At 45.7% G+C, this 144179-nt stretch overlaps 3 protein-coding genes and 1 non-coding gene across 4 annotated transcripts; 2 read left to right on the top strand and 2 right to left on the bottom strand.

Annotated features, from left to right (window-relative positions):
* Window positions 1-14082: 14082 nt before the first annotated feature.
* Window positions 14083-62871, bottom strand: ALDH7A1 (aldehyde dehydrogenase 7 family member A1). The gene is made up of 18 exons (XM_056124387.1): window positions 62661-62871; window positions 61269-61322; window positions 58930-58995; window positions 53420-53500; window positions 51380-51503; window positions 48593-48725; window positions 45198-45242; window positions 36856-36933; window positions 34534-34631; window positions 29919-29960; window positions 26027-26121; window positions 24346-24430; window positions 22481-22587; window positions 18883-18999; window positions 17630-17727; window positions 17168-17241; window positions 16227-16302; window positions 14083-14254 (listed from the first exon to the last, which is right to left on the bottom strand). The coding sequence occupies exons 1-18, from the start codon at window positions 62844-62846 to the stop codon at window positions 14200-14202; spliced, it is 1614 nt and encodes a 537-aa protein (XP_055980362.1). The 5' UTR covers window positions 62847-62871; the 3' UTR covers window positions 14083-14199.
* On the bottom strand, window positions 32363-32469 carry LOC130033237 (U6 spliceosomal RNA). The gene has a single exon (XR_008793938.1). It is a non-coding gene; the product is annotated as a U6 spliceosomal RNA (small nuclear RNA).
* A 6054-nt stretch (window positions 62872-68925) lies between the features above and the next one.
* PHAX (phosphorylated adaptor for RNA export) lies at window positions 68926-80072 on the top strand. Its single transcript, XM_056124357.1, has 5 exons — window positions 68926-69210; window positions 71045-71655; window positions 74839-74959; window positions 76878-76961; window positions 79367-80072. Exons 1-5 carry the CDS (start codon window positions 69115-69117, stop codon window positions 79634-79636), a joined length of 1182 nt encoding a protein of 393 aa, XP_055980332.1. The 5' UTR covers window positions 68926-69114; the 3' UTR covers window positions 79637-80072.
* A 1210-nt stretch (window positions 80073-81282) lies between these two features.
* Window positions 81283-83746, top strand: SPMIP10 (sperm microtubule inner protein 10). The gene is made up of 3 exons (XM_056124751.1): window positions 81283-81356; window positions 82040-82148; window positions 83537-83746. The coding sequence occupies exons 1-3, from the start codon at window positions 81283-81285 to the stop codon at window positions 83744-83746; spliced, it is 393 nt and encodes a 130-aa protein (XP_055980726.1).
* The last annotated feature ends 60433 nt before the right edge of the window (window positions 83747-144179 follow it).

Here is a 144179-nt window from a genome sequence, read left to right on the forward strand (position 1 = left end):
AAGGCTTGCAAAGCTAGAGGGGGTCACTATACACCCCTCCCCATTGTATAGGCTAAGAAACTGAGTCAGAGAAAATCTTAGAACTTCACCGAAGTCAGGGATGGTTACCAGAAGAGTTGGGAATTGAGGTTCAAAATCGACCTGGCTGTTGGGGGACCACTATTCTGTCCTCTAAGTCCATATAGGGTGTTGGGATGGCTGTGTGCAAGGCAAGTGTCCTACCCAATGTACCACGGCTCTGGCTCCAGGCCCACACTTTGTGTACAACAGAGTCCTTGAGAGAAACCCTTCAGGCTGTGCTGGGTATATGGCACTCATAAAAAGAAAGTCTATGTGTGTGCAGCCTTGGGTTCAATCTCCAGCTCCACCAAAAAACAAAACGGAAGGTTTTATTCATCATTACTGCAGGGGCAACAAGGTGGGGAGATGGCCATCTGATTTCGGGGTGGGCATGGACAGAAAAAGTTTCCCAGGAGTAAGCCCTGAGCAAAGTTTGTGTGGCCCAAAAACCAAAGGGAAACACTAAAAAGAGAAAGAAAAGTTTCTTGTAGCCTTCCTTATTGCGGTTAAAGGGAACAAAAGCAAAAAAAAAAAACAAAGGAGCAAAGGGCCAGAGTGCTAGTACAGTGGGTAGGGCACTTGCTTTACACGTGGCAGACCTGGGTTAGATCCCAGAGTTCCATAAAGTTCCCCCAAACAGAAGTTCCCCCTGGGGTAGTCCACATTGCTGGGCATGGCCCCTACAAAAAAAAAAAAAGAAAGGAAGAAAGAAAGAAAAAGAGAGCGAGAGCAAGAGAGAGAAAGAGAGAGACAGAGAGAGAGGAACAAGAGCCAAGGAGGTAGTTCAAAGAGCCAGAGCCTATCTACAGGGCCCTGGCCTGATCCCAGCACCACACGGCCTTCCAAGCACCTCTACTTCAACCCCCACCTGCCCCCCACCTACCGTTGCAGCCCTGCTGGCCCCACACTGCTGAGAGACTAACAGCAACAGCAACAATGACAATAATGACAAGGACAGAGCAGACTTTATAGGACAAGCCCTACGGGGAATTTCCCACAGTGATTGCCTCCGTGCCTAAATGGTCATCAGACGTCAGCCAGGGCCAGAGAGGACCCAGCAGCCTAGAGCATGGCAAGTTGGAGCACATCCAGAGAACCAGTTTCCATTTCCAGCATGGTCCCCCAACGCCTCCCACACACACAGACAGCAGACAGCACAGAGCAGGGAGCAACCCCCGAACACTGGGCCTCTGGGTGCAACTCCAAAACAAGGTCATGGGGAGACAGTAAGGACAACCTCTGGCAGCTCCCTAAAGTGTGCACAGCAGCACCCCTGCCTCCCCCACACACACACCTTCATCTGCAACTCTGCAGACAGTACCTAATGCCCAGACATGGTTCCCCAAGTCTGCGGTCTCCCCTATACCTGCAAGGCAAGGTCCAGCCAGCCCTTTATCAATGACTTTGGTCTCTCACGATGGGAGCCCTTTGTCAACAAATTTCTCACACAATGTCTTTCACATTCGATGTTACATTGCACTGTGCAGTCGTGCACAGGGCAGAAGTCTTGAAAGGGGATCCTGCCATATCATAGAGGATACTAACTCTTAGAGTGGAATGGTCTCAGCAGTGATGGCAAATCTGAGAATTAAATCCAGGTCCCTGAGACAACCACTGAAGTGTGGTTGACTCTGATTTCAGTTTTTGTAAGAAAGGTTAGTCCTCCTCTCTCCCTCCTTATTAGGTTTTAGAAGCCACACCTGGTGGTGGTTGGGGATCACTCCCGGCCATGCTCAGGGTACCATTCAGTGCTGGGAACTGAACCTTGGGTCTCTCCTTGCAAAGCATGTGCCCAGCCCACTGAGCCATTTCTCTAACAAATAAGTAAAAATCACTTCTTAGTTGACATAGTGGCCAGAAAGATAACCCAAAAGCCATGGGCTAGTGTGCACATGCCTTGAAAGGAGAAACCCAGATTCTCCTTGGGTAAGAAAAATCAGGTTCAGCTCTTAGCACTGCATGGTGCCCTAAGCAACACTGGGAGAGACCCCTGATGGCTGTGTGGGAGTGATGCAGAGAAATGGCCATACCTGTGGGAAATACACACTCAAGTGTATAGATGGGTAACAGATGGACCAAATATTGCTGAATGATTTAGGCAGTCTCTGCCCCCGCGCCTGGGTGTTCCTTCCCGGAGTCCCTTGGAGGGGAGCGGGTTGAGCTTTGCTCCCCGCCTCGACCAGGGCTACGGCAGCCGAAGACCTCCAGGACCAGCCACCACCATGCTGAGACCACTCTCCGCACACATGAAGGTACTGGCAGAGGGACAAAGCCACGCGGGTTCCGGGGCCGAGACCTCCAAGCCTACTAGAATTGGAGTTGAGCATCTTCCACCCAGATCCTCCAAATTCCAGTAGGCGGGGGTCACACCCACCACCTGGCCCCCTGGTGCCGTGTAATCCCATCAGCGGCCAAGACTCAGAGACTATAAAATTCAGAACCCGGAACCGCGCGGCCGCATTCGCGGCCGCGCGACATCTTATTATCTCATTCCTACTTTGGACAAACTTGCAGGCTATCGAATGTAGCCTGCCCACAGGGCAGAGTCTGGCAAACTCCCCGTGGCCTACCAAATATGCCAAATACCAGTAACAATGATGGGTTTCATTCTCCTAAAGAGCCGTGAATATAATCTCAGGACTAGGATGAAAGAGACATTACTGGGGCCTGCTCGAGGCAATCGACGATTAACAGGATGATGAAATGAAATGAAATGAAAACGATTTAGGGGGAGAAGTTCCTTGTACTCTCAATGTTTCTATTCCCTGCCCCTTCCTTGCTGTTACTGTCCTTTTATGATGGTGAATGTCCATGGGCATGGCTGTGCTCACTTAATGGTCTGTGGCACTGAGAGGGGCAGGGATAAAGAGGGGCAGGGGGTTGCCACAGCTGGTGGTGATGCTCTCACTAGGCCACTTATTGACCACTGCCTGTGGAGGTAGGTGTCAATGACCCACATGAGGTCACCATGGCAGCCAGGACACTGACAGGGTCACCGACAAGTCTTCACTACTCATATTTCCAGGGGTACCATTGAAATCCTGACAAGTCTTCTTGGCTGATCTCTCTGCATGTGTGGCCTCTGCCCCTGTGGGGGGTTGCGGGGGGTACCACCATGGCTGCTCCTACCCCTGCTGCCGTGAGCCCAAGACTGCAGTAAAGGAGAGTTGGAGGATCAGGGAACGGTTATGGGTTTGGCCTCTATGAGTCAACAAAGAGCAACTAAATGAAGCCAAGCCAGGAAATCAAGGCTCACTTCTCTCAAACCCATACCAGGGGGCTCCTTCCACTGTGGTGTTGGTCACATTTTGTCTGTGGTGCTTGGGGATCAATGGGGTGTTTGCATACACCTGGTTTCCATGAGCCAGGAACTGTACAGTGTGGTGCTGGAAGCTCCAAAAAGTACAGGTGCTGGGATCATGCCCCACAAGAAGGGGTGTGTGTGTGTGTGTGTGTGTGTGTGTGCGTGTGTGTGTAGGGGCATTAGGGATCCAACTCTTGGCCTCACACCTGCAGGGCAGGCATTTTGGCTTTTTAACTTTTTATTGCAGTTTAGGTAACATGGTTTAAATAGTGTTAACATTTATGGGTCTTTGGGGTTTTTTTTTGTTGGGGGGATCACACCTGGCATAGATCAGGGCTTACTCCTGTCTCTGCACTCAGGAATTATGCCTGGCAGTGCTCAGGGACCATATGGGACGCTGGGGATAGAACCTGGGTCTGTCATATGCAAAGCAAACACTCCATCTGCTATACTATCGCTCCAACCCCAACATTTACGGTTTTGATGTAATTATAGTATCTCCATTGCCACCAACATGCCCACAACCTTCCACCACCTGTTGCTATTACTTCTAGTCTTCCTCTTACCTCTCCCATTTTCCCCCCAACTGCTTGGTAATTTACTTTGTATAATCTAAGGCCAAATCCAAGGGCTTTCGTTCCTTTGTCTCAAAGTGCCACAAATGAGTGAGATCATCCGATTATCTATTCTCCCTCTGACTTATTTTCCTTAACATGATGCCCCTACTCCCAGTTCCATCCAAGTTGCAGGAAGCTACAAGATTTCATCCTTTCTTATAGCTGTCTAATATTGCTTTGTGTATATATAATTTCTAACATTTTTTTATCTGGTCATCTGTCTTTGGATGTTTGGGTCATTCCCTTACCTTGGCTGTTGTACTCAGCATAGAGCAGGCACTTTTTTGTCACTGGGTCACCCCCCACGTCCCGCCAAATTTGTAATGTTTAAGTTTGTAATTACGAAATGAAAATAGAGAACATTGCAAACGAAAGGGGGAAGGTCAGCAATGATGAAGCAGGCAGAGAGGCTGAGTGTTCTAAGAACCATCTCCAGGGGCTGATCATCCACACTGATAACCCCACTCTGAAGCCAGACTGGGCTCAAATTTCAGCCTCATCACTAACCAGATGTACAACTTGTGGAGACTTGTTTTACTTCTGTTTCTTCATCAACAAAAGGGGGAAAACAGCATCTCTGCCTTGTAGAGTCCTTATGAGCTTATATTTGAGAAGCACGTTGAAAGTGTATGCAGTGGGGCTGGAGCAATAGTACAGCAGGTAAGGTGTTCACCTTGTATGCAGTACCCTGAGTTGAATCTCAGGAACCCCATACGGTCCCCAAGCCCACCAGGATTGATTCCTGAGCACAGAGCCAGGAGTAAAGCCTGAGTACAGACAAGTGTGCCCTCCACCAAAAAAAAAAAAAGTGCCTGCCTGGTGGTCAGAGTGATGTCTTCTACACTTACAGAGATATGACAATGTACTCTGAAACTTTATAGTAACGATAAATCAGTATCATTGGATAAAAATTAATAGGAGAGAGGAAAACAAAGGTACCTAGAATAAAGGATTATGTCAGTATACGTTAAGTGTCCCCTGGATTTTCCCAAAACAGAATAACCTCATCTGTGTATTCAATCTAAGGGCAGTGTGGATGGAAGAACTGAATTAACGTTTTTTAACTTTAAACATACAACACTGTGAGCTGATGCTTTGACCGAGAGTGATCAGCATCCACTCTCAGGTGCTCTATGGAGCCATAAGATGAGAGGAAGGGCGAGATTTATTACCGGTGCTAGAATATGAAGCAGCTCATAAACATGGGGCACCAACCTTAGCACATCTGCCTGCTAAAGGAAGAATTCTGCCCAAGAAAAACTGGGGCCTCCCGGAGAGAGTCAATGCACATCAATGCACAAGAATGCACATCCCTGCCAAACTATTTGACAAATAGTGCCACCTGCAGGCTATTTCCGGGAAGGCACATGGTGATGTCCTGATCCAGGCCAAAACTCTGGCATTGTGGGATTAGGAAGAGCTTTAAAATGAGCACTGACACGCTAGGGGGAAAGGCAGCTCAGATAGAGAAGGGAGCAACAAATAAGCTTATATTTGAGAAGCACGTTGAAAGTGTTTGCACTGGGGCTGGAGCAATAGTACAGCGGGTAAGGTGTTCGCCTTGCATGCAATACCCTGAGTTGAATCTCGGGAACCCTATACAGTCCCCCAAGCCCACCAGGATTGATTCCTGAGCACAGAGCCAGGAATAAAGCCTAAGTACAGACAAGTGCATATGACCGATCCAGGTTCTAATCCCAAAGGGTGTTGGGAGAATCCTCCCAGGATAGGAGATGCATGCTGAAAGTAGACTATAGCCCGAACATGATTGCCACTCAATGCCTCTTTTGCAAACCACAGCACCCAAAAGGAGAGAGAGAACAAAAGGGAATGCCCTGCCACAGAGGCAGGGTAGGATGCGGGGGGGGGGGGGGGGGGGGATCATTGGTGGTGGAGAATGGGCACTGGTGGAGGGATGGGTATTCGATCTTTGTATAACTGAAACCCAAGACAAAAATTTCTAAGTCTACAACTGTACCTCATGGTGTTTCACTAATAAAAATTTTTAAAAATTAAAAAAATAAAAATAAAATAAAATGGGCACTAGTGGAGGGATGGGTACTCTATCATTGTATGACTGAAACATAAGCACGAAAGTTTGTAAGTCTGTAACTGTACCTCACAGTGATGTATTAAAAAATAAAAATAAGGGGCTGGATTGACAGCACAGTGGGTAGGGCATTTGCCTTGCACTCGCCAACCTGGGTTCGATTCCCAGCATCCCATATGATCCCCTGAGCACTGCCAGGAGTAATTTCTGAGTGCAGAGACAGGAATAACCCCTGTGCATCGCCGGGTGTGACCCAAAAAGAAAAAATAAATAAATAAATAAAATTTTAAAAAATAAAAATAATTTTTTTTAAAAAAGAGCTTTAAGCAGCAAAAAGCAAACACTAAGCAATAAATGACCCTAAACTAACATTGGGAAGCAAAGAGCCTCTGAAATAACTTGCACATCAGGAAAGCAATCTTCCATTTCCAAGAATTAAAATAATCATATAAGAAAAGTAAATGTTAGGTAAGACACTGCTTGAGTAAACTATAGAATTTTGCTGTGATATATATATATATATATATATATATATATATGTGCCTGTATCTAGTTTTTTAATTATAAATTATTTCCTACTGAGTGTGATTCCAATATAAAGCTAAAAGAATTTTTCTTTTAAGAAATCTGGGAAATGCTTCTAAATTTCATTTAGGATAACAAGAGTTGCTGGGGCCAGAGAGATAGATAGTACAGCAGGTAAGGTAATTGCCTTGCACATAAACGACCTGAGTTCAATCCCCAGCACCCCATATAGTCCCCTGAGCACCACTAGATGAGGCCCAAAAAATAAGAAAAATAAAATAACAAGAGTTGGGACCAGAGTGATATACTACAGTCGTAGGTCGCTTGTCTTGAACACAGCCTACTGGAATTTAAGCCCCACCAGGAATGATCCCTGAGTGCAGGACCAGTAGTAAGCTCTAAGCACCACTGGGTGTGGGCTCCAAACCAAAAAAAAAAAAAAAAAAGTTTAAGAAAAATAATAATATGGGGGTATGGTGCCGCCAGCAGGTCAATCTGTACCTGTGAAGCGAGTGCATCAGCAGCCTGATGGCGCCTTCAGACTTCCAGATACCCCAAAACTGCTGCTGTGCCTTTGGCCAGACCCCAAAAACTTGGGACAAAGTTTACCAAGAAAGTAAATGGCCAAAAGTAAGGTATGTGGGAAACACACCCACAAACCACCTCCGCTCAGCTATATAATTGGAGGCATGGCCTCTCTGGTTCCTGTTCGAACTGCTTAATGGCCATGATCCCAGAGACTCAGAGACAAATCTCGAAACCCAGCGGCTTTTGGCAGAAAGGCGTCCGGTCCCTGCAGTAGGTTACCAGCGCTGGGCCAACCCAGGTGGGAATAGGTTTCGTGCCTTGGCCTGTTCCCCCTGGCGGCCTGGTGGCCACCATCCTCCAGAGGCCACTGGACAGTAAGGTTTGGGCCCGCAGTGACGAGACATGCAGGGCCTCACAGGATAAGGGTGGAGCCGGTCCTTTCCTCCCCACCCCAACGAGACCCCAAGTCATCTCCCACGAACGGCCTCTCTGGCTCCTTATCAAGCTGTTTAATGGCCATGATCCCAGAGACTCAGAAACAAATCTCGAAACCCAGCAGCTTTTGGCAGAAATGTATCTGGACCACGCAGTAGGTTACTGTCGCTGGGCCACCCCAGGGAGGAAAGGGTGTTGTCCCTCCGCCTGCTTCCCCCTGGCGGCTCGGTGGCTGTCATCCTCCAGAGGCCACTGGACAGTCAGGTTTGGGCCTGCAGTGATGAAACATTTTGGGCCTCACAGGATGGGGGTGGAGCCGGTCCTGTCCTCCCCACCCCAATGAGACCCCAAGTCATCATCCACAAACAGCCTTTCTGGCTCCTGATCAAGCTGCTTAACGGCCATGATCCAAGAGACTCAGGAGCAAATCTCGGAACCCAGCAAGTTTTGGCAGAAATTCTCCAGTTTTAAGTGTTAAAATTTCAGAATTTCAAAATAATGCGGCCACTGCTGCAGCCACGCGACATCATATGTTATTCATAACCAGCAATAGAAAACAAATTGTCTACTGTTGCCTTTTCAGCAGATCTGAGTGTTGGGGTAAAATCTCAAATAATAATGGTGGGTCTGGTGTCAAAATATTGAATGTGATCAAAGTAGAGAGATACTAATGCGGAAATAGTCTCTCCCACAGGTAGGAGGAGGGTGTGGGATGGGGATATACTGGGGTTGTTGGGGGTGGAGAATGGGCACTGTTGAAGGCATGGGTGTTTCATTGTATGACCAAGACTTAGACCTGAAAGCTTTGTAACTGCTCTCATGGTGATTCAATAAATAAAATTATAAAAAATGAAAAAAGAAGTAAGGTGGAGTTCATGCACAATTCAATTAGCTAATCAGTGGCTGAATAAATAGCAGTACTCCTACATAAAAAAATGACAATAACAATAATAATAATAATAAAAGATTGGTTCCAGGAGATAACTGAGTGATTAAACATTTGCCTTACATGCATGAGGCCCTGTGTTCACTCGATCCCTGCTACAATAAAAATGGAAGTCTGATAACAATAGTCAAGATTTATATGGATCCCCAATATCTGACACTGTTACTTTTTTAAACTCCTATAATTTTTACAATTGTGTGGAGAGGGTATTACAACCATCCCAATGAAGGGGCAAGAGTGATAGTACAGTTGGTAAGGCGCTTGCCTTGCACATAGCAGAACCGGCTCCAGTCCCCAAAGCATTACCAGGAGCGATTCCTAAGTGCAGAGCCAGGAGTTACTCCTAAGAACTGCCAGGTGTGCTCCCAAAATAACCATTTCCATGAGTGAAAATAAAGTGTTAGCTTAACAGCACCTAGTTTTCTTTTCTATAAGACCCACTTTAGGACTAGGAGTCCTGCTCTACTCTGCCAAGGACTGGTGAGTTACCTTGCAAGTAAAGGATCCATGCCTCGTACTGCAAAATTTTAAACTTGAATAAAGAAACAACCCAAATAAAAGACTAAACATGATGGCCTCTTGGTATCTGTATTGCAAACCATAATGCACAAAAGTAAAGAGAGAGAAACAAAGAAGAAAAGAGTCTGCCATAGAGACAGTCTGGGGACAGGGCAGCAGGGGGGTTGGGGAGTGGGAGAGGGGCAGGAGGGTTAAGGGGGCCATTGGTGGTGGGAAATACACACTGGTGGAGAGACAGGTGTTGGAACACTGTATGACTGAAACCCAATCTGAAAGCTTTGTAACTCTGTATCTCATAGGGGGGAGGGGGAGGAGGAGGAAGAGAAGGGAGGAGGGAGGAGGGGGAGGGGAGAGGTGAGAGGGAAGAATGAGGAGGAGGAGGAGGAGGAGGAGGAGGAGGAGGAGGAAGGCTGTAGATGTGGCTGGAATCGTTTAGAGCATATGCCCGACACACACACACACAGGACCCCAGGTTCAATCCTTGCCACCAGGAGGCCTCCTGAGCATCTCCTAGTATTGCCCTGGTGACCCCAGCACCACCAAAGAGGTCTGTGAAACCAAACAAACAAAACTTAATTTCGGGCTCATGGATTTCACAACATGTAACTGTCAGTTTGTGTGTGTGTGTTGTTTTATTTTTAGCAATACTGCCACAATTTAAAAAACAAACAAACGACAATACCATTTCCACATGCACAGGCTAGAGGGAACAGTGTTGGCAGAATCCCCTGTCACAAGAACAGAAGGGGACAGGTCACAGTAAAAGGAAAAATACCCAGACAATCATTGACCATCACAGGCTGGCAGGGAAGAGGTGAAGAAAGGCTCATCAGCTCTGATTTTCAACCACAGACCAAACACAGAAGCCTCCAGGAGAAACCATCTCCCAAGTCCAGTCCCAAAGACGCTCTGCAGGAGAGAGGATGCTGTGGAAAGGATCAGGGGCAGAGCCAGAACAGCCAGCCTGCTTTCCAAGTGCTGCTGAAGGCAGAAAAGGTTTCTAGAGCTTGCAACCAAGAAGCTGAATTAATCCACCCCACATTAGTCATGAAAATAAAAGCCAAAGAAGCAAGGATGCTCTCCAAAGGTCACATAAGTAATAGGTATAATAGTCCAAAATAAGTAAATTCTAAAGGCCACAAGAATTAAATCGCTTTAGTGTGTATATTATATGCGTATGTGCATGTGTTTATATACTCTAATGACTGAATCAGAAAACACAAACTTAAAACAAAGGCTTAAATCCAAAAGATTGTAAAGTATTACAAAAAAAAAATCAATGCAAAAGGGGAAAATTCATTTGCCATTTTGGAGGTATTTTTATTGGAAGAAACTACTTAAATATTTGAAGAGAAAATCAATTTAGATCAAAGCAAACTCCACCTCCCACCAATTCTAAGTGGATTAAAACTAAAATGTTAAAAAAGAAACATCTATGGGCCCTCCCATAGGGAAGAGTCTCATTAAAATCCAGAATCGTGAAGCTGGAGACATGCCTCAGTGGCAGGGCTCCTGGTGCTCTGGGTCCAATCCAGACCCTTCACGTCCTTGTCCCCAGCACTGTCTCTGTGACCTCATTGGCCCCCCCTCCCCCGCACCCCTGACACAGAGCAGCAATCAGCACATCATTTAATTTAATTCACTCCACACTTAATTGGCTTATTGGAACTCCTAAATAATACCCAGGGGCCTTCAGGGCCATCTTCAAAGTGTTGGGGGAAGGAGGTGACTGGGCAGGGTCATGTGGCCCCGGGAATGACCTGGGGACTTTGCACCTGCACAGCAAGTGGCCCTGGCTTTAATTTTTATCAGTTATATATTCTTTTAATTAAATTCCCTCTCTCTCTTTCACTCACTCTGCTCCCGCGTTTTGGTGGGGGGGGAAGGGTTGCTGAACTTGGGGCCTTGTCCATGCTAGGCCTGGTCTCCCACACGCGAGCTGCAATTCTGAGAAACACTCTCTCTCCAGGTGCCCAGCTCCAACCCCTGTCTGACCTCTTTGGAAATTTACTTCGCTCTCTTCATAAGTGTTGCTATTTCTTGCTGTTGTAACATGGGGCATTATTGATTTTCCTCTCTGGAACATGAAGAACTACCTGCCTTTCACCTACCCTCACCCCTGATTTCTTTCTGCCAACACAATGTCAACAGATGTATTGTCAACATTTGGCTTGATTAATATTCAAGGTTGCCAACCACATGCCTAGGTGGACACTTGTCACAGCTGGGCTATGAACACATCATGAATATTGTTCCTTCCCTGAGAGTTATAATTGTCAAGGTTTTGGTGTGTATGTGTGTGTGTGTGTGTGTGTTATTGTTGTGAGGGGATCCAGAGGAGCAGCCCTTAAATGCTCAGGCCACTCAGGGGACACTCAGTTCAGTGCTCGGCTCACTGGTGCTGGGGCCACGAAGCCCCTGATGGTGCTAGGGGACCCCCAGGTTATACCTGATAGTGCTTGGGGTCCATGTGGTGCCAGAGATAACACTTAGATTCTTGTGTTTACAAGATGCTTGTCCCTGACCTGAGCTCTCTTCCCAATCCCTATAATTGCTTCATTTTTTTCATTTGCTTGCTTCTGTATTATAAATCAATCGCAGATTCTTTGCCAGTTGTCCAAATCTCCCTATACATTCTTATTCACTGGGTCATCTTAGAGCTTTGTTGTGTTCTAAGGCTTCTGCTCCAGTCCAGTCTGGCAAGAGTAAGTTGAGGGCCAGGGCTGGGGGACAAGGTTGGGGCTGAGGTTGAGATGTGGTGTAGATGACGAGGAAGGCAAGAGAGCTCCAAGAGCCAGTCTGAACTCATCAAGAGTCTCTAGGTTGAACCCTTCCAAATTCTGGGCAACTGCTCTGTAGGAGCCAAAGCGAGCTTTGCCCTGTTCACAGCCACAACTTTGCAGCTATTCACTGAGAACAAAGCCAAGGACAGCGGCAGAAGCCCGACAGCTACAGAAAATGTCTCAAGCTGCACAAGAGATGCAGGTGCTCTATTAATAGATGCATGGCAGAGTCGTCAGCAGGGAAGATATCTGGATACCCCACAAATGCTTCGTGGGTGAAACAGTAATCAGAAGTCACAATGGTGATCACGAACACAATCATGATCATCCTGTTGTTCGTCGATTGCCTTGAGGAGGCACCAGTAATGTCTCATTCGTCCTAGCCCTGAGATTTTAAGTACCATATTCAAGGCTCTTTCAGGTTTAGGAGAATGAGACCCATCATTGTTATTGGTATTTGGCATACTGGGTATGCCATGGGGAGTTGCCAGATTCTGCCGTGTGGGCAGGTAACATTCGGTAACCTGCCAGGTTGTCCAAAGTAAGAATGAGATAATAAGATGTCCCAGCTTCTGGGAGCTGGGTTTTATAGTCTCTGGGTCTTGGCCGTTGATGGGATTATACGGCGCTGGGGGTCAGATGGTGGGTGTGACCCCTGCCTACTGGAAGGTGGAGGATCTGGGTGGAGGATGCTCAGTCCAGATCCGAGCATGCTTGGAGATCTCAGCCCCGGGACGCGCATGGCTTTGTTCCTCTGCCGGTACCTTCATGCTTGTAGAGAGTGGTCTCAGCATGGTGGTGGCTGGTTCTGGAGGTCTTCAGCTGCCGGAGCTCTGTTCAGGGCGGGGAGGGAAACTCAACCTGCCCCCCTCCAAGGGGCCCCGGCGAGGACAGTGAGGCGCGGGGACAGGAAACTCTGCCACAATGGTGATGGGACATCAAAACAAAGTCGCTGCACACATAGATGCAGACTGAGCTAGGGGCCTGCGTAAGAACATGGCCTGCCTCCCACCCATCCTGCCCAGCACCTGCAAGAAAAGGGTGACTCAATCGTCCTCACTAGATTCCCTTTCTGCTCAGGAGCTATTCCTGCCCAGGAGAAGAGAAGATGCTCCTATATTTTGCTGTTTTTTTTCCAAATTCCTACTGTGACATAAACTACATTTTAAAAATGTTTTGGGGGGGCTGGAGCAATAGCACAGCAGGTAGGGCGTTTGCCTTGCACGCGGCCAACCCGGGTTTGATTCCCAGCATCCCATATGGTCCCCTGAGCACCATCAGGGGTAATTCCTAAGTGCAGAGCCAGGAGTAACCCCCGTGCATCGCCAGACATGACCCAAAAAGTAAATCATCACATCATCACTGCCCTCCCGTTGTTCATCGATTTGCTCAAAGGAGCCCAGTAACGTCTCCATTGGAGACTTTGTTGTTACTGTGTTTGGCATATCGAATACATCACGGGTAGCTTGCCAGGCTCTGCCATGCGGGCAAGATACTCTCAGTAGCTTGCCGGGCTCTCCAAGAGGGCGGAGGAATCGAACTCGGGTCGGCCATGTTGGCTGTGTGCAAGGCAAACACCCCACCGCTGTGCTATCGCTCCAGCCCCCAAAAAGCAAATAAATAAAAATAAAAATGTTTTTGGTTTTGGGAAGGAGGATACATCTGATGATACTCAGGGGCTACTCCTAATTCTGTATTCAGAAGTTATTTCCTGGTGGTGATGCTCAGGGAGTCATACATGGTGCCAGGGATTGAACCAGAGTCATCAGCAATATGAACACAAGTGCCTTAATCCCTGCACTATCTCTACAGCCTTTTTTTTTAAATTATTAAAAAAATCAAACTTTTTAGAAAATCAAGAACTACCAATAGTAACAAAAATGCATTCAATCTGTCCCGTCGTTCAATACAGATAGTCATAACTAGATCACCTACTATTTTATGTTTTGATTTTGGGGCCACACCCAGAAAAGTTCCTGGCTCTGCTCTCAGGTCACTCTTGGTAGGGATCAGGGGACCCAGGGAGTGTTAGAGATAGAATCGAGGTCAGCCACATATAAGTAAGTGCCCTACCTGTTCTACAATTTCTACATCCCCCAGACCTTTTATTTTTAGAAATCAAGTAGGGTTTTTGCCTTGTATGCTGACCCAAGTTTGATCTCCAGCACCACATGATCCTTCAAGCCCCTCAGGAGTGATCCTTGAGTGCAGAGAGCTAGGAATAATCCCTAAATACTGCCAGGTATGACCTCGAAACTAAAACAAATATTGTAGGTTAGTCAAAGTCCCTGGGGCATAATAAATCATCATTGTTATATTCAAAATGATGTATTTATTTAGCGAAAAAAAATCTCATTTTATAATTTTGTCTTCTTCCCAAAAAAGAGATGAGAATATCTAGCAAAATGAAGTTCTTTCAAGTTAAGGCACCTTTACTGAAACTTGATTCCTTGAGCCAGAGGAAGGTCCTTGCTGTAGTTGATGGTACTAAGGAGAGAAAAAAAAAAGGAACAAAATTAAAGATATCACATAGCATATTGTATAATAATCTACATTTTTAGAAAGTATTGAAAACATCCTCCCCCCCACACACACACACAAAGAGACACACATACATACATAAATATGTGGCAAAATGACCAAGTTGGTAGAAAAAACAAATTAGGATAAAAAAAAAAAAAAGATAGTGAGACCAAGAGAGAACTAAGTAGGCTGGAGCACATGCTCTGCGTGCTGGATTCAGTCCCCAGTACTGCACAGTCTTCTGAGCATCACTGTATGACCCAAAACTAAACAAATGAACAAGATGCTATTTGACAAGATAAGTTAGTATAAGTTCAGTTTTGTAACAGAAGAAAGGGTGGGATGGAGAGAAATATGAAAGTCTAGAAAAATATATCAGAAGTGTTACTCAGTTTTCAGCACATAAAAACATGGAAACCATTCAGGGAGACAGATCAAAGAGCTGGAATGCTCTGTATGTTAGAGGTCCAGTACCACATGATCCCCTAAGCACTGAGCTGGGAGTGTAGTTCTTGAGCACTACAGAGTGTGTCCAGGAAAAAAAAAAATGGAAAATTTCTTCTTTATATCACCCAGTAACTGGTATGCACTGAATTAGCAGGGAAAACACAGAGATTCATATTTTGACAGAAAAAAAAAGGGATGAAAATTTAGAAAGTATATTTTATTTACTCTTATTTTCTAAATGTTTATCCTTTTTTTTGATATTTCTGTTTTGTTTTGCTTTTGTTCTGGGGCCACGCCCCAAGGGTGCTAGGGGTCACTCCTGGCTAAGCTCTGGGGACCACAGGGGATGCTGGGAATACAACCAGGGTCAGCCACATGCAAGGCGAGTGTTCTATCCGCTGTACTATTGCTCCAGTCCCTTTTGTCCTTAAGAACAAAAGCATCCCCCACCTTCCTCAAAAAATTCCCCACTACTAGGTTCCAGAAAGGCCACAGCCACATTTTAGCGTATGCATGTGTTTGTGACTTAACCAACCAAAATAACCCCAGAAATGCCCAACAGGCAAACATTGCTAAGGCCCTCGGGGCACGAGGTTGAGAAACCGACCTGAATCTGCCATCTAGCAAGAAACAATAACTCAGACTAGGAAAGGTGCCCTAGGGTCCTCACCCTGTGATCCTTCTAGAATGTACCACTGAAGCCTCATAATCTTTGCGCACTGGGGAAAAAGCAGTTTCCACCCAGTGGAAAGGAAAAACAGATTCCAAGTCCAGGACACACCTCCAACTTGAAACCTCTCTTAAACAGGTCAGAATCCTCTTTCCCTTCTGGGCACTGGCCCACCTCCCTCTCCCATCTCTTCTCTTGCCTGAAGGGACAACTGGGTCCCTGCACCCAGGACAAAAGCTCAGCGCACAGCTTCCAGAGGCCATGTTCACTGTGCCATTTCCTAACTGTGACCCCAGACAATGCAATGGAGCCTGCCACTAGCTGACCCTGGAGGAGTGAGGTGATGAGAGTAAGAGCAGGTCCAAAACACCTGCTTGGGGGCCAGAGAAACAGTATAGCAGGTACAGCACAACTGAACCAAGCATGATCCCCGGCATCATTGGGGGATGCCCCGGGCACCGTCAGGAGTGACTCCCGAGTGCAGAGTCAGGAGTAAGCCCTGAGCATCACCAGGTGTGGCGAAAAAAAACAAAACTGATAAACAAGCCTGCTCAGTGCAGAGAGAGAGAGGTGTGGGGGGAGGAAGAGACAGAGGGAGGGAGGGAGGGAGGGAGGGAGGGAGGGAGGGAAGGAGGGAAGGAGGGAAGGAGGGAAGGGGGAAGAAAGAGAGAGGGGGGAGGGATGGAGGGAGAAAGGGAGGAAGAGAGGGAGGGAGGGAGAGAGAGAGAGAAGGAGAGAGAGAGAGAGAGAAACCCAGTGCAACAGCAGGAAAAATATGCAGAACAGCAGGGCAAGGAGAGGCGCCCCACTGGCCCTCACCACGTGGACCGTCTCATGTACTGCTTCCAGGAATCGCTGCCCGACTCACGGCCGCCGCCCGTGTGCTTCTCCCCTCCTGCAGACAAACAAGCATGGTCACTTCCAAATCAGCTCCTCCCGGACCGGATCCTTCTCCCACCCACAGGGAGAAAATGGAAATATCCGAGAGGGGCCAGAGCAAGTGACTTTATGGTGGACCCCAAGAATCTCCCCTGCAGACACGAACCTGGGGGGCCAGAGGTGTGACTCCAGGGCCAGAGCACAAGCCTAGCATTACCCCCAGCACCTGCCCTACCCTACACTCCTGGCACCACCAAAGGTGATCCCGGCAATAGCTAGAGAGGGGAGAAAAGGGACTCAGCAAGAAAAATAAAAGGAATTAAGAGGACATGGAAATATGGGAGGGAGCCCTGGAGGGAGAGCCCACGGCCTCTTAGGGCTGTGGTATAGGTAAGTGAGCTTATTATTTCAGATCTCCAGTCAAACTTCTCCGAAAGCTACTACTGCTTTCCTTGGGCACCCATTATAGTCCTCCTTATGAGCCCTGCAAAGACTTCCTAGGCCAGACCCCAGCTCCAAAAGCCACAGAATGTGAGTGTATTTGGAGACAGGACTTTCAGTAGGGTAATGAAGGCTTACCAGGACCCCAAGGACGGGGCCCTGTGCCAAGAGGGCTGAGAAGAGGTGGCAGGGGAGGTGGACGGGGAGGGTACCACAGACGCACAGGAAAAAGGTGGGCAACTGCCAACAAAGAAGAGGAGCCTCAGGAGAAATCAAACCTGCCCACCCCATGATCTTGGACTCCCAACCTCCATGAATGTTCCATGTTAACAGAAACGCTGTTTAAATCACACATTTCATGGAATATTATTATGGCAGCCCTGGCTGATGAATTCCTGATCCCATATAGCTAGAGAACAGAGAAACGATCCTCTACATACCAAAGGCACCTCCAATCTCTGCTCCACTCGTTGGAATGTTGACGTTTACAATGCCACAGTCTGATCCCTTAGGTCTGCATGTAAAGAGGGAGACTTGGTGAGAGCAATGCACAGGAAAATGTAACAAAACAAACGAAACCTCTAAGACTTTCAAGACTTGGAAATGGAATTTCTACTCCTGATCCCTTTTTCATTCTATAAAGTTCATCCACCAAACAAATTAGATTCACTGACATTTTCAAAATAGACAAGGGGGCCAGAGAGATAGTACAGCAGGTAAGGGGCTTGCCTTGCACGCGTCCAACCCCAGTTCGATCCCCAGCACCCCATCTGGTTCCCTGAGCCTACCAAGAGTGATCCCTGAATGCAGAGATAAGAGTAAGCAAGCCCTGGGCACAGCTGGGTGTGGCCCCAACACTAAAACCAACCAACAACAACAACAAAAAAAAGACAAAGCTATACCCAAGCCAACGGAAGATTCTGCCCAAATCCTTGGTGAAGATGCTACTTGAAAGTCCTTGTTTGACTTCATTATTCCATGCAAAGACCTCTTCTTCATTCTAAACATTAGAAGCAGTGAGATGAGACAGTTTTCATATCAAAGCCCCCTCATGCTGATTAAATGTATGTGATAAGATCTCAGGATCACTATAGGGATCACAGAGGGAAACCAAAGAGTCAATATCTTACTATGCTTCTTTTTACAGCTTTGTGGGGTTTCCCCAACTACGAGACACAATCAGTACAGGTTTCTATGTTACTCCCTATGGCAGTCAAAACATATCAAGCCATGTGCAAACACACTGACCAAAGCCCTCCGCGTACATTTATTTATTTAATCCTCACCCTATAGCACTGGCTTTGTATGAGCTCAGTTTACAATGGAGGCAATGGAGATCTGAAGAGCCTAAATATTTGGTGAAGAGTTCAGCTGCACATATGTAAAGACACTGCCAAATACATTAAACCATATGCTCTAGTCACCACAAACAAAAAGAGACAATTAACACAATTGAAAATTGTGTGACCCTATTATTGCAACAGGATGCATTCTCACTATCCTGTTAACTGTTAATCAGCAAGCACACCTAAGCCTGTGTTTACTCTCTACATATTGGCTGGCAAGCCTAGAGCCATCCCACATAAGGAGGGAGACCTCCAGTTATCCCTGTTGTTCACACCCTCACATCCAGAGCTGGGAGTGGGGCTCAGTGGTGGACTTGTGTCTTGCTTAGATCCTGGGTGCAAGCCCTGGCATTGCAAATGACAAACAAAACAAAATAGAAAGCATTTCACAGCCTCAGATATAGGCTGGGAAACTCTAGATCTCTATGTATCCCTAATCGTCACGTTTTACCCACTGAGACTAAACAGTCAGGCTGTCAAGTTTAGCCAGTCCATTATGTATAGAAGCTGTGTGCCCCACACAGCCCTGAAGAAGATGAAATAAGAATGGAGGTTATATTCTCCATTAATTCCAAAATTGGCTCTCTACTCATCTTGGTTTCCCAGGCAGTCGGCTTAACATTGTGGTTTAACAGGTTCTTCACATTCCATTTTATCTTTAACCTTCAAATTTGTACTGATCAGAGTGACTTTCTAAAAGCTTCCTAAAGGCTCATCAAGGGGAATTTAATACCCATCCATTTTCTCCCAATTTTCTCATTTTGTTTCAATACCAGCATAGAGAAAAGCGAGAAAAAACTCATTTTTACCTTGAACTTAAAGACATAAAGAATTGGCGCAAAAGTCTCTGTGTGAGCAATGGTTGCATTGTGAGCAAGGCCTGTCACAATTGTTGGTTCTACGTAATTTCCAGGGCGATCCATAGCCTTCCATAGAGAAAAAATAAAAACAAAGTCAGAGTTTTGGTTTTTAGTACCTGAAGTAAGAGGACATAATCTTTGCCTATGCTTATGAGGGAGAAGAGCAACTATCATTTATAATTATTTTTCCAAGATAATGTCCTATTAAAAATGAAAATGTGCTGGGCCAGAGAGTATATGGGTTAAAGCATCTGCCTTGCATGCAGCCACCCCGATTCAATCCCCAGCACCAAATATGGTCCCCAGTAAACCACCAGAAGTAACAGTAATAGGGACAGAGAGATGGTACTGTGGGAGGGTGCTAGTTTTGCATACATCTGACCAAGGTTTGTTTCCTGGCACTCCAAATAGTTTCCCGAGTCTGTCATGAGTGATCCTTGAGTGCAGAGCCAGGAATAAGACCTGAGCACAGCTGAATGTGGCCCCAAAAAACAAAAACAACAACAACAACAACAAAGGAGTAATGTCTATACAGAGCCACACCAAGTGCCCCTACCCAATAAATAAAATCAATTTAAAAGTTTTAATAATGAAAATACACTGTTCCCTCCTATTGGTTCAGCTTAGAGAAAACACCCCTCCACACACACACTTCCCCACCACCACCACTACCTCAAAGACAGAGAACCATAAACACACAAAGTCAGGAAGAGTTATCTTTAACTTCATAACATTTTTGGTTTAATTGTGGGCTGGTTGGTTGGCTTCTGGACCATATCCATCAGTGATCAGGGGCTACTGTGGCTCTGTAATTAGCCCTGGCCTCTGGCAGTTCTTGGGTGACAATACGAAGATTTGAACCAGGGTTGCTCATTGCAAATTTGCGAAATTTTAACATAGGGAATTGATATCATTGTTTGACATACTGTATTCTATCTACAATGCACTTGTCTATTGAAACTTTAGCCCACCCACACCCACCAGTGTGAGAGAATTAGACCCAAGACCTTGTAAGGAGGTATTTAGAGTTAAATGAGATCACAAAAGAGTGACCTCATCTGAGGCAACTGACATCCTTATAATAGAAAAAAAATTAATGAAAAAACTAAATATAAAGACCCTAACGGATGAAGGCGATAAAACAGAGAGACAAGTGGAGAGTTCCCTCTATGCACACAGGGAGGAAAGAGCATTTAGTGGTCACAAGAAGAAGCCCTCCACCCCCAAACTAAAGACGGGATTCATTTGTAAGCCAGGAACCAGCACTACCAGCATCTTGGATTTTAAGTAAGTGTGTCTAAGCTAGTGAGTAAGGCAGCGATATTTTGTTATGGCCATTCTGGCAGACTAATATGACATTGTACAAAAACCACAAGCCCCAAGAGTATATACAGACACTTCCTAAAAACCAACCTCACATAACCAAATTACTAATTCATCTCCATTTAACCAATGGTCAACATTTCCTGAGATGTTCACAGCAGGCTGCCATAGCTGGGGTCATCCCTCTCTCCCCACCACCTTGGATCAATGTGATCTCACAACCTGAGCTGTTTACTAAGTATTAACTATATTTACTCCCAATCCTGCGCAAGGCAGCTTGTATTTGTTCTTGTAACACCTGACAGCATTGTGCAACCTGAATAAATATTGCCCAAAGGAAAAAAGAGCTATCCCTATAAACCTAAGGAAAATGCTTTAGAAAAGAATTCAACATAAGTAACAGATATATACATAAATATCCTCACACACCTCTGTTCAACTAGGGGTGAGCATTATCACTGATAGACTGGGAGGATTCTGCTCTCTGGTTGCTTTGCTTGAGACTCCTTACTTAGAGAATTTTAAAGAAAGTGTAACTAACTTTTGGTTAAAAATTTATAGGCACAGCTGATGCAAAGAGAAAAGTCAAATTCCTACATACAGGAAGAAAATGCCTGGGCCCTACACCAAAGGAATCTGACTCATGTACTAAGATAGGTTGGTTCCAAATGTTTGTTCTTGGTATGTATTATTTTGATTCTCTCTACTAAAAAAATTAAAAAAGGTTTTTTTTTTTGAGTCACTCTTAGGGGTTTGGAGGTCAGTTCCAGTTCTTAGGAGTCACTCCTGATGATGCCAGATGCAGTGCCAGAAACTTGGGGTCTCCACATGCAAAGCACAAGTTCAGCCTATTCCACTCTAACCCAATACTCTGTGTTCATTTACCATTAAATATAGCCATTAGTGGGTCTGAGCCATAGTTTAGCAGATAGGGTATTTGCCAAGCACACTAACGACCTAGGTTTTATCCCTGCTACCACATATGGTCCCTCAAGCACTGCCAGGAGTCAGTCCTGAGCACAGAGTCTGGAGTAAACCTTGAACACAATCAGGTGTGGCCCCAAAACCCAAAAAAGTAAAAAATAAAAATAATATAAATATAGCCATTAAAAGTGGATTCTAGGGCCGGGTAGAACACAGTGGGTAAATCGCTTGCCTTTAGTTTGATCCCCAAGTTTGATCCCTAAGCACCACATATGGGTACGGAGCACAACTGGGTGTGGTTCCCCAAAGTTTTTTTAAGGATTCTAATTCTTCTATGTTTAATAATCATATTGATATTATAAGAAAGTATACTACACACACACACACACACACACACACACACACACAGGCACAGGCATTCATATACTTAAAGATGCCCACTCCACTCTGGGCAGTAATCATATTCAATTTCCACTCTAGACAGTAATCATATTCAATTTGGGGTTTTCTTTTATGTGGTTTGGGGCCACATTCAGCAGTGCTCAGGGCTTACTCTTGGCTCTGTGCTCAGGGATCACTCCTTGGCAGGGACCATATTTGGTGCTAGAGATCAAACTGAAGTCAGCTGCATGCAAGGCAAGAGCCCTACCCACTGTACTATCACTCTGGCCCCTATTAATTAATTTTAAATCCTTAGATTCCACATGAAGTCAGTTGTCTTTTTCCTTCTTAGTTTTCTTCACATAATTCCCTTGAGCTTCTTCCGTTTGTTTACAAATATCAAAATTTCATTTTTTAAATAGTTGAGCATAATATTCCATTGAATAAATGCACCACGTCTTCTTTATCTAACCATGTATCAATGGTACATCAATGGTCATTTCCTTTATTTTAGCTATTGCAAATATCTTGTAGTTAAGCACCAGGTGAGAGTTAACATTGTATGTTAATTTTTTCTGATTCTTCAGATAGATTCTAAAAATGGGGTTGCTAGATCACATATTTTGACTCTTATCTTAAGCTTCTTCAGGGAAGATCCCCCGCATTTTCCAGTGTGGTTGCACCAATTTACATTCCCACTAGTCTTCATTCAAAAGCAGCCACAGCTCTGAGCTTGCATCTTTCAGAAATATTCCCTGCATTTTATGTTGTCACTATTGAAAATGTGTATTTACCCTTAGCACAGGCTGGGGAGAAGAAAGAAGGCACTCAGGGATCCTTTTGCCATCTGCCCAATCCCCCCTGCTCAGGCCTGCAGGAAGCAAACTCACATGACTATTGATCTCGGGGCCTCCCTTACCTTGCCACCATAGACCACTGTGCCACCTTCCTTCTTTGCTGCATCCACGGCTCCAAGGAACATGTTCACTGCCTGCTTGGTGTGGAGTGGCCCATAGAGAACATTCGCTGCAGAGAGAAGGAAAGACTCTTTGTTCTACCTCCGTGGCATCGCTTCATGACTTAGACAGCTTTCCCAAGAACCGACCCATCCCTTCAGTGAGGCTCAACATGGAGCAGGAATCAGAAACCTTTTTCTAGAAATACCCAGACAGGGGCTGGAGCGATAGCACAGCAGGTAGGGCATTTGTCTTGAATATGGTTGACCGGGGTTCGATTCCCAGCATCCCATATGGTCCCCCAAGCACCTCTAGGAAAAATTCCTGAGTGCATGACCCAGAAGTAACCCCTGACCATCACTGGGTGTGACCCAAAGAGGGAAAGAAAAAAGAAAAAAAAGCCCAGACAGCAAATATCCTGCGCTTGGAATCACTTCTGTGGTCTCTGCCATTGTGCCAGGAAAGGAGTCAAAACAACAGATCAGCAAGGGGCTATAGCTATGTCCCCTGTAAGCTTTCTCTTCAGAAGTGGCTAGCAGGTCAAGTCTGCTGATCAACTCCTATTTTATTTACATATGTATACATGTATATACATATATAATTGGAGGGTGGGGTGTTAGGGCTACCTCTGGGTTCAAGGGCACAAGGTTCTATACTCAGAGATCACTCCTTGCAGTGCCCAGGGGACCATGAACGTTGCCAGGGATAAAATGGGGTCAGCCATGTGTAAGGCAAGAGCCCTACCACTGTACCATCGCTCCAGCCCCAATCAGCTCCTAGTTTAAAGAAATGACTATTAGACAGGGCACTGCACTGAGAATAAAAGACACCTCTCCACTTTCTCTAAGACCTCACAGGCTCAGTACTTGTGTCTAACTGAAGGGAAAGATACCTCAGCCGAGAGAAGCCAGAGTATTCCAGATGAGCTTGGGGCCGGGGGAAGGATGAGGCACCTGGCATGGAAAAGGCACAGTGAAGAGCAGAGAGGGCAGGAGCCTAGAAGACCTGGAGCAAAGGAAGAAGGTGCCAGAAGAAAGACGGCAGGGGACATACAACAGCCCACAGAGAGTCGTAAAGTGAGCAAAGTTGGATCATCCAACAACCGCAAACCCTGCTAAAGAAACTTGGAAAGAATCTAAGTTTTGACCTAAAGAAGCAAAGAGAGGCAGGAGAGGAAGCATGAAAGCCAGTTAAGCTGTTCAACAAAGAGGACAGACCAGCTTGGATTCAGGCGACATCCGTGAGGGGAAGAAAGGCCCCTCAAGCTCAACCCATCTCTACAGCATCGCCCAGGCTCGCCCACCGGTCACACACAACACTCAGGACCAAACCTACCAGCAGGTGCATTGCCATAAACGACCTAATGCTGGGGCTGGAGATATAGTACAGCAGGAAGGGCGTTTGCTTTGCACCTAGTTTTAACCCGGTTTTGTTCCCCACTGCCAAGAGTGATCCTTGAGCACAGAGCCAGAATTAAGCCCTGAGCACTGCTAGGTATGGCCCAGAAACAAAACACAAACAAATGCCTTAATTCCTGCTTCATGTGCTCTCAAACCTCTGGAGAACATGAACACAATGGAACTGGAGTGATAGGACACCAGGTAGGGGGCTTGCCTTGCACAAGGCTGACTCAGGTTCAATCCCCAATGCCCCAAATGATCCCCTAAGCACTGCTATGAGTGGTTCCTGAGCAGAGTCAGGAGAAAGCCATGAGTAACCCTGGTGTGGAAAAAAAAAAAAACCCAACACATAAACACACAAGCACGTGCACGCATGCACACACACACATACACACACACACACACAATCAGAAAAGATTTATACTCACAGTCCCAAGGGTCACCAACACGGATCTGTGCATAGGCCTTCTTAAGTCTGTTGACAACTTCATCATGGATGCTTTCATGTAAAAACTAAGTGGAAAAGTTAACAGTCCAGGGCACAGGAAAATTAATACGCAAATTTTTAAGTCATCTACAGATCTTCCTAAATATAGTGATTCATAATAAAACCAGGTAATTCTGCCTGGTTTCTGAGCTACTGTGATTCCTAAAATTTGGATCTTCTCCTTTTTTGCATAAATGTAATAAAATTTTAGATGAACAAACTTGATACATTTTAAATACCTTAAAAACATCAGATCTCAGATTATTTTGAGAAATTCAACTGAATAAGGTAAAAATAAAGGAAATATTAATATTTATTTGATGGGGTTCAGACAGTAGGCAACAAGTCACAAAGGGAAATATATATATATGCCTATATACATATTTTCTGTCCTTCTCAGAGAGTCCGGCAAGCTACCGAGAGTATCCCGCCCGCACGGCAGAGCCTGGCAAGCTCCCCATGGCGTATTCGGCATGCCAAAAACAGTAACAATAACGGGTCTCATTCCCCTGACCCTGAAAGAGCCTCCAAGATGGCAGAGTTGGGAACAAAGAGAGGACAGGCTGTTAAAATCTCAGGGCTAGGACGAACGGAGACATTACTGGTGCCCGCTCGAGCATCCGATGAACAATGGGATGACAGTGCTACAGTGCTACCAAATATAGAAGAAATGGGTATGAAAAATAAAGGAAAAGTGAACACTTAATTTTCATATGTTTTAGTTTAATTAAGTTAGGCTATATCTTATAAAGAATATTTTCGTACTTATGCACTGCATATGGTCCCAAGACCACCACCAGGGGTCATTCTTGTGCACGGAGCCAGGGATAGGCCCTGAGCACTGAGAAAAGGAGCCAAAAACAAACAAAATTTAAAAATGAAACAAAATCCTCCCCATACCAGAAAGAGAGAGAGAGAATAAAAAATGAGGCAGAGATAACTCTTCAAAATTTTAGTTGAGCTTCTTCTTGAAATAACATTATCCTTAATCCTCCAGGTACAGGATTGAGAGGAATGTCACCTGTCGGTCCCTCTGCAGTCAAAGCAACGGGAGCCCTGAGTGGAGCAGAAGCATGTACAAAGGACAGAGCACAGAACCCAGGTGAAGGAACATCTCTGCAGCAACCCTCCTCTGACCCCCTAACTGCCATGTGTTAAAAAATGGTGTGGAGGGACGGGAGCAATAGTACAGTGGGGAGGGCGTTTGCCTTGCACATCGCCAAGCCAGATTCCATCCTTGGCATCCTGTATGGTCCTCAGAGTACCACCAGGAATAATTCCTGAGAGCAGAGACAGGAGTAACCCCTGAGCATCTGCAGGGTATGACCCAAAAAAAAAAAAAAAGTGGTGTGGGGCCAGAGAAATGATAGAGTAAGACACTTGCCTTGCATACAGCCAACCCCATTTTGATCCCCCATCACCAAATGTGGCCAGGAATGACCCCTGAGCACAGAATCAGGAGTAACCCCTGAGCACTGCTGGGTCTGGCCCAAAGACCCAAACCCAAATGAGTAGTGCTGTTAGAGCTCAGTCCTAGAGTGTGTGAAGCCCAGGGTTTGATCTGCCAATCAACTAACCAAGTGATCCATCAGGAGTGGTGCTGGAAGGCAGGGGACACTCACCAGTCGCCGTGCAGTGGTACACCTCTGGCCAGCAGTCCCCACAGCCGCAAAGAGAGCAGACGGAACGACTAAGCTGAGGTCCGCATCCTCAAAGGCTTGGGAAAATAGAGACACGGCCATGAGTGTGGCAGGCTAGCAGATTGCTCATCCCCAACTGGCATGACCAGTGCCTTAACTGAGGCAGTCAGACCCGCATGGGACATGTTCACTGCCAGGAAGACCACAACGTGGGAAGCAAGCCGTGAGCTCTGCAAAGTGAAGCCAGGCTCTCCCTGCCCTGACCTCTTTATTCTTGCTACTGAAGTTTCTGACACTGACTCAGCCTCCTCTGGAGCCCCACTGTGGAGTCTTCTAAAAGGCCACATCCTCTCTGTCAGCTCTTCCTGCTGTAGTCTCAACCCCTCAGCCCATATTCTGATGCTCTTGGTGTCACTCACTCAACCCATCTCTGAAACCGGTCAAGCTCTTTCCTCTTGCATGGGATGATCTCACCCTGACTTGGAGGGAAATTTCAGGGACTGCACATCAGATGCTTCTTCAAGTCCTGCTCTTCTGAACACATTAGTGCAAAACCACTCCCCATGTGCTCTGTGCTCTCTGCTCTCCACTCGTATCCTTCCTCTGCCCTGGTCTCGGAAGGGAAAACAGCAGTCTTTGCAGTGGGAAGTCTTCCACTAATATTATATGAAAGCCCTTCCTTAGACCTTTCAGAAACAGAGTCATAATTCACTCTTCAGCTCTGCCCTGTGTGTGCTAGAATTATATCCCCAGGCTGGCATGGAGGTTAAGAAGATAGTTTGTGCAGCCTCCCTGCCTGGGATTTCTAGCCTGTCCCTATCACTTTTTTGTTGTTTTACCTCTTCAAGTCTCAGTTTGCTCCATCTGTAAAATGGAGTTAATAATGTCTGGGATACATTCTAGCAAATAAATAGTTCAATAAGATTAATAATGGTGTTCATTAATAATGGTGATTATTGTGAAGATTAATGGAAATAATGCATATGAAACAGCTGAGAACAGTGCCTAGCAAATACCCACTCCTCAATAATGATTTTGCTTTTTTGGGTTTTGTCTTGTTTGGGTTTTTCTGCTTGTTTGGATTTGGTTTGAAGACCACACTTAGCAGTGCTCAGGGTTTACTACTGGTTCTGATCTGAGAGATCATTCCTGATAGGCTGGAAGGACCAGATAAAATACCAGGTTTTTTCACCAGGTTGGTCAACTGTAAGGCAAGGACTCTACCCACTGTACTAGCATCAAGGCCCCTCCTCATGTTAACTAGACAACTAGACAACTAACTTTAAAACCTAGGGGCCCATGCCAGAAATGTGCCCTAACCACTATACTACCTCCTGGCCCCTACCGTATGCTTCCTACACTTCTGGTGTACACCACAAACAGGCATTTAAACATGATGGCAATATACAAACTAGCAAGTATTGCTTTTTAATTACAGAATCCATAATTTAAATTCATCACAATTTTCAGTAGATTCATAAACCTATCTACAGTTACAGTGTTGTTCTATCTCCTTTTGTGGGAAATAATCAAAAAAGAAAATCTGGGTCAGAGAGACAGGCAAGGGATAGAGTGCTGGAAGACCCCGATTCAATGCCTGGCACCACATATAGTCCCCCAAAAACTGAAGAGTGATCCCTGAGCACCTCAGTGTATAGTCCCCAAAACAAACAAAATGATCTTTGGTTTGCTCTTCAAGAATCCTCCCAGGATGGGAAAAGCATGCTGAAAGTAGACTATAGACTGAACATGATTGCCACTCAATGCCTCTTTTGAAAACCACAGCACCCAAGAGGAGAGAGAGAATGGAAGAGAATGCCCTGCCACAGAGGCAGGGTGGGACAGGGGGGATGGGGGGTGGGAGGGATACTGGGATCCGTGGTGGTGGAGAGTGGGCACTAGTGGAGGGATGGGTACTTGATCATCGTATAATTGAAACTCAAGCACAAAAATTTGTAAGTCTACAACTGTACCTCATGGCGTTTCACTAATAAAAATAAAAAATAAAAATAAAAAAAGAGCATGGTCTTGTCTTCATGTTTCTTTGCTTGTTTTTTCTATTCTGAAGAAGCCATGTTCTCTCTTGAACACATACTCCTTTCTTATTCTCACCTCATGTCTTCTAAACAGCACTGCACTATAGCACTGTCCTCCCATTGTTCATCAATTTGCTCGCGCAGGCCCAGTTATGTCTCCTTTGTGAGACTTGTTACTGTTTTTGGCATATTGCATACACCACGGGTAGCTTGCTAAGCTCTGTCGTGCAGGCGGGATACTCTCAGTAGCTTGCCGGGCTCTCGAGAGGGGCAGAGGAATCGAACCCAGGTCACCCGGGTCGGCCGCATGCAAGGCAAACGCCCTACCTGCGATAAGGTTCTAAAATCTACTCCTTTAATCATACTTAAGTCTTCCATAAAGCATTTACTTACAGAAACTATTGCATACATACTACAATTTGAAAACAGAAACAAAGAATGACTTTTAAAGCATAATGTTATAATGTGAGGATTAATGTTTATAAAAAAAAAATAGTCTGTGTTACAGATAAACACAGAGGAATGGGAGCGACTCGGGAGCACTGTGATGGGTGTAACCTGATAAACCTAAGCTCCCTATGGCAAGGGAGAAAGGCAAACCAATGTTATCCTACACTGCACCCTTTTCATCACGATCAGATCACGACCACCCTGTTGTTCGTCGATTGCCTCGAGCAGGTGCCAGTAACGTCTTCTTCGTCCTAGCCCTGAGATTTTTTTTTTTTTTAAGTGCCATATTCAAGGCTTTTTCAGGGTTAGGAGAATGAGACCCATCATTGTTACTGGTATTTGGCATATTGGGTATACCACGGGGAGTTTGCCAGACCCTGCCGTGTGGGCATGTTACATTTGGTAGCCTGCCAGTTTGACCAAATTAGGAATGAGATGATAAGATGTCGCGCTGGGCCTCGGTGGTCTTCAGCTGTTGGGCCCTGGTGGAGACAGTCAGGCATAGGGTAGGAGACTCTGCCTTGTTCTCTCCCAGGAGCTGAGTGTGAGAATCTCTGGATCCTGGCCGTTGTTGGAGTTACACGGCAGTTGGTGGGTGTAACTGTCTAGTTACTGGCAGGTCCAGTCCCAAACTGTGCAGGCTTGGAGATCTCAGCCCCGGGTCCCACACACCTGCACAGTTTGGGACTGGACCTGCCAGTAACTAGACAGTTACACCCACCAACTGCCGTGTAACTCCAACAACGGCCAGGATCCAGAGATTCTCACACTCAGCTCCTGGGAGAGAACAAGGCAGAGTCTCCTACCCTATGCCTGACTGTCTCCACCAGGGCCCAACAGCTGAAGACCACCGAGGCCCAGCCAAGGCCATGCTGAGACCACTCTCCACACACTTGGATGAGCCTCACACATAAAAGAACTGACAGAGGAACCCTTTTCATAAAAATAAATAAATAATTTAAAAAATAACTTCGTGCCTCCTGAAAATATACCTTCTTAAAATGAACAGAAGTGGGCTGGAGCAATAGCACAGCGGGTAGGGTGTTTGCCTTGCACGCAGCTGACCCGGGTTCGATTCCCAGCATCCCATACGGTCCCCCGAGCACCGCCAGGAGCAATTCCTGAGTGCATGAGCCAGGAGTAACCCCTGTGTATCGCTGGGTGTGACTCAAAAAGCAAAAAAAAATAATAAATAGAGAGGAATCAGTCAGTTATATCTACCTTCAAACTACTGTCCTGACTTACAAATAAAATTCATTACCAAGAGACACATGCGTAAGATACACACAGCACAGAAGAGATGAGCCACTATACAAGGCCTATCTAGTCAGGAATATTACTGAAGAAATTTTAAACATAAAATAGAACAAAGCACAGGACAGACTTACCAATGATGGCATTGTTTCCTCCAAGTTCCAACAAACTTCTCCCTTTAAAAATATACAGACATAGTTCATGTCATAGACTTTCTGAATTTCACAATTTTAACCATTGTTCCATGATTAGATGACAGATTGTCCTTCTCAAGAAATACACTAAAATAATTAATGGTGACACTCCACAATCGCCACCGCCACCATGCTCCCACTGCTCAGACAAGCCTCATCCAGAAATTAATTTGTTGAAAAACTCAGGTGTGCGGATTTTGTGACTGAAATCTCCAAGCTTTCACATAGTTGAGATAGGCTTACCTCCCCACATCTTCCTGTACTTGTGGAAGCCCAGCAGTGACTCACACACCCCAAAGCTACCACTCAGTTTAGAATTTAACTCGAGCTGTATCACCCCTTTAACAATTTTGGCCATCCTGGAATAAACTCTGTAACATTTATAAATCAGGAGTAGCACACTAGATTGGATGGGATGTAATATAAAAGGCAACCAATCTCAATTAACAAAATATAACACAGGGGCTGAAGTGATAGCACAGCGGATAGGGAGTTTGCCTTGAACGCAGCCAACCTGGATTCGATTCCCAGCATCCCACATGGTCCCCTGAGCACTGCCAGGAGTGATTTCTGAGTGCAAAGCCAGGAGTAACCCCTGAGCATCGCCAGATGTGACCCAAAAAGAAAAAATATATATATAAACACAGAAGGCTTAACCTTCAATATCTTAGTAATCTTTTATACAAGGCTCCATGGTGAGATACAACAGTCTTCATTAACTTTCTTCTAAGGAAACATTTTTTGATCATCCTTTTAGACCATATGAGGTGCCAAAGATTGAACCCAGATTGGCTATAATAATGTGTATGTAATGTAATGTATATAATTGGACATAACTCCATTCCTCAGGTTCGGAGGTATATTTACTACTGATCTTTGAGCATTCCTCAAATGCACTTTAAAGTCAGCTTTTATGTAAATAACTGTTATTTGTGATCTCAAAAGCCCCAACGACAAAATAATGTATGTTCACCTCTAATGCCCTGCAGCAATTATGTGTCTAGTAGATATTAATTATAAGGGAATGTGGCTGTTATTACCAAAAGTTACCAGGTTCTACATAAGCTCTAGTCTCAATTGGTTAAATGACAGTTTGCTGCCATAGCATTATGCTTGGTGATAAGAAAATCAGGTTCTACACCTAACACTGGCTTCAACTGCTTTTCAGCTTGAAAGGAAAGACCTAAGTTCTTATATCCTTCCAGTTCTCTTACTACTAATCACTAGGCCTCTCCAAGAAAAGAACCTCAAGCTGGGTAAATAAATTTTAATAAACTATAAATCCTACTAATGATACTTCATGAGAACAAACTACTGTTTTGAATAAAAAGGGGAAGAGAAGGATGAGAAGATTAAAAGTTGGTAGTGAAAAGAACAGAATTAATGATCTTGGGTACTTTTCACATGAGTCAATTGTATGTTCACATACATACATGGACACAGACACATGTATCCACACAACTATGTTTTTGCTATGCTAGCAATTGAACTTAGGGCATTGCATGTACATCTGTGCTCTACCACTGACGCACATCCCTGGTCCATTTTTCACATGTTAGCAGGTTTCTGTGAAGCACAGAAGTTTTTCATTTTGATGAAATCTAATTACTTATATTTTTCTGTTACTAATGCTTTAGATGTCATATCTAAAAATCCACTGCCAAATCTAAAGTGACAAAGGCTTGAACCTATGTTTTATTCTAGGAGATTTAAAGTTCTAACTCCTATATTTAGGTGTTTGGCTTGTCGTCATTTTGTTTTAGGGGGCCACATCCAGCAGTGCTCAGAACTTACTCCTGGCCCTGTACTCAGAGATCACCCCAGGCAGGGCTTCAGGAACCATATGTGGTCCTGGGGTTCTAACCTAGGTCAGTCACATGCAAGGTAAGTGACTGTACTATTCACTGTGCTATCACTCCTGCCCACATTTATTTTTTTTATACATTTTTAGTTCATTTTTATGTATAAGATGAGGTAGGAGTTCAGCCTCATACATATGTATGCGAACATCTAACTGCCCCAGAAGCATTTGATGAAACAGAGTATTCTTTTCCTATTGACATACTTGTCAGAAATCAGTGAATACAAGGGCTGGGGAGATGCCCATAGACTGTAGCATGTGTTTTCCACGTGGGAGGCTCAGGTTAGAGCCCCAGCACCACATGGTCCACAGAGCACTGCCAGATGTGGCTGAAAAACCACAATAAGGAAAAAGCAACAAACATAAATGTAAAGGTTTACTTTGGTACTCTCAATCCTATTTCTTTGATCTTTATGTCTCTCTCTGTGCCTGCACCTCAAAGTCTTGATGACTTTGGGTTTAAGTAATTTCTGACATGAGAATGTGCAATGAGTTCTCTGATTCTGGTTTTAGTCATTTAAAAAAAAATATGGAACGCTTCACAAATTTGCGTGTCATCCTTGCACGGGGGCCATGCTAATCTTCTCTGTATCGTTCCAATTTTAGTATATGTGCTGCCGAAGCGAGCACGGTTTTACTCACTTAATCACTTAACTGCCCATTAGTCATCGATTTGCTCGAGCGGGCGCCAGTCACGTCTCCATTTGTCCCTGTCGTGTGCTAGTGTAGCCCAATGGCATCTGTTCGCTCTGGGAACATGAAGGGCCTCAAACCGATCATTCATGATCTTGATGAAGAAGTCTGACCATCTGGTAGGTGGGCGGCCACGCGGTCTTTTGACATCCCGTGGAATCCAGTCAGTAACAGCTCTAGTCCAGCGGTCGTCTTTAAATCTCATTACGTGACCAGCCCATCTGATTTTTTGACACCTTGGCAAATGAGACAGTGTCCCTGATTCTTGATCGTCGAACTCCGGATTCTTTCTCTCATTTGAGTGAAACGTGATATTCCAAGCATAGCTCTTTCTATTCTTCTTTGGGAGACCTGAATAGCGTTCTCATCCTGTTTGCGTAGGGCCCAGGTCTCTGAGGCATATGTTAATGCAGGAAGAACAGTGGAATCAAAGAGATGTGCCTGGAGCCGGAGCTTCTTCGTCCTCTTAGCTATTTCTTTAACGTTCTTGAAGGCGTTCCAAGCCGCTCTCTTCCTCCTGCGCAGCTCGGGTGCCAGGTCATTTGTCATGTTGACTTCTCGACCTAGGTACACATAGCTCTTGCATTCAGAGATGGTCGTTCCGTTGAGAGCGAATGGGGCATCAGGAACGAGGCTGTTTCTCATAAACATTGTCTTCGTAAGATTCAGCTGTAGTCCTACCTTTCCACATGGTTTTACTCATTTTTTAAAAATTGATTTTAGCTAGTCATGGTCCATGAATTTCCTTGGAATTGAAGGATAAGCTTGTCAATTTCTACCAAAAAATATTCAGGTGACATTTTGAAAAAATTGTATTTTATCTGAGAGCATTTGGGCAGTACTGATAATCTTTATTTTTCTTCCATTTGTTTTGTGGCACTGGTATCTTAATAATATTAACTTTTCCAAAAAGGTGAAAACAGATTTTACGTATATTTAGGTCATTAGTGATTTCTTTCAGCCATGCCTTGTAGCTCCCTGTATGAAAGACATCTCTGTTAAATATACCTACCCCGTGTAATTCTTCTTGATGTTCCAAATGGAATTGTTTTTTAAATTTTATATTATTCATAATTAAGCTATGAAAATATAATTGAGGGGCCAGAGCAATAGTACAACAGGTAGGGCACTTGCCTAGGATGAGGCCAACCTTGGTTTAATCCTTGGCATCTCACGTGGTCCCCCAAGCCCACCAGGAGTGATCCCTAAGCACAGAGCTCGAAGTAAGCCCTGAGCACTGTGTGTATGTCCAATGCCCCCCCCACCCCCCCAGACAAAAAAAAGCAGAAGAAAAAATAAAATCCACATCTGATCTTTGTATATTAGTTGTCTACCTTAAAACTTTGCTGGCCTTATTTGCTAGGTCTAATAGCTTTTTGTAAGCTTGTTCTTTAAAGCAATGCCCATACAGTGAAATGATTATTAGATTAACTAGAAAGTCAGAGGGTACATCTTATGCTGAGGTTAGAATCCAAATCCAAATCCTAACTGTCAAAAATTCAATGTCAGCATTATCCTGGAAAACCTTTACAAATGAGCCATAATATAGAAGGTACAGAGCCTTGCTTGCATAGCCCTTGTCAGTCACAGACAAATGACATGCAGATGGGAACTGCCAAGCCTTCCCTTCCATATTCACGGCACCTCCTGCTGAAGTTAGGAGCTTTCTTTTTTTTAATATGCCATGACACGTCTGACAAAAATTGATAAATATTTACTGTGAGTCTACTCTGGTCTTTGGAGGAGTGGGATGGGGGTGAGGGGAAGGAAATAGCATTCTCCCACCAATTTTGCAAGCAATCTTCCTAATGCTAGCCCACCATGACAGTATCTAACAATACCCTTTTCTTTTACTTGGGTGTTCAAATAATCCTGACTGGTGTCTCCACAGGGAAAAAAAAAAAAACAACAAGAGTCAAGAGAAAAGGAATCTGCAAATTCATATTCATCTATTGGAGTCCCCATTAGAAATGAAGTCCCCATTAGAAAGCCAGCACTTACCAAACCTCTCTTGCACCATAAGGGCCACCTGTTTTCCCACCTGAGTGCTTCCGGTGAAGGACAGCAGGTTCACCCGCTCATCTTTGGCCATTGCTGTGCTGCAGGGGAACAGACACAGTCACCCAAGCAGAGGAAGCTGCAGCCCAGTAGCACTGGTCAGCACCCAGCCAGACACCCCTGTGCAGGCCTCTGTCCAAGAAAGTCAGAAGGTGAAAGCCACCCGAATGTCAAGCCAGGAGCAAGCAAAGGTCTTCATGAGAAGAACAAGATTTCTCAGCAGAACCATCTAGCCAAAAGGGCATTCTACTTTGTAAACTCTCTATAAACAAATTTCTTTCCAGAACATACGGAGGGGAAAAAAGCCTTTCCTCTACTGAAGGCTGGAGTGCACTAGAGAATAGGATCTTAGGATCACCAAGAGATTGTTCCAGTTCTGTTGCACATGCTGCAAACTAATTCCCTGAAAATCTAGGACTAGAGATGGCCCGATGAGCTGAGCACAGGAGGTGCACGCAGGAGGCCTTGGTTCCATCCCTTGTACCACAGGGTCCCTGAGTACAGCAGGAATGACGCCCTGCCCCCCACCAACTGACACAGAGTAGACCACAGGAGTAGATCCTGAGCACTGTGGGATAGGGACCAAAAACAGAACACAAACCCCTGAAAAATCTAAAAACCTACACGGAAAACAACCCAATTATCTCTCATGAAAACTGACTTAAGATGCCCAATTGTTGGAGCTGGAGGGATAGTGTAGCAGGTAGGACGCTTGCATGGAGCCAGCCTGGGTTCGATCCCCAGCACCTCATATGCCCTCTCAAGCTCACCAGGAGTAATGCCCAAGTGCAGAGCCAGGAGTAACAGCTGAGCATCACCAGGTATGACACCCCCTCCCCTAAAAAAAATAGATTCCCAGTTGCCTTGAAGAAAGGTAGACCAGACACTGTTGAAATGAACCTCTTTGCTCATAGTTCAGTGTTTCAAAACTTGCACAGCACAAGCCAGGCAAGACAGCCAGGCAATGTCTAGCATAAGGCTGAAATCATTTGCTAAAATGCAGCAGGCAGGTTTCCCCAGGCCCAGCCCAGCAAACATGAGCACTCATATGAAAGGTTCCTTAACAAAACACCTGCACTAATGTGAGCTTTTCCAAGGAAAAGGCAGAGATGGGATGTCCAAAGTGCAAGAATCGGGGCTAGAGTGATAGCACAGTGGATAGGACGTTTGCCTTGCATGCAGCCAACCCAGGTTCGATTCCCAGCATCCCATATGGTCCCCCGAGCACTGCCAGGAGTGATTCCTGAGTGCAGAGCCAGAAGTAACCCCTGAGCATCGCCGGGTGTGACCCAAAAAAGAAAAATAACAAAAAAGAAAACAAAGTGCAAGAATTGATTGGGCCAAAGGGAAAATTCTAGCTTCCATCTCTAAGTGTGAGAGTCATATTTTCTATTATTTTCCCGTGTATAGGACATAAGTAGTACCTTTTTTGCTCCTTTTTGAGATGGACCAGCAAGAGTCCACATGTTATCTGAGCAGCTTAACATTTTAGCACAGCAGTACAAGTTACAAGACCTGACAACTTTGAAATCATATCTAATCAAGGTCTCAATCAATAATACGCATCTCTTCTCTCATTATGGTTTGGTACAATTATGGTTGATTCTACTTTTGAAAAAAGAGTCTGAGATATGATGCCACACCAGACACAACAGGGAAGCTAGAACTTAATTATGCTAAGTTCCTCCCAGCAGGGGAGTTTCTTTCTCTTCTGCTTTTCAACAAACTTTTCTGTTTCCAACTCTTGAAATTAAAAAAAAAAATTTAAGCAGAAATTCTGGGTAGAGTGATAATATAGCAGGTGAGGTGCTTGGCTTATATGCAGCTGAACTGGGCTCGATTCCTGGCATCACATATGATCCCTGAGCCCCAGCAGGAATGATCCCTGAGCACAGAGTCAGGAGTAAGCCCTGAGCACCACTAAGTATATCACAAAAGAAAGAGAGAGAAAGAGAGACAGAGAAAGAGAGAAGGAAGGAAGGAAGGAAGGAAGGAAGGAAGGAAGGAAGGAAGGAAGGAAGGGAGGGAGGGAGGGAGGGAGGGAGGGAGGGAGAGAGGGAGGGAGGGAGGGAGGGAGGGAGGGAAGGACAGTAGGAAGAGAGGAAGAGAAAGAAGGAAGAAAGGACAAAATAACCCTACAAGATCCACAATAATTATATAAAAGTCCCACCCCCTATTTCCATAGAGGAACCCGGTTTCATTATTCCAGTAAATGTGTTTCTCATCAGCCCTCAACAGGATGATCCTCTCCACCTATGAACCTACCCAATGTCTGCACCGCCACAAGTCAAGGAACAAATTGCACCAGGCAGCTTGTTGTCCTCCAGAACCTTGGCAATTATCCTGGAAAGGAAGCAATAATTACTAAGGAACAATTTCATTCTTGATTTATTTGAAAAGCTAGGGATTAATTCTACCCACTGCTTTTCAACTTTCCCACCCCTCCAAAGGTTCAGGACTAGTTTTGCCCTTCTCATGTTTGGAGTTGTTCAAACACTTCAAAGCTGAGGGTGGGACAGAGACATAGCTCCACAGGCTGAACGCTTGCTTTGCATCCAGGAAGCCTGGCATGATCCCCGCCGCCATGTGGTTCCCCAAACACAGAGCCAAGAGTAGCCCCTGAGCATGGCTGGGTATGGACCCAAAACACAAAAATAAGAACTGGAGAGCTAGAACAGGAGATGAGGTGCTTACTTTACATATGGCCAATTCACATTCAATTTACCGGCACCACATGTGGTGCCCTGAGCACAGACAGGAGTCACTCCTGAGCAACAAGCCAGGAATAGTGTCTGAATAGTGCCAGGTATGGTTCCAAATCTAAACAAATCTCACAAATAAATAGAGCTCATAAACACTTTTTCTTCCCTAAAAGAATCATGCAAGATAAAAAAAAAATCCAAATTAAATTATATAAAGAAGTAGTGAGGTGCACCCCCACAATGTGCCTCCGGGCACCATTTTACTGCACCAACAGCCCTGGCCCAGAGGCACGGCAGCAAGACCCAGAAGACATCGCAGCACCAGAGTTCTCTCCAGGCCCCATACCGAGCCAATTTCAATGGGGCACCCCAGAAAGAGCAGGTGCAGTCTCCCTGCCTACTCCAGATGGAATCCTAGTGACCAAGAGCTTCCACAGTAAGGCCCAGGTATGTGGGTTGCAGGACTAAATCTCCAGGATACATAGTGGCAGAGGCACCGGGCTATCCCATCCCTGTTCCCCGCCCGTAGGGCAGCCTGGCTGTCATCCCCACAATGTGCCTCCAGGTGCCATCTTAGCGCACCAACAGCCCTGGTCCAGAGAAGTCAAACTGAATCTCGAAATAGATTAGTGCCCTACAGAAATGCCTCTGGAACCCAACCATTTACAATCTAGGATTCCAGAAGTACACAGCCACGGCACCCATAATATTCAAAATGAGTAAGGGATAATAAATGATGTAGCATCTGCCCTTGGCAGGCAGGCGTGAATGGTGGTGGGAAAATTCCAGCAAAACATAATGCCCCAAATTAGAGAGAGAGAGTACTGGGGAAATTTCCTGCCATGGAGGCAGGGTGAAGACTGGGATAAGGGGGAGGGAGATACAGTAGGGACACTGTGGTGGAAAGTGCGCACTGGTGGAGGGATGGGTGTTTGATCACTGTATGGTTGAATCTCGAATATGAAAGCTTTGTAACTGTATCTCATGGTGTTTCAATAAAAAAAAAAGAAAGAATTAGTGAGGTGGTTCAAATCATAACTGCTTTTTGCCAAACTACAAAGACGTTATCTGGGGCTGGAGCGATAGCACAGCAGGTAGGGAATTTGCCTTGCACGCCGCCGACCCGGGTTCAATTCCCAGCATCCCATATGGTCCACTAAGCACTGCCAGGAGCAACTCCTGAGTGCATGAGCCAGGAGTAATCCCTGTGCATTGCCAGGTGTGACAAAGAAAGAAAGAAAGAAAGAAAGAAAGAAAGAAAGAAAGAAAGAAAGAAAGAAAGAAAGAAAGAAAGAAGACATTATCTGGTTCAAGATGGTAGACTGATGGTCGGGGATTTTTAAGTATGTGTGTGATGTCCTATTATACGTTCAGTTTTTAGAATGGTAACTAAATTTTAAAATGGAAATAGAAAGGAATAAGACTTAGAAAGCCAAAGAGGTGCTGAAGCGATAGTACAGCAGGTAGGGCGTTTGCCTTGCACGTGGCCGACCCAGGTTTGATGCCCAGCATCTCATATGGTTCATTGAGCACCTCCAGGAGTAATTCCTGAGTGCAAAACCAGGAGGTAACCCCTGTGCATTGGTGGATGTGACCCAAAAAGGAAAAAAAAAAAGAGAAAGAAAGCCGGAGGAACTGAGAAATGGTCTCCAACAGCTAAAGGGTTATGTCATCACATCTCTACAAGGTGGAGCCAGCTAGAGAAGTGAAGGGTGAAAATGGGAGAGCAGATGCTAAGGAGACACAGCAGAGGGAAGAGGTTCTGTCCTGTTCTGTGGGACATCAAAACCTGCCCTCAGTCTTCTGGACCTTGTTATGGTGTAAGTGACAGATCCACAACCATGCCACTTGAATCAGATTGACTTGTAAAACACAAGTGCTTCTAGCTGCCTTTGAAACAGGATTCCTCTGTTTCATTTGACCTTACTGAGGAGCACTGAATAGAGCAAAGTTCACTTCATCAATTAAACCATCTTCTTGGCTACTTTCTCATTTAAGTTTGAAGAGCCAGATCGATCCCATACCCATTTGCACAGAACTGTGACAATACCCACTGTGACCAGCTAGTCCATTCTCTACAGTGGTTTTCCTTTCTCCAATCAACCAAGGACCATGAATTCCAGTGGTTATATCTGAGTGTGTGGTTGAACAACTCTTCCGTGGGACTTGAGTATGAATTGTGACACAAGACCACTGGTGGCTCTGGAAGGGGTGTGTATTGTGCCCTGTAAGCAAAGGGTAACAAACCCTCCCCACCACCCCCATGCCTGAGAATGTGACCTCATGTTAACTCTCTGGCTATGTTCTCCAGAGTTGGCCTGAGAAATGTGCCAACAACACAACTTAAACAACATGGTTTACAGCAAAACAGACCTGAGGGGTCAACTGCACCTGCACTAAGGTGATGACTGTGAGAGTTGAAAGGCATGTGCGTCCCAGCCTCCCCTGAGTACAGGAGTCTTATAATTACAGGTCCCTTGGAGGCGGCTGACAGTTTTGTCTATACAAATTCCCTCATAAAACAAAGAAATGATGGTCAGAGTGATAGCACAGCGAAGGGCACTTGCCTTGCACACAGCCAACTGGGGTTCGATCCCCAGCACCCCATATGGTTCCCCCATGCCTGTCAGAGTGACCCCTAAAACCAGAGTCAGGGGTAAGCCTAGAAAACCACTGGGTGTGCACCCCCCCAAAAAAAAAAGAAAAGAAAAAAATCCTCAGAAACCGTTTTAAGCAAATAAGTAAAAGCTCAAAGGGACAATAACTCAAAAACATTTAAAATATTTAAAGAATATATAAAATCAGTAGCCAAATTAACAAGGTTTTAATCAGCCTCAGGGCAAGTGCCTGATCAATTCACTGCTCACTTTAACAGCTTTTTCACTTTAAAGTTCATTTGTGGTATACAATGACCTGACCCCAGAGAGTGACACCTAGCATAGCAGCGTTGAGTCATTTCTCTCTCTCTCCCCTTTGACTTACAGCCCACTGGATCTCCATCATCACACAAAAGCAACTTCACACCACAGACCAGGACATCCGAGAGATCCACCTATCTATGCATCGGAAGGTGGGGGAACTGGGCCATGGAGACGAAACCCTGGGGAGAGGGGATGACCTCTCTAGCAAAGGATACTCTTAAAAAGTGAAAGTAAAAGGGGACCGATCATGTGTCTGCAGGCAAAGGTCCCGCTGCTCTTCAGCAACACACAGATTTTTGGGACAAGAGTGGTGGGTCACACCCAGGTGTGCTCAGGGCTTACTCCTGGTTCTGTGCTCAGGGATCACTCCTGGAGGTGCTCAGGGGACCATATGTGGTACAGGGGATCAAAGCAGTTAAGTGCCTAAGCTCCTGTACTATCTCTCGGACCCCAATACTCAGATTTCTAAAGTAAGATCTCCCTGACCAGGTGCAGGGAAGGCAATAATGAAAGATAGACAGAACTGAAGGAACTTGTTATCTGCCACCTACTGCTGGGATTCCAGTGAGAGATGCCCCACTGACTTCAAGAACTCCCCCATTTAAGGATTCCTCTTTTGGGTCATGGACACATAGGAAATACACTAAGCAAACACTTCCCCCTACCTCAGTCACCCCCACTTTTTTTTTAAATGCCTGCTACCCAATTGTAGGGGTAGCTGTACTAAGCCAAAAACGTATGCTCGAGCTCCACCTTCTGGAAAACAAAAGAATAGCTTCTACCTGTTAAACAGAGTCTGAACAGGGCCCCCCAACAGACAAAATAGTAACAAAAGGAATTCAAGAACATATTAAGAGTAGGAAAGACAATTTATCCCTGGGATGCATGGATGGCTCAACATACACAAATCAACAAATGTAACAACATCCTAAAATAAAGAATAAAAACTACACAATTGGGATGGGGGTAGATGGAGAAGTGAAGCATGTGATCTGCATCCAGATGGTCTAGGTTCAATACCCAGGACCAAAGGGTCCCCCATGCACTGCTAGGAGCAATGTCCTAAGCACCATCCCAGGACTAGTCCCTGAGCATTGCCTGGTGTAGCCACATGCTCCTCCACCTATTACACAGAAAAAGCATTTGGCAAACTTCCATTCATAGTGAAAACTCTTAACAGTTTGGGTATAGAAGGAATATACCTCATCAAATAAAAGCCATACAATAAACCCACAGCAAATGCAACACTGAGTGGAGAAACCTGCCTTTTCCTTTAAGATCAGAAATAAGACAAAGAAAAGGGTATGGTGCCACCAGCAAGTCAATCTGTACCTGTGAGGCAAGTGCATCAGCAGCCTGATGGCGCCTTCAGACTTCCAGATACCCCCAAATTACTGCTGTGCTTTTGGCCAGACCCCAAAAACTTGGGGCAAAGTTTACCAAGAAAGTAAACGGCCAAAAGTTAGGTATGTGGGAAACACACCCACAAACCACCTCCGGCTCAGCTATATAATTGGAGGCATGGCCTCTCTGGTTCCTGATCAAAATGCTTAATGGCCATGACTCAGAAACAAATCTCGAGCTGCAGCCATCACTGCAGTGAAAGTGCCACTGGCCATTGCTGAGAAGATGCCACCTATATTGCAATCCACACTGCCCAAAAGGAGAGAGAAAAAAAAAGAAAAGCACCTGCCATAGAGACAGGCAGGGGGTGGGGGGTAGGGGGGTGATGGGAGGGAACCTGGGGACACTGGTGCTGGAAAATGTACACTGGTGGAGGGATGGGTGTTAGAACACTATATGACTGAAACCCAATCATGAATAGCTTTGTAAGGGTCCATAACAGTGATTCAATAAAAAGTTTTTAAAAATGTGGAAAAAAAAAGAAACAAATCTCGAAACCCAGAGGCTTTTGGCAGAAATGTGTCCAATCCCTGCAGCTGGTTACAGGCACTGGGCACCCCAGGTGGGAATAAGTTTTGTGCCTTGTTTTGTGCCTGTTCCCCCTGGCGGCCTGGTGGCCTCCATCCTCCAGAGGCCACTGGACAGTCAGGCTTGGGTCCACAGTGACGAGACACAAGGGGCCTCACAGAATGGGGGTGGAGCCAGCCATTTCCTCCCTGTCCCAACGAGACCCCAAGTTGCCGTTCAGAAACGGCCTCTCTGGCTCCTGATCAAGCTGCTTAACAGCCATGATCCCAGAGATTCAGAAACAAATCTTGAAACCCAGTGGCTTTTGGCAGAAATGCATCCAGACTACACAGTAAGTCACTGTCACCGGGCCACCCCAGAGGGGAAAGGGTGCTGTCCCTCCACCTGCTCCCCCTTGGTGGCTCGGTGGCCGCCATCCTTCAGAGGCCATTGGACAGTCAGGTTTGGGCCCTCAGTGATGAGACACGTGGGGCCTCACAGGATGGGGGTGGAGCCGGCCCTTTCCTCCCGGTCCCAACAAGACACAGAAGCCAACCACGAACGGCCTCTCTGGCTCCTTATCAAGCTGCTTAATGGCCATAATCCAAGAGACTCAGGAACAAATCTCAGAACCCAGCAGGTTTTGGCAGAAATCCCTCCAGATTTAATTGTTAAAATTTCGGAATTTCAAAATCACACAGCCACTACTGCAGTCACGAAACATCATATGTTTTCATAACCAGCAATAGAAAACAAATTGTCTACTGTTGCCTTTTCAGCAGATCTGAGTGTTGGGGTAAAATCCCAAATAATAAAGGTGTGTCTGGTGTCAAAATATTGAATGTAACCAAAGTAGAGACAGAGTAATGTGGAAATCATCTGCCCCACAGGTAGTGGGAGGGTATGGAATGGGAGTATACTGGGGATTTTGGATGTGGAGAATGGGCACTGGTGAAGGTACGGGTGTTTCACTGTATGACCAAGACTTAAATCGGAAAGCTTTGTAACTGCTCTCATGGTGATTCAATAAATAAAATTATAAAAAAATAATAAAAAAAGTAGAGTGGAGTTCATGCTTAATTCAATCAGCTAATCAGTGGCTGAATATATAGTAGTACTCCTACATTTAAAAAAAAAAAGAAAGAAAAAAGACAAAGATGACAACTCTTCCTGCTTTTACTAGAGTACTAGAAGTCCTGGCCAGAATAATTAAGCAAGGGAGAAAAATTAATTTTAGAAGAGAGAAATAGCAAGTCTTCATATCAGAAAGAAGAAGCAAATTTGTAATAGTTTGAGGAAGCTACCTGAAATATAGAAAATCCTAGTTAATTAAAAAAAAAAATGTGGGGCCAGAGCGATAGTACAGGGGTAAGGGTTTTCGTGTGACACAAAAAGCAAAAACAACCTGCTGGAACTAACAGATAATTCAGTAAAGATGGAAGGATATAAAATCCACATATAATAGTCAGTTGCACCCCAGGAGGGAGAGACACAGCAGGTGTCTGTCTTACATGTGACCCACCCCAGTTTGATCCCCAGGACCACATAAAGACCCCCAAGCACCACCAGGAATAATTCTTGAACACAGAGACAGGATTAACCTCTGAGCATTGCCAGGTGTGACCCAAAAACAAACAAACAAAAAGGACTCTGCTAAAAAAAATATAATACATAAACAAATGGAAAGATATCCCTATTCAATCATAGAAGAGAATACTGCTAAAATGTCCATAATACCTAAATACCCGTAATACCCAAAGTCATATACAGATTCAACACAAGCTCCATTAAAATAACAGAAGTAAGTCCTGAGCACCACCATGTGTGGTCGAAAAAACAAAATAAAATAAAATACCAAAGGTGTTCCTTACAGAAATAGGAGAAATAATCTTAAAATCTGTATGGTTCCAGAAATACCTCAGCCTTTGGGGGTAAACAATAGAACTTGCTGAAGGCAAAACACTTCCTGATTTTAATGCACATTATGAAACAAATAATAATAAAAAAAAGTATGTATTGGCAGAAAAATGGTCACACAGATAAAGCTCACAATTAAATTCCAGCATATAATCAATTGATACCTAACAAATGAGCCAAGAATACCTAATGCAGAAATAATAGTATCTTCAACAAATGTGCTGGGGGAAACCGAAAAATCCAATGAAAACTTTTATCTCTCACTCACCAATCATAAAAACGAATTCAAAACAGACTGAAAAGCATAAGAGTCCATACCATGAAATTCCTAAAATGAGATCTATGGAAAAAGTTTCTCAATATTGGTTTTGGTGGTGACTTTTGCGGTCATGATGTCAAAACTGCAAACAACTAAGGGGGGGGGAGGGGAGAAGGCGATAATAAATGGGACTAAATTAGATTCAAAATCTCCTGGAGCTGGAGAGACAGTATAGGAAGGAAGGCGTTTGTCTTGCCCACTGATCCCAGCTCAAATCCCCAGAACATCAACAGGACTAACTCCTAAGCAGAGTCAGGAATAACCCCTGAGTACTTAAGGGTATGGCCCACATCCCAAAACAAAAATTAAAAAAATAACAAAGATAACAAAAATATTATTGTAGCCCAAAGAGCAATCACTGTCACTGTCACTGTCAACCCATTGTTCATTGATTTGCTCGAGTGGGCCCAGTAACACTGTGAGATTTATTGTAACTATGTTTGGCATATCAAATACGTCACGGGTAGCTTGCCAGCTTTGCCATGTGGGCAAGATACTCTCAGTAGCTTGCCAGGCTCTCTGAGAGGGGCGGAGGAATCGAACCCAGGTTGCCAGGATGCAAGGCAAATGCCCTACCCACTGTGCTATCGCTCCAGCCCCTAAGAGCAATAAACTACCCAAATCCCATGCTTAAAATTAATTATGACCAGGGTCAGAGAGATAGTACAGGTCCCCCAAAAACCACCAGGAGTGAGTCCCTGAGCAAACCCTGGACACTAACTGGGCATAATCAAAAGCTTAAAAAAAAAAGTGATCCTTGCACATGAAATTCAGGGTCCGTCAATAACCTTTCAAGGCTTTTGCAGACCTAGTAAAACTAAAGCCATATATACTTACTTCGTGACAGCGACACTAATGAGGGACGTTGTTGGAGCTCCTTTCCTTGAGAGGGAAAAAAAAGAGAGCGAGAGAGAGAGATCATAAATACCTAATATTATAAAACAGAAGCAAAAGTTTTTGTGAGCAAATTTTGGTTCCATTAGACTATGAGCCTAGTAACCGAGATGGAAATCTGTGCTTTAGCTTGGCTTCGTGGAGATCTAAGGGCTAACAACAGTTTCGGGAAGAGAAAAGTACACAGAGGGCCGAAATACAACACCAAGTGCTGGAGCGCCCACTTTGCATGCATGAGACCTGACTTCCATCCCAAGCTGCACGGTTCCCTGAGCACCATCAGGAATGACATTACCACTTAGTGTGGCCTAACAACACACAAATGAAACATGGCATCAAGCTATTTTGAACCTGCTTGCTGCACTAACCAGGGTGAAATGGTTACAATCACCTTTGCTGGATGCTAACTCAGATACTACGTGAAACATAAATCTAACAACAGGAGCTTCCATTTGACAATCTAGAGAGCTGGGAACGACAGAAAAGTAGCCCTTCTGGGTTAGTGCTGGGAAGCTCGGGCCTTCTAACTTTCAGCATTGGGACAGAACACAGAAGCTGACAACTCTGCGATGATCTGTCTCTGAATGCATGACCCATGGAGAACCGCGCTGAGACAGGACATCACTAACAGGAGAGATGATCCTAGTCTTCTATGTTGGGCCTCTGAAAATGAGAACTAAACACAAGCAACTATCTTGTCATCTAAAAAATGGGGCATTTCCTCCAGTCACTTTACTAGTAAATACTTTACAGAGATGTAAACTGGAATGCATCAGTGGGAATGCTGGCCAAATGCCTCTGAATAGCTTGAGAATTCAAATTTTTTTGTTGGGGGGAAATAACAGTCGATATTAAAAAAATAAAGTTCTTCCTCCTCCTAATTAGTTACTTGTTTCATTTTCTGTTCCAGGAGTGCAGAACATAAAAAGAGAACATTGCTTAGTCTTTGTCCTGCTTCTGCCAGAGCTTCAAAACCCCTTGGAATTTCCTCAGTGACAATAAGTGTCCTTTACTAAGCTCACAGGTGACTTGTGGGGGGCAGTGGTTGGCTCCAGGAAGGGTTGGCTCCAGGATAGGGCACCTGGGCACTGCAAACGCAGTCCATGAAGAACAGGCCTAACCCAGTAGCCTCAGAGCTGAATTATGGGACACCCCCGCCCCCATCCCCGGGAAAAAATAGCTGAGTCAAACAGGGGAAACAAGAATAGGTTCAAAACATAAATTTTGAGACTAGAGAGACAGTACAGCAGATAAGCGGGTAGGGCGTTTGCCTTGTGCGCAGCCAATCCATGTTCTATCCCTGGCATTCCATATAGTTCCCTGTGTACCACCAGGAGTAATTCCTGAGAAGAGAGCTAGGAGTAGCTCCTGAGTATTGCCAGGTGTGGTCCAAAAACATACACACACACACACACACACACACACACACACACACACACTATTTGTGTATATATTATGATGTATATACAATTTGCATATTATTTTACTTCACTGTCACTGTCCTCCTGTTGTTCATCGATTTACTCAAGCGAGCCCAGTAACATCTCCATTATTTTACTTATATATTATTTATATGATACAGATATAATTTCTATAATATATATATAGAAATTATATCTATATATAATTTACGGGCTGGAGCGATAGCACAGCGGGTAGGGCGTTTGCTTTACAAGCAGCCAACATGGCCGACCGGAGTTCGATTCCTCCGCCCTTCTCGGAGAGCCTGGCAAGCTACCGAGAGTATCTCGCCTGCACGGCAGAGCCTGGCAAGCTACCTGTGATGTATTTGATATGCCAAACACAGTAACAACAAAGTCTCACACTGGAGACGTTACTGGGCCCGCTCGAGAAAATCGATGAACAACAGGAGAGACAGTGACAGTGACAGATATATAATTTATATAGATATAATTTCTATATATATATTATATAGCTGGAGCGATAGCACAGCAGGTAGGACACTTGCCTTGCACGCAGCCGACCCGGGTTCAGTTCCTCTGCCCCTCTCAGAGAGCCTGGCAAGCTACCGAGAGTATCTCGCCCGCATGGCAAAGCCTGGCAAGCTACCTATGACGTATACGATATGCCAAACACAGTAACAATAAGTCTCACAATTGAGACGTTACTGGGCCCGCTCGAGCAAATCGATCAATAATAGGAGAACATTGCTACAGTGCTACAATAGCAGAGAATCAAGTGGGTAAGGATTAAAAATCGGCATTTTGGAGGCCAGTGAAGGTAGCTCAGTATGCTAATACACATGCTTTGCATGCATGAGGTCTCGGTTCAATCCTCAGCATCACAAGGTCCCCTGAGCATGGTGATCCCTAAGCACTGAGCCAGGAGTAGCCCCCACATACCACCAGATGTGAAACACACCCTCCCTGAAAAGTATTCACAATCAGTATGACACAGTACATTAGAGTAAGTATTTCAGAGAAAATATTTCAATACATTTAAAATGTTTGCATGACGGGGCTGGAGCAATAGCACAGAGGGTAGGGCGTTTGCCTTGCACGCAGCTGACCCAGGTTCGATTCTCAGCATCCCATATGGTCCCCCAAGCACCGCCAAGAGTAATTCCTAAGTGCATGAGCCAGGAGTGACCCCCGTGCATTGCCGGGTGTGACCCAAAAAGCAAACATAAATTAATTAATTAATTAATTAAAATTCTTGCATGAGGTCAATGGGACAGTCGAAAGGACTGAGTACAGACTTCGCATGCAGGGGCCCAGGACTGATCTCCAGCACATATGATCTCCTAAGCACGATTGGGAGCACCCTCCCGACCAACAGCCCTGAGCTGGGAACTGCCCCTCCCCACCCCAGCATTATAGGATGTGCTCCCCAAGAAAAACAAAAATAATAGGGCTTACTTGTTTTTTCAAGCCCATGTTCTCTCTTAAAAAATTGAACATATCACCCCCTCTCTCTGCATTTTCCACTCTAAAGAAATCTGTATTCTTTTTTTATTTTTATTTTGGGGTATAGGGGATCACACTCAGTTTACTTCTGACTCTATGCTTAGGGATTAATCCTGTCAATAGTCAAGGGACCATATGTGAAGCCAGGAATTGAACCTGGGTTAACCATGTGCCAGGTGGCCAAGAGCCTTACCCACTGTACTAACTCACCTGACCCCCAGCCATGTTCTTTCTTGAACATGTATTCCTCTCTTTCCCCTCACATCTTTTTAAGAAATTTTCTTTTAATACACACACACACACACACACACACACACACACACACACACACACACACTTACACTTCAAGCAGTGCATAAAATGGGTTTTCTTATTTTTCTCCTTTGGGTAAGAGCACCAAGTAGGACTTACCAAAGGCAGACGTTCCCACAGATCATGGCGATCGCGTTGTTCCAACCATACACTGCCACAGGGAAGTTGAACGCAGTGATGATCCCAACCAGGCCCACAGGGTTCCACTGTTCAATGAGCGCGTGGCCAGGTCCTGCAGGCACAGGGAGGCACATGACAAGCTGAGCAGGTTAATCCAATGCAGGTCCAAGTCCCACAGACACAAGTTTGAAATCTTTCCATTTCACAGCCAAGGCACAACGTGGGGGTGTCAGACACCTTGTGGCAGAGTGAGATGACTTGACACCGCTGTGGGCTATGAATACAGTTGCCCATATTTGGCACAGCCTGCTACTCCTATCCTACCTTGCAAACACCCACTGTGTCTCTAAGTTTCATGGGGACTTGGTATAGGTAGGGCAACTCAGTCCTTCCTGGGAGAGTGTGGAGAAGGGTACTCGGGGACAGGGCATCCCTCCTAGGGAAGGCTTTCTGAGGACCGTGGCTCAGAAGAGAACCTTCCTCCTTGCAAATGGAGGGCACAGGCCAGTCTCAGACACAGGAATCTGAATGTCTCTCAGTAACCCACCCGCTTAAAGCTAACAAAATTTGATGCCGATACTACTATTTTGTGACTTCCCCCAATAAAGTCACATTCCACAAATCAATTATACTATGACAGGCTTGAGAGTAAGGTGGAGTCTCCCAAGACAAGGTGAAAGCACTATCACCATCTGAACTTTACAATCTGCTGCCTCAAGCCAATTTTCCCCCAAGTTTCTTTGAGCTACACCTGGCTTTGTCCTCGGTCACTCCTAGGGGGTTCGCAGACCCTAGGCCCCCTGCATGCAAAGCATAGGCTTGGCCCTTTGAGCCACCTCTTGGCCCTACCCTCCCTTCTTTCTTCTCCCCATGAAGCGGGTGTCCTGTGACTTAGAACCCTCTGGTGTCTAGATTATTGTTACAGGGACCCTTGAAATAAAGCCCAAACTTTCCAGGACAGGAAAGTTCTCTTCCTGAGGGGCCCTCCACCCGTTCTCTCCCTCCAGGCGGTGCCTTCCAACAGCTGGAACAAGAGTTTTAGGAAGGACTGTTTGTTTGCTTGTTTTGGGGCCTACCCCTGGCAGTACTCTGGGCCTATTCCTGAGCTCTGAGCTCAGGGACCACTCCTGGCAGGCATATGGGATGCCAGGGAACAAACCGAACTTGGCCACATGCACAGTAAATACCCTACCCACTGTACTATCACTCTGACTCCCTGAAAACAGAAAACTGTATTAAATATTTCTTAGGGCTGGAAAGTTAGTGTGTCAAGGTGCTGACGTTGACTGTGGCCAGACTCTCGGGGGAGTGTGTCCCCTCACTCTGATCATTGCCCAAGAATGACCCCTGGCTCTACCCAGGGATTCTCTGTGGAATCTGGACCCTTCCCCATTGTGTGGGCCCTCAGTTACCACACTGTGTAACTGTTTGTTTGTTTTTGTTTTGGGGCTACACCTGCTGATGCTCAGATGCTCAGAGGTTACTCCTGGCTCTGCACTCAGGAATCACTACTTCTGGTGGTGCTCAGGGGACCACATGGGATGCCAGGGATGGAACCGGGCTGAACGCCCTCCCCACTGTACCATCACTCCCTCCCCATTCACCACACTCTGTGGATCCCCTCCTGGCATGGTGTGGCATTCAGCAACAAATGTAGCAAAGGGAGGGAAAGCACCCAATTAGTTTTTCTCCTGATTGTCAGTGTAACATAATTCCTATCATGAAATTTTTGGAAAATACAGAGAAGCAGAAAGACCATCATGACCATCAGTGACTCTGCTCTCCAGAGATAACCTCTGTCACTCCTGGGGCGTATTTCCGTTTGCATCTCCAGGGCAGACACTGGGGTGCCCACTTGGCCCCTGCAGCACTGAGAACATGACAGGTCACCTAAGCCTCCATTCTCAGCACTGAAAACTCAGGCTGCAGGGTGCCGGGGATAAACCCTGAGCACTACTGGATGTGGCCAAAAAAGCAAACAACAAAAAGATATTTGTCTGCTTTTCTTAGAATGTTGGGCAAATTCTCTACTTGTATACAAAGAGTTGGAGAAGTATTTTTAGATACACAATTACTGTTCTAAATAACATAAAATGATTTCCAATATCTAATATTAAATTTCATTTCATTCAACATTTAAAAAAACACATTTTTCAATATTTTCTATAGAGCCTCACCAGGAGTAATTCCTAGAAGTAGAGTCAGGAGTAACTCCTGAGAATCACTGGTTATGGCCAAAAAAAAGATCAGTAAACTGGGCCAGAGTGATAGTACAGTGAGTAAGATGCTGCTTTGCATGTGGCCAACCCAGGTTCAATCCCCAGCATCCCATCTGATCCCCAAGTCTGCCAAGAGTGATCCTAAGCTCAGAGTCAGAAGTTAGCCCTCAGCACTGCCAAATATCCATACATCCTGCCCCACAAATGAAAAAAATCTTGAAATTTATATTAAATACAAGTGTTTTTCAATTATTTCCAAACGGCTCCAAGATGCACAAGTAACTCACTTTGCAAAACATTCCCATAAGTACTCATCTCACCCAAAGATGTAACAATACCAAGTCCTACCTTTAGAAAGTTAAAATAGAGTCTCTTGATTGGATGTTTTCACCTATCTTAATATGTATTTCTTGGTAGAGAAGCAAAGATAATTTTATATATTTACAAGCTATTCACATTCCCCTTGCAAACTGTTCACCATTTTTGCTTTTTTGAACTTTCTGCATCAGAGTACGAGACTCTTGGCTGAACTGACTCCACTGCTTACTTTCAGAAGGCAGGATGGGTCCCCCGATCATGCGCGACAAGCCAACAGCATAATCACAAATGTCCACGTACTCTTGAACTTCTCCTATACCTTCCACTAAGATTTTCCCCATCTCCAAAGATACCTAAAAATACAAAAAGCCAAGCAGCATTTTCCAGCATAGTTCAAGTTTTGTTTTGCATTTAGCGAAGCAAGATAGCTTTTATTGAACGACACTTGGATGCGAGAGGAAAGGAATGCATGCTGAAGAGAGAACACGAGCCTGAAAGAGCAAGCAAGCAAAGAGACGTGTTTAAGGGACAACATAGACCTGAGAGAACAAGCCCTGAATTCAAGTTTTCTGGGGTTTTTTTTTTGGCTTTTTGGGTCACACCAGGCAATGCTCAGGGGTTCCTCCTGGCTCTATGCTCAGGAATTACCCCTGGCGGTGCTCAGGGGACCATATGGGATGCTGGGAATCAAACTCGGGTCAGCCACATACAAGGCAAGCGCACTACCCACTGTGCTATCGCTCCAGCCCCTCACGTTTTAAACACTGAACTGATGGGTGTGAAGAGAGAGTACATTGGGTAAGGTGATTGCTGACCCGGGTTCAATCCCCAGCATCCCCTATGGTCCCCTGAGCCCATCATGAGTGATTCCTGAGTGCAAACCAGGACTAACACCTGAGCATCACCAGATGTGGCCCCAAAAGAGAAAACAAACAAAAAACATTAAATTGATGAGGTAGTGGGGCTGGAGCAATAGAACAGCAGGTAGAGCATTTGCCTTGCACGCGACTGAACCGGGTTCGATTCCCAGCATCCCATAAGGTCCCCTGAGCACCGCCAGGGGTAATTCCTGAGTGCAGAGCCAGGAGTAACCCCTGTGCATCGCCAGGTGTGACCAAAAAAGCCAAAAAAATAAATAAATAAATTGATGAGGTGGTGTGCAATAGGACAAAAACATGTTGTGTCTGCTTTGTGAAGGGAATAATCTTCAGAAAAGGGGCCAGGAGACAGTACAGCAGCTACAGTCCATGCAGCCAACCCAGTCCATTCCATTCAATATGGTCTCCCAAGCACCCCAGGAGTGATTCCTGAGCATCATTGGATCTGGCACCCAAACAAAAAACAAACAACAACAAAAAAAGAGATTTTAAATGTACAAATAGGGGCTGGAGAGATACGTCAAATGGCTGGACTGAGAGTTTTGCATGAAGATGACTCAAGTTTGATTCCCAGCACTATATGCTTTTCCAGGCAACTCCAAAAGTGACCCACAAGCACTGAAAAAGGAGTGTCTGAGCACCACCATAAAACAAAAACAAGCGTGTATATTGTTTTCTTAAAACTTGCAATCTGGGCTGGAGCTATAGTACAACAGATAGGGCACTCACCTTGCATGTAGTCAACCCATGTTCGAGCCCCAATACCCCATATGATCACCAAGCCCATCAGGAGTGATCCCTGAGAGCACAGCCAGGAGTAAGCCTTGAGCACTGCTAGGTGTGGCAAATAAAAAAAAAAAAAAAACAACACAATCTTGCTGAAAGGTGGTAAACTGTTACGCATTAAATCCTATCAGTAACAGGACTGTACGTCACAGGACCCATAATTTATTACAAAAAGGGCCTGTCATAGAGCAGGCTGGTGGATGGGAAAGAAACTGGGGTCATTGGTGGGGGGAAGCGAGCCCTGAAGGGATTGGTGTTGGATCATTGTATGTCTGAAGCCCAGTCATGAATAACTTTGTAATTCACAGTGACTAAGTAAAACATTTTAAATTAAAAAGATTTTGTTTTATTTTAAATCTCATTTTTTGGGCCATAAAGATGTTCAGTGGGCTGGAGACATGCTTGCACTCAGGACACTGGGTTTGAGCCTCAGAAACACAGTGAGCAACCTCCAAGCACAGAACCAGAAACAGTTGCTGAAGCCTGCTGGGTGTAGCCCAAAAGCCAAAACAAACAACCAAACAAAACCAGTCTTATACCCCAAAATGCATAACCTTATCCCTCCCTCAGAGAGATGGGAGGAAATTACTGCCGAAACACTTTACCAAGCTTCCAAGTACTTGGATCTTTTCTCGCAAGGCATCACCAATCTGTCTCACCACTTCTCCTCGCTTTGGAGCTGGAATCTAAGGAAAGAATAAAAGGAATGTTGATGTCTGAGTCTACGTAAACTCCCATAGGTAGTACATTATTAGAGAAACATGTTATAAGAGGACTATATACCTGTATACCAAAGGTATATTGTCTACACCAAGGCTTTGATATGGTAGACCCTAAGACCTGTGCCAGAGATCCCAAAAACATACATAGGCATGAAGAGGGAAGCTTGAGTCCTGAAGGGGGGACAGGTTGAACCCTTAGATATAATGTAGAGAAAAAAAGGGAAGAGGTGAGTAGTCCTCTATCCAGCTGTGACCCAGAGATCACAGCCTGCTAACAGTTCCCTGTCCTCAAGGAAAGAGGCCAGCTCTCCCAGAGATGGAGGGGGAAAATGACACTGCACAGCAGGGTGTGGAGGGCAGAAGCAAGTACCATGCTCCACTCAAACTGTTTCATGAAATAAAGTCTGTATTTTTCCAGGATTATCTGCAGTTAGCTTCATTTAAGGGAAATACTAGAGGCCAGAGCCACAGTACATTGGGTAGGGTGCTTGCTTTATGCGTGGCTGACTGAGGTTTGATCCCCAGTTTCCCATATGGCCCCCAGAGCACTGCCAGGAGTAACCTGAGTTCAGATCCAGGAGTAACCCCTGAGCATCAGTAGATGCAGCCTCCCCATCCCCAAATATACCATTTTGGGCCCAGAATGTGTTTCAGTGGCCTGTGTGAAGCCCTGGGTTCAAGTTCTCATTATACCACCACCACCCCGCACCCCCCCCACACACACATACACACATACAAGTTGGAATGCAAAAAGTTGTGGTATTGCTGTGTATAGGAGGGGTGCTGAGAGGTGTTGAGCGGGGCTCTCAGTTCCATGCTCAAGGTTCACTCCCAGCCCAGGTTGGACGGCCCTGTAGTAGCAGGGACTGCAAAGCGGCACTTAAGTCATTGGGCAATTCTCCCACCCACCAACAAAATAATTTCTATAAATTACCTTTCCATATTTTTAGACTGTGTTTCCTTTTTCCTTAAGGGAACATTCCTAAGCAGGAGAGATAGTTCAACATGCTCGCACATGCTGTGCATGCAGGCAGCCCACAGCAGCACCTGGACCCTGGTCACCACAAGGTCCCTAGAGCACCACCAGGAGTGACTCCCTGAGCACCAAGCTGAGAGCAGCCCCTAGGCACTGGCAGGTATGTGACTCCCCCTGTCCCTCCCCCAAAAAACAAAGAGAACCAAGAGAAAAATATGTGGCCTTTGGAAATTTCCATGCTTAACCAAGTGAACGAAATGAAACAGAGGTTTCTCCTCATGTGGGCAAGGCCAGCCAAAAGCACCCGAGCCAGCAGTCCCAGAGAGACGTAGAGCCAGGGGGAGGGCAGCAGCTTTGATCTGCTCCTGGTCAGAACGTCAGAACGAACGTCGCTGTGTCTAAGGCACCACCCCACTGGCAAGAACCAATACAAGACCCCACCCGCCAGCTGCGTCCCGAACCTTTGAGCTCAATTGATCATTCAGATTCTTTTTCTTTTTTTCTTTTTCAACCTGGCAATGTTCTAGGGGCTACGCCTGACTCGGTGTTCTGGGGATCACCCCCTGCAGTACTGGGGGACCAAACAGTGCTAAGGATCAGACCCAAGACTCCCCGCTGGAAAGCATGCGTTCAGCCCACTAAGTTATTTCTCCAGCCCACTAACCAGATTCTAACAGGTGGAACCCCCAACTCCCCAGAAAAGCACTCTGTTCCCATTAACTCACCCCCACTCAACTGGAAGGTCTAAAATCTATGAGATGTGTGAGAAAGAATGTTAGATGCAGAGGTGGGTGTTCAGGCAGCTGATTGGATAGATGTTCCAGCAAAATGCTGGAGTGAGACAGTTCAATGGGTTGAATGCTTGTTCTGCATGCAGGAGCATGTGGTCGCAAGCACTGCTGGGTCGGCTCCAACCATGCCCCGAAAAAGAAAAATAAGAACAGACTGCCAACTGGGGCTCTTAGTGCGAAAACAGCAACAACCTCAAAGAAGTAGGTGTAGGGCTGGAGAGGGCATGCACAAGAGACCAAGTTGAATCCTTACTACCACATGCCCACCCCCCAAGCCCCCATCCCACCCCTCACGCAGGACCACTGGGGGCTGTCCTGGTAGCCTGCACTAGGCCCAGGCAGCATTGCATTTAGAACTGCTGGGCATCATGTATCACTGAGAATCAGTATAACAATAGTCATAATAACAATGCACTGATACCGGTTCATCTACTGTAAGAAATGTGCTACGTTAGTACAGATCATCAGTTGGTGATAGAGAAAACTTAAAGAGAGTGATGATTGGGGTACGAGAACTCTCAAGATAGTCTACTCTTCTGACAGCTTAAGAGGTTTGGAATAAACACCCCAGAGTAACTATCACACTTTGGGGAGGGGGACTATCAAGCTGGACTTGGGCTGAAGGCAATCATGGCCCTGAAGACTCAGGAAAAAATTTTACTTAGCTCAGATTGAAAAGAGAGTACAGTGAAAAGGGACATTGCCTTGCACGTCCCTGACTTGGGTTCAATCCCCAGCACCCCATACAGTCCCCTGGCTCACCCAGGAGTGATCCCTGAGCACAGAGCCAGGAGTAAGCCCTGAGGATTTTGGCTACCCCTTAAGTGCATGAAAGCATTTAGGATGAGAGTCTGTGTCAGGAAAAGAGGTGTCACCAGAGCTAAGTTTATGCCCCCTCCCCTTCCCCCTCGATTGCTTCAATGACCAGGGGTCACACACATGCTTGGGGATGGAGCTTGCACACTTGACCCTGGAACCCAGAGGGGTGCTCACACATTTTTAGCTGAGGTGCTCAAAGGCGCTGCACACATTAGTTGTGGTGCTCACACACCCCAGCTACAGACCACCAGAGTTCACACATGCTTCTGTCCCGAACAAGAGATGCTGGGACCAAGCTTAACACATGTCAGTGACTGTCACTGTCACTGTCCTCCCATTGTTCACTGATTTGCTCAAGCGGACCCAGTAACGTCTCCACTGTGACAGTTGTTACTGTGTTCAGCATATCGAATACTTCACGGGTAGCTTGCCAGGCTTTGCCGTGCGGGCAAGACACTCTCAGTAGCTTGCCCGGCTCTCCGAGCGGGGCGGAGGAATCAAACTCGGGTCGGCCATGTTAGCTGCTTGCAAGGCAAACGCCTTACCCACTGTACTATCGCTGACAACAGGTATCAAACTCAGCCTCATGCTCACACTTTCACCAGTGAAAACTTCTCTATAGAGAAGTCTAAACTCTCTGTGGCAGGCTACACATTATTCATCTCACCTTTGTTGATTCTGCCTATAAAAGACCTTTTTTTCTCTTTTAAGCCCAGAGTCCCCAACTCCTTCTCCTTAGTTTAGGAGGATGCATAAGCCTTGTCTATTTGCATTTGTATTTCATATCTGTATGGTGAGCTTGAGGATCACAAGTGCAAAATTTAAATTTTGCTTTCTGCAGTTAATCTATCTTATATTAATTTAATTATAAAACCAGCGACAGAACCTAGGAGGCAATAAGAGAAAAATTTTCTTCCCTTAAACTGTAACCTAAAATGACTCTTAAAAATTAACCTATTTAGGGGCTGGAGAGATAGCACAGAGGGTAGGGCATTTGTCTTGCACGCGACTGACCCAGGTTTGATTCCCAGCATCCTATATCATCCCCTAAGCATTGCCAGGGGTAATTCCTGAGTGCAGAGCCAGGAGTGAACCCTGTGCATCGCTGGGTGTAAGGCATTTGCCTGCATGTGGCCCGTTGTCTTCGGTCCTCGGCACCCTAGATGGTCCCCCAAGCACCTCCAGCAGAGAACCCTGAGTGCAGAGTCAGGAGTAAACCCTGAGCACTCCAAGGGTAGCCCCCTCGAAAAACAAAAAAAGAAAGAAAGAAAGAAAGAAAGAAAGAAAGAAAGAAAGAAAGAAACCACAAAAAAGGGGGGTTCAGAGAGACAATACAGCAGGAAGGGCATTTGACGGCCCAGAGCTGACCTGGCTGGATCACTGCCTGAGTGCAGAGCCAGGCGTAACCAATGAGCACCACTGGGCGTGGCACAAAAAACAGACAAAAATTAAAAGAAAGAATATTTTTATGTTCAAGGACTTTTTTTCTCTCTCTCATACATGCTCCGCATACACTTTACCCATGAACTACATGCCTGGCCCTCAAAAGTATTTTTTGACAGTATATAATGGAACCCTGAATGAGATTAATTTCCAGACAGAACTAGTTAAAGGAAAGTCATCCTTTGTGTTTCTGATACAAACTAGGTCTCTAAGTGTTAAAATGTATCCAGCCCAGGGCTTCCTCCCAAGTCGCTCTCCCAGCAGTCCCTAAGCAATCCATCAGCCCACAGAGAAAATTGCTGGCTCAGCAGCCCTGGGGCGTCACACTTGCATGGGCCCTGTGCCAGGCTCCCTGTAGTCTCAGCCAATGATTAACTCAACTTAACCCTCTGATAGAAAAGGAAAAGGGGGTGAGACTGTAGGCAAAACCTGGTCTCCCCTTTTACAAAATAAATCTCCCAGAAGGGAGAAACCCAGGACAGTCCCAAAGCCTCAGGCCTAAAATCTCTGCTGGTGTACAAAAGAGAAAGGAGAGGGGAACCCTTTCTCCCAGATTCCAGATCCAAGCAGTAGCAGTCCAGAGACCCCGCCCAGTTAAAGCTCTACATTTGCTCAGCTACCCGCAGTCGGAGACCCAGAGGCCTGTCCGGGCCAGACCAGAGCAGGAACTCCAGCCCCTGCCCGCTGAAAGGCCACTGCAGTCATAACTGTGGTCACTGCTCTTTGGACCAGGAGGAGGAGCCCCTATGTCCTCCCTCACAAACAGACCTAGCAGGGGGAGGGAAGACCAGAATCCAACAAGCAGTTTTAGCATTTTGGCATGGCTTTCGTCTTGCTCCATTACCATCAGGCCAAGGAACTTTGGTTGAACCATCAAAGGTTTATAGCATGTCTGGGCTATATCAGTAGTCTTTTGTGTGTATGTGTGGTTTTGGGGGGTTTTGTTTGTTTGTTTGTTTGTTTTTTGGCTATTGTTATCAGGGCCATTGCTGGGCAGCACTTGAGGCTCATGGCCTCTCTGATGGAGGGGTATGGAAGGGGTGCAGGTAGTGTTAGAGATGGATTCCTCCTAGGCATGTGTTAAATCATTTGAGCCACATCCCCAGCCCCTAGTGCAGAACATTATCCACTTAAAATGCCCAATTTACTGAAGGGTAAATATGGAAAAAGCATTACCCTAGACCACAGCAGAGATTACCAGAGCATCCCTCCTACGCACATACACAGACACACACCAGGAGCTGCCATCTCTACCAGGGAGCACTGAGCAGCTCATCTAGTGTCACTTAATCACGCTGCAGTTACAAAGGGCCCTCTTTGTGCCCTCTTTGGTGGCACAGTCAGGATGAGGACATCACACTTACATCCGCCCAGACTCGCCATGCTTCTCTTGCTTTCTTCATGGTTTCCTCATAGTCAGCTATGCTGGCCTATATTAAGAATCCAGGGAAGACATAGGGAAAGGAAAGAAACATGATGAGCTCCTTCTGGAAATCCTACTGTTTTCAGAAAAGAACTGAGAAAATCTCTGGGTGACCTTTAAGATCTCAGGATCTTTAACACCACAGAGCCTGGCCTTCCAAAATACAGAACCCAGGAAGACAAGGTAGAATCTGGCTGTTGCTTTGTGTGAACCTTGTTTCTCCAAGCCAGGTCTCCCGGCCTCAGCACAGGAGTATTGGAAATGCTGAATCTCACCTGGAGGTTTCTCTCTTGGAGATGCAGACTTCCACTTGGACTTAAGAATTCAGACTACACTGCCGGAGAGGAAAGGGTGTTGCCCCATTCGCCCTCTCTTCTCTGGAAAGAAGGATGGCGGCCGCATGGGAGCCTTGTGGACAGCAGGTATGAGCCGGGGGTGTGGGGGCGACTAAAACCTCATGGGAAGGGGGGCGTTCCAGTCCGTCCTTCACGCCCTACCGAGGTCACCAGTCACCCCTCACGAGCGGCTCTCCAGCACGGCCACGGCCCCAGAAGCACAAGGACTTAATGCAGAACCCAGCAGCTTGGAGCAGAAAAGTGAACGGACTATGCGTTGATCCAGCCCATCAAGTCTGCTGGAGGGGAAAGGGTGTTGCCCCATTCGCCCTCTCCTCTCTGGAAAGAAAGATGGCGGCCACATGGGAGCCTTGTGGACAGCAGGTATGAGCCGGGGGTGTGGGGGCGACTAAAACCTCATGGGAAGGGGGGCGTTCCGGTCCGTCCTTCACGCCCTACCGAGGTCACCAGTTGCCCCCCACGAACGGCTCTCCAGCACGGCCACAGCCCCAGAAGCACAAGGGCTTAATGCAGAACCCAGCAGCTTGGAGCAGAAAAGTGAAAGGACTATGCGTTAATCCAGGCCATCAAGTCTGCCGGAGAGGAAAGGGTGTTGCCCCATTCGCCCTCTCTTCTCTGGAAAGAAGGATGGCGGCCGCATGGGAGCCTTGTGGACAGCAGGTATGAGCCGGGGGTGTGGGGGCGACTAAAACCTCATGGGAAGAGGGGCGTTCTGGTCCGTCCTTCACGCCCTACCGAGGTCACCAGTTGCCCCACGCGAGCGGCTCTCCAGCACGGCCACGGCCCCAGAAGCACAAGGACTTAATGCAGAACCCAGCAGCTTGGAGCAGAAAAGTGAACGGACTCTGCATTGATCCAGGCCATCAAGTCTGCCGGAGGGGAAAGGGTGTTGCCCCATTCGCCCTCTCCTCTTTGGAAAGAAAGATGGCGGCCACATGGGAGCCTTGTGGACAGCAGGTATGAGCCGGGAGTGTGGGGGCGACTAAAACCTCATGGGAAGGGGGGCGTTTCGGTCCGCCCTTCACGCCCTACCGAGGCCACCGGTTGCCCCCCGCGAGCGGCTCTCCAGCACGGCCAGGACTCCAGAACACAGAAACCAATTTCTTAACTATCTGACTTTCAGTAGAAATACTTCCAGGGTCAATAGGTAAAAGAGCAGAAATCCAAAACCAACATTTAATTCTTGAACCCAGCCGTAGAAAGCAAATCACTTCACAATGCTTTTTCAGCATGTCTGATTTGGGGGGGGGGGGGGTAAACTCTAAATAATAGTGGTGAATCTTTTATTGAAACAATGAATCTAATCAAAGCAGATAGAGTGTCAACTAGAATTCATCTGCTTCACAGGGACGGGGAGGGGTGGGTGGTGGGGTTTTATTGGGGTTCTTCATGGTAAAAAATAAGTATTGGTAAAGGGAAATGTGTTTGATATTTGCATGACTGAGACATAAACCTGAAAGCTTTGTAACCTTTCCCACAGTGATTCAATAAATAAATAAAAAAAAAAAAAAAAAAAGAATTCAGACTACACAGAGCCAGACTACACATACACCCGGCTATGTGCATTTTATGCATCCAGGAGGCCTGGATTTGATTGATTCCTGGCACTGCTCCAAGCATCCAAAGAGCACCACTGGGTACGGCACCCCAAAACAAATAAAAAACAAAGACTTTGGGATACAGTGGGGTGCAGAAGCACTGACCTAGGTGCACTTTTTTCCCCAGATCTCATCAGGTTTAGGGGACATACACATACACACACACACACACACACACACACACACACACACCCCACACCACACACACACAGTGTGGGCCATCACTCCCAGTTTAAAATAGCAAATGAAAAAGAAACACACATTCTTTGTGTCATTTTGTAATACTCTTAATCTGGCAGTTTGAATTAAAAAAAAAAAAAACTTACCTGTCTGACTCTGGCTATCGGTTCATTGTTAGCAGGGCAATAGGTTGTGATAACCTATGGAAAGGGGAAAAAAAAGCGGCCATCATTTCTCAAAAAAGATAATCCCTTCCTAAACAAAGGGAAATAAGCCAAACAGGAAGGAAAAAAATAAAATGCAGTATCCAAACTGGATCTTTAAATTAATTACTACAAATAAGACACTCTACAAGGTTTGTATAACTTTATGGGGATAGGTTAAGGGGTGGAGGGTCTCACACATGCAAGATGAATGCTCTACCACTAAGCTACTTCCCAATCCAATGCCTTTAACTCTTTTCTAAATATTAGGAACCACCCTTAACATCTAAATATTAGGTATATAAATGAAAAAAAATTGATGTAACCAGTTATTCCAGCTCTTCTTCCATTTACAATAGACCAAAGTAATATGTCTACCCATTTCTTCTCTCCCTTACCGGATGACCCTAAGGTCAGAAGTGGTCAAGGTGAGTGGTCAAGGCCAGAAAACCATGTAAAGGCCAGTTACAGGTAACACAGGCACAGCTTTCAAAGGCCTCAGGAGAAGGTGTTTTATTCGTTAGCCTACTTCTACCAAATGGAATGGAGGAGCTTAAAGAATAATTAAAGATACACCCCCCCCCATCTTTGGTTATCTCCTACAGACAACAACAACAACAACAACAAAAAAAAAGATTACTGTAACCGGGCAGCTTTACTATATAATATTCAACAAAGTTGATGTTGTTGGATGTTGTATAACATTTTCTGATCAAAGCTCTCCTTTGTATGCAGCTCTCCAGCAAGCAGGTAATCTTACCTTTCCCTTCCTTCACGTTCCGTAAGCAAAACTTTTAACGAGCACAAACTGGCCTCCAGCTATGGAGTTGGGCTCTGGGCAATAAAGAAACATGATTCAACCCAGTCAGTCCCTTAAGGAAGCTCAGCGTTCAAGGAACACAGGCCAAGAAGGCGGCAAGTCCAAGTTTGCAGACTCCTAGGGATTTCCGGAGAGAAGACAATACAAACAACACTAACGAGCGTTTACCTGCGGCGAGGGGCGCCTCGGAAGCGGCAGCCGCGCTCGAAATAAAAGAAAAATCACTGCCACGTCTGCGGCAGATCTCACTACAAGACAGTAGGACTCCGCCATAAAAGTTTTAAGTCATCGCGGAAATTTAACTCCTACCAGCTCCAGAAGGACCTAGTTTCTCCGCAACACACGGGGCCCTAAAATCTCCCGGGTGGGTCTTAAAGCACCCTACAGAAGTTAACTTTTGCCTCGGCGCGTGCACACGAGGGGTGCAAGAACAATGCCCTGCAGCCACGGAGCTCGGGGCCCCGCCCTCCCCGAGCCCTCCCGGACCGCCGAGATTTCCCGGGGCGCCCGCGTACCTCTCCCCGGCCTCCCCAGCTTCCATTATACACGCCCTCGTTTTCCTCGCGGAGCCCCAGCTCCTTCAGCCAAGCGTACTTGGGCTGATTGATGAGCAAGGACGACATGAAGGCGGCGTTCCCTGGGCCTGCGAGGCTGGACCTCCGGGCAAAGTGCACGTACAGCGGGCGGGACACGCGCCACATACCGAGGTCGGAACGCGAGCTGCGCCGGCGGCCAGTGGAGCCGCTGAAATAGAGCCCCGCCCCCCGCCCGGGAGAGCCCATTGGACAGGGATGGCCCCGCCCCACCTCCAGGCCCCGCCCCCCAGTCCCGCCCCACCCCACCCCACCGCGTGGCCCGGGTCTCACAGTGAAGTCCCGACCGAAACCCCGCCAGGAACAAAGGGGAGCAGGAGAGAGGAGAGGGTTGCTGCCATCTGGTGAAAAACACCCGGAATCGCGGCACAAGCCAGAAACCGTCTTCAGCACGGTAGTCCTAAACATCCTATCTGGGCTTGCTTTCAAGTAACAAAGAAAGCTGATTTTGCTTCTCTGTTTGGGGGCTACCATCTGGGGTGCTGGAATCTACTCCCAGTGCAGTGCTCCGGGGTCACTCCCCACGGTGTTCAGGAGACCGTATGGTACCAGTAATGATCCCAGAGGCCTTCCTTGTGCAATGCTGGTACTCCAGCCCTTGCAGCTATCTTCCCAACGCAGCCAATAAAAATTTAAGGCAGTGTGAGAACACATTTAAAACTACCTAATTTTGTTCCGTTGGTTTTTGTTGGTTTTTTTGGAGTGCGGGGGGATTGGGCGTTGAGGACACACCTGGTGTTCACGGTTTACTCCTGATTCTGCACTCAGGGATCACCTCTACTAGGTCTTGGGGGACTATGTGGGGTCCCAGAAACAGAAGCTGGGTCAGACAGTGCAAGGCAAACTCTCTACCGGCGTCAGCCTCTAAATTTATCTCGTTGTAATTACTGTAAGCTTATGCTTTAAAAACTGCATTAATCAAGAAAGTATTTTTTGGAGGAAAGGGGATAGGGCTTGGGTTACACCTGGCAGTGCTAGAGATCAAACCAGATCCTAACTAAAGCATATGAGGCAAGTAAAGGAAATGTCTCTCCCGCCCAAGAAAGTAAAGACAGACAAAGCTCAATGGAACAAAACAGAAAACTCCAGAAATAGAGTCATAAATATATGTAAATATATTAGTAAATTTTTTTATATTAGTAAATTTTCGGGCTGGAGCGATAGCACAGCGGTAGGGCGTTTGCCTTGCACGCAGCCAACATGGCCGACCCGAGTTCGATTCCTCTGCCCCTCTCGGAGAGCCTGGCAAGCTACCGAGAGTATCTCGCCTGCACGGCAGAGCCTGGCAAGCTCCCCGTGACGTATTCGATATGCCAAACACAGTAACAACAAAGTCTCCAATGGAGACGTTACTGGGCCTGCTCAAGCAAATCGACGAACAACGGGAGGGCCTTTACCTTTACCTTTTAGTAAATTTTCAATGAAGGTATCAAGCAAATTCATGATCACGACCATCCTGTTATTCGTCGATTGCCTCAAGCAGGCTCCAGTAACGTCTCCTTCATCCTAGCCCTGAGATTTTTTAAAAAGTGCCATATTCAAGGCTCTTTCAGAGTTAGGAGAATGAGACCCTTCATTGTTACTGGTATTTGGCATATTGGGTACGCCACGGGGAGTTTGCCAGACTCTGCCATGGGGGCAGGTTACATTCGGTAGCCTGCCAGTTTGTCCAAAGTAGGAATGAGATAATAAGATGTCATAATAAAATGTTGCACGGCCACAAATGCAGCCGCGTGCTTCCGGGAGCTGGGTTTTATAGTCTCTGAGTCTTGGCTGTTGATGGGATTACACGGCGCCAGGGGGCCAGTTGGTGGGTGTGACCCCCGCCTACTGGAATTTGGAGGATCTGGGTGGAGGATGCTCGCCCCGATCCAATCCGAAGCAAATTCAATGGGGCAAAATAATCTTCAACAAATGGTGCTGTATTAATTGCTTTTTTCCTTTTTTTTTTTTTTTGGAGCCCCACCTGGGGATGCTCAGGGACCACTCCTGGCAGTGCTTGGAGAACCATATGGGATGCCGGGATCAAACACAGGTCGTCTGTGTGCAAGACAAGAGCTTTACTCACTGTACTGTTTCTCCAGCCCTAATTGCATATTTCTATATTTAAAATGTTGAGGGCCAAAGCAATAGTACAGTCAGTAGGGCACTTACCTTACATGCAGCTGACCTGGGTTCAATCTCCAGCACCACATATGGTTCCCTCCCAATCACCAAGAGTGATCCCTGAGCTCAAAGCCAGGAGTAAGCTCGAAATACCACCCCACCCCCAGGTATGGTCCAAAAAAACAACAATAAAATGAACCTTGACTCTACTCACTTCATACAACAACTGAGTATAGATATAAGGTAAGAGCCCAAACTCTACAATTTCCAGAGCAAAGTCTATTATGAGAGCTGTTCCCTGCAATATAGGATGTTCAACTGCATCCCAGACATCCTACCAAATACTTAACAGGAGTGGCTCTAGTTACCATAAACAAAAGATTCTCCAGGGGCTGGGGAGTATAATAGGTATGGTGATTGCCTTGCATGTGCCGACCTAGGTTCAATCTTAAAACTCATTTTAAAAATATAGTTCAGGGCTGGAGTGATAGCATAGAGGGTAGGGAATTTGCCTTGCACATGGGCAGCCAGAGCTAAACTCCCAGCACCCCATATGGTCCTCCAAGCCTGCCACGAGTGATCCCTAAGTGGAGAGCCAGGAGTAAGCACTGAGCATCATCAGGTGTGGCCCCCAAATACACACACACACATATATATCTCTGTGTGTATACATATACATATATAGATATAGATAAATTCTTCAGACATTGCCAAATATTTCCTATAGAATAAAGAGTTCCAAGCTAAGAAACACCGGTTTAGGCGAAGAGTTTTAGAGAGGACACAAAAAAAACATAAATCATATAAGAGCATAAACTGTACTTCTGCTCTTGCAAATATGTTTTTGAGAATGTGAAAAGCACTAATAGAAGAACTGGAGCAATCGCACAGCGGTAGGGCATTTGCCTTGCACACAGCCAACCCTGGTTCGATTCCCAGCATCCCATATGGCTCCCCAAGCACTGCCAGGAATAATTCCTGAGTGCATGAGCCAGGAATAACCCCTGTGCATCACTGGGTGTGACCCAAAAAAAGAAAAAGAAAAAAGCACTCACTGATAGAAGTTCTATTTCTTTTATTTTATTTTATTTTATTTTATTTTTTGCTTTTTGGGTCCACCTGGCGATGCACAGGGGTTACTCCTGGCTCTGCACTCAGGAATTCCCCTGGCGGTGCTCAGGGGGCCATATGGGATGCTGGGAATCAAACCCGGCTTGGCTGAGTGCAAGGCAAACGCCCTACCCACTGTGCTATTACTCCAGCCCCAGAAGTTCTATTTTTAATCCCTTTATCAGTTATATACATATCTATGATGAAAAGATGTCAAAGCATATAGCAACTTTGTCCCTTCTCTGGGCTTGAGCGATAGCACAGCGGTGGGGCATTTGCCTTGCGCGCAGTTGGCCCTGGCCGAGACGGGTTCAATTCCTCCGCCCCTCTCAGAGAGCCTAGCAAGCTACCGAGAGCATCTCGCCCGCAAGGCAAAGCCTGGCAAGCTACCCATGACGTATTCAATATGCCAAACACAGTAACAAGTCTCACGATTGAGATGTTACTGGGCCCGCTTGAGCAAATTGTTGAACAACGGGAGGACCATGACCGTGACCATCCCTTCTCTGGGGAGTGGTTGTGGAATTTAGAATCTCTAAATTAGGGGTTAGGAAAAGCTAAAAGAAACAATTGGAGGTGTGACACCCTCTCCCTGCGAGAGTAGCTACCCTGTTGCATTCCCTTGGTTGTAATTGGCTCAAGGGTGAACTTTAAACATGTTTGTCTATAAAGAACCCCATGCCCACCAAGACAGGCCAGTGGAGACTGCAGAGCCCATTTTAACTTTTAGTCACCTTCCTCTTCATCATTGCTAAAAACACACCCTGATGAAATTTCTCTGCCATTTTCCATATATGTGACAAATATTCGTGATATATTTCTCAATTGCTCATGCTCAATTCTCCCTCATGAATAAGTGTGAAGTTCCCTGAAAGCTACTAGAATATAAATACACTGTCACATCACTCTGTCTCCATTAGGCAGAAAAGCAGACTCCCTATCCCCTTTCTTCAAAACTGTTCTCCAGCCAATGCTGGTGTACATCCTTCCCAACTTCAGTTGCTTTCATGTCAATAAATTCCTTTTCTATTCATCTTTGTGTGCTTTTTCAGATGATAGAGCTTCCTTCCAAAATATAGACAGCTTATACTTAAGAAGGAAATTCTTTTTTTCTAAAGGACAAAAATTTGAACACACTCAAAAGAAAGGTGATACACAAATAAGTAAAGAAACATGTGAAAGTGTGCAATATGGTTACCAGGGAGCTACAAATGAAAACCACACTGAATTATGACTTTACATGCACTGATATAGTAGACTGTAGGATGCCCAGATATCTGCTTAAACATTATTTCTGGGTGTGTCTATGAAGGTGTTTCCAAAAGAGACAGCAATTTGAATGTGTAAAGTGAAGATGGCCCCTCCCCATGTAGATGTATTTAGGCACATCTGCTCCATTAGGGTCTGAATAAACCAAGGGCACTGGCACCAAACCAGGAGTAGGTCTGGAACACCACTCCGTATGACCCCAAAGATAATCATACTGTTGGTGGGGGGTCCTGGGTGGTTTATGTGAAGTGTGGAAGAGAGAGAAGGCAGCCTCGAGCAAGAAATCTACCACTTTTCTCTACCCACCTCTGTCTCCCAGGGAAGTACATGAGAGATTTAGGACTGGTGAAAGTCTGCTTATTATGACATCTTATTATCTCATTCCTATTTTGGACAAACTGGCAGGCTACCGAATGTAACCTGCCCCCACGGCAGAGTCTGGCAAACTCCCTGTGGCGTACCCAATATGCCAAATACCAGTAACAATGATGGGTCTCATTCTCCTAAAGAGCCTTGAATATAGCACTTTCTTAAAAATCTCAGGGCTAGGATGAAGGAGACGTTACTAGGGCCTGCTCAAGGCAATCGACAAATAACAGGATGGTCGTGATTCGTGAAAGTCTGCTATGAGAGGCAGGAGGTAGGACTGTAATTAATACAAGTACTGGATAGGACATAGGGAAACTGCAGCTCCAGTTAGTATCAACCAAGGGGACTGCAGAGATTTCTCAACAGACTGGAGCACATGCCTTGCAAGAAGAAACCTGGGTTCAATCTCCAGCATTCCTCGGTCCCCTGAGCACTGCTGGAAGCAACTCCTAAACTGAGTCAGGACTAGCTCCTTATCATGATCCCCAAACAAAAGACAATTTGTTGCAAATCAAACACAACTTATGGTTGGTTTTTTTTTCCCCCTGTGGAGTGGGGGAGACCACACCTTGCAATGCTTGAAAGATAATATAACAGCCTAGAAAAATTTCAAATACATCACACTAGATGGGAAAAAGTCAGACACAAAACACTTTACACTAAATAATTCTTCTGTGCTGCAATAACAGAGAAGAATAAACTACAGTGATAGTAAACCAATAGTTGCCAAGAACTGTTAACAGTTGCCCAACTGTTAAATGTTAGTTCGTCCTCAAATTTATAGATTAAATAAAATCTTAAATGTAATCGAGTCAAAAGGTTTTTTTGCAGGGGAGGACACACGCCAGATATCTGTTGAAACAAAAGAGACAGCAATTTGAATGTGTAAAGTGAAGATGGCTCCTCCCCACGTAGTTAGGCATACGGTACAGCAGGTTGCCTTGCTCCAGATTGACGTGGGTTCGATCCCCCAGGTCCCCTTTTGGTCTCCAGAGCGCTGCCTGAGAGCTCTATTGCGCAAACACAACGGCAATGCCAAAGGTCTCGCTTAAACAGAGTAACAGAGTGCCCGGGGGATCAGGGAACGTGCGGTCCAAATAGCAAATCGAAAACCCAGCTCCCCTCCCCCCATCCCCTCCTCCCGATCGTAAAGGCTTGCAGGGGCCCAACTCCGGTTCGAAGCGCTGGCACTGCTAAAGGTCCCCTCCGCGCAGAGCCAAGGAGTGACCCTCCCCCACCCCGCCCAGTCCCAGAAGCCAGACGGTCCGAGGAAGACCGCAGGCGCCGTGCAGGGTGGGGGGGAGCCGCGTGCAGAGTGCGGGCCCGGGGAGAAAGCGGCCGGGCGGCCGGCGCGAGCGGGAGCTGCAGGGGGCCGGGCGGTGCCTTCGGGCCTGCGCCGCCGCGCCGCGCCGCGCGGGAAGCCGACAGGGCCCGGCCGGGCCCCGGGAGCGCGGGGCCGCCCGCGCCGCCGCCGCCGCCGCACCGCCGGAAGTGCGCTCCCGAGCCGCGGCGCTGCGGGAAGATGGCGCAGGACGCCGGCGACATGGAGGACGGGCAGCTCTCCGACTCGGACTCCGACATGACGGTCGCCCCCAGCGAGCGGCCGCTGCCGGCGCCGGTGAGCGCGGCGGGGCGGGCGGCCGCGGCGGGGCGCGCGGGCGGGGCGGCCGCGGCTCCGGGCGGCCGTTGCGGGGCCCGCCGGGGCCTGTTCCGCCTCGGCCACGCCGCGCCGCCTTGGCGGGGGACGCGCTTCCCGGGCCGGCTCTTCCCGGGAGGGCAGCTGGGACCGCCGCGGCCGCCGGTTGGCGACCCGCCTGGGTAGCCTGGATGGGGGTGGGGGAGGAAGAGCGAGCACCGGGGGAGGGGAGGGGTTCCTCCCGGGGGGGGGGGGGGGGAATGATCGTCCGCGTTCCCGCCTGCCGCGCTCAGTCTTGCGGGTTTGCGGCTGTAAGGCTGTGGGGTCCTCCCCGCTCCAACGATGCTCAGGGCTTCCTCCTGGCTCCGCATCCCGGAGTTATCCCCGCGGGGCTCATGAGGACCATCAGGGATGCCCGGGACCGAACCCGGCTTGGCTGTGTGCGAGGCAGGCCCCCTTCCCGCTGTACTCTCTTCCGGCCCGGGTGTCCCAGGTTTTTTTCTTTTTCTTTTTTTTTTTTTTTTTGCTAACGGATCGGCGTGTCTTTAGTATCACAGCAGGGCGCGAGCTGTCTGAGAGGGCCTCGGTGCCCGGCGCGGGGGGGGCGGGGCGGGGGGGGGTCCGGGGTAGTGAGCTTGCTCCCGGCGCAGTGCTCGCGCCCATAAGGTTGGTGTGGGATGGGCAAGCAGATCTTGCAGCTGAGCACGATGATGGTGAGGTTCAGCCAGACATGCCTTCACCTAGCAGAGCCTGATGTTTGTTAGGTGCTTGTGGTTTTGTGAAGAGAAGAAGACTCGGGCCAGAGAGATACTACACGGGTTAAAGCACTTGCCTTGCATGCAGTCCATCCCAGTTCTGTCCCCGAGGCCCTAAATGGCCCTATGAGCATTGCCAGGAGTGATCTCAGAGCACGGAGCCAGGAATGAACCATGAGTATGGAGTGTGACCCCCCCCCCAACAGAAATGATAAGAAGACTATCAATGACTCAATCCCTTCCTCTTCCCCATTTTTAGTATATAAAAGGAGTTCAGCATATGCTTCCAGTAGTATTAACAAAAAAAGCAAAAGCGTAGCAGTGCCGTTTAAAAAAAATCTGTGGGGAAAGGGGGTAGTTTCGGGGCCACACCCAGAATAAACTCAGGGCTTATTCTTGAATGAGCTCAGGGATCATTCCTGGTGATACTCAGGGACTTTATGTGGAAGTACAGAGAGCTGGTGCAAGCGGAGGTCCTTAGTTCCTTGGTTTGCTTACTCTGCTGCTGCCTGATGGTTTGGGAGTCTTGTGGGGGGGGGGGGGTAGATAAAGTAAGCACATTCCACATGAAAGTTTAGAGAAGTAGGAATTGGATTGGTTTCAGGGATGCCTTGGTAGTTCTATGTCAAAATTGACCAGGTGTTGGAGCCAAAGTGATAGTACAGTGGCTAGGGCATTTGCCTTGCGCACCACCAACCCAGATTTGATCCCCCGACATCCCATATGGTCCTGAAGCACCACCAGGAGTAATTCCTGAGTGCAGAGCTAGGAGTAGTCCCTGAGCATTGCCAGGTGTGACCCAGAAGGCAAATTTTTAAAAAATAAATTTAAAAAAAAAGAGAAAAGGACCAGGCGAGGCCAGGGATGTGACTCAAGTAGGAGACCAAGTATGAAGCCCAGAACTAGATACTCCTGATACCGCCCCCTCACCCACCCCCCCACCTCCCATTTTTTTTTAAAGGCCCAGTTGAATCCTTAAGTGGTTTTTGTGTTTGTGTACTGGAACGTGATGGATGGAGGCTGTGTTTTGTGGAACTGGTTGTATTTCCTTTCACTTGCAGAAAGTCCTGTGTGGAGACAGCACAGTGAGGCCCTTCCAGGCCACAGCCACCGCATGTGCTCCAGCTTCCCACTACCGGACTGTTAAGAGTGTGGATTCAAGCGAAGAGAGTTTTTCTGATTCTGATGACGATAGCTCTCTGTGGAAACGCAAGCGGCAAAAGTGCTGTAACCCTCCTCCCAAGCCAGAGCCTTTTCCCTTTGGCCAGAACATCCAGAAAGTACCTGCTGGAGGGAAAAAGGTGAACAACATCTGGGGTGCTGTGCTGCAGGAACAGAACCAAGATGCAGTGGCCACCGAACTTGGAATCTTGGGAATGGAGGGCACCATCGACAAAAGCAGGCAGTCGGAGACTTACAACTATTTGCTTGCTAAGAAACTCAGGAAGGAATTTCAAGAGCATACAAAAGAACTAGACAAAGAGCTCGATGAATATATGCACAGTGGCAAAAAGCCAGACGCAAGGGAAGAGGAAAACGGGCAAGGTCATCTCAAACGAAAACGATCTGTCAAAGACAGACTGGGAGACAGACTAGAAATGAACTATAAAGGCCGGTATGAGATCACAGAGGATGATCCTCAGGAGAAAGTGGCTGATGAGATTTCTTTCAGGTGAGCATTTAAATTTTCCCATAGGGGGGCTGGAGCAATAGCACAGCGGGTAGGGCGTTTGCCTTGCATGCGGCCAACCTGGGTTCGATTCCCAGAATCCCGTTATGGTCCCCTGAGCAACTGACAGGGGTGATTCCTGAGTGAAGAGCCAGGAGTAACCTCTGTGCATCGCTGGGTGTGACCCAAAAAGCAAAAAATAAAAAATAAAATTTTTTATAGGGCTGAAAAGATGGTTCTTGGGTTAAGAGTGCATGAGTTTTGGGGCTGGAGCAATAGCACAACGGGTAGGGCGTTTGCCTTGCACGCGGCCAACCCAGGTTCAATTCCCAGCATCCCATATGGTCCCCTGAGCACTGCCAGGGCTGATTCCTGAGTGCAGAGCCAGGAGTAATCCCTGTGCATCGCCAGGTGTGACCCAAAAAGCAAAAAAAAAAAGAGTGCATGAGTTTTATGCAGGAGACCCTGGTTCCATCCCAGGAGCACTGTTGGGTGTGATCCCAAAACAATTTGTTCCGCAAATGAACACTTGAACATTATTACCTTCCACTTACAAGAAATAGAATAGATTCCAGATAGATTAGTGATAATCTTTTTCTTTTTTTGGTTTATAGGCCACACCCACCAGTGCTCAGGGCTTACCTTGACTCTGTGCTCAGGAATCACGTGGGTTGCTGGGAATGTAAAAATGATTAATGGCCTTTTGTTTTTGTTTTTGTTTTGGGGCCACTCCCGGTGTGCTCAGGGGTCACTCCTGGTTCTTTGCTCAGGGATCTTGCCAGCTGGGACTCAGGGGTCTGTATGGAATGTCAGGGATTGAAGCCAGGTCAGCCCTGTGCAAGGCAGGCACCCTGCCTGCTATAATATGACTCTGGTTCTAGTGACAATCTTTATACTTAGAAAATGAACTTTGGCTTACTTGGTTATTGGAATATATTTGCAGAGGGGGATTGGGCCACTCACAGCTCTGCTCAGGGGAACATACCGATGTCGGTGGGCCCTGCAAGTGACTTAATGTGAAATGGGGAGGAGAAAGATGGTCACTTTCTCCCGATCCACCTCTGCCACCCGGGAGAGGGTTCTTGTCTCATCACGCAGAAGAGAATTTCAGGAGTAGACAAGCAGTGAAGTAAAACAGACTTTATTTGGAGGTTTTAAAGGGGAGGAGGAGGAGGAGGAAGTGGGAGAGAGTGGAGGGTAATGCATGGACTCTCTAAGGGAGGAGAGAGCCCCTACACACATCCCAGCATTAGACATGAAAGCATGAAAACACATCTCAAGAGGGGAAATGTGGGTGACACATGTGCTCGGCCATGTGGGTGCAAGAGGAAGCTTCCTTTGTTCAGGGTGGCCTTTATAAGGTTTCTCCAACCTACCCCCTTGTGGGGCTTTAGGCCTAAGTCCGTTGCTAAGGAGGTTACCAAGGGGGTTGGGAGTGGTGATGGTCTTCTTTGAAATTCCTTTCCTGGTCTTTTGTTTCTGTTGGAGCTCTCTGGGTCTGTTGCTGTAGGTGAGGGTCTTTCAGGCCTTAGTTCCTGTTTTTCCTATTTTCTGCAAAGTTTGCCATTGCCTTGGGAGGGCGCCTTCCCTATCCTGCCTACAATGTGATATAGGAAATCAAAACCTGGAATCCACTGCATGCACTGCAAACACCTTCTGCCCTATATTATTTATGGGGGAGAGGGGGATGTGAGGCTGACCCGCCGCTCAGGGGTCACTCCAGGCAGTGACTGAGGGACCATATGCGGCACCAGGCATCATCAAACTGGGGTCAACCACATGGAGGATAGCGCCTTCCCCACGGTGCTATCTCTCTGGTCCCTATTTGGGGGTTCTAAGTTTGAACAGCCCTTACAGAGTAATTTCTTAATTTACGCAAGATCCTACTTGGTTCTTAATTCTCTTTGCATTCAGTGCTTTAGAACCCCTTCAATAAAAGCTTCTATTTTAATTTTTTATTTTTTTTCTCTTGTTACTGTGATGCCAGGGATCACACATACTTGGTTGTGTCGCTCACTCTCATTGGTTGCTGTGCTTGAGTAGACTCTGTAGTGCTCACTCTAATATTCATGCAAATGCTCACAGGGCTTTGCACACTTTCTAGATACAGTCTGCACATTCTCCGCTGTGTGCTAGAGGCCACATATTCTGTGAAGTGTCAGGGGTCCCGGACAGCAGAGCATGGGGTCCATACTTTGTGCATGTGCCTATCACTTGGGGTCAAACTCTTGGCCTCATGCTTGCAAAGCAGGGCATCCCCAGGGGCCCAAACTTAAAATCATGGTTTTTGTTTTAGTGTTTTCATATAATCATGGACTTTTTTTTTCCCTCAACAGTTTTGTTTTGGGGCCCTACCTGTTGGTGTTCAGGAGTGACTCCTGGCTGTGCTCAGGGCACCTTTTCAGTGCTGGGGATAGAAGCAGGGTCAGCAGGATGCAAGGCAAGTGTTGTAACCCTTGTACTATCTCTAAGCCCCCAATCATGACTTTTTTTTTTTTTTAAGAACTTACTGAGGTAAGAGTTTTATGATTCCTTTCTCTTGAGGATCCAAAATAGAAATGTTGGGGCTGGAGCGATAGCACAGCGGGTAGGGTGTTTGCCTTGCACGCAGCCGACCCGGGTTCGATTCCCAGCATTCGATATGGTCCCCCGAGCACCGCCAGGAGTAATTCCTGAGTGCATGAGCCAGGAATAACCCCTGTGCATCGCCAGGTGTGACCCAAAAAGCAAAAAACAAAAAAAAGAAAGAAATGTTTTTATTGGGCCAGAGAGGAAATTACAGAGGTTATGGCACTTGCCTTGTACGTGGCCGACCCCAGTTCAGTATGACCCAGACTGTCCCCCATACAGAGAAAAAGAAATTTCTTCATGTCAGTGATTCTGAGGTTACATATATTGATAAAAGAGTTCAGAAAAAGCAAGTGTCATTAAATAGGGTTTTGACTCCAGTTGGGAATTTAGAGACTGAGGTAGATTTCTTTGAGTTTCTGCAGCTGCTTTGCCAGCCTGAGGCCAGTGAGCCTTTCGGTTCCGTCTCTGGCACTGCCCGCCATCCCAGGATCATATCTCTGCTATTAGCTATCAGCAGCACTGCCAGAAGTGTGTGAGTGCCTCAGCAGAAGGGTTCCAGTGAGGGAACAGAAGGAAGAGTTATCAAGAGGCTAATGCTTATGTGTTCCTTTTTAGGTTGCAGGAGCCTAAGAAAGATCTGATAGCCCGGGTAGTTAGGATAATTGGGAACAAAAAGGCAATTGAACTTCTAATGGAAACTGCTGAAGTTGAGCAAAATGGTGGCCTTTTCATAATGGTGAGTCTAACTTTGTTGTTTCTATTTCTATTTAGGTGTTATTTTTTCATTGTATTTTCCCCAAAATGCTCCTTTTTTATATTTATTTATTTATTGAATCACTGTGGGAAAAGTTGAAAGCTTTCAGGTTTAAGTCTCAGTCATGCAATGATCAAACACCTTTCCCTTCACCAGTACTTATTTTTCACCACCAAGAACCCCAATATACCCCCCTTCCACCCCTCCCAATGCCTGTGAGGCAGATGAATTCTACTTAACTCTCTATCTACTTTGATTACATTCATTATTTCGATAAAAGATGCACCATTATTGTTTAGAATTACACCCAACAATCAGAACTGCTGAAAAGGCATTGTGAAATAATTTGTTTTCTACAGCTGGTTATGAGAACAATATGATGTCGTGAGGCCGCTATAGCGGCTGCGCGATTTTGGATTTCTGATATTTTGCTTATTAAGTCTGGAGGGATTTCTGCCAAGAGCCAGATAATTACAAGATTGTTTTCTGTGGTTCTGGAGCCATGGCCGCGCCAGAGAGCAGCTCATGGGGGGGCAACTCATGACCTCAGTAGGGCATGAAGAACGAGCTGGGAACGCCCCCCTTCCAATGAGGTTGTAGTTTCCCCGTCACCACCGGCTCATACAAAATGCTCTTGTTTTTTGATAGTTAATTCTCAAAAATTATTACAGTATGTTTCCAATTTTTAAAAATCATCATCGGGGCTAGAGTGATAGCACAGCGAGTAAGGCGTTTGTTTGCCTTGCACGCAGCCAACATGGCCAACACAGGTTCGATTCCCAGCATCCCATATGGTCCCCCGAGCACCTCCAGGAGCAATTCCTGAGTGCATGAGCCAGGAGTAACCCCTGAGCATCGCTGGGTGTGACCCAAAAAGCCAAAAAATAAAATAAAAATCATGATCAACGAAGACTGGATTTTAAAATTTAGCATGATCAGTTTTTGCAGTTAAAATTTTGCCTTGGGTTGGGGAGACAGCACAGGTGGTAGAAAGCACGCTTCACGTGTTTGAGGGCCTCAGATTGATCCCTAGCAGCCTGCCCCCACTAAAAAAGAGAATTGGTAGCATTAACTGAAGAAACAACCTGTGAACTTAAATAATAAGTCAAAACAAGTTATAAGAGGTTGTGCTGGAATCTTTTGTTTCACCGTTCAGGTACTTAGATTTTTTTATTTTGTTTTGGGGCCATATGAGATGGTGCTTTTGGCTCTGAGCTCAGAGATCACTCCTGTCAGGGGTCGGGAACTATATGGGGTGCCAGGGATTGACTCTAGTTGACTGTGTGTAAGGTAAGTGCCTTATTTTTGTTGCTGACCCTTACTTTTGTTAGTGTAAAGTTATAAATCCACTATTTATTATATTTATTTTTGACTTTTTTGGGTGACACCTGGCGGTGCTCAGGGGTTACTCTTGGCTCTGAGCTCAAGAATCACTCCTGGTGATGCTTGGGGGACCATATGGAATTCCGAGGATCGAACCAGGGTGGGCCGCATGCAAGGCAAACCCCCTCCCCGCTGTACTACCCTACCTGTTGTATTATGGCTCCGGCCCTCATATTTTAGCATTATAGTAATGAAACTTTCATCCTGATGAACATTTCTATTGAATGTTGAGGTTTAAGTCCAAACTCACTTCTTTAAAATATACTCTTTCCTTGTAAATTCCAAACTCTTATCCTGACATGTTGGAGAAGAAAGGATGTAGTCTGTTGAAAAATACCGTCACTTCAGATAATGTCAGAAATGTATGGGAAATGTGACAAAGGAAAGGGAGATAAAGAGGGGATGGGAAGAAAGGGCATTGCAGTAAACTAGATTGGTCAGGATACATCTGATGATCTTGTTTGCAATTTATGGGGAGATCTGTGGCTACAGAATTGCTCTGTTCCTTTTTTTGTAGAATGGTAGTCGAAGAAGAACCCCAGGTGGAGTGTTTCTGAATCTCCTGAAAAACACTCCTAGTATCAGCGAGGAGCAAATTAAGGTAAAAATGATAATGTCCTTAACTTTTGGGGGGGGGAGTCACACCTGGCGATGCACAAGGGTTACTCCTGGCTCTGCACTCAGGAATTACCCCTGGCGATGCTCAGGGAAGCATATGGGATGCTGAGAATCTAACCTGGGTCAGCTGCGTGCAAGGCAAACGCTCTACCCGCTGTGCTATTGATCCAACCTTGATAATGTCCTTAACTTTTAAGATCTATCATAATGATTACTGGAGCGATAGCACAGAGGGTAGGGCATTTGCTCTGCATGCAGCCAACCCGGTCGACCTGAGTTCAATTCCTCCGCCCCTCTCGGAGAGCCCGGCAAGCTACTGAGAGTATGTCGTGTGCACAGCAAAGCCTTGCAAGCTACCCGTGACGTATTCAATATGACAAACACAGTAACAACAAGTCTCACAATGGAGATGTTACTGGGCCTCCTCCAGCAAATCAGTGAACAGCAGGAGGACAGTGCATAATGATTACCACTCAACCTCTAACTTCATTCCTTTTTACTAACCTCTGTTACTTTCTATCCCCTAACTGAACCAATTTTGTCATTGTCCCCTTTCAAGTAAAATGTGTGCCTCTTCTGTTTTGTTTCGATTTGTTTTTTTGTAAGGTGGGGCACACTCAGCAGCTGTGCTCAGGGGTGACTCTTGGCTCTGCACTCAGATTCACTCGTGGCGGTACTCAGGGGACCATATGGAGTGCCTAAGATTGAACACAGGCTTGCTGTGTGCAAGCTAGTGCCCTGCCCACTGCCTCTCTAACCCTATAGCATCAGTTTAATCCGTCTGAGGGTGGTAGGAACGGGGAAGGAGCCTGCCTTGCACACAGCCAACCCAGGTTTAGTCCCTGGTACCATATATGGCCTCTAGCGCATTGTCAGAAATTATCTCTGAGCCCAGCAGCCATAGCCCAAAAGCAAATGAAAAATGAATAATTATACTATTGTGAACGCACATAGTGAGGCTTGAGAATATGAATTTAGAGAAATTATACACGAATTTAGAATTTATACCTTCACATGTTCTGTAATCTGTGTATATGAGATATCCAGAGGTGCTTGGGGCAAGCATGTGATACCAGGGATTGAACCCTGAGCATTTTCAAGCATTGGGCTTCAACCCTATAAAACTCTCTCCCTGGCCCCAGTTCTGTAATCTTTTCCTCCCTTTTCACATCTGAAAACAAGAATATAGAAACTACTTTATGAGATTTGAGAGTGAAATGCATAAATGTGCGGAAAATTATTTGTGTAATGCTTGGCACATGAGTACACATTTGGTAAATGATAGGTATCCCTACTTCTACTTTTTTGTTTGTTAGGGAGCCACACAGGGCAGGGTCCAGGCTTATTCCTGGTTCTGCACTCAGGGATTCCTCGGGGATCACGCCTGATGGGATTGGGGAACCATATGCAAGGCAAGTGCCCTGCCTCTGTGCTCTCTCTCCAGCCCCAGAATTAATTTTTTCTGTCCTTTCTGCACTTCTTTCTCTCATGTGCCCTCCAGCCAATCAGTCCTCATTTCTTTATCAAATATGTTAGTCTTGCTCTTTCATCAAGTACTCATTTTGGACATTTCCTTAATTCCAGGGTTTCTTATCTCTTTCCCTGCTAATTCTGTGTGTTCCTTCTAACTACTGAGCATAAGTTTAGGAGAGGGTATTCTTTTTCTCATCACCACCCACAATGCTTGGGAGGGAGAGGGCACCCTCCCCCCATCGTTCTCAGGGGCTGTTCCCAAATAGGATCCTTGCTCAGGCGTCTTTGTGGAGCACCAGACCTGATGCATCTGTATGCAAAGCATGTGCTCCAGCCCACATAAAGTTTTATACAAACAAGAAGGGATTTTGCAGTTTGTATACTTAAGACTTTAACAAGTCTTTACCAAGGGATTACCTTGACTACAGCTTTTTGATTGTTTTGTTTAGGGGCCACACCTAGCAGTACTCGGGTTTACTTTTAGCTCAGCCTCAAGGATAATTCCTGGCAGGCTGGGGAACCATATGTGGTGCTGGGGAACCATATGTGGTGCTGGGGATCAGACCCAGACCCCCGGTTACCTGTCTACCAGGTCAGGGCTCCTCCCCACTGTATCAATACTCTGGCTGGCTGCAGCTTTTAATGTTCTTTTCCTGGGGCTATAGAGATATATCAACCAACTAAGTGCATGCAGGAGGCCCAAATCTTCAAGTTGGTGGGGGTGAGGGGGGCTGGGAAAAGAAGAAAAAAAAAAAAAGAACTAGAGGGCCAGAGAGATACATGCTCAAGAGAGAACTTGAGCTTCTAGAGTATGGGAAAAGAGGAAAGAGAGATAAGAACCTTTTTGTATCTGCCTTGTAACAAACTCTTCATGAATGGTTGTTCTTATTTATAAAAGTTGTTCCTTTATTGTAGGACATTTTCTACATAGAAAATCAAAAGGAATATGAAAATAAAAAAGCTGCTAGGAAGAGGAGAACACAAGTATTGGGGAAAAAGATGAAACAAGCTATCAAAAGTCTAAATTTTCAAGAAGATGATGATACTTCACGAGAAACTTTTGCAAGTGACACGAATGAGGCTTTGGCCTCTCTTGATGAGTCACAGGAAGGACATGGAGAAACGAAGTTAGATGCAGAGGAAGCCATTGAAGTGGATCATTCTAATGATTTGGACATCTTTTAATGCATTTTGAATTATAGACCTTTCTAAGACAACATTGTAACAGATCATTTCTACTGATATTACTTTGCACTGATAAAATATCTGGAAAGAAAAGTCCTGTTTTAAATAAAAATAAATTGGGAAATGAATATTATCAAAAACATTTAGATTTTTGTTACATCTTACAAAATACTTTAAAATATTTAGGCAAGAGGGTTTAATTTCTCAATCTGTTGCATGTCCTAGTTATTACTAATTGATAATCAGTTGTATCAGGGTAATTATAACATTATTCAAAAGTTTGAATTATTTTTATAGTGAATTATGACTAGTTTCAGAACATTCCATTAAAAGATATAAATGGACACAAATTGTTAAGCTATAGCAAATGCATTCACATTTAGCTTTTTTTGTGTTCTAAGAATTTGGGCCATTTTAAATAAAGACTAAAATTAGAGTAGGTTTCTATTTCTGTTTCTTCCCATTATTTATCTATAAGTAATCAAGTATCAGATGCTTTTTAAAGAATAGCAATTAACTTTTGTTTTTTACTTCTTATTAAGTCAATTATCATATACTAAATATTTCTGATTGTGATCTCTGCCTGTGCGATTACATTTAAAAATTTTCCAGTTGTGGTCTGCCTAAGACTTTCACCTTATGTTAAGGAAGTTAGGTCTAAAATGTCACATCTGCATGAAGTTTCAAAAAATTTATTGTTACTGAAGAAAATAAAGGTAGTTTACTTAAGCTGTTTCAAGGGTGGAATATAATTTACAAAACAAAGATACGTAGTAAGCAATTAAACTGTTCTTTGTAGTGTACTTGAGATTGCAGTAATCTCTAAAATACATGGTTGTTGAAATTGGGTATAATTGTGAAATGAGAAAAATTGTTACTGGTCGCTTTACATTCATAAAAAAAAAAGAAAGAAAAAATAAAACAGAACTCTGGCAGTCCTTAATGAGCTTCAACTGAATGTGTGTGATGCCAGGTATTAAACCCAGGGCCTCCCAAATGTGAAGCCTGTCCTACTAATGAGCCATAATCTGTATGTGTGGGTCTTAAGTAAATGGGTCATACGTCAACCATGTGTTGTGTGGAAACTACACGTTACCCGAGTTAAGTTGTTACTTGTGAGTAGTATTTGGTCCAATATATTTCTAGTAGATGGCAAATTTGTAAGTCTGCAAGTGATTGTATTTGGGAGGAGGCAGTGGGGAGGGAGCCTCAGGGATGGAACCTAGGACTGCACATAAGCAAGGCAAGTGCTTGATCTCTGTAGCTCCAGTGTACATTCTCATTTTTCAGTTAGGTATGTTAGGTTTACTTGAAAGCATATTAAATATCCTGAAATAAAGCAAGAGCTATCGTACGGTATATAGCGCTATATAGTCTTGCGTGCAGCTAGCCTGGGTTCTATCAGTGCCACCCCAGATTTCGCTAGGCGTCATCCCTGAGCAGGGAACTAGAAAAAAAATCCTGAAATCTGAGCCCTGTCCTCAACTAGATAACTTGAGCTCTACCCTCCTCAACCAGCTACACTGTTACTTCAGTGTACTTGAGATAACAATGTAAGACATTGTTACATCTGAGGCAGAAATGTCATAAATAGACTAGTAAGTTAGTCAAATTCTAAATGAGAATTCTGTTAGGTGCTGGCTCTGATGGCTTCAGAGAAAGATGCAAAACCTGTTTCTCCAAAACTCAAGTGTTCTGATGAGAATTTAGATGAGCCTAAGTGAGTACATCTGGGTGCTGGGGTCTGATGAATACAGGTTTGCACTTTCACTTGGAAAGGATATAGAAAAATGGTGTAGAAGAAAACTTAGGTATTTAGAAGAAGCATGTCAACTGTAAGTAATACATGTACAAAGTGGCTGTTGTGAATCATTGTATCTTCCCTTAAAGGCAAATTATAATGAACATTGTTGACAAGTTGTGAAATTTGACAGCATGCATTTGGAGGTGTGGATACCCAACCTATACACTTTTTTTTAATTTTATGATTTATTTTCTTATTTTGGTTTAAGGTTCATACCTCGGGTGCTCAGATGTTACTCCTGACATTTCACTCAAGAATCACACCTAGTGGGCTCAGGAGACCATATGGGATGCTGGGGATCAAACCGGGTCAGCTGCACGCAAAGTGATAGTACCACTGTACTATCACGCTGGCCCTCTTTTTTTTTTAATCAGATGAAAATTTTATTTAAAGGAAAAAGGGCAGGGGACTTACCATAACAGGGATAGTCTAGACTTTTGATCTGGGTAAAACTTGGGGATTTAACTAATGGGCTGCTCCCAATTCAGTGAGCCTCAAACACTGGCATAGCAACAATGGCTCAGCTCCTGATTCTTTAGGATGAAATTCAAAACAAAGTAACTCAGGTACTCTCTTTTCACTTTTTTCCCAATTTTTAGGGTTACTGAAATCCATTTGCCACGGTTTTCACTGAAGCAAGGGATGATTCCAAGTTACTATGTTATGCCTTGGAAACAAAACATGGAATTCAGGAGTTTGAATATGAAGGTATTTTCTATAAGTATTCATAACTAAAAACCTAATCTCATATAGCTATAAACATAGTTATTTCTGGTTTTATGGAGAAACAATTGATATCTATCTTAAAGTGTATAACTTGATAATTTGTCATATATAAACAGTGACATAATTATTGATACTAAGATAACTAACATACCCATCACCTCATAGATCTAATTCTGTATATTTGATGACGATGCTTAAGACTCCCAGCAGCCTTTAAACACAACATTGTATTACTAAATATGCTATACACTAGATACCTAGATGTATAGCATATTTAATAATATAGGTTAATAAACACACACACAAAGGAAAAAAGGATGCTACTATGTGGTAGGTCTTTCTTTACAGCTGGAGCGGATAGGGTGTTTGCCCTGCACGTGGTCAACCCGGGTTCAATCCCTGGCATCCCATATGGTCCCCTGAGCATCACCAGGAGTGATCCCTGAGTGTAGGGCCAGATGTGACCCCTGAACATCGCTGGGTGTAACCCAAAAAGCCAAAAAAAAAGAAAGAAAAATCAGAGGTCAGGGCTGGAGAGGTAGTATAGTGGGTAGGCACTTGCCTTGCATGCGGCCAACCTGGGATCAATCTCTGGCATCCCATATGGTCCCCCGAACACTGCCAAGAATAATTCCTGAGTGTAGAGCTAGGAATAACCCTTAAGCATTGCTGGATGTGGCCCAAGTACTGTGGAAAAAGGAAGGAAGGAAGGAAGGACCAACTGACGGACAGAAGTCGGAGAGATAGCACAGTGGTTAAGATGCTTGTTTTGCATGTAGGTGACCCCAGCTCAATCCCTGGCACTGCATATGATATGGTCCACAGAGCACTACAGAGTGACCCTTGATCACAGAGCCAGGAATAATCCGAGTACCACCAGGTGCTCAAAAAAAGGGGGGGGGGGCGGGGCAGAAGGGTGGATCTGGAGAGAATACAGCAGGAAGGGTGCTTGCCTCACACACAACCAGGGTTCAATATCTGGCATCCCATATGGTCCCCTGAGCTCCTCCAGGAATGATTCCTGAGTGCAGAGCCAGGAGTAACCGCTGAGCATTGGCTAGGTGTGACCCAAGAACAAATGAACACATTTTTTAAAAAGGAAAAAAAATATTCTGGAGGATAGAAAGATAATACAGGGGTTAAGGCACTCACCTTGATTTGACCAGCCCTAGTTCAATCCCTGGAACCCCATAAAGTTCCCTGAGGACCACCAGGAAGAACAACTGACCCCAGAGGGAGAACCCCAAAGAACCATTCCCCGAGAAAGAGACAGCAACAGAGAGAGACAAAGAGAAAGAGAGGACAACTTACATGTTAACTAATAAGAAAGTGATGTTTGACATGCTTTGACATCCAATCTCCCCTCTCAGCGTGCACAAGCATGCGGCATCTATGCTGGCACTTCAGAAGAGCCTCTGTTTGTGAATCACAGCGAAAGGCTTTGCCATGGGGAAGACCGGAAAGCTGTCTTCAAGAAAGGCCCACCCGAAGTGAAAATCACAGACATGCCTTTGTTCTCCCCCCTCTCCAAATACCAAAGCACTTTGATTTCCCACGGCTATAGGAGACGACTGATCTGATACAAAAATAAAGTGATGAAGTGCTCGAATCTCGTTTCTTGTCTCCTCAGGGCTTAAGTTCTTTGTGTGTTTGTATTTCCCTATTGGTTCCACCTGTTTAATACGTGGATGCCAGCACACACCACCAGTGGCTCAGGCTTGAATGTGTTTAATTAATACAAACTGTGGCACCAGCATCCATGTGTTAAAGGTTTTAAAAGACAATTGCATCACTTGTATTAAGAATACTTTAGCAAGGAACTAGGCTTTGAGAACATCTGAGCTGAAGTTGGGGAGCAAGAACATCTGCTCAGTGAAGTGAATTCCATACCAAGTGCAGAAACAGCAACACAACTGTTTCCTTTGGTTCGTCCTGAGGATATGCATGGGCTGTTCCCAATAACCTACAGCAGATAGGGTGCTTGCCTTGCACGCGGTTGACCCAGGTTCAATCTTCAGCATCCCATATGGTCCCCCGAGCAATGCCAGGAGTAACTGTGCAGAGCCAGGAGTAACCCCTCAGTATCACTGTGTGTGATACCAAAAGCCAAAAAAAAACAATAACAACAACAAAAAAAACAAACTGGGCACTCAACATCTTGCTGCTTTAACCCATCTCCCTAGTTAAGACGGAAGCGAAGTGGTATCTCTGCCTTAAACAGGACTTTCGGGAAAGGCAGATTCCAGAATCAGGAACACATATACTAAACATATACACGGTATCACAGTCATCCTGTTGTTCATCGATTTCCTCGAGCAGGCACCAGTAATGTCTCCTTCATCCTAGCCCTCAGATTTTAGAAAGTGCCATATTTAAGACTCTTTCAGGGTCAGGAGAATGAGACTCATCATTGTTACTGGTTTTTGGCATATTGAGTACACCACGGGGAGTTTGCCAGACTCTACCGTGTGGGCAGGATACTTTCGGTAGCATGCCGGGTTCTCCAGAGTAAGAACTAGACAATAAGATGTAGCACTTCCGGGAGCTGGGTTTTATAGTCTCTGGGTCTTGGCCGTTGATGGGATGACACATATACACCAAACATATACACACATCCCAAACTTGAACTTCTTAAGCATCTGAGTTTTTTATGCAAATCATTCATATACTTCTCAAAAACTAACGTACATAAAAAACCCATTTTTGTGCTAAAACCAGGAATTGAAAACCCAGGGCCTCAAATGCAAAGCACACGCACTACAGCTGAGCCGCATCACTAGGAAATGTCAATCCTGTGCAATTTATTTCAGGGGCTGGAGAGATAGGACAGTGAGGAGGGCATTTGCCTTGCACATGACCGACCTGGAATTCAATCTCCAGTATACCATACGGTTCCCTGAGCACCACCAGGTGTGTCTCCCTTCCCCCAAAATTAACTTCCTATTTTCTTCACCAGTTCTCTACTTTTTCTTTCTACTCTGCTTTGTGCTTCTGCTTCTTGACCAGAAGAGGGCTCTATTGTATCAATTCAGATGGGGTGGGGTGGCGCAATAGTAAGGCAGATAAAGCATTTGCTTAGCACTAGGCCAATTGGGGTTCTATCCAGCACCCCATATGTTCCTGCATCTTCTCCAGGAGTGACTCCTAAGTACAGTCAGGAGTAAGCCCTGAGTACTGCTGGTCATGACCCGAAACCAACTAAGACCGGGCCAGAGGTGATCTAAGAACAATGGTGGAAGGTCACTGGGTGGCTCATAAACAAAAACCCAAAAGGAGAAAATGAGGAATAACATTTAAAGAGGAAAGTATATTTTTCTGGGGCACATTTTAAGGCCATTAGTAAAATACTTCAGAGAGGATGGGCTCTGAGAATAGCACTGGCCAGAGGTCAAATGTGAACTCTGCTAACTTAACACATGACATCCAGCAAACTACATATGTTAGAAAATTCCTCAGAATCTCATCTGGAGAATGGGGTTTCTGAAATCCTGTACATAAAATTGCTGCAAGTAGTGTATAAGAGGGCCTGGAGCCTAGAGTGGGTAGGGCATTTGCCTTGCCCATGGTGGACCAGCTCAGATCTGAGGCACCCCATACGATCCCCCAAGACTCTGAGGAGTGATTTCTGAGTGCAGAACCAAGAGTAAGCACTAAGAACTGCTGAGTGTGACCCAGGAACCAAAATCAAACCAAAAAATCCATAAACTGCTTTGCACTACACTAGATTTGATATGATGTACCTCATTCTGTTAGGCCTAGGATAGCAGTGTGGATTAACATATGGCCATCTTGGCACACTCTGTTGTGAAATACCTTTTTTTTTCCTCAGAGGAAGATTACAGTGAGTGCAGGGAACAGAAAGTCCCCTTAAGGAGGAATTGTTCTTGACTTAGAATATCACTAAGAAAAAAGCACAAAAATTCACAGCCAAGTGGGCTAGAGCAATAGTACAGGGGTTAAGATGCTCACCTTGTAAGCAACCTGAGCCCCATTATACCATGGACCACCAGCACCCTGGGGAGTGAACCCCGAGCTCTGATTCAGGAGTAGACACTGAGTACCACTGAGTGTGAATAAAATTGTTCCTGGAGAGACAGCAAGGGACACAGCTCAAAGGGGTTAGAGCACTTGTTGATTTTATTATTGGTGGTGGTTTCTTTGGGGGCCACATCCCAGCAGAGCTCAGGGGTTACTCCTGGCTCTGCACTCAGAAATTACTCCTGGAGGTGCTCAGGGGACTGTATGAGATGCCAGGGATCAAAATCGACCACACACAAGACAAACTCCTTTCCCGCTGTTCTATCTCTCCAGCTGCTGGAGCGATAGCACAGCGGGTAGGGCGTTCGCCTTACAAGCGGCCCACATGGCCGACCCGAGTTCGATTCCTCCGCCCCTCTCGGAGAGCCCGGCAAGCTACCGAGAGTATTCAATATGCCAGACACAGTAACAACAAAGTCTCCAATGGAGACGTTACTGGGCCCGCTCGAGCAAATCGACGATCAACGGGAGGGCCTTTACCTTACCTTTACCTATCTCTCCAGCCCTGAACTTGCTTTTCTTGCCAGAACCCCAGGTCTGATCCCTGGAACCTCAAGGTTCCCAGAACACTGCCAGGAGTGCCCCCCTCTACATGTACCAAATTCCCATCTCAGGCAGAGGATATGACTCCGTGGACGAGCATTTGGCTCACATGTGTGAGGTCCCGGGTTCAACCACCAGTACCAAAAACAAACAAGAAGACAACAATAAAAACCACTTAAGGGGGCCAGTGAGATAGTACAGCAAGTAGGGTGCTTGCCCAGCACACAGCTGACACAAGTTCGATCCGCAGCACCCCACATGGTCCCCAGAGAACCCCCAGGAATGATATCTGAGCACAGAGCCAAGAGTAACCCCTGATCACCTCTAGTTGTGGTCCCAAGACAAACAAAACACTTACCTTTCTAATCTCTTACAAGGTAGGCTAAAATTTCTTCTCCAGACTGCATGTTTCAAATAATTGTCTCAAATTCCTCAGATGAACTCATACTCCTCACTCTCTCCTGCTGACTTATCTATTCACAGTTCTCTGATGTTAACACAAACCAGACCACCCTCTCTGGGTTCTCAGTTCTTTGGGTTTCAGAGATAACATTTAGATGCCCCTACCCCACCGGTCAAGTCACTTCTCTTCCTTGCAGGGTGCTGGTGGTATTATTAACACCCCCTCTTTTATTCCCCCCTGAGGAGCAACGTTCCTCCCCGCACCAAGTTTCAATAACCTCCTAATTTGTTCCCTGCACCTCTTCCCGCTTTTCCCATAAATATGTGGGTGCAGCTAACCACACTGTGAGAGTTGGTTATGGAGAAGGATTGCTAAGTCTTCTGTGAGCCCCTCGTCCTCCTGCTCAAAAACCACTCATGGAAGGCTGGGGGGTAGCTAATGTGACAGAATACATGTCCCACATGTGCCAGGCCCTGGGGTTCATTCCTGGCACCACATGCCTGAGCCCCCACAGCACCACTGGGTGTGGATCCCACAACACAAACACACACACACCATGGAAATTTTTTTTTTGCTCTTTTTTTGGAAGGGGTCCTACCTGGCGATGCACAGGGGTTACTCCTGACTCTGCACTTAGTAATTACTCCTGGTGTTGCTCAGGGGACTATATGGGATGCTGGGAATCAAACCCAGAAGGCAAACGCCCTACCCACTGTGCTATCGTTCCAGCCCCACCATGGAAATTTCTGAGTTGGATGATGATGTGAATGTACTCAATGTGATCAAACTATATGTTTTTAAATGGTGTTAAGCATGAAAATGGTACATTTAAAGAGACACACACAAAATCCCTCAAAACACACGAAAACCGTGAATGATTCACATACCCGCAACTCAAGGGCCATCACGGTGCAAGCTCACTCACTCTCCAGGAGCACAGCTGAAGGCTCACTGTCCACGACACCCCCACACACTGAAACTCAGACCCAGCACCAGGCCATCCTCAGGGTGAAGCTTTACCGCCATGAGGGGCTGCTGAGCAGAGGGAATGGATGTGAAAAGTCCGGGTCAGTCGCAGGAGTTTCCAGGAGTCCCGGTGGAGTCACACTGCACATGCCGAGTTGTTATCCCCAATAACAAGTGTGAAGTGTGAGTGTGACCCGCCAGGGAAACTTGCTGGGAGGCTGGACATCCGGGATTCTGTTGGGCACATTCTGCCTGGCACATTCTCTTTCTTCGCTTTTTTTTGGGGGGGTGGGCACACCCGGTGATTCACAGGGGTTACTCCTGGCTCAGCACTCAGGAATTACTCCTGGCGCTGCTCAGGGAACCATAAGAGATACTGGGAATCAAACCCAAATTGGCTGCATGCAAGGCAAACGCCCTACCCCTGTGCTATTGCTCTGCCCCCTGCCTGGCACATTCTCAAACTGCAACATCACAGAAGGAAAGCAGGTGTTCAGCACAAACCCCGTTGCCCACACACAGAGTCCGGGCACACTGAGTCACATTTAACAACCATGTGGGAACCTCCAGAACTCTAAAACTAACGCACCAGCCTAGGGCCAACTTTGCAAGCAAGCCTCTTCAAGTTCAGGCCGGCAATAAATAAATGCTGTTCTGCACTGTGTGTTTGGAGCAGCTAGAGATATAAATGCATGCATCACAATTTCCTTTGGCTACTGGAAACCATTCTGCAATTTGTTAAATTTGTTGAATGCCATATACCTAGATGCAGCACACTTTTTTTTTGAGGGGTGTGGAGGAACTTTTTGTGCCACACCTGGTGATGCTCAGGGATTACTCCTGCCTCTGTAACGAGAAATCACTCCTGACATGTTCAGTGAACTCGACGGGGTTCCAGGGATTGAATCTGGGCCGGCTGCGTGCAAGCAAGGCAAGTGCCCTACCCGCTATACTGTCATTCTGACCTCTCCAAGAGATGGTTTAGTCCAGCTTTCTGCTTGATGATGGACAATGATTCAGAGGCAGGTAGATCAATGTGTGGTTTCAGAAAGAGCAAGAATACTTTCTTTTGTGGTGAATTACTGTAAGAAGGCTATTTAGTATGACTTACCTGTTTTTACTTTCTAAAAAGGTTCACTTAAATATTGACTAGTTAGAACTAGATAAGACACCCAAGGTCAAGACTAGACCTGTTACCTTATACAAATTCATGAAAGTGGCAACATGTAAGATCTGATAAATTCATTCATATCTAAGATATGACACATTCAGAAGGCGCTATAAGATGATGTGTGTGGGTTTGTTTTTTTTTAAATTATTTAAGCACTGTGATTTACAGAGCTTTTAATAAGAGTTTATTTATATTATTTATTTAATAAGAGTTTCAGGCAGACAATGTTCTAACTAAAAAACCACACCCTCCCTGTATGCAATCTTTTAATGAAAGAAGGAATAATACATTTAACCATACCACTAATTCTGTTTTCTTTTTTTGGTGGGGTGGGATTGGGGGGCATTCCTGCAGTGTTCAGGGACTGTTCCTGTCTCTATGCAGAGGAGTGGTCCTGGATGGTGCTTGGGGGACCATATATGGTGTTGGGGATTCTATCAAGGGATGCTGGGGAGCAAGACAAGGGTTCATAATCCTTGTACTATCTCTATAGCACTAATTCAAAGTTCTTAGTACCAATCAAATTAACTTCATAGTTCTCATTTCGCCAGTGGTTGGAAAGAAGTTCTTTCCATGGGACCCAGGAGATAATAAGCGAGTAAAGTGCTTGCCTTGCATGCGACTGACTTGGATTTGATCCCCCTAAACCTCATATAGTCCCCCAAGCCCAGTCAGGAGTGACTCCTGAGCACAGAGCCAGGAGTGACCCTCTCCCCCGAAAGAGTTCTTCTCAGCGTGAGGTTTTTGTTTGTTTAAAAACAAGTAACTTCGGGGCTGGAGTGATAGCACAGCGGATAGGGCATTTGCCTTGCACACAGCTGACCCAGATTCAATTCCCAGCATCCCATATGGTCCCTCAAGTACTGCCAGGAGTAATTCCTGAGTGCATGAGCCAGGAGTATCTCCTGTGCATCGCCAGGTGTGACCCAAAAAGAAAAAAAGAAAAGAAAAGAAAAGAAACAAGTAACTTCACCTCCATGCTTGGGTGACATCATGTGTCTGCTGCACTATCAGTAGTACAATATCCCCATGCTGCTCACTCTAGTCTTCCTGCTGCATTTCAAACCCACGAAGGGAGTTCCTATCTCAGAGCTCCTGGGGGGTGGGTGGGGGGAGCTGAGCAATTGAGCAATAGGACAGCAGGCAAGGCACTTGCCTTATACATGGCTGACCCAGGTTCAATCTCTGGCATCCCAGATGGTCTCCCAAGCTTTGCCAGGAGTGAGTCCTCAGCATTTCTGGGTGTGCCCCTCCATGTTCCCCCCAAGAAGAGAACTCCTCAGAATGCTCTTAGAAGTGCCACTTTCCGCCCTTTAATTGTTTAATTGAATCACAATTCCTTAGGGAGGTAGAAGGGAGGCTGCTCTGGTGGGGGGTTGTGCTAGGCTCACGGGTGTCTCCTCACCTGGCCCTGAGACAGAGTCTGAATGTTATGTTTCCAACCAGAGAGGTGCAGGTAAAAGCTGCATGTGAAAGGGGCCCAGCAGCCTCCAGGTCTCTCAGGGGGACAGCTTCAGTGGTCACCACTCAGGGCAATTCCCATTGCACTAGGTTAAGGTCAACCTTCTCCCAGAATCTGACCTTTTGGTCAGAAAGGTAGCTCAGGGGCTGGAGCGATAGTACAGCAAGTAGGGCACTTGCCTTGCACATGGCCAACCCCGGATTTGATCCCCAGCATCCCATATGGTCCCCCAACCACCGCCAGGAGTAATTCCTGAGTGCAGAGCCAGGGGTAACCCCTGAACATCACTGGGTATGACCCAAAAAGCAGAAAAAAAAAGAAAAGAAAAGAAAGGCAGCTCAATGGGCTGAGCGCAGGCTTTGCATGCTGGAGGTCTGAGTTTCATCCCTGACCTCACATAGTCCTCAAGCACTGTTGGCAGTGACTGAGAACTGGGAGTAGCCATAAGCACTGCCAGGTATGGCCCCAGAAGCCAAAAGAAAAAGAAGTCATATCTTGGCCTGACTTCTTCCCCTGCTCGCTTTTATATCCACCCCCCAACCCCCCACCCTGCCACACACACACACACACACACTCCTGAATACTTTTTTTCCTGAAAATCATTTAAGCAAGAACTCCCACCTCAGATAGCTCACAAGGAACAGGATGTGGGCTGGAGCAGTAGCACAGAGGGTAGAGCATTTGCCTTGCATGCGCTCACCTGGGTTCGATTCCTAGCATCCCATATGGTCCCCCAAGCATCACCAGGAGTAATCCTGAGTGCAGAGCCAGGAATAACCCCTGTGCCTCACTGGTGTGGCCCAAAAAGGAAAAAAAAAAAAAAAAAACAAGGATGTAAGGTAGGATCAGATGTGGCGCTGGAAACCAATTTGATGTGGGTTTGGCACTCACTCATCCACTAGATGGCAACAGGAACTGTGTCCTGGTGGTGGTGGCAGCTCTGACCTGCTGTTCTGCTCAGCGGTGAAGATTTTTCCACCTGGAGCAAACTGAGAAGGGCTAGAATAAACGATGGTATTTAACATGTATGAGAGAAATGGGAAGCTCCCCATCGCATGTTACTACTGATTGGAAATAAACTGTTCTTGTGCTACAATCTGCTTGACTGAAAATTCACCAGTGGATAGAGTTACATATGGTGTTCCTGGTAATCTACTCAGTCTGGAGAGAAAATCTCCCCACCCACCATCTAGATAGGTGATACACATCTGTGCATCATGGGCGGGGCCAGGAAAGAGCAAGAATGGAAAATCATAACGAGGAAAGTCTGGAGGGGAAGTATGTGCATAGATGAGGTCAGCAAGATGCACTAGTGGATGCCCACTCAAGGTGAGGCGGGACTTTCAGCCAAACAAGGGACGAGAAAAGTCACACAGCTATGCCCCTTTGCTTCTCAGCTCTCTCCCTGCTCTTCCACTGTAGACTGATGAATGAGCAAAGTAGCCTTTGTGGAAGCAATTCACCATCCTGGTCTCCACTCCTCCTCACAGAGCTAGCGATTAGTGCTGCTGCAGCGAAGCTGACCAGCACTAATATACAAAGAGCAAAGCTGAGTCCTTCAGACTCTGAGAAAAGCAGCCAGCTCCTTGGGGACAAAACACAAGGCATTAGGAGTGAGAGTACAGCGGCTAGGATAGGGCGTTTGCCTTGCATGCAACTGACTCAGGTTCGATTCCTGGCATTCCAAACGGCATCCCAAGCACCACCAGGAGTAAACTTCCTGAATGCAGAACTAGGAGTAACATTTGTGTATTGCTGGATGTAGTCCCAAAATAACAAAAACAACAAAAAGAAACAAAAACGATGGTGTCAGCTCCTCTTCATTCTGAAAGGGCAACAATTCATCCTGGGTATGAATGCATTTTATTGTAATTTGATGACCAGTAGCCACAGAGATGTAGCTTGTTCTAGTAATCCCCCTCTCAGTGCCAAGAAACTGCACCAGCCAGATCCACGAGGACCTGCAACCAGATGGAGAAAGATTAACATGAGAAGCGAAGGGATCTGAGTGGTCCAAAGGGCAGAATGTAACAGATGCTAATGGTGTACTCATAAATCCCTTCTAGACGCTGCTGTGCGACTTTGATTGCCAGTGGCTCATAACTGCCCTCCCCAGAGGTCTGCATTTAGCTGAGGGGCACTGCCTAAAAGAGACAATATCTGGATTGATGCACTTCCCAGGCCAGGAAGAGCCAGAGGTCAGGGAATGACACCGGAAAGTGGAGATCTAGTCCCCTGGCATCTGGCTGGGCTTACTAACCCTGTGTGCTCCACAGCTACCAAAGCAGTTGCCCGGCCACAGGCAGGATTTCCCAGCTTCTCCTACAACTCAAGTGAGTACTTCTCATCAATGGAAAGTCAGAGAGGTCAAGTAGCATTCTCTCAAGACCAAATGAGGAAACCAGGGCTGGAGCAATAGATAGCACAGTGGGTAGGGCGTTTGCCTTGCACACAGCCGACCCAGGTTCGAATCCCAGCATCCCATATGGTCCCCCGAGCACTGCCAGGAGTGATTCCTGAGTTCAGAGCCAGGAGTGACCCAAAAAGCCAAACAAAACAAAAAAACAAGATGAGGAAGTCTTCTCACTACTGTACATAGACCTCACAGATGTCCTGGGAAGGGGAAATCGCTGAAGAACCTGAGTTCCTAAGTCACCCGCAGAGGGTTGCCACAGTCAGCAGCCTTGAAGTTTTTTTTAAGTTTTGGTGCTCATAGGCTACTACCAACTACATATGCTCAGGGGAAACCATATGATGCCAGGAACTGAAACTGGGCCTCTTACAAATAAAACTCCGGCACAAACTCTCCAATCTCATTTGGTTTCTGTGCCAGGGATGCCAGGAATCAAACTCATGCCAAGCACATATTCTAGCACTTGAGTCTCATTCCCAGTCTCAGGAACACGTAGGTGGGTGAGACAGAACCTTTTGCGTTTTGTATCTCATGTTTGGGAATAGTCATAGCAGGGCATTGGTCTGATCAATATAATACTCTCCGCTTTCTGGTGGGATTCCCAACCTGCTCAGAAGCCGAACTGAATGCTTCTGAAGTTCTCTCCTGATACAGTATTCACGTGATTGTGTTGTTTATGCTTGTGTGTGTGTGTGTGTGTGTGTGTGTGTGTTTTGTTTTGAGGGGAGTACAAAAACAGTCGTTGAAGGTTATGTTGTGAAATGGTGTCACTCAATTATACTATGGTCAACACGGTCAAAGGCCAGTCTAAGGCCAGTGGATCAGAAGAACTGGATTCCAGTTCTCACTGTTCTGCGAGTCTGTTAGAGGGTCTGGTAAAAATTAACTTTGCTTCTCAGCCTCATTTTTGCCAAATGTAAAATGAAATGTGAGTGAGGACAGGATGACCTCTAAGGACCTTTCTAGCTCATGTATTTAGTATTTTATTCTGTATTTCATTAAAATAAAATCCCTTCAAGTAATATAAGTAATAAATACACACACACACACACACACACACATCCCAACTCTTTATAGATAGGGATAGGAAGAGGGATGGTGACACAGAACATAGTGCATTAAAATATAACATTGAACTTAATCTAATATAAACCCTTTAATCACAATGTTTCATTTTATTAATAGATTTCAAAATTTGGAGTTGAGTCAAAAATACTAGATTCTTTGCTTTTTTTGGCCTGCATAGTACCTCACCCCCATCCCAACTCAAGCACTCCATTAAATTAAGGCAATCACTGGAGATGATTTACTTCACAGGAGTGGCAAATGGAGCCAGGCCAACTTATTGGGAAAGGGCTCTATGTGGCAAGGCCAAGAAACGGTCGGGGAACGAGCCCTGACTGCGTCAGCACACATAACCCACGCTGAGGAGGAACAAAGTATTAAGCTGCAAAATGAAGTTTTGTTTCCTCTTAAAAATAAACAGCCCTGGGATCTGGAGCGGTAGCACAGTGGGAAGAGCATTTGTCTTGCACGGTTCAATTCCGGCATCCCATATGGTCCCCCAAGCACCGCCAGGAGTAATTCCTGAGTGCAGAGCCAGGAGTAACCCCTGTCCATCACCAGGTGTGACCCAAAAAGCAAAAACAAAACAAAACAAAACAAAAACAAAACAAAAAGAACAGCCATGGATAGGATCCAACATGATTTTATTTATTGGTTTTATTTTTATTTATTTATTTACTTTGGGGGGGTCATGCCCAGTGATTCACAGGGCTTACTCCTGGTTCTGCACTCAGGAATTACTCCTGGTGGTGCTTGGGGGACCATATGGAATGCTGGGAATCAAACCCGGGTCAGCCGCGTGCAAAGAAAAGCCCTACCCACTGTGCTATTGCTCCAGCCCCTTATTTATTGGTTTTAGAAATTATTGTTATTATTTACTTACGGGTTTGGGGGCCACCTCCACTGGTGCTCAGGAGCTATTTCTGGCTCTGTTGTCAGGAGCCATACCTGGCGGGGCTCAGGCGACCACATGTAGTGCTGAGGATCAAAGAAGGATCAGCTGCATGTAAGGCAAGTGCCTTGACCCTGGTACTATTTTTTATTTATTTTTATTAATCTTTCTAGTCCTGTGATTTATTCATTTTAAAGGAACAAGGATTAAGAAAAAACAAAAGTCAGTTAGAAGGCACACAATGACTCAAGAAAGAAATCCCCCCCCCCCCCCCCATAAGTCCCCATCTTCTGACATTTTGTCTCTAAACCAGAGATTCTTTTTGTACTGGGTGGGGCATTTAGTTAATCCCTTGAAGCTCATGTACGAAACCCAAGCCAAGTCCAGATAAGGAGGTAGATGGAAAGCAACTGGGGACTTTGCTGACCTTTTCTGGGTTGCTTTTGACTTACTCATTATATAATACTCTGATTTCCCCTCAGATTAAGGGGAAGAGTGATCCTCTGAGGTTATAGAAACTGCTGGGTTCGATTCAGGCTGTTCCTGAGTAGATATGTCTTTTTATTTATTTATTTTTTTCTTGAGAGGCGGGTAGGGGAAGAATCATACACACTTGGCAGTGTGTGAGCTGCTGGGAGCTCTGTACTAGAGCAGTGGCGGGTTGAGGTGAGAGGGAGTGGAGTGGGAGGGTAAGGGGGTGGGGGGTTGGGACGTCACTGCTGGTGATACTTAGGAACCTGATACAAAGCATATGCTGGCCTGCTGAGCTACCTCTCCAGACAACCATGCACGTGTTTGTTGAGTTGAAGGGTCACCTGCAACTCTAGCAATGACTAAATGAGAGCAGGAAGGGAGAGAGAAGGGGAGGGAAAAAGAAAAGAAAGGGGAAGCAAGAAAGGGGAGGGGAAGGAGGAGGGAAAGAAAGAAAGGAGGAGGAGGAGAGAGAAGGAAAGGGCAGAGGGGAGGGGAAGGGAGGGAAGAAAGGCAGGAAGGAAGGGAAGGGAGGAGGGAGGTTGATCTCTGCTTGGTTATCACATATGATCCCTGGAGCACCTCTAGGAGTGATCCCTGAAGGGCCAGGAGTAAGCCCTGATCACTGCTAGGTGTGACTCCCAGAAAACAGCCACCCTCTCATGCCATCCTGCCTTTCTAGGACCAATGTATCTTAGACATCTTCGTAGACTAAACATTTTAAACTCACTTCCCATCATATATGAATTGCTGTTCACCTACATAATTAGGTTAACCTTAATCTGGACATCTCTACAGCTAAATTCAGATTTGCATTTCCCAAGCATCAGCAGTTTCACACATCTAATTCCTGAACAAGCTTAAATCTTCTTACATATTTTGTCTTTCTTCATACTATATCTTTCCCCCTCTTTCTTTTTGGGGCCTTTAAGGTTGGTGCTCAGAAGTCCTAGGATCCTTTCCCAGCAATTCGTGGCAAACCAGGAGCTTGCTAGGATGCCTCATAATGCCTGTATTATCTCTCTAACCCCATATTATGTCTTGATATTCTTCTGAAAATTTTCCATAGGACTATTGGTTCTTGTTTTATTTGCTTTTTACAATTTTGACTTGTCCCAGTGCAAAGCCATTTCTCCCCCCCTTCCTCCCTTCCTCCCTCCCTCCCTCTTTCCCTCCCTCCCTCCCTCTCCAGTCCTTCCTTCCTTCCTTGCTTCTTTCTTTCTTTCTTTCTTTCTTTCTTTCTTTCTTTCTTTCTTTCTTTCTTGCCCCCCCTCCAAATTTAAATATTTTTACGTTATGCACACTAAGTGTATATGGCTCTCTATTGTCAGTCAGGAAAATGTAAAGAGCCAGGGGTACAGCCTAGTGATACAGCACACACCTCATGTGTGCATAGCTGGGTTCAACCAGGGGGAGGGAGGAAGGGAGGATGGGAGGGAGGATGGGAGGGAGGATGGGAGGGAAGATGGGAGGGAGGGAGGGAGGGAGGGAGGTAAGGAGGGGGCAGGTAGGCAGGCCCCCAGGTACAATTCAAGAAGCAATGTCTATGTGTATGTGTCACAGTCACGGTCCTCCTGTTGTTCATCGATTTGCTTGAGCGGGCCCAGTAACGTCTCCATCATGAGATTATGTTTGGCATATTGAATACGTAACAGGTAGCTCGCCAGGCTTTGCTGTGTGAGCAAGATACTCTCGGTAGCTTGCCAGGCTCTCTGAGAGGGGCTGAGGAATTGAACTTGGGTCAGCCATGTTGGCTGTGTGCAAGGCAAACACCCTACCTGCTATGTGTATGTGTGTGTTAATAAATACATATACAACGTATATAGAATGCTCTATGAATGTGAGCTGTAAAGGTGACAGAAATAGGGAAGACAAGAAATCATTGAAATGACTGGCTGCAAATACAAGAGATATCTGGAAATTTCTCCCCCAATGAAGAATTCATTTCTTGCACTGTTATGGGGTGAGCAGGGAAAGAGCCCGAAGGGTTAGTGTACATGCTTTGCATTCCAGAGAACCTGGTTCAATCCCTGCCACCTAAGCACTGCTGGGAGCCACCCCTGATCAAAATGCTGAATGTGAGCCCAAACCAAATGAAACAGAACAACTATTAAAAGCTACCATTTCCATTCCAATGGAAAACCAGCAGAACTGTTCTACTGTACAAGAAGGGAGACATCCACGACATTGACAACTATAGCCCAATCTGCCTGTTGTCTGTCATCTACAAGCTGTTCACTCGAGTCATCCTGAATAGGATTGGCAGAACACTAGATGAAGGAAAACCATGCGAGCAAGCCGGGTTCCGAAAAGTATTCAGCACAGATCGACCATATCCACATTGTAACCAAGTTCACTGAGGTGTCTCAGGAGTTCAAGATGCCGCCCTGTCTAACGTTCATTGATTTACAGAAGGCCTTTGATTCTGTTGAGACTGAAGTGGTCATTGAAGCCCTAGCCAAACAGGGAGTTCAAACTCAATACATCAGGATCCTCTATGAGCTGTATTACAGATTCACCACTAGGATCTCACCATTCTACAAAGAAGTGATCATCAATGTCAAGAGAGGGGTATGGCAAGGTGATACCATTTCACCAAAACTCCTTAGTGCCACCCTCAAGAACGTCATGTGATGACTGGAATGGGAAGAAATGGGAGTGAAGATAGATGGTCGGCAACCATACCACCTCTGCTTCGCTGATGACATCATTCTAATAACACCAAACATTAGCCTAGTGGCACAAATGCTGGCCGACTTCGACCATGAGTGTGGAAAGGTCAGACTGCAGCTAAATCTCATGAAGACAGTGTTTATGTGAAACAGACTCGTTCCTGACTTTCCATTCACTCTCAGTGAAACGAACATCTCCTAATGCAGCACTTATGCATTTGCCAAGGCGTCAAAAATCAGATGGGCTGGACATGTAATGCGATTTGGAGACAACTGCTGCTAGACTAGAGCCATAACCGACTGGATTCCACAGGACGTCAGAAGACTGCATGGCCGCCCACCTATGAGATGGTCAGACTTCTTGTACAAGACCCTGAATGATTGGTTTGAGGCTCTTCATGTTCGTGGAGCGAGCAGACACCACTGGGCTACACTAGCATGCGACAGGGACAAATGGGGACATTACTGGTGCATGCTCGAGCAAATCAATGAGTAACCAGATAGCAAGTGATCAAGTGATCAAGTGACCATTAAAAAAAAAAAAGGAATACAGGGGCTGGAGAGATAGCACAGCGAGTAGGGCATTTGCCTTGCACACAGCCGACCCGGGTTTGATTCCCAGCATCCCATATGGTCCCCTGAGCACCGCCAGGAGTAACTCCTGAGTGCAGAGCCAGGAGTAACCCCTGTGCATCGCCAGGTGTGATCCAAAAAGAAAAAAAAACAATAAATAAATAAATAAATAAGGAATACGGGGTCTGGAGAGAGAGTATAGTGGGGAGGGTGCTCGCCTTGCACCTTGCTGACTGGCATCCCTTATGTTCCCTTGAGCTTCACCACACCAGGAGTGATTCCTGAGTGTAGAGCCAGGAGTAACCTCTGAGCATCGCTGGGTGTGGCCCAATCCCCTCCCTAAAAAAAATAATAAAAGGGTGGGGGAGTGATAGTACAGAGGGTGGGACACTGGCCTTGTATAAGACAACCTTGGTTCGATCCACGGCACCTCATATGGTCCCCTGAGTGCAGACCCAGGAGTGAGACCTGAGTATCTCTGGGTGTGACCTCCCCACCCAAAACAGCCATACAAGTTAGTCTGGGTGCAAAAAGGAAAAATAATCATAGCTCATCAATCTGGAGCACATTATTTCATTTAATTTTCTCAGCAATCACATAGAGCAATTTATTAGCAACCCTCTGTACAGGGAAACAGAAGCACAGTGACGTCACAGTGGCATAGAACACTCAGTCCTAAGTGATCCCAGGGGGTCCCACTGAGAAAGTGACATTTGAGTAAAGCCCTGAGAGGGGTAAGGGAGTGACCGCGGGACTTCTGGGGGAAGAGCAGCCTCCGGACGAAAGGGCTCGTTCTTCTCAACAGTCTCCTGCGAATCACCAGGAACGACCCTGAAGCACTGAATAGAATGTGGCTCCTGAGCACCGCTAGTGTGTGGCCTCCACCCCACCCCAGAAGTAATTAAAATGAGATTTTTTTCCCCTAGAGTTAGAGAGATAGCTCAATGGACAGCATCCAGGTTTTACAAGCAGGAGGCCTGGGTTCGAGCCCAGGCACCACACAGTTCCCTGAGCACCATGGGGAACAACGCAGCAAAACAGAGTAGGAATGGTCTCTAAGCACTGCTCGAGTGTTCCCCCCCTTTTTGCTGCCCCTCCCTAAGAAAAAGCAGAACAAAAAAAAATTTTTTTTCCTAGGGTTTAGGGAGATGACTCAAAGGGCCTAAATGCGTAGTTAGTGTTTAGGAAGCACTCGTTTGACCCCTGGCACCATATGATCCCCTAAGCACTAGTGAGCACCCCTGAGCAACCCTCAGCATCACTCCTGTGGCCTATCTCCAACTTCCCTCCCCAAAAAAGAAAAGACAAAATAAAAACTATTAATGCCTTTTTAGCATACTCAATGGCACTCATGATAGCAAGTTAAAGCTCTAATTAGGCAATTTCCTTTCTATCAGACTGATAAAGATCAGAAAGGTTAGTACCTCAGGGTGTTCACTAGGGTATAGGAAGTAAGCATTTTCACATCTAACCTTTGGAAGTCATTCTGGCAACATAACTCTATTTTGAATGCACAGGCTTGGATGAAACAATTTGACTTCTGGCTATTTGTCCTAGATAGCAATCACATATTTCAGAAAATACATATGCACAAGTTATGTATATAGCATAGTAAGCAGTGACAAAAAACTGGCACTAGCAGGGTCAAGGAAATGGCTCCTAAGGCTGAAGCGCGCTCTGTGCACAGGGAGCTTTGGTTCCCTCTCCCGCACCACCTTGGCCCACAGTGCTGCTACTTAGCAGGCACAGAGCTGATGCAGGTTCGGTTCCCAGCACCCCATTTGGTCCCTGAGGTTGGTGGGTAGACTAGGGAAGACCCCACCCTGACGCCACCACCACATCATACATCATGGCATGAAGTTTCTGGAAAGTAAAGCCACTAGTCCTAAGGCTGACCCACCTGTGGATACAGAAATCAAAACCTGATAAAACCTTCTCCAGGGGTTCTGATGAGACTGAACCCCTCCCTACAGAAAGAGCCTGAAGGAAAATCCTCCAGAACCCTCAATTCCTTCCTTTAATCTGACTATCCCTCAGAGGCTAGCCCAGACCAGAGAGGCTGGACACACTCTCCTGAGAGAAGATTCCTCCCCCCACCCTCCATCCCCCAGCAGGAACAAAGGTCAAGAAAAGGAGTGTCAAAGAAGACCACTCCCAACTCTACTTCCCTGGCAACAAGCCTAACAACATTCTTAGAGTCTTACCTTGCTAGAAAGCCCCAGGTGAGGGCAGATGGGAGAAACCCTATGAAAGCCACCTTGATCAAAGGAAGGACGTGCAATGCTGCCCGAGCCCATGTGCCATATGCCCACATGGTCGAGCACATGTGTCACCTGCATCTCCCCCCTTGAGCTGTGTACTTTCATGCTTTCATATCGAATGCTGGGATGTGTGTAGGAACTCTATCCATTTTTGGAGAAGCCCGTGTTCTCTCTCGAGTGTTACTCTCTCTTATGTTCTCTCCCTCCTTTCTCTTCCTAAAACCCTCCAAATAAAATCTGTTTTACTTCACTGTTTGTCTACTCCTGAAATTCTCTTCCGCGAGGCAAGATAGGAACCAGTAACCAAGGGTAAGGCCTAGGACTGACTTTCTTTTATTTAAAAATTTTTTTATATTTATTTTTATTATTATTTTATTGAATTGCTGTGAAATAGTTACAAGCTTTCATGTTTGGACTACAATAACACAATGATCAAACACCCATCCATCCCCCAGTGCACATTCCCCACCACCAATATCCCTGGTATACTCCCCTTCCCACCCTCCCCCTACCTCCATGCCAGACAATATTCCCCACACACTCTCTCTCTACTTTTGGGCATTTTGATTTGCAATACAGACAATGAGAGGTTATCATGTTTGATCCTATATCGACTTTCTGCACATATCTCCCATACCGACCAGTTCCTCAAGCCATCATTTTTTTTTTTTACTTTTTTTTCCCCTTTATTTTATTTTATTTTTTTTTAAAGTTGTAGATTTACAATTTTTTGTGCTTTGGTTTCAATTATACAATGATCAGATACCCATCCCTCCACCAGTGCCCATTTTCCACCACCATGGATAATATCCCTCCCACCCCCATCCCCCCATCCCCCCTGTCTCTGTGGCAGGGCAATCCCCTGTGTTCTCTCTCTCCTTTTGGGTGTTGTGGTCTGCAAAAGAAAGCCATCATTTTCTTAGTGATCCCTTCTCTATTCCAGCTGCCTTCTCCCCTTTGCTCATGAGGCAGGTTTCCAGCTGTGGAGCAATTTTCCTGTCCCATGTATCAACTATCCTTAGGTGTCAGCCTCATGTTACATTGTTTTATACTCCACAAATGAGTGCAGTCCTTCTATGTCTGTCCCTCTCTTTCTTTTTCTTTTTTTTTTTTAATTTTTATTAGTGAAACACCATGAGGTACAGTTGTAGACTTACAAATTTTTGTGCTTGGGTTTCAGTTATTCAATGATCCAGTACCCATCCCTCCACCAGTGCCCATTCTCCATCATTTACTTTTTTGTTTTAATTTTTGTTAGTGAAACACCATGAGGTACAGTTGTAGATTTACAAATTTCTGTGCTTGGGTGTCAATTGTACAATGACCAAACACCCATCCCGCCACCAGTGCCCATTTTCCACCACCACGGGTCCCAGTATCCCTCCCACCCCCCATCCCCCCATCCCACCCTGCCTCTGTGGCAGGGTCATTTACTTTCCATTGATCACTTTGCATATAAAGAAATGTTGTGCAACTGCCTATGTGGCCACGCAGTTCAGAAAAAAATGTCCTGATACCTGCATGCCAGAGCCACGCTTGTAGAAGCTCACGGTCACTGGGATTCCATCTGGAGAATGTGGGATGGCAGCACCTACCCCATCTGGGACTTCCCAGTGATATTGGCTCTATTTGGGGCCTAGAGCATTCTCTGGGAACTGTGGGGCCCTCCAGCCAGTTTTCTTCTTTGTTGCTGTGTGCTGTAAGATGGCGCTGGGGGGCGAGTTATGGGCGTGACTTCCAGAATCAGAGGTTGCCTGGGAGCCATGGCAGCCCCATTGCAGTTTGGAAAAAATGTCCTGGTACCCGCATGCCAGAGCCATGCTTGTAGAAGCTCATGTCACCGGGATTCCATCTGGAGAAGGTGGAACAGCAGCGCCTACCCCATCTGTGTCCCTCTCTTTCTGACTCATTTCACTTAGCATGATACTCTCCAGTCTATCCATTTATAAGCAAAGTTGATGACTTCATCTCTCCTAACAGCTGCATAGTATTCCATTGTGTAGATGTACCGTGGATGTGGAGGAAAAGAGACGCTCTTTCACTGTTGGTGGGAATGCCCACTTGTCCAGCCTTTCTAGAAAACAATATGGGCAGTCCTTCAAAAACTAGAAATTGAGCTTCCATATGACCCGCAATACCACTTCTGGGAATATATCCCGAAGATGCAAAAAAGGACAGTAGAAATTACATCTGTACCTATATGTTCATTGCAGCACTGTTCACAATAGCCAAAATCTGGAAATAACCCAAGTGCCCTTGAACAGATGACTGGTTAAGGACAGACTTTCCTTTCCTGCAAAGAACAGTTCCTCGGGGCTGGAGCGATAGCACTGCGGGTAGGGCATTTGCCCTGCACACGGCCAACCCAGGTTCAATTCCCAGATCCCATATGGTTCCCTGAGCACTGCCAGGAGTAATTCCTGAGTGCAGAACCAGGAGTAACCCCTGTGCATTGCCGGGTGTGACCCCAAAAAGCAAAAAAAAAAAAAAAAGAACAGTCCCTCGCCCTAACTTGAGTCTCTAGCTCCCTGAGAAATCGGGTGGTCGGGGATCAACTCCTGTGCTGAGAAAACGAAGTGAATGTCAGGTGTGGCCAATTGATGGCCACCTAGTGGTTTGGGAGTTGGGGAGTGGGACTTTTTTCAGACTTTATCAGTCCTAGACTTCCCAGATGGACTTGGGGTGGCAGAGGTGAATCAGGGGAAAGTCGCCGTCTCTCTCACCTCTGCCTCACATAAGCCACCCATGGGGGCCCACCTATTTCAATATCTGAAGGTGCTCAGAGGTTACTCCTGGCTTTGTGCTTAGGGGTGACTATTGGCAGTGCTTCCGGGGGCCATATGATGCCAGGGATCAAACCCTGACATCCTTCATACTAAGCATATGCCCACTGATTTATATCTCTGACCTCACAGTTTGTCATTTTCATTCTTCCAAACTATTTCTCTCCAGTTCTTGTTACAGGAAGTGAAGACATGTTTAAACAGTTAGATATTTTTTGCCAGTGATGCCTTTTTAATTTATCTGTTTTGCTGTGATGACAGTGGGGATGCTGGGGTTCAAACTCAAGCTCTCCTAGATTTGAGAGGCAAGTGCTCTGTACTGATCTACATTTCAGGGAGGAGGAGGAGGAGGAGGAGGAGGAGGAAAATGCCTTTCAAGCATAAGCACTTGAATTATATTCCTGGGCTCAGTGACCCACTGAGGTCTCTGCCATGCTGCTCTACGGGAATACCAATATATAACAACGTGTGTGAAGTGATGTCTGGCTCACTGCAACTGAAGTGTACAACACCTGGCCAGCACCAGGAGTGTGAGCCCCCAGGGAACATGAGATCAGACCATGCTTGAGCAACTACAGACACCTGTGAGCACTGTAGTCAAGTGCGTCAGCATCCAAATCAAGCAGGCCTCAGTCACTGCAGCAACAAGGAGGAGGGATGGGGGACAAAACCCTTTACTTAATTATCAGCTCTGACTATAAAAGTAAAAATACTCATTGAAAAACTGTAGGGAAAAAAAGAAACAGAAACGAAAAAAGAAAAAGGTTACAAAGAACTGCAACCTCCAGAGGCAACTGTTGCTGATATTTTAGGCCCAAGTACTCCAGACTTTTCTCCATAGCACAAGGCCCAGAGAGATGTCTTACAGAAGGACTTGGCCCACAATTACATGTGACCTACTTGCTTTGATGTCTGCAGTAAACTGAAGTTGGATGTTGACTGGCATTGCCAAACCACAAGGCTTTAGCTTATATTAAAAGAGCAGCTTGACAGGTCGAAGGAGGTGTAGTGGAGAGAAGGGGCGGGGGGGGGGGGGGGGGGCGTGGAAGAACATTAGGAGCTGCAAAGGCAACCCAACAGCTGGAATGCATGATTGCAGGTCGGGGACTGGGTTTGATATCAGCACATTGTCCCATGAGCACCTCCAAAAGCGACCCCTGAACTGGGAGCAGCCCTCAGGCATCACTAAATGGGACCCCAAAGAAACAAGAACATTATGATCTAAGAAGTTACTGCCAGAATTCTTTTTTTTTTCATAATTTATTAAGGCTATGAAGAACTCATTAATAGTGGTCCATCTAAATTTTTTGGGGGGGGACACACCCAGCAGTGCTCAGGGATCACTTCTGGTGGGCTGGGGGATCATCTTGGGTGCTAAGGCTCAAACCCCAGTCAGCCTTGTGCAAGGCAAGGATAGTACCCCTGTACAATTAATCTGGTCCCTCCATCTAAAATCTTACATTAAGTTCAAATATGCAGGTATAGACAAATGAGCCAGAGTTTGCCAATTTGATGGCCAGATTATTTTGCAAATTATGGGGACTGGTAAGAAAAGAAGGAAAGCGATCAATGCAGAATGATCTCTCTCAGTTGTGGGACTTAATGACACACAGTAAAGAAGCATAAATGGTAACAGAACCGGAGATATGATCCACAGGACTCAGCCTGGGGCAGGGGAGAGAGGGACAGGAGAGGGGAGGGCATGAGAGGGCCCTCTGCAACAGACTGTGGTGGTGGGTCTGGTGCTAAAAAAATGAACACATAAAACTATCATTAACAGTATTGTAAATTACAATACCTCAATAAGATTGTTTTGTTTTGGGGCCACAGCCTGAAGTGCTCAAGGGATCATGCCTGGTGTGGCAAGGGGACCATATGTGGTGCTGGGGCTCAAATTTGGGTCAGCTGCATGCAAGGTAAGTGCCATAGCTGCTGTACTACTGCTCCGGCCGTGAATAATGATTTTTTTAAAAAAAAAAAAAAACCAGCAAATTTCAAATACTGATACACATATGATATAATTTTATACAGATTCTTTGGTAAAAGGAAGGCCTGAGGAGACCTTCTTCTAATTTATCCAAACATGTTCTCATATGTCTCATTGTTTAGCTTACCACTTTAATTACCCATCTCATCTATCCTCTCGGAAATGCTCATCCAGTTATTCTCTGAACAGATGGTCCGTCCCCTAAGTTACCTTACTTAGGAAAGGGTAATTAAGCATGAAAATTATGATACAAAATATGGTCCCTTCTCCCATAGGAAATGCTACAAAATCCTGTTGATGGGTTAGACATTTTTTTAAGTGCCTTTAGGGATACTTACCTGGCAAAGGAGACACTATGATCACAAAGGTGGTATTCCCAGGGCAGAGGCTTATCCATTGCTCTTCATATGTGCTGACCCCAGAAATTTCCCCAGAGTGGGAAAGTGGTAATAGGAAACCAACTTCGAGGGCAGGGAAAGTGTTGTTAGGTATACTGCACTTAGAACACAGAGTGAAAGAGGCCCACGGTTAGGTAAAACAAATTATGGAAGGAATAGAAGCTGCTGGTCCTGTATTTCCAGTTAGTAAAGGAAGAACCTTTAGGACTCATTGGCCATTCAGCCTCTGGAGATTTTAGGTAATAAATTCTAAGTATGTTAGTTTTTTCAAGGCACTTATTTTTCTGCCTGAAACTTTTATTTTGTTTTCATTTTGTTGGGGAGCCACACCCAGTGACACTCAGGGGTTATTCTTGGCTCGGCACTCATGAATTATTTCTGGCAGTGTTTGGGGGATCATATGGTATTGAACCTGGGTTGGCCACATGCAAGGCAAGCACTCTCCTCACTGTTCTATCTCCTCACTGTTCTATCTCTCTGGCTCTTTGCCTAGTGCTTTTGGATTCTAAGTTTGCGGTGTTCTTTTGGGTAGTGAATGTCTGTTTTAAAGTCAGCCATTTGGAAATTGCGTTCAGACTTCAAAGTTTGTTTAACCTGGTATAACTGATGATCCTTGCAAGGATAGTCAAAAGGGATATGCTCCACATTTTAAACCACCTCCACATTTTAGACCACCGTCTCCTTCAAGCAAAATTCTACTTCACACAGCGGGGAGAAAGGGCTGCAAAGTTTAAGAAGAGAACTCCCAGAACGACCACCAACTCGGAGCTCTTTGGCACTACTGCTGCAACATGGGAAGATGACAAAGTTGACAACATTGACGAGGAATACGATTGACTGGTTCAGCACCTCCATGATTGTGCGAAGAACACCAAAAGAGAGATAGCCACAGAAAAAAACGCCTGTCTTTGAAAACTCTTGAGCTTATTCTACAACATGGTTTGGCGCATGCCTCAGGCAACTGCAAGCAAATGTCCGAGCTTGCAAAGCAGTGCAGAGATGCGATAAAGGAAGACCTCAAAGAAAGAAGAGCAGAAGTGCTGGTAGCTGCGGCAGAAGCCAGGAAAAGCATTCGTAATGCCCGCCTGTCCTTCGCCAATAAACTTTTTTTGTTGTTGTTTGCTTTTTTTTTCTTTTTGGGTCACACCCGGCGGTGCACAGGGGTTACTCCTGGCTCTACGCTCAGGAATTACCCCTGGCAGTGCTCAGGGGACCATATGGGATGCTGGGAATCGAACCCGGGTTGGCCGCGTGCAAGGCAAACGCCCTACCCGCTGTGCTATTGCTCCAGCCCCCCTTCGCCAATAAACTTTTAAAACTGAAATATCATCCCATTATAACATTGCATGAATTTCAGGTAGGCATCATTAAAAAACACCATGGAAGGGTTGGGGAGATAGTCCAGGCTTATGGAGCATCCCTGCATGCAGCTAACCCCAATTCAACCCCAGGAACCATGTGATAATTCAAGCAAGGCCAGGTGCAATCCTACAGGCCTCCAAGTATCATGGTCTGTGTCCTAGAGGCCCCAGTGCAGCACAGTGACCAGATAATCCCAGGACAGGGCAGAAGCAGCACCACATTCTCAAGTCCTTGCAGTGAACCTGGCCTGGTTGGATGATATTTTCATGGTGTCCCCACTCTGCAGACCTCCTGAGAACTGTTTGGGGGACCCTTAAACATGTAGGGGGGGTATGGTGCCACCAGCAGGTCAATTTGTACCTGTGAGGTGAGCCTGATGGCGCCTTCAGACTTCCAGATACCCCAAAATTGCTGCTGTGCCTTTCACCAGACCCCAAAAACTTGGGGCAAAGTTTACCAAGAAAGTAAACGGCTAAAAGTTAGGTATGTGGGAGACAGAGACACACCGACAAACCACCTCCGACTCAGCTATATAATTGGAGGCAAGGCCTCTCTGGCTCCTGATCAAACTGCTTAATGGCCAAGATCCAGAGACTAAGAAACAAATCTCAAAACCCAGCAGCTTTTGGCAGAAATGCGTCCAGTCCCTGCAGTAGGTTAGAGGCGCCGGGCCACTCCAGATGGGAATAGGTTTCGTGCTTTGGCCTGTTCCCCCTGGTGGCCCGGTGGCCACCATCCTCCAGAGGCCACTGGAAAGTCAGGTTTGGATCCACAGTGACAAGACACGTGGGGACTCATGGGATGGGGGTGGAGCCGGCCCTTTCCTTCCTGTCCCAATGGACCCCACCTCACAGTCCACAAAAGGCCTCTCTGGCTCCTGATCAAGCTGCTTAACGGCCATGACCCCAGAGACTCAGAAACAAATCTCAAAACCCAGTGGCTTTTGGCAGAAATGCGTCCTGACCCCGCAGTAGGTTACTCTCACTGAGACACCGCAGGGGGAAAAGGATGCTGTCCCTCCACCTGCTCCCCCTTGGTGACTTGGTGGCTGCCATCTGCCAGAGGCCATTGGACAGTCAGGTTTGGGCCCTCAGTGATGAGACACGTGGGGCCTCACGGGATGGGGGTGGAGCCAGTCCTTTCCTCCCCATCCCAATGAGAGCCCGCGTCACCACCCACAAATGATTTTTCTGGCCCCTGATCAAGCTGCTTAACGACCATGATCCAAGAGACTCAGGAGCAAATCTCGGAACCCAGCAGGTTTTGGCAGAAATCCCTCCAGATTTAATTGTTAAAATTTCGAAATTTCAAAATCACACAGCCACAACTGCAGCCATGTGACATCATATGTTATTCATAACCAGCAATAGAAAACAAATTGTCTACTGTTGCCTTTTCAGCAGATCTGAGTTTTGGGGTAAAATCCCAAATAATAATGGTGGGTCTGGTGTCAAAATATTAAATGCAATCAAAGTAGAGACATGGTAATGTGGAAATCATCTGCCCACAGGTAGGGGGAGAGCGTGGGATGGGAGTATACTGGGGTTTTTGGGTATGAAGAATGGGTACTAGTGAAGGTACGGGTGTTTCATTGTATGACCAAGACTTAAACCCGAAAGCTTTGTAACTGCTCTCATGGTGATTCAATAAATAAAATTATAAAAAATGGAAAATAAAATAAAATAAAAAACATGAAGGGGCCAGCGTAGGAGTATCAGGGGTAAGGCGCTTGCCTTGCACACAATCAACCTGGGTCCAATCTCCAGCATTCTATTTGGTTCCTCAAGCACCACCAAAAGTCATTCCTGAGCACAGAGCCAGAATTAATCCCTGAGCATCACCAGGTGTGCCATCAGGGTAAAAAAACAACAAACTTGTATATACTACATGATGTTCACCACTAAAATCCAAATCTACTGCTCCATCAGACAAAATAATCATTTTGTTCTGTTTTGTTTTTAGGCCATGCCGGGTGGTGCTGAGGGCTTACTCTTGTCTCTGTGCTGAGGAATCACTCCTGGTGACTTAGGGGAACATATTGGGCACCAGGGATCAAACCCAGGTCAGCCATGTGCAAAGCAAGTGCCCTAACTACTGTACATTCACTGCAGCCCCAATAATGAATTTCTTGATGACATAGTTATGAACATTTTGGGGGTGCAGAGTCAGGATTGGGAGCTACACCTGACCTGCTGTGCTCAGGGTTTACTCCTGGCTCTGCAGGTTGGCATATACAAGGCAAGCGCCCCACCACCTGCTATACAGTCTCTCCAGTCCCATACTTATTATTGTTTTATAATGTTATAGAATTTCAGGGCACAGTGTTCACACCTTTGTATGTGAACAGAGGTCTGTATTGTCACCATCCCACTGCCAGGCCCCACCGAAAGACGCTCCTCCTTACTCCTCCCACCTCCCTAGCCTTTCCCTCTGGTAATGGCCATAGTTTTCACTGGGTCTGGTTAATTTTGTTGCTTCTTTTTTTTTTTTTCTTGCTTTATTTGGGGAGGTCACACCTGGTGATGCACAGGGGTTACTCCTGGCTCTGCACTCAGGAATCACTCCTGGTGGTGCTCAGGGGACCATATGGGATGCTGGGAATCGAACCCGGGTCAGCGCATGCAAATGCCCTACCCGCTGTGCTATCACTCCAGCCCCCTAATTTTGTTGCTTCTTGTCAGTGTGTTCGCTTTAGCAATCGCTATCTCCTATGAGTGAAACCACTGAATAATTTTATCTTTCACTTTTCTTTTTTAAAAAATGTTGTGGGGGGGGGCTGGAGTGATAGCACAGCGGGTAGGGCGTTTGCCTTGCACACAGTCAACCCGGGTTCGATTCCCAGCATCCCATATGGTTCCCTGAACACTGCCAGGAGTAATTCCTGAGTGCAGAGCCAGGAATAACCCCTCAGCATCGCCAGGTGTGACCCAAAAAGCAAAAAAATAAATAAATAAATAAAATAAATTAAAAATGTTGTGGGGGGCTGGAGCAATAGCACAGCGGGTAGGGCGTTTGCCTTGCATGCTACCGACCGGGTTTGATTCCCAGCATCCCATATGGCCCTCCAAGCAGCGCCAGGAGTGATTCCTGAGTACAGAGCCAGGAGTAACCCCTGAGCATTGCCGGGTGTGACCCAAAAAGAAAAAAAAAATGTTGTGCCGGAAATCAAATCCAGGGCCTGACTCATGCTAGACAAGTGCTCTCTCACAGAGCGACATCCCCAATTCTTTGAAATTTCTTTAGGTTTTTATCATAGCCTGTATAACCCCCCCTCTATTTTCTATTTTAATGGAACTCTTAATAAATTCTTGATTGGGCCAGAGCAATAGTTCCGGAGGTAAGGCACTTACTTGCCTGTACACAGCTGTGATCTGATTAGATTCCCTGCACCACATATGATGCTCAGAACAGATCACCACCAGAGGTCGCTCTTAAGCACAGAGACAGGAGTACCAGAGCACCCTGGGGTGTGGCCCAACCTCCTTTAATAAAATAAATAGACCCTTGATTGAAGGGGCTGGATGTGTGGCTCAGTGACAGAGTGCTCTGCATGTGTAAGACCTGGGCTCAATCCCTGGCACCACCAAAATAAAAGTGGGTAGGGCATTTGCCTTGCATGTGGTTGACATAAGTTTGATCTCTGTCATCCCAGGAGTAATTTCTGAATGAAAAGCCAGGAGTAACCCCTGAGCATCCCCAGGTATGACCCAAAAAGCCAAAAAAAAAAAAAAAAACCCTTCTAAACCAAAATTTTTTTTTCTCTTTGGATCACACCCAGTGATGCACAGTGGTGGGGTTACTCCTGGTTTTGCACTCAGGAATTACTCCTGGCGGTGCTCAGAGGACCATATGGGGTACTGAGAATCGAAACTAGGTCAGCTGCGTGCAAGCAAACACCCTACCTGCTGTGCTATCACTCCAGCCCCTAAACCACTTGATCACTTGATCACTTGACTTCCCGTTAATCGTCGATTTGCTCGAGCGAGCGCCAGTCACGTCTCCATTTGTCCCTGTCGCGTGCTAGTGTAGCCCAATGGCGTCTGTTCGCTCTAGGAACATGAAGAGCCTCAAACCGATCATTCATGATTTTGATGAAGAAGTCTGACCATCTGGTAGGTGGGCAGCCACACGGTCTTTTGACATCCCGTGGAATTCAGTCAGTAACAGCTCTAGTCCAGTGGTCGTCTTTAAATCTCATTACGTGACCAGCCCATCTGATTTTTGACACCTTGGCAAACGAGACAGCGTCCCTGATTCTTGATCGTCGACGGATGTCGGAACTCCGGATTCTTTCTCTCATTTGAGTGAAACATGATATTCCAAGCATAGCTCTTTTTATTCTTCTTTGGGAGACCTGAATAGCGTTCTCATCCTGTTTGCGTAGGGCCCAGGTCTCTGAGGCATATGTTAATGCAGGAAGAACAGTGGAATCAAAGAGATGTGCCCGGAGTCTTCATCCTCTTAGCTATTTCTTCGACGCTCTTGAAGGCGTTCAAGCCGCTCTCTTCCTCCTGCGCAGCTCGGGTGCCAGGTCATTTGTCATGTTGACTTCTCGACCTAGGTACACATAGCTGTTGCATTCGGAGATGGTCCTTCCGTTGAGAGCGAATGGGGCATCAGGAACGAGGCTGTTTCTCATAAACATTGTCTTTGTAAGATTCAGCTGTAGTCCTACCTTTCCACACTCACAGTCGAGGTCGGCCAGCATTTGTGCCACTTGGCTGATGTTTGGTTTTATTAAAACAATGTCATCAGCAAAGCGGAGGTGGTGTAGTTGCCAACCATCTACACTCCCATTCCTTCCCATTCCAGTCATTGCATGATGTTCTTGAGGGTGGCACTGAAGAGTTTCGGTGAAATGGTATCACCCTGCCACACCCCTCTCTTGACATCAACGATCACTTCTTTGTAGAATGGTGAGATCCTGGTAGTGAATCCGCAATACAGCTCATGGAGGATCCTGATGTATCGGGCTTGAATGCCCTGATTGGCTAGGGCTTCAATGACCGCTTCCGTCTCAACAGAATCAAAGGCCTTCTTTAAATCAATGAACGTTAAACAGAGCGGCATCTTGAACTCCTGAGAAACCTCAATGAGCTTGGTTATCGTGTGGATATGGTCGATGGTGCTGAATCCTTTGCGGAACCCGGCTTGCTCGCATAGTTGTCCTTCATCTAGTGTTCTGCCAATCCTATTTAGGATGACTCGAGTGAACAATTTTTTTTCTCTCGGAAAGACTGGCAACTACCGAGAGTATTCCGCCCACACGGCAGAGCCTGGCAAGCTATCCGTTGTGTATTCGATATGCCAAAACCAGTAATTACAATGGGTCTCCCCTAAACCAAAATATATTTTAAAATTTTTTATTTCATAAGGTAGTTCACAATATTTGATTACATTTAATATTCAAACACCAATCTTACCACCATTATACCTTCTCACCACCATATTTGGGGTGTTTCCACCTCAAGCCCCAATCCCTGTCCCAAAGCACAACCAAAATAATATTTTTGTATTTAAACCAAAATCTTTTTTTTCCTTAAATTTTTGTTAGTGAAACACCATGAGGTACAGTTGTAGACTTACAAATTTTTGTGCTTGGGTTTCAGTTATACAGTGATCAAGTACCCATCCCGCCACCAGTGCCCATTCTGCACCACCACTTATCTCAGTATCCCTCCCACCCCCATCCCCCCTATCCCACCCTACCTCTGTGGCAGGGCATTCCCCTTTGTTATCTCTCTCCTTTTGAGTGCTGTGTAAACCAAAATCTTTTAACCCCTAACTGAGGGCCCAGAGAGAGACCCCCCAAAGGGTTGAGTGCCTGCTTTGTAAGCTTGCATTCTCAGCACCGGTTCCTTGAACACTGCCAGGAGTGACCCCCAAGCACTGAACCAGGAATAGCCACTGAGCACCACTGGATACTGCCTCCAAAAAAAAAAAACTAGGAACCAGAGAGAACACTGCAAAATAGGTTCTTGACTTGCATGCAGCCAGCCAGGGTTCATTCCCTGGCACCCCATATGGTACCCTGAGCCCCATCAGGAGTGATCCCTGAGCACACAGTCAGGAGTAAGCTCTGAGTACAGTCAGATGTGGCCCTCCCCAAACAAAACCAAAAATCTAAACAAATTCCCTGATGGAGACATATTTTTCAATTTTGACATCTTATGATTGGTTTTGGCCAGATGGCAATCATGTTGCAGTTGTTATTGCTGGCATTTACACTTGACACAAATTTGTAACAGCTGTTTATATAATTTACACTTCAACTGAATTATATTTACATTGTTGGCTCCAGACATGTTGGTTTAATTGCCAACTTTAAATGTGGTGAAAATATTACCATATGAGGGCCAGGAGGATGTAGCTGAGAAGTAGAACACACACCTTGTGTGTGTGAAGCCTTGGATGAAAATGCCCAGTATGTGGGTGATAGGAGGAAGCAAAAAACAGATTGTCATTTAATAGCATTGGCATTAATGTTATTTGTTACAGAGAAAGGCCTAGAAATAAAGCTACTTTCACTAGAGCTCGATGGAAGGCCTCTGATTCAATACTTTAAAGCACCTAACCTTCTTGAGAAGAAAATTCAAAACTGTGAGAAGGGGCTGGAGCCACAGCACAGAGGGTAGAGCATTTGCCTTGCATGCAGCTGATCTGGGTCCGATTCCCAGCATCCCATATGGTCCTCCGAGCACCACCAGGAGTAATTCCTGAGTGCATGAGCCAGGAGTAACTCCTGTGCATCACTGGGTGTGACCCAAAAAGAAAAAAATAAAATAAAAACAAAAACTTTAAAAACTGAGGAAATTTAGCATTTGTATGTTTGTATTCTTCCAGGATGAGTGTTGAAATCTTGATCCCCAGAGATGCTGGCTTGGGTAGGTGGGACCTTTGAAATATATTACATATTGTGGGGACAGCTCTCAAGAATTGGCGAGTACTCATATAAATGAGACCCCTCAAATTGAGAAAAAAAAGAGAGAGACCCTAGAGCCAGAAAGATAGATCAAAAGGCCAACCTCATGCTTTATATATGGAAGGCCTGGGTTTGATCCCCAGTACTTCATGGTCCCCAAGCACTAAGCAAGGAGTAGCTCCTGAGATCTACTGAGTGTGGCCCAAACATGCGTCCCCAAAAAATAAGAAGAGAACCCAGTAAGTTTCCTTAGCCTCTCTCTGAGGCTACAATGATAAGTCTGTAACCTAAAAACAGAAGGCCTTCACTCAATCATGCCAGCATTCTGAACTACAAAAGTTAATTCCTTTTTTCTTTATTTTTAATATTTTTAATTGAATCACAGTGAGACATAATGTTACAAAGTTGTTCATAATTGGGTTTCAGTTATATAATGTTCCAACAATCGGCCCTTCACCAGTGTACATTTCCCACCATCAATGTCCCCAGTATCCCTCCCTCCTGCTGCCCCCCACCCCCCCTGCCCCTCTCTCCCTAAATTTCTTTTTCCTTTTTCTTTCTTTCTTTTTGTTTTGTTTTGTTTTTGGACCACACCCAGTAGTGCTCAGGGATTACCCCTGGTTCTGCGCTCAGGGATCACTTCTGTTGGTGTTCAAGGGACCACAGATGAACATGGCTTTCTACAAAGGCAAGCACTTTACTTGTTTGTACTATCTCTCGGGCTCTGAGAAGTAAATTTCTATTGTTTATAAGCAATCTAGTCTGAGTAGCATCCCAATAGAATTAATCAGAGTTAGTTGAACTATACAGAGTTGCATGATACAGAGAAGATGAAACAAATGGGGGGCAAAAGATTAAATTTAAGATAAGGGTCATGGAGGAATGCTACATAAGAAAGCGAGAACATTCTTAGTATGTGCCTGGCTCAGCCATGGCTAGTCATATTGCTTATATAGTCATAATAATGAGCCACTGGATATTTATCTAAACACCATTATACTGTAACCGTACTTGGAGAGAAAGGGATGAGAAGTATGCCAGCGTGCTATGAGTTATTTGTGTGTATGTGTGTGTGTTTATCTATGTATGTGTGAAAAATCAAGAGATGGAATGAATTCCCAGTGTATCTATATACACATATACAGAGAGAGAACCTATGTTAATTCCTCATATCTATGGTATAAAATTTATAGATGGTTCCTAAAATGGGAAATTTAAGAAATACTAATATATACATGCTATTTGGAAAGAGAGGGAGATAGATATCAGAAGAATAAGCAAAAATCGTTAAAAGAATTATCTAGGAAATAGAAAATGGAAAAGAGAGATGGGACACAGGTTGAACAGCTAGGAAACAGCTGGGATTTTTTTTTTTTTAATGACAAACTTTACAGAGTTACTTGACACCTTACATTGTGTATGTAACATCTGGTGATGAACATTGTAAGAATATTTTCATTTGTGTAGAATATTGTTAGAAAAAATGGAAGCAATGAGTGTATTTGGCAGGCTGATGATTATTCTCGAAAACAACAACTCATTCCCACTAGTAGGATCTAACACCAGTGAGGGCAGAGCCAAAGACAGGGTAAGGTACTTGCTTTGTATGTGGCCAACCCTGATTGGATTACTGCACTACATATGGTCCCCTGAGCACCACCAGAGTGATCCCTGAGTATAGAGCCAAGAAGGAGTAAGCCCTGAACTCAGTCAGGTGTTGTCAAACCCAGCACCTCACACACAACCCAAAATAAACAATGAGGGTCAGGATTGTGACTCAGTGATTGGGCAGTTGCCCTTTGCCTCACATAAGTAAGGTCCTGGGTTCATGCCCAGCACCACACACACACACACACACACACACACACACACACACACACACACAAACACCACACCAAAAGTAATAATGAGAGGCCGGAGCAACAGTACATTGGGCTAAGCATTTGCCTTGTATGTGGTTGACCTAGGATCAGTGCCTAGTCCTTGATGTCATATAGTCCCCCAAGTGATCCCTACTTTTAAAAACAAAAAATGAGCCATGACAACATTAATAACAAGATTACAGCACTGATTTCCCCCAAATTTACATCTAATTTAGGTTGGTTTACTTGATTTTTGGACTATACCTGGCTTACTCCTGGCTCTGCAACTCTGGGGATCAGGACTCAGGAGATAGGGGGGTGGGGGAAGGGGGAGGGTACCTGGGATTGAACCCGGGTCGACTGCATGCAAGGCAAGTGCCCTACCTTCTGTACTATTTCTCTGGCCCAAATTACACATATTTTAATTATCTTTGTTTTTATCATTACCTTTCATCTTACGTATAGAACCGATATGCAACTTGGGTATAGAGCCCAGATAAATATTTTGTTACATATGACTTACAGATCATCCACTGACATTCTCTCTAACATCATTTGTTTGTAGAACACTTCAAAGGATAAGTAATGTGTAGTCTGCATTCCTCCCTGCCCACTGTGCACCCACACACTGAAATTCTTTACTTGTGCTTAGAGAACTCTCCCAGGTTGCTGGCTGTGAGTCAGTTTTTGCCTTTGGGGATAGGTTTGTGTAAGCACCTTGAAGCTGCAAAACTCCCAATCCAGTGATGGCTGAATCATTCAGAGAGCCAGTCACAGTCCCAATCCCCTGACCCACCACTTCTAACCTACCCCATCAAATGCACCAAATGCACTGCAGGAAGGGAAAGATAATACCACACACAGGGAGAAGAAGGTGAAGAAAAATTAGGACTCAGTCTGAATGAAGAAGCCTGGAGCTGGAGACAGGGCAGGTTGCAAAGACCAGCAACAGTACAGCAGGTAGGGCATTTGCCTTACACAAGGCTCATCCATGTTTGATCCCCGGCATCCCATACGGTCAGGAACAATTCCTGAGCAGAGTCAGGAGTGATCCCAGAGCATCACCGTGTGTGATCCAAAAAGCCAAAAACAAACAAACAAACAAACAAGAAACAACCAACAACAACAAGGCCATCAGTCAATGAAAGATGGTTCCCCACTCTGTTGGGTGTTTGGGTGTCCTGTTAGTTATCCTCGTCTGGTCCTGCTCCTTCCCTCTCTGACACCTAGGGCAGTCAGCACACCACACATTGTTTGTCTATCAGGAATGACAAGCCCTTTTTCCATAGGGGCTGTCAGCTCCCCACTCCACAGCACTCAGCAGGCCTTTCAATGGCTTGAAAACTCATTAGAGAAAGATAGAAAATGGGGACCAGAAAAAACTAGCAAGCAATCGCCTTCTGAAAGGGGCAGAGAAACACCCTGCATTGACCTTCTGGGGGCACCATCCAGCAGGAGGCAGGACTTAAGGGTGGAAAAGGAGAATCTCCCATTGTCCACCAATTAATTTTGCAACTTTATCTCCAGAAATTCCACCCATGACCTGGGCACAGTAAGAAACCACACTGGATGTGAATTTGTTCATCTGCACACTGATAAATAAAACAACTGGGTTTTTATTGCAAGGGAACTGATCCAATATCAATAGTTTATTCCAACTTTTCAATGAGTAAAATTTATTACCTTTCTAAAATTTAGAAAAGTGAAGTATTTCAAGTGTATAGACACCAGAGTTGCCAAAAATGCTGTGCATTTTTCCTCTCATAGGCTTCATTACATCTTGGATAAGATTATCTTGAAGCCAAAAGTGATTTAGAACACATATAATTCCAAAGCATGATGAACTATGAAGTCATTTATTTTGAACTAATAAACTAGTTTCAGCTGAATTATTTTTAAGATTTTTTTAAGTGACCCAAATATATTAAAAAAAAAAAACCTGGACACTGCATACTTGTAAGAACTTGACAAATTACACTTTCTATGCTAGGCAGAGAGCAAGAACTGGTGGTTTCCAAGCTCTATAATCTTAGCACTGACACTGTGTTTATATAACATTGATTTCTGAGGTTTAAAGTACTTATCTAAGCTAAACTTAGACAAAAGGGCAACAGTTTACTGCTATAAGAAATTCTATAAGGTTCTTAAAGATTGTTAACATTTGCATCTTAATCTTTTCTTCAAACCTTTAGAAATGAAAAAGTGAATAATTTTCTATTTTAGGAGTTAATCTTTGTTGTGATCAGAGAGTGATAGGATAGCGGATAAGATGCTTGCTTTGCATGTGGCCAACCCTGGTTAAATCTCTGGTCCTACATCTGGTCCACAGAGCATATAATGTCAGGAGAATGCCCTGAGCACTGCCAGGTGTGGCTCAAATCTCCCACAAAGGAAAAAAAAAAGTTAGGCTTTGTGATGATTAAAGAAACTATTTCCTTACTTTCCAAAAGTATTCCTTTTTTTTGCTTGTTTAAATTTTTGTTTTGGTCCACACCCAGAGATGCTTAGGGATTACTCCTGACTGCACTCAGGAATTACTCCTGGTGGTGTACAGGTATTCTGTATTCGATATGCCAAAACCAGTAACTACAACTGGTCTCATTCACCTGACCCTGAAGGCTTCACCGACATGGCAGCACTGAGAAGGATGAGAAAGGAGAGGCCGATAAAATCTCAAGGCCGAACTAGGCTGCCACAATGAAGGAAGACAAAATGATCGTCTGTACTTTCAATGCACGTAGGCTAGCATCAGATGTATCCATCGAGGACCTGATGGTACAAGCGCGAATGATCAAGTACGACATCATTGGTCTGACCGAGACAAGAAGGCACGAATCTCACCATGCCGTTTTCGACACTGGAGAATTGTTCCTCGGAACATGCGATAAAAGAGGTGTCGGAGGCGTTGGTGTCCTTGTCAACACAAACTTGGCCATGAGCATTGATTCATTCGAATGCCTAACAACCCGAATCGGACGTTTACATTTGAATAGATGTGGCTCACTGCCTGCAGTTTCTATCTTCGTTGTCTACGCACCAACATCTCATTATGATGAAAGAGAAATCGAGAAGTTCTACATGGAGCGGCAGAAGCTGGGAAAAGTATTTGTAACGCCCGCCTATCCTTTGCCAACTACAAGACCAAGATGACTGCCCTCCGATGTCCTGATGGATCCATCACATCCTCCAGAATGGCAATGGAGAAGATTATCCATGACTTCTACTCAAATCTCTTCGATAGCTACGTCCACTTGCCAACATACCAAATTCCACAGGATGGATATGTCGTTCACAACATTCTCCCTTCCGAAATCGGACACGCCATTTCGTCGGTAAAGAAGCAAACAGCACCTGGCCCAGACAAGGTCAGACCCGAACACCTGAAGAACCTGCCGTTAGTACTCATCAATACACTGGCTCAGCTCTTCACTCGCTACCTGTCTGAATGCAAGGTTCCGTCCCAATGGAAAACCAGCAAGACCGTAGTACTGTTCAAGAAGGGAGACATCCACAACATTGGCAACTATCGCCCGATCTGCCTATTGTCTGTCATCTACAAGTTGTTCACTCAAGTCATCCTAAATAGAATTGGCAGAACACTAGATGAAGGACAACCAGGCAAGCAAGCCGGGTTCCGCAAAGGATTCAGCACCATCGACCATATTCACATGATAACCAAGCTCATTGAAGTTTCTCGGGAGTTCAAGATGCCGCTCTGCTTAACGTTCATTGATTTAAAGAAGGCCTTTGATTCTGTTGAGAGGGAAGCGGTCATTGAAACCCTAGCCAATCAGGGCATTCAAGCCCAATACATCAAGATCCTCCGTGAGCTGTATTGCGGATTCACTACCAGGATCTCACCATTCTACAAAGAAGTAATTGTTGATGACAAGAGAGGGATTCGACAGGGTGATACCATTTCACCGAAACTCTTCAGTGCCACCCTCAAGAACATCATGCAACGACTGGAATGGGAAGGAATGGGAGTGAAGATAGATGGTCGGCAACTACACCACCTCCGCTTTGCTGATGACATTGTTTTAATAAAACCAAACATCAGCCAAGTGGCACAAATGCTGGCCGACTTTGACCATGAGTGTGGAAAGGTAGGACTACAGCTGAATCTTACGAAGACAATGTTTATGAGAAACAGCCTCGTTCCTGATGCCCCATTCGCTCTCAATGGAACGACCATCTCCGAATGCAACAACTATGTGTACCTAGGTCGAGAAGTGAAACATGACAAATGACCTGGCACCCGAGCTGCGCAGGAGGAAGAAAGCGGCTTGGAACGCCTTCAAGAGCGTCGAAGAAATAGCTAAGAGGACAAAGAACCTCCAGCTACAGGCACATCTCTTTGATTCCACTGTTCTTCCTGCATTAACATATGCCTCAGAGACCTGGGCCCTACGCAAACAGGATGAAAATGCTATTCAGGTCTCCCAAAGAAGAATAGAAAGAGCTATGCTTGGAATATCACGTTTCACTCAAATGAGAGAAAGAATCCGGAGTTCCGACATCCGTCAACGATCAAGAATCAGGGACGCTGTCTCATTTCCCAAGGTGTCAAAAATCAGATGGGCTGGTCACGTAATGAGATTTAAAGATGACCACTGGACTAGAGCTGTTACCGACTGGATTCCACGGGATGTCAAAAGACCGCGTGGCCGCCCACCTACCAGATGGTCAGACTTCTTCATCAAGATCGTGAACCATCGGTTTGAGGCTCTTCATGTTCCCAGAGCGAACAGATGCCATTGGGCTACACTAGCACATGACAGGGACAAATGGAGACGTGACTGGCGCCCACTCGAGCAAATCGATGACTAATGGGCAGTTAAGTGATTAAGTGATTAAGTGGTGCACAGGGTACCATATGGGATGCCAAGGACAGAACCCAGGTTGGCCATGTGTAAGGCAAGTGCCCTTCCTACTGGACTATCTCTTCAGCACCTCCAATACTATTCTTTTGGTATAAAATAGTACAAATAATTTTAGTACAAATAATTTATACTTTCCTAAGAAACCACTGCTTTCAGAACTGAAATATCAAATATTATACCTACACTGAACTTGAGTTTTTAGGTGAAAACCAAAAAAATGACTAACACTTCTACTGCTTGGATATCTGCATAGCAAAGCATAATAGCTAAGACATTAGAGAATGTGGCACCCTCTCTGGCATTTTAAGATTCTCAGTCATTCTTTTATGAATAGATAGCACACATGCCTGTAGATATTAGGTATCTGAAATCTGGAAACACAGATATAATAATACTGGTTGGACTGTTCCTGCTGTTAGAACATACTCCTTAAGGGCATGTTAGTCTCATCAGAGCATAGCAACCTCCTGGAGTAAATCAAAAGTAGGATTTAGCAATATCTTAGATGAAATGACTTAGGGGAATGTGGCCAGCTTTATCAGTAAACGCCCTTTCTGAGTGCTTACACCAAGAACAAAAAAATAATCACTGTCACTGTCACTGTCCTCCCGTTGTTCATCGATTTGCTCGAGTGGGCCCAGTAACATCTCCATTGTGAGACGTTGTTACTGTGTTTGGCATATCGAATATGTCATGGATAGCTTGCCAAGCTTTGCCGTGTGGGTAAGATACTCTCGGTAGCTTGCCAGGCTCTTCGAGAGGGGTGGAGGAATCAAACTCGGGTCGGTTGGGCCGGCCAGGTCGGCCACGTGCAAGGCAAACACCCTACCACTGTGCTATAATAATAAAAAAGCAAGTAAATCATGGACTACATTCATAGGAAAGCATCGATCACATCCACTCTCCCTGTCATCCACAAATGTGACGCAATCTGAACGTCACATCTTTTTCATTTGGGCAGTGGGTGTTGGGCCACACCCTGCAGTGCTCAGGGCTCACTCCTGGCTCTGAACTTGGGGATCACACCAGGCAGGGGACCATATGAGATGCCAGGGATCAAACCTGGGTTGGCATGTGCAAGGTAAGTGCCCTGCCCTCTGTACTATCGTTCCTGCCCCTGGCTGTCATGTCTTACAATGAAAAGAGACAAGTGCAGAGTACTCAGAGAAATGAGGAACCAGAAGGGCCTCAATAGGCATCACTCAAAGAACAGTTAAAGAGACTTAAATAGACTGACCTGAGCATGTTCCTTTTTGAAGCGATATCTCCACTGCACTGGCTGCCTTTATATTGTTAAAGGATATTTTGTGTTAGATGTATTAGAGTCTGTCTCTCTTGCCTTAGAGTGTAGCACCTAGACTGAAGAATGAACATAACACGCATACCAATTTAGGCTTAGTTTTCAAATAAATTTTATGGCTGTCTTTCCTTCTTTAAAAAAAAATATTTTTATTGAATCATTGTGAGAAAAACCCTTACAAAGCTGTTCATGATTGGATTTAATTCAGATAGTATTCCAACACCCTCTCCACCAGTGTACATTTCCCGGCACCAATCAACCCCCACACTTTTGGGAATTGTGGTTTGCAATATTGATACTGAAAGGTTATCAAGAATATCCCTTTACCTACTTTTAACCCTCAGATCTAGTCCAGCATAATCATTCCCACCTATAATTGTCATACTGGTCTTTTCTCTATCTTACCTACCCTCAGCCCCACACACACTTGTGGTTAGTTCCAACCACTGATCAGTTCTCGTAATCATGAACATCTTTCAAACATAGAATGAGGAGCTTCAGAAAACAGTGAACTCGTCTTGACATCTATTAAAATAGACTAGAAAACTCTTGGCAAGAGGTTTCAATACTGGGTGTGTCATTAATCTTAAAGGAAAATAAAAAATTTTTTAAAATAGAGGCCATACCCAGTAGTACTTGGAAGGATCAGGGTCATTCCCACTGCCAGGAGGTGGCTGCAGTGCTGGGACTGGCCTCGGCCTCACATCTTTGGGCATGTGCTTGACCAATAGAGCTATTGTCCCAGCCCCTAATGAGACAAGTTTTGACTGTCTCTTTTTTTTCAGTGTTAGGAATCAAAACCAGGGTCTCACAGGAGCAAAGTAAATGTTTTATCACTGAACTATACCCCATTCCTTAATAAAACAATGTATTGGGGTTTTTTTTGGGGGGTGGGGAGGCACAACCAGTGGTGCTCAAGGATCACCCCTGGTGGGCTCAGTGGTACTGGGAACCGAACCCAGGTCAGCCAGGTTCAAGGCAAACGTCCTGCCCACTGTACTATCTCTCTATCCCGGAAACAATATTTAAAGTGAGGTTGGAGAGATAGTACAGGATTTAAGGCTTTCATCTTGCATAGGACAGAACTGGTTTGATCCCTGGCACCATAAACGGTTCCCAGAGCACCCTCAGGGGTGAGCCCTGAGCCTAGAGCCAGGGATAATCCCTAAGCACCACTGGGTTTTGGGTGTAGCCCCAACCACCCCCCAAAAAAAGAAAATTAAAAAAAAAACAAAGATTCTCTACCTATATACCATTGTTGGCATGGCTGAAACTGTTTCACTAACACAGACTTTTTCACACTTGGAAGTTTTGAAAAGTGTATCAGAGAAGGAATAACAATACCCACTCTGTTCAATCACTGGGCTTGAAATCACAACTGGACAGCCTTTTCTTTGCTGATTTTTTGTTTTTTTGGCCACATCTGCTGATGCTTAGGGACAACTTCTGGCCCAGAACTCAGAGGTGGCTCCTCTGTAAGTACATAGTTTTGTACTTACAAAACTATGCGGTGCAGGGGATCAAACCAAAGACTCCACATGCAAAGCATGTGCTCCAGCTCTGTGAGTAAAGTTCCCAAGAATAACTCTTAATTACAATTATAAATTTTTTTTGCAGGGGACTTGGGCTTGGGGCCACACCCAGCTGCACTCAATGATTACTCCTGATGGTGCTCAGAAGACCATGTGGGGTGTTGGAGATCAAATCTGGGTTAGCTGCATAAAAGGCAAGTGCCATACCCACTATACTATCCCCACTATACTGCTTCCGCTCCAGGATATCTCTTAACTAATAAATTTATTGCTCTGCTGGGGATTAAGAGCAGGGCTTCACACGTGCAGGCATGTGCTCTAATGTTGAACTGCAGCCCCAGTCCAGGAGTCAGAAGTGGAGGAAGTCAGGAGTGGAGGCCGGGGGGGAGTGGGGGGCATTGGATATGAGTCTGCCTGGGTTCACCACATTCCAGTCACGATACTTCTAAAAACTTCTTCACCTGGCTTTTTCTTGGGGGGGAGGGGGGAGTCACATCGAGCGATGCACAGGGGTTACTCCTGGCTTAGCAACTCCTGGCAGTGCTCGGGGGACCATATGGGGTGCTGGGAATTGAACCTGGTTTGGCCAAGTGCAAGGCAAACACCCTACCCGTGACAGTATCATACCAGCCCCTCACCTGACTTTATTGATCAGTATAGCAATTAACACCCCTGGAGAAGCCCATGCTGCTAAAGGGGACTCTGAGTATCTCTGGTGCAAGCAGGAACAACTTGTCTTCAAGACTGATACCCGCAGACAGGGCTTTCGTGTGTAAGGTGTCCCATCTTCATTTGAGAGACGTTTGGTTGAGCAGAAGGCTTTATGATGAAATCAAGATTACTAATTTAAGAGAATGTTGTCATCACTACCTGGTTATCTCCTTTTTTAATTTTTGTTTCTTCTATTCTGTTTTGTGGGGCCATACCCAGAGGTGAATGCCCAGGGGGGCTGCTTCCGGCTCCATGCTTTACTCTAACCGGTTGAGTCATCTCCCTGGTGTCAATTTCTTACTTTATCATCTCTTGCCCAAAATCCTCAAAATACTGGATCCATTTTTCCTTATACTGGGCTTCCCCCCCCCCCCCCACCACACACACACATACTTTTTCTCTTTCTTTCTTTCTTTCTTTCTTTCTTTCTTTCTTTCTTTCTTTCTTTCTCTCTCTCTCTCTCTCTCTCTCTCTCTCTCTCTTTCTTTGCCTTTGGGGTAATACCCAAAGATACTCAGGGGTTACTCCTGGCTCTGAACTCAGGAATTACTTTTGGCATTGCTCCAGGGACCATATGGGATGCCACGGATTGAACCCAGGTCAGCCACGTGCAAGGTAAACACCCTACCCACTGCACTATCGATATCGATCCAGCCCTTCCACACCTTTTCTTGATTCTTGAATTTTATCACTTGGCACTACAATTAAATTTATGTCACTTAGAAGCTTTTATCTTACTTTCATCCCCAATTATCCTATTTAGACTATCCCAGAAACTTCTCTCATTTATGTCTGAAAAGCATAGTGATATTTAATTAAAAATATGAAGGGAGAGAGCATGAGAAGGATGGGGAAAGAGAGGGATAGGTAGGAAGGACAGGAAAGGTGGAATGTAGAAGGGAAAAAAGAAAGTAGAAAGTAGGGAGAGGGGAGAGCTGGGAAGGGAGGAGAAAAAGAAAGCGGTTTCGAACTCAAAGGACAGGCGGCTTGTTGTCCCTTGGGCTCAGTGCAATTTTCTTCCCTTTACACACAAGTCTTTGTTCTGAGCCCAGATTATTTTCATAGGCTGAATCCCCAGAAGCCAAAGGCAGAGAGGAGGGTAGGAGCATTTTTTAAAGCCCTTTCAGATGTATTATTAAGTTTCCCTGCGGCAGTGCCTGTGGCTGGTTGGTGCTAATCTCTCCCAGACCTGATCCAGGATTTCTACTGGCCACTCTCAGCTCACTGGAAATCATACTCAGCCAACAGCCCCCAGGAGGAGCTGGTCAGTCATCTCGGCAAGCTTGCGGAGCTTGGCCACTGCACTGAGGCTGCCCCAGGCTGCATTCTAAGCCACCTCCGCTTCTCTGAATCACCTGCTCCTGACTGAGCCACAGGTAAGGTCCTCTGGTTCACTAGGTTTGGGTGGGTGCTTGCAGGGTTATGAAAAGCAAGTGGGAGCCAAAGTGATAGTGCAGCAGGTAGGGCTTTCACCTTGTACGTGGCCAACCCGGGTTCGATTCCTGGAATCTCATATGGTCCCCAAGCACTGCCAGGAGTGAATCCTGAATGCAGAGGTAGGAGTAGCCCTTGAGCATTGCTGGGTATAACCCAAAAAGCCAAAAACAAAACAAAACAAAAAAACAAAAAACAACCAGGAAAAGCAAGTGCCTGATTTTTTCTTGGGGGTGGGGGGGGATAATCTCTTCCACCAAGATTCCCCCAGATTAGGATGTGATGCTGGAAAGCCAAATTTAGAAATGACAAGTGTCTATTATCTATTTTGACTTTACTAAAAAATAGTATCAGGAGCCAGTTTTATTACCTTTCTGGTATTTGAGAAAACCACATGAGTTTTCTGCCTCAGATATATTATAGCAATCTGCTTCCAGATTTTTGCTGAGCCATCTTCCCATTCTTGGAATAAAACCCAAGTACTATTTGAACATTCAGCTAGATCCTACTTGGTAATATTGTATTTATGATCCTATGGTGAACTCATGAGCAAGATGAGTGTTTACAATTCTCAAAATCTGATGCTGAGATGTTCCTTTCATTATCAAAACTCTGGATAATTTTCTCCTTAATCTGCGAGCAGTTTGAGTACTTATAAACACTTGAATACTACAGACCAAGTATCAGGAGCTCTTATGGGTGTGTTACATGTAAGAACTCACTTAATCTCTGCCACAACCATCTGATGTAAATACTATTATCCCCACTTTACACAGGAAAAAAAATTATGGTGTTTTTCTAACTTACGCAAAGTTGTAATGGTAAGCAGCATCAGAGCATATGTTCCCAAAAGATTAGAAAGCTCTTTACCTGTGAAATATAGCCAGGAGTGTTTTCATTTGGATAAGAATTCCTTTGACAATTATAAAAGCAATAACTTAACAGCAGTTCTCAAAGTGTGGTCCTTAGAACAACAGCAGTAGCGTTACCTCTAAAAAAGACGTACTAAGGGGCAAGGGAGATGGCTCAAAGGGCTGGAACACAAGCTTTGTAGGTTGGAGCCCTGGGTTTATTCCCCAGCACCAATTGGTTTCCTAGCATTGCATCTACTATCCCTCAAGTAATACCAGGTGAAGTCCAAAAACTGAAAAATAAATAAAGAGCTCATATAGTGAGAAACTCAGAGGTCAGTCTCAGTGACGTATGTTTTAACAAACCATCTAGATGGCTCTGATGTACGTAAAAAACTAAGAACTACCAGAGGGCTGGAGCAAGAACAGTGTGTAGGGGACTTGCCTTGCACACAATCAATTGGGGTTCAATTCCTGGCATCACATATGGTCCCCAAGCCTACTAGGAATGATCCATAAGTGCAGGAAAAAGCTCTGAGCAGAGCCAGGTGTAGTCTAAAAACCCAAAAATGAAATAAATAAATTAAACTACTGAATCAGAAATAAAGTCACATCACTCAAGCATGGACCAAAAGGAAAAGGCAAATTTAAAGTTCAGGCTGAAATCTTTAGGAATGTCCTTGGCTTTGCTTTCATAGCTCCTCTTCCTTTGGGGAGTTGGTTCTCATCCACAGAAATGCAATGTGATTTGGGTGGAGTTGCTAAATCAGGACCTTGCATAGTAGGAAGAGAAAATTCCAGACATTCCTAATATCCCATTTACCTGGATTTAGTAGACATGAAACCCAAGTGAGGTCAATAAAAATGACTTCTTAGAATAAAAAGGAGGGGAGCTGGAGAGATAGTTCAGGGTGTTTGCCTTGCAACCCTAGTTCAAATCCCGGCTACCACATATGGTCCCCAACCTCTGCCAGGAATAGCCCCTAAGCACTATTGGTGTGGTTCAAAAGCCCTTCCCCCAAAAAAGATTAAAGAAAAAGAAAATGCTTCCTGCGATTTTACATTTAGAGTGGAGAATAAAGTGCTCTTTATGCATCCTTCCTTCCTTCCTTCCTTCCTTCCTTCCTTCCTTCCTTCCTTCCTTTCTTCCTTCCATCCTCCCTTCCTTCCTTCCATCCTCCCTCCCTCCCTTCTTCCTTCCTTCCTTCCTTCCTTCCTTCCTTCCTTCCTTCCTTCCTTCCTTCCATCCTCCCTTCCTTCCTTCCATCCTCCCTCCCTCCCTTCTTCCTTCTTTCCTTCCTTCTTTCCTTCCTTCCTTCCTTCCTTCCTTCCTTCCTTCCTCATTTGCATACAGGGTCTCTCATATGCAAGAGAAATTGCTCTACCGCAGAGCCACATCCCCTATCCAAAAGTGCTTATTCTTTTTGCATTGCAGAAGCAAAGGGAGAATTTCATTGGGCACAGTGTCTGATCATTTCTCTGTCAAATGGGAAAAGTGCACTTTCATAAACGAGAATAGGTCCAGAATGAGAGAAAACAAAGCTGAGAAAGACCAGACCGACTCATCTGAGACCCTGTGTTTGTCATCCTGAAACCAGTCCTGCCCTGAATTTACCAGTTACACAAGTTTATAAACCTTCTTATGGTCAGACTCCTCTGAGATGGGTTTCTTTCACTCATGACAGAACATACACTGCCTGCCACACTAGGGGCAAGGCGTGTCTGGAGGGAGTTAACCCATTGCATAATCAGAATACGTTCGTTTTCAAATCTATTTGGCAGCTGCACAGGGCTTATCTAAATTATACTTTCATACAACTTCATACCTTAGATATTAGGTAATGAGTTCAAGTGATTTTTTTTTCTTTTTTTACGTGTTGGTCAATGAACTTGTTTTCTTTTCTTTTTTTTTTTTTCTTTTGAATACAAGCCATTACTATCATCTGTCACCAGCAAGCTAAGACACTTTTGTGTTCTTGCAGCTGCCACAGAAAACATCGATTGTAAACTGCTGACTCCTTTGGCAGTTTCCTCACTTGGAATGAAAGAGAACAGGGCCAATCTTGGCTGCTCACTTTGCTCTGTTTGGCGTAAACCGTAAGGAAAGCCCTCGCACTCAGGAAGCACTCAATGACTGTTTATTGAGTAAATGAAATGAAACCCAGGAATAACAAAGAATTACAATAAAAAAATAAACAGAAATCATTGGGGTGAGGGTGGGGAGGACTGAGGGATGGTTCAGTGGCCAGAGGCACCTGCCTTGCAAGATGAGACCACCAGTTTGATACCCGCTGCTGCTTACATGTGCTGGTCATCCATGTGGCTCTGCTGCCTGGGACCCCCACATAACAACATGCTACCTCTGATTCACAGTCCATGTGAGTGAACACTGAAACTACAATATGAGAAGCCCAACTGAAATGTGAAGGCACTGTGGGTAGCAGTGTAACTGCCTCCTCCAGCGAGGAGGAGCCAGCCCAAGCCAGTCCAAGCATTAGAGCCAGAAGTGTGAGAATGCCCAAGTAAAACTCTCACCCCTGTAGTGGAAACAGCAGCAACAAACAGAGAGGAAGGCACTGGGGACTTTCTTCCAGCAGCTAAATCTGGCAATCCTGCCTGAGTTTAGGATCTAGATGCATTTGGGCAAACGGTGCCAGGTGCAGTTATAGTGACAGGTTGATCAAAGACTTTCCTTCTGGCTGGGGCAGGCACAACCCCAATACCTGTGCTGCACCCTGTGCCTGGGCTTGTCAGGTGCTGGGGAGCTAAGAAACTACAGTGCTACTTATCTTTGACCCAACGTGACCCCTCTCAGCTGTCCCAGTGGATTACTGGATTGTCTGGGCTCCGGCTCCGGCTGGATTACACGTGTATTTCTGAAACGTTTAGGGGTCGATAAGATTCCAGCCTGGTAGTGCTAAGCATTATCTTGCAGATCTCACCCCTAACGGCCTATATATGTCCCAAGAGACTGTTCTTTCCGGTCGGAGGCCAGGAGGCTCTTTGCTCCCTGTACAACTTTTCTGGCTTTTTTAAGAGGAGGAAGGTCAGGGAAGGATGGACCTCAGGAGATCCAGGAGCCCCTCCTGGCAGCGATTCTCCACCAGTCAGTCGTGCTGGTGATTCCATGCAAGGGTTCAGGGGTTGAGGTGCTGATCCAGTGCGACCCCCCAGCAGTGCGTGGGGTTGGGGAGGGGCACCCAGGGTCACTCGGGCAGTGCCGGGGGGAAATGTGCTGGGAATCAAAACAAGCCACGCACCCGAATCCCATTGCGATCTCCCTAAATATTTTCTTTTGACCTGTACGTACTTTAAGGCTACTTGCGCCTTACACTTCCGGCTGCGTCCATTTCCGGTCACTCACTCAAGAGGGACAGCGGTGCCCACGTGGCGCTGGGGAGCGTGGTGGGCACGCCGGCCGGCCGAGGAGGGCCATCAGGGAGGCTGGCGATCAGGCTCGGGCATCAGTGGCCACCAGAAGTCACGGCTGCCCCCGAGCTACCAGCTTGGAAAGGTGGGATGCAGGGATGCAGTGGGCAGCGGGGCAGCTCCCGGGCCTGCAGAATCTTCTGCGGGCAAGTTGGGGGCAATATCACGGTGACAGGAGCCGGTTTGCACCGGTGCCCCTGCTACCAGCGGCCAGTGGACTGATGCTTCCCAGATGCTTTTCAGATTAGTGGTGCAACGACGCCACTTTTCCTGCAGTGGGTGGATGGGTCCGTTTGGGTGTCAGGGTCCGGGAATCGTCGCTCCGAGGTAGAGCACAGGATTTACACGTGCGAGGTGTGAGACCCTGGGTCAGATCCCTCTAGCATGCTCCCACAAAAATTTCTTCTTCTTCTTCTTCTTTTTTTTTTTTTTATAAGAAACCCATTTGGAAGTGAATATTGGTGCCATCTATTTGAGTTGCTTCTGCAATGACTGACTGGACATCAAGGATCAAGACAGTGGTAAAAACTTCCTGGTAAATTCTGAGGGAAATCCAGAACATTACCAGGGATCACATACTCATACAAGGCATGCACACTACAGCAAGCTACATGCCTTTTTTTTTTAAGCATATATTTTATTTTATTTGTTTTGTTTGGGGGCTACACCCAGCAGTGCTTAGCATTCACTCCTGGCTCTGCACTCAGGATTACTCTTGGAGGGTTTTAGGGAACCATATGAGGTGCTGGGGATGGAACCTGGGTCTGCAGCATGCTCAGCAAGCACCCTACCCTATCTCTCATACAAAAGCATATGTTTTATTTATTTTTCAATTTTTTTGGCTTTATTTTTTTTTGAGGCGCGGGGGCAGGAGACTGCGCTCTTCTCCTCCGGGAGCTGGTTTTTATAGTCTCAGAGTCTTGGCCGCTGATGGGATTACAGGGCACCAGGGGGCCAGTTGGTGGGTGTGACCCCCGCCTACTGGAATTTGGAGGATCTGGGTGGAAGATGCTCGACTCCAATCCGAGTAGGCTTGGAGGTCTCGCCAGGGCCCCTTGGAGGGGAGCGGGTTGAGCTTTCCTCCCTGCCCTGGCCAGGACCCCGGCAGCCGATGACCTCCAGGACCAGCCACCACCATGCTGAGACCACTCTCCGCACACCTGAAGGTACCGGCAGAGGGACAAAGCCACGTGGGTTCCGGGGCCGAGATCTCCAAGCCTACTCAGATTGGAGTCGACCATCCTCCACCCAGATCCTCCAAATTCCAGTAGGCGGGGGTCACACCCACCAACTGGCCCCCTGGCGCCGTGTAATCCCATCAGCGGCCAAGACTCTGAGACTATAAAAACCAGCTCCCGGAACCGCAGGGCCAGATTCGCGGCCGCGTGACATCTTATTATGACATCTCTTTCCTACTTTGACAAACTGGCAGGCTACCGAATGTAGCCTGCCCACACGGCAGAGTCTGGCAAACTCCCCGTGGCGTACCCAATATGCTAAATACCAGTAACAATGATGGGTCTCATTCTCCTAAAGTGCCTTGAATATAATCTCAGGGCTAGGATGAAGGAGACGTTACTGGGGCCTGCTCGAGGCAATCGACGAATAACAGGATGATCTGTGATCTGTGTATTTTTTGAGGGGGGTCACACCCTGGTGATGCTTAGGGGTTACTCCTGGCGGTGCTCAGGTGATCATATGGGATAGGGGGTTGAACCCAGGTTGGCCACATGCAAGGCAAAAGCCCTCCCCACTGTACTATCGCTCTGGGCCCTAAGCATATCTTTTATTTATTTATTTATTTATTGCTTTTTTGAGTCACACCCGGCGATGCACAGCGGTTACTCCTGGCTCTGCACTCAGGAATTACCCCTGGCAGTGCTCAGGGTACCATATGGGATGTTGGGAATTGAATCCAGGTCGGCCGCGTGCAAGGCAATCGCCTTACTCACTGTGCTATCACTCCAGCCCCTATTTATTTATTTTTTATTATTTTATTTATTTATGTTTTTGCTTTTTGGGTCTCACCCAGTAATGCACAGGGGTTACTCCTGGCTTATACACTCAGGAATTACTCCTGGCAGTGCTCGGGGGAACCATACGTGATGCTGGAAATCAAACCCATGTCAGCCAAGTGCAAGGCAAATGCCCTATCAACTATACTATTGCTCTAGCCCCTGAGCATATCTTTTAAAGAATGGACCATTAAAAAAAAAAAAAGATTACCTTTTTCAGCGTTGGGACAGAACCCAGGGCCTCACATATGTGAGGCATGTGCTCTACATCCCCCAGCTCAATAATTAATTTCTTAAGAATTTTGATGAATTTGTGCTCCTGCTAAGTGTGCACCTTTAACGGATAGTTTTTTTTTTTTATTATGTTCCCTTTGGGAAATGCCATAGGTTAAATATCCAAAGGTTCAGATGCCAAGTGGATTTGATTAAGTAACTAAAAGAATTCCAAATGTTTAGAAATGAGAAATCTCTCTAATCTTTTACTCAAGTTTCCCTGAAGACCAGCAGTAGTGGCCGACATAATAATTTCACAATCTGCAGATTCAGTGCTGTGGCCTCTAGCAGATCACACAACCCACGGCGTCTTAAGGGTTTTCTCTACACAACACACCAACACAACCAACTTTATAGAGTTCCCTGATGACCTTTATCTTTTGTTTAAGAACAAAAGATAATGTTTTAGATCTGTTTCGACAGATTGAGTTTTTGTTTGAGTTTTGGGAGGAGACAATTTCAACTCCCTTCAAGTGGTTGAGAAATAAAGAGAATGACATTGTTTGTTATGGAAATATACAAGTTTCAATTTGTCAGAATAAAGTGTCTCTGCCAGGGATATGCTGGGAGGTTTCAACTCGCCCCACTCACCCATCACAAATGAGGATGGCATCACTGCATGAGGATGGGTGCTTTTGTCTTTTTTTCTTTTAAACTTGGTTTTTGGGACCACACCCAGGTTGTGAACAGGACTGAACCTGGACTTCCTGATGCAAGCTGTGCACTCCAACTCCTTGATCGATGCTTTTTGAATAAGGTAGCAGGCACTCCCATTTGATGCTGGAGTTTGGGAACATAAACTAAGAAAACGAAAACTATACCTTGAGGGACTGAAGTGATAGCACAGTGCGTGGGGCCTTGCTTGCGGCCGACCTGGGTTCGATTCCCAGCAGCCCATATGGTCCCCTGAGCGCCGCCAGGAGTAATTCCTGAGTGCAAAGCCAGGAGTAACCCCTAAGCATTGTCGGGTGTGACCCAAAAAGCAAAAAATTAATTAATTCATTAATTAAAAAACTATACCTTGTCCTACAGACTATTTTATAAGGATATATGCTATTATAAAGTGAAGTTCGTTTTTTTAAAAAAAAAAGTCTTAAGAAAATTACATAAAATTAAAGATAATAACAGAACAGTTCAAAGGGTTATTTTGGGTAGTTTGGACCATACCTGGTGGTTATGAGTTTACTTTTGGTTTAGTGTTCAGGGTCACTTCTGGAAGTTGTCCAGGAACTATCTATGATGCTGAGGATGAACTAGGAGTTGACCACATGCAAGGCAAGTGTCTTACCCCTGGACTATCTCTCTGACTCCCAGTTCAGAGATGGAGATGGGGGAGGGGGTTGGCCTACACCTGGCCCTGCTCAGGGCTTACTCCTGGCTCTGCACTCAGGAATTAGTCCTCGTAGCGTTTGGGGGGGCCATATGGGATGCCTGATCAGCCATGTGCAAAGCAAGCACCCTACCTGCTGTACTAACTCTCTGGCTCAATTCAGAGATTTTTAAGGAGCAAAAAAAATTATACTTGAAATACAAATTTCCAGTATCCTCACTGTTTCGCTATTTTATACGAGTTGTCAATAATTTTAAAAGTACATGAACATATTTACAAAAAAAAGGTAGTAAAAGGACCAGAGCGATAGTACAGCAGGTAAGATGTTTGCCTTGCATGCAGCCAACCTGGGTTCTATCCCCTGCATTCCATTTGGTCCTCCGAGGACCACCAGGAGTAATTCCGGAGTACAGAGCCAGGTGTAACTCCTGAGCATCTCCAGGTGTGGCCCAAAAAGCACAAAAGGAAAAAAAAAAGAAAGAAAGGCTGCTGACTCAGTGCTCCCAAATAAGTAGACCTAACTTTGTGGTTTGTCAATCCATCTGCACCTCCCCCCACCCCAGCTCAATTCTATCTTGTGTTTTCTGACATGGATTTGAATCCTCTTTTATATTTTGTTTGTTTCTTTTGGTGCTAAGATGACAGGCATGAAAAGGATGTGCTCAGCTCAACCCCTCCCCCACAACCTTTTGGACGGTCTTGCCCCTCCTGTGTGCTTCATCCTGCAACATTTCAGGTTGCCTGACCAAGCAGCATTCTGTTAGTTAAATGTAAAGCTTGGCTGTGGGGAATTAGTAAATACTCTGAAATGGCTCCAGAAAACCTCAGCTTGAATTGGACTGCCCTTGGGGCTAGAGTGATAGCACAGTGGGTAGGGCATTTGCTTTGTATGGGGCCGACCTGGGTTCGATTCCCAGCATTCCATATGGCCCCCCAAGCACGACCAGGAGTAATTCCTGAGTGCATGAACCAGAAGTAACCCCTGTGCATCGCTGGGTGTGGCACAAAAAGAAAAAAAAACCGAATTGGACTGTCCTTATCTCTTTGGCATTCGTTCCTGTTGGCTCCAGTACTTTCCTTCCCCACCTGGGCTGCTTGCTCACTCAACACACTTCCTTGGTATGGATCAACACTTTTACATGGATTGTCACTGGGAAGAAGGTGCTCTGAGTTCCCAGCCTGATTCTGAGGACTTGAAGGTTCAAAAGAGAAACCACTCTACCCCTATCAGATGGTTTATCTCTGATCTTTTCTTTTGAGGTGGGGGGTGGCAGTTGGGGGAGAGAAAACCCCCCAAAAGGGTTTAGAGTGCCCCCAAACAACACTGACCTATATTTGGTCCTACTATGATGGCCGGAAGTGGGCTCACTGGGCATGTGGTGCTGGGGATCAAGCTTGAGGACTAAAAATAAGACCAAATGATGCCAAAGAGATAGTACATCAGATTGGGTTTTTATCCTGCACACAGATCAGGATTTAATCCTCAGCATCCCATGTGATCTCTCGAGCCTCACTAGAAATAAGCCCTGAGCATAGCTAAATACAGCACCCAGAACAAAACAAAAGACAAAGAAAAAAGACCTTATTCTTTAGACATAAAAAAAAATAACTAAACAAGAAGCAGAGTGATGGTATAGTGGGTAGAGTGTTTGCCTTTCACGCAGCTGACTTGAGTTCAATCCCCACACCCCATATGTTCCCCTGACCCCACAAGGAGTGATACCTGAGTGCAGATACCTGAGTGATACCTGAGCCAGGAGTAAGTCCAGAGCACCACCTGGTGTGATGCCCCCCCAAGAAATTAAAATAACTAAAATTAAAATAATTAAACATTAAAGAGGGCTGGAGCAATAATACATAGTGCAGTAGAAAAGGTGAGACAAGAAAAAGAAAAAAAAAGAAACAAACAAAAATATTTAAAATAACTTTTATGTTGTCAAAAATATTTAAAATAACTTTTATGTTGTCAAAAAGCTAAAACTTTGACACCTTATGTGCTACTGGTCCCAGTTTGATCCATGGTACCATAGAGTACTGTAAAAGTAACCTCTGGGCCCAGCTGTGACCCCCCCAAATGAAACAAACAAAAAACACAAAAAAAGTTTGCTAGTTTTTGGCCTGGAATTGTAGCTCAGCGATAGAGCACCTGCTTTGCAGGTGTGTAGTCAAGAGTTTGATGCCCAACCCCTCCTACCTGCCCTGCAATTCCAATAGTACTGCATTTGCAGTCCCTGACACTGTACCCATGTGTGGAGCTCCTAGTAAATACCACCATCAAGGGCATGTGACTTCAGTCATCACAGTAACAAAGGGAAAGGAGTGAGGAGCCCTTGTTTTCAAGGAACAATACATTCTGCTGGTTGAGGCAGATAATTTAAATGTAAGGAAGAGCTGAGGGCCAATGGCAAACATCCTTTATGAGGATGTGCGGATTTATACTTGGAAAAATTTAATTTGGGCTACACCTGGCAGTGCTCAGGGTTTACCCCTGACTCCATGCTCAGAGATCACTCCAGGTGGGGCTCAGAGGAGCATATGGGGTGGTCAGGGTCAAACTAGCCTTGACCACATACAAGGCAGGTGTCTTGACCCCTGTATTATTTCCACGGCCCTAGGAGGTATAGACTCTAAAGAAAGATCTCTGTTGGTACTCTGTTGGTGGTTGTGGTGTATGTGTACATAAAACATGTACACTTGTCTAATCTAGTAGCACTGTAGCACTGTCCTGCCATTGTTCATCAATTTGCTTGAGCGGTCACCAGTAATGTCTCCATTGTGAGACTTGTTGTTACTGTTTTTGACATATTGAATACACCACGGGGAGCTTGCCATTCTCTGCCGTGTGGGCAGGATACTCTCGGTAGCTTGCTGGGCTCTCCGAGAGGGACAGAGGAATCGAATCCAGTTCGGCTGTGTGCAAGGCAAAAGCCCTACCTGCTGTGCTATCACTCCAGCCCTAAACTAAACTAGTCACTTGATGACTTGACTTCCCGTTAATCATTGATTAGCTAGAGTGGGCGCCAGTAACGTCTCCATTTGTCCCTGTCGCATGCTAGTGTAGCCCAACAGCGTCTGTTCGTTCTAGGAACATGAAGAGCCTCAAACCGATCGTTCAGGGTCTTGATGAAGAAGTCTGACCATCTGGTAGATGGGCGACCACGTGGTCTTTTGACGTCCTGTGGAATCTAGTATGTAACAGCTCTAGTCCAACGGTCGTCTCCAAATCTCATTACGTATCCAGCCCATCTGATTTTCGATGCCTTGGCAAAAGAGACAGCATCCCTGATTCTTGACCTTCGACAGAGGTCGGAACTCCGGATTCTTTCATTTGAGTGAAACGTGATATTCCAAGCATAGCTCTTTTTATTCTTCTTTGTGAGACCCGAATAGAGTTCTCATCCTGTTTTCGTAGGGCCCAGGTCTCTGAGGCATATGTTAATGCAGGAAGAACAGTGGAATCAAAGAGATGTGCCTGGAGCTGGAGATTCTTCATCCTCTTAGCTATTTCTTTGACGCTCTTGAAGGCGTTCCAAGCCGCTCTCTTCCTCCTGCGCAACTCAGGTGCCAAGTCATTTATCATGTTGACTTCTCGACCTAGGTACACATAACTGTTGCATTCGAAGATGGTTGTTCGTTGAGAGCGAATGGAGCATCAGGAAAGAGGCTGTTTCCCATAAACATTGTCTTCATAAGATTCAGCTGTAGTCCGACCTTTCCACACTCAGAGTCGAAGTCGGCCAGCATGTATGCTGCTTGGCTAATGTTTGGTGTTATTAGAACGATGTCATCAGCAAAGCGGAGGTGGTGTAGTTGCCGACCATCTATCTTCACTCCCAAGACCATTCATGGTAACTCACAGTTCCAGAAGGCCGAATCTAAACGTTGGACATGGGAGTCTCCCGGTGGACAGGTTCCACAACGAAATAGACCACATCATATTTAACCGATGGTTTTGCCTGACCGATGTTGCTGTTGTCCCAAAATTCCAAACAGGATCGAACCACCGTCTCCTTCGTGCAAAATTCTACTTCACAGAGTGGGTAGAAAGGACTGCAAAGTTTAAGAAGAGAATTCCCAGAACGACCACCAACTGGGAGCTCTTTGGCACTATTGCTGCAACATGGGAAGATGCCGTTGTTGACAAATAAACTAGTATTATCTCAATAATAGCAGTGTGACTTTTCAAGTTTTGTTAACAAAACTCTGTCTGATTGTTATAATTATTATCCCACTCTCCATTAATATTCTTATCTAGTCTTGTAACCTGGGACCCTAGAAGTTATGTCAGCCAAGGTGAACAATGTCAGCATGAGAAAAACTAATTTTCAGCCTTGGATGCTGTGGTGGAGCTAAATGCTCAAGTCAGAACTGAGGAACTTGATGTTCCTCCCAGGGTGTTGCTGGGAGCTGGAGACCCCAGAATCTCCACAATGTGACAAATCACATGTCAGAGCTGGTATTTGAAAGGGACCCAAGAAGAAGTGGGGGAAGGGAAAGTGCATTAATGAAAACAGAGCTTTATCTTATCCAAATATACATACATGTTTTCCAGTAAAATGCAAGTGAAAAGATGCTCCACATCATTAACTGATCAGGGAAATAGCTCAGGCACTAAGAGAACTCTTAATCAATAGAAGACAATAACTGGGGGTCCGAGTGATAGTATAGCGGGAAGGGGGGGTGGGCGACGGGGAGACCTGGGTTCAATCCCCAGCACTTCATAGAGTCCCTGGGAACTACCAGGAATGATCCCAGAAAGGTGTAATGGTGGTGAAATTGGTGTTCAAATATTAAATGTAATCAAATATTGTGAACAATTTTATAAAAATAAAATTAAAAAAAAATTTTTGTTAAAGGGACTGATCCCAGAGCTGGAGACCAGGAATAATGCCTGAGCATACCAGGTGTGGCCCAGAACAAACAAGCAAAAAGAAGACAATAACTAGTGGTTGAGATTATTGAGAAATTGAAACATTTATACATTGCTGGTGTGAATGCAAAGCAACGAACGCAGCTGTTTTTGTTTCTTTGTTTTGTTTTCAGGCCACACCCATTGTTGCCCAGGTGCTGTTCCCAGCTCTGAGCTCAGGGTTTACTCCCCACCATGCTCAGCCCTCAGGGGACCATTCAGCAAGCGCCTTGATCCCCTCACTCTTTCTCCAGACCCTGTGCAGCTGTTTTGAAAAACAGTTTGGCAGTTTCTGAAAAAAGTTAAACATAGAATTGCTATGTGTTTTAGTTTGAAATTTGTCCAGCCTCTTCAGCCACCACCCGGGACCTGTAAGTGGAAGTCCTAACAGCCACCAGAGAGATGGGACTCCGTTTGCAGTCATCAGATCATCATGCCCCCCTTATCCTTATCAAAATCTCCAAAATGGAATGTCGAAGATTGAGGGCTGGAGCGATAGTATAGCCAGCGGGTAGGGTGTTCGCCTTGCATGTGGCCAGTTGGGGTTTCTACCCCAGCATCCTATATGGTCCTTTGAGCAATACCAGGAGTGATTGATTTCTGGATTTCTGAGGGCCTGAGGAAAAGAGAGAGAGGGGGAGAGAGAGAGAGAGAGAGAGAGAGAGAGAGAGAGAGAGAGAGAGAGGTCCCTGGGAGACATTCTTTTGGCTTTCATTTAGCCAAGAAATACACAGACTGATTAAGGAAACTATAGTATAGAACTGTCCTTGAAAAAATGTTTAATAAAAATGATTTTAAAAAGAACTGTTCTTGACACAATGAGTTATCTATCTCATTAGCAACACAAAGCCACACCTCCCCATGCTGTTTTTCACCCTTTTTATGTACATGGAATGTGTGATATACATGATGCATTCCTCCAATATTCATGACCGTCACTTACCCTCATAAAAATGCATGATTTAGGGGCCAGACAGATTGCTCACCGGGCTGGAATGCATTTTTTGCATGTAGACACTCTCTGAGTTCAATTGCTGGCATTTCATGGTCCCTCAGCACTGCTGGGGAGGACCCACAAAAATGTATGGTTTTTCCTGCAAAGCCCCTAAGTATGTATAAACAGCTAATATCACCCTAACTCTATCATCAGAGAAACAGACTCCTCTTCCCCCTTCTGAGGTTTGCGCCATAGCCTATAATGGCCTGGTTTATTTTCCGATTCATAAGTTGTCTTCATGCTGACTTAGACAGGCAGGAGCAAAAAAAAAAAAAAAAAAAAAAAACAGAAAAAAAAAATGAGGCTTTCAGGCTGGAATGTTTGGAATCCAAAGGGCTGGAGAGATAGTGCAGAGCTTAAGGCACCTGCCTTGGTTGAACCCGAGCCTGTTTCCATCCTTAGCACTGCATATAGCCCTTTGTTCACCACCAGAAGTGATCCCTGAGCACAGAACCAGGAGAAATACCTGAGTACCTGAGTGGGACAAAAATCCAAACATAAAAGTTAAATAAAACCAAGGAGTCAATAAAAGTTAAATAAAACCAAGGAGTTAATAAATAAAACCAAGGTGGGATCTGAAAGGAGTTGCCCTATTTGAGATACAGCCAGGAGAGCCTCAAAACACCCAGCCCAGGTTTCTCATAAGTTTGAGGCTCCAATTTATGGTTTCCTGGGACCCAGCCCCCAACTCAATGGCAGAATTCTTGCAGGAGACAATTCAGCAGAAACTGATACCTGATTGATCAGAATGATAATATGGTAGGGAAGGGAGGGTGTGTATGTAACATGATTGCCTTGCATGTGGCCCGCCCCAATTTGATCCCCCATTGCATACGGTCCCCCAACTATTGCCAGGAGTGATCCTTGAGTGCAGAGCAGGAGAAAGCCCTGAGCACTGCTGGGTGTGGCCCAATACTCACTCTCCCTAATACTCTAAATGTGTTTGATGACTAGGTACAAAATCCTTTCTCCTTAACAATGTCTTGGCAGGGAACTTTTCTCTGAACTTTAAGCCAAGGCAGCTGGGAAAAGACATTTTGTTTTCCATAACAGTTCCCAGCACTTCACTCCTGCCCATATCCCAACTCTGGGTGCATAAACCCCCCTTGCAGCATGCCACCCTGGGGACTGCCCAGGTTCTTTATATCACAGTTCTTCATCTTTTTACCCCTACAGGCTGGACCCTGTCCTGCATACCAGTCCATGGTCCAGCAGTTATACCCAAAATGATAAAGCACTGGTTTTCAACCTTTCTACATCTGTGGACCAGTGGTTGAAGACCACAGACCACAGTTTTATAATACAAATTTCCTCTCCCTTTTAGCTTTTCTTGTGTGTGTGTGTGTGTGTGTGTGTGTGTGTGTTTGTGTGTGTGTATTTGTGTCTTTCTTATCCTATTGTCCTTAGATTTAGTACTCTTCCTTAATAAAACTATTTTACTTTGTTATCTGTTTTCTCCTGAAGTTATTTTCTGCAGCAAAAGACAAAGAGCCTAAGCCTGGGACTGACATTGCTTTTCCTATGAAGAACTCAGACCCATTAGAGAATCACAGCTGCCGAAAACTTGGGTGGTGGAGAACAGTTCCCTGCCATGCAGGTGAGGTAGGTCTCAGGGTCACCTAATGCTTGCCTTTGCAGGGCTGACAGAACCCCAGTGTCCATACTGTGCAGGAACTCATGTACACTTGGGCCATCTTAACCTCCCTGGGCACCCATACCACCACCACTCACTTCAGTAAAACCCTTTGTTTCTATTCAACTTTCCCTGTGATTTTTGAAAGATGGTAGATGGGGCCATAAGATGTTGACACCTGTGTGTACCACCAGTGACTCACACTTGAATGTGGATTATTTAATACAAAGTGCAGCACTGGCATCAACCTGTTCAAAAGGAAATTGAAGGGCCAGTCATGTGGTTCAGTGGCAGAATATGTGCCTCACATGTGTGAGTCCCTGGGTTTGATCTCCAGAAACATATGTGTGCGCGCACGTACACACACACACACACACACACACACACACACACACACACAGAGGTTAGGTAAAATAAGGTTCCAGAGAACTTTAATCCAGTATTCCTGGTGCTCATGTAAGTAGAGACCAGACACCGACAGAGAGACCCCAGGCATTTGTCATGGAGAGACGAAGCTGTGAGTGAGAATAGAGAGAAGGTGGCCTGTCTGCAGTAAAGCTGGGAAAGCATGGCCTTGATTTCGGAAAATGGGAAACATAGGACCACACCATGCACATGTCATAGTGTTCATAGCGTTGCTCCGAATAGTTCATGGAATCATAAAGAAAACAAACAAACAAACAAACACTGTCTTCCCATTGTTCATCAATTTTGCTCGAGCAGGCCCAGTAACGTGTCCATTTTGAGACTTGTTGCTACTGTGTTTGGCATATCAAATACGTCACGGGTAGCTTGCCAGGCTTTGCTGTGTGGGCAAGATACTCTCAGTAGCTTGCCGGGCTCTCCGGGAGGGGTGGAGGAATCGAACCCAGCTTGGCCGGGCTGGCTGCGCGCAAGGCAAACACCCTACCGCTGTGCTGTCTGATCATAAAGAAAATGAAGTTTATTCAATAATTTGAGAGAATGAAGTTGTAATCCATGTCATAGTGTGGGTAAATCTTGGAAGCAGTGTGCTCATAAAAAAAAAAGTCAGACACAGAAAATTGCAGATTATGTGATTCCACTGAAATGAAGTGACGTCCAGAGGCACATTGATAGAGAAAGTGGTTGCCGGGAGCTGGGGGTAGAAGGGTAGTGATCACTGATGCATACACAGTTTCTTTAGGGAGTGATGAAAATGTTCAGGAATTGGTGATGATGGTGGCACAACATAAAACCACTGAAGCATACATTTAAAAGGAGATTTTATGGTTTGCAAGTTATACCTCAAAACAAAAACAAATTCCATTATATTCTACATTGTCGGTCTAGAGAGAGGCAATAAAAAACCAATGGCTAAAAACATAGTAAGTCTGGGTTTGTATTCTAGCATCAAAGATTTAACTTCTTGGGGACTCGAGTGATAATACAGGATGTGGGGCAGTTGCCTTGCTCGGGGCCGACTGGGTTCAGTCCTCAGCACCCGATATGGTCCTCCAAGCACTGCCAGTAGTAATTCCTGAGTAACTTCTGAGCATCACTGGGTGTGCCCTCTGCCCCCCCAAAAATAAAAGATTCAGCTTCTTGAAATTATTATTGCTTATTTTTTGTCTACTCCTCACTTTGTTGTTGCTGCTGTTGTTACTATTGTTGCTGCAATAATCAGGGGGACACACACTCTTCTGGCTCTAGTATGGTTCGAGATCTGAAATATCTCTCAACTCAGATTGCATAAAAGCAGCATTTATCATATTTTATTCCTTTTTTTCTCCACTGACAATTAAATACACACCTTTTTCCTAATGTGTAGATCTTACTCAGTCTTGCCCAAATTGCCCTTTATAGCAAGAGAAAATCCTAGGTTATGTAATACATTCACTTGTTATGACTATCTAAAATTAGGCAGTAGTTTATCTGTGTACGTCTGTATCTCCTTTCATGACCTAATTTATGGTTTCTGATTTGTGGTGCCAGGGATGGAACCCAGGCCCTCGTACAGCAAGACCTGAGCTCTCTGCTGAGGCATAGCCGGGCCTGGCATTCATATTTTTGAACAGCTCAGTTATTTTGTAGAATGTCCAACAGTTTGGGCTTGCCTGGTGTTTCCTTATGATTAAATTCAGATTAGTTACTTTTGGCTGAAACTCGACAGAATTCTAAGCACATGATGTCCAATTTGTTCCCTAACTGGCGATTTCATCTCTGATCCTGGGATAAGGAGGCGGCGTCTGCCAATTTTCTCCACTTTAAGGTTACTATTTTTCTCTTTGTAATTAAGAAGACCATGGTGGGAACGCTGAGTGTCTCTGCCAACTCCAGGTTTCTAGTCAGTCTCGCCCCAGCCTTTGCTGGGTTTGCAGTTGCAAAGTCCTCTCTAGCCATCCTCCTTCTGGACTGCTCGGATTCCCTCTGCCTTCATGGCTCCTTGGACTCTTTCTGGGAAGCTATGTGATTTGTTCCCCCTTAATAAAAAAAGTCTTCCTACTGTACTAC

This window comes from Sorex fumeus, unplaced genomic scaffold (genome assembly GCF_029834395.1).
Source record: "Sorex fumeus unplaced genomic scaffold, SorFum_2.1 ptg000051l, whole genome shotgun sequence".
NCBI lineage: Eukaryota > Metazoa > Chordata > Mammalia > Eulipotyphla > Soricidae > Sorex > Sorex fumeus.

Bases quoted from the DNA above. Each gene is read 5' to 3' on its own strand.
- ALDH7A1 (XM_056124387.1), bottom strand. From the start codon at position 62,846: ATGTGGCGCGTGTCCCGCCCGCTGTACGTGCACTTTGCCCGGAGGTCC. The intron at 29,961-34,533 runs GTAAGTGCTGGC...ATATTTTTAAAG, and splicing joins TATGGTGCAAGAGAGGTTTG to GGAGAAGTTTGTTGGAACTT. The intron at 19,000-22,480 runs GTAAGGGAGGCC...TCTCTATGGAAG, and splicing joins CAGTGGTCTATGGTGGCAAG to GCTATGGATCGCCCTGGAAA.
- PHAX (XM_056124357.1), top strand. From the start codon at position 69,115: ATGGCGCAGGACGCCGGCGACATGGAGGACGGGCAGCTCTCCGACTCG. The intron at 69,211-71,044 runs GTGAGCGCGGCG...TTTCACTTGCAG, and splicing joins AGCGGCCGCTGCCGGCGCCG to AAAGTCCTGTGTGGAGACAG. The intron at 71,656-74,838 runs GTGAGCATTTAA...GTTCCTTTTTAG, and splicing joins GCTGATGAGATTTCTTTCAG to GTTGCAGGAGCCTAAGAAAG.
- SPMIP10 (XM_056124751.1), top strand. From the start codon at position 81,283: ATGGCTTCAGAGAAAGATGCAAAACCTGTTTCTCCAAAACTCAAGTGT. The intron at 81,357-82,039 runs GTGAGTACATCT...CCCAATTTTTAG, and splicing joins GAGAATTTAGATGAGCCTAA to GGTTACTGAAATCCATTTGC. The intron at 82,149-83,536 runs GTATTTTCTATA...CTCCCCTCTCAG, and splicing joins TCAGGAGTTTGAATATGAAG to CGTGCACAAGCATGCGGCAT.